The sequence below is a fragment of the Cupressus sempervirens genome, chromosome 5 (genome assembly GCF_028749045.1).
Source record: "Cupressus sempervirens isolate cs-2001-9-10 chromosome 5, ASM2874904v1, whole genome shotgun sequence".
Classification (NCBI taxonomy): domain Eukaryota; kingdom Viridiplantae; phylum Streptophyta; class Pinopsida; order Cupressales; family Cupressaceae; genus Cupressus; species Cupressus sempervirens.
Window position 1 is genome coordinate 1,054,135,699 of NC_143122.1, and position 144,179 is coordinate 1,054,279,877.

At 34.9% G+C, this 144,179-nt stretch overlaps 1 pseudogene; it reads right to left on the reverse strand.

Annotated features, from left to right (window-relative positions):
• Positions 1 to 9,459: 9,459 nt before the first annotated feature.
• On the reverse strand, positions 9,460 to 79,029 carry LOC149559573 (uncharacterized; annotated as a pseudogene).
• Between the last annotated feature and the right edge of the window lie 65,150 nt (positions 79,030 to 144,179).

Genomic DNA, 144,179 nt, shown 5'->3' on the forward strand with positions numbered 1-144,179 from the left:
AGACCCAAATTTGTCACTGAGCACTACAACTCATATGTACAATAATTCTGTAAAGTAATCAAAGCTTTACAATGCAGAAAACCCCTAGTTCTAAAAGTGAGATTTTGGTCGACACAACCTAGAATTTGACTATAGATCTAGAAAGTAAATGAAAAATAATGCACTTTCAAAAAAAATAGAACTTGAAAAGGTGACTAGATGAGCCCATATGCAGTGTTTGAAGTTGCAAAATGAAGGATTAAGCAGGTACAATTTCCAAAAGATCCAATTTCTAAAAAATACTTGCTCCAAAACTAGAAAAGAATACCATCACTAGAAAATTTAGGAAATTATACCCAATTTCAAAAAAAATTGCACTTGAATTGGAGTCCGGATGACGAAGTTATGGGCTTTCAAAGTTATGCTACCAAATCAAAAAGCAATGTAGAGAGGGGACTAGCAGGAAAACTGCTATCTTAAATTTGATAGTCAAATGGCCATCACAACAATTATAATAGGCCTAGTTTTGATGGTCATATGACCCTCAATTTTTTTCTCGTGAAACGATTGAGGAAAAGGTTGTCGCAGTGTGTTTGGCCGTCTGCCGTAAAGTTTGAGACTTGGCCACAGTTTGGTCTTCAGATCTAAAGATCATACCCGTGTTGCAAATCATGGTCTTTAGGTGCCAATTTGCAAAAAAAATTGCCTCACGGTTAACTTTTGGCTAAGGTAGTTGAGTTTATAGTCGATCTTCACCGAATTAGCATTTCGAATGCAATGGCAAGTTTAGATCTGGCTCTAGACGCTCCCAATTTTTGCAATACTCTGGATTCAAACTGAGGTGCTGAAGCAAAGATCTCGAACAAATATTTGATAAGAAAATCTCAAAGCTCTGATACCATGTAAGAATTTTCCTTAGGGAAAAATTCACCTAAGAACTAAGAACTCAAACACAAGCACAATTGTAAACTAGAAAGAGAGAGTATGATGAAAATGACAATATATTCATTCAATATGCATTGTGTGAGTACATTAGGAGTTCTTTTATATAGAAGCCTCTAAGATACATCTAGAATGCATCAAAATCAGCTACATGATAAGTCATACAACTAGGCACATGTCCACTAGATATAGGTTAACTTCCATTAAGCACAGAAGTAAGTGCGATGATGAGAGGATAAGCCTAGAAGGGTGTGACATGAAAATCAGTTTTGTAGACAAAATGTGCTAAAAAAAAAGTGCAAATAAATATTTTGTCAACATGAGAACTCAGTGAATGATGCAAACTCTAGTGTTGTGGACACCATGTGCTGAAATAGAGTTGTGTACTTCTATGTTGTCAACATGAAAACTCAAAAAGGTACACAAGAGATCCAAAACCCAAGCTTTCTTAGGGCTTCCTTAGGTCATTCACCTCACCCACTAGGGCTTCTACACACCCTATGCTTCCTAGGATCTTGCTCAAGAGATCCTATTCCTTCAGTTGGAGGCACACCAACAAAGTAACATCATTGCTCACTGCCCTTCCGCAGTCCACCATAAACCCTCAAATCAACCTAGACCTCCAAGGGTGCTAACTAGTCATCTATGGTTTCTTTGGACTCCTTCTAACATCCAAGATCTCAAAAAATTCTGATTTAATGGGCACATTCAACCCACAAGGCTTCAAACACCAAAATGCTCCAAAAAGGCTACTAGGAATTAGCCCTCCTAAATAGCTAGCAACAAGATTTCTAGGAAAACTTCTTAACAACCCTACAAAAAAATTATATTTATCGATACCCTTTTCAGAGTACCTCAAGATTCTGTAATTTTCCAACCCTCAAACTGTCCGTACAACCAAAGTACAAAATTTGGCTAAAATGAGGGTTTCAAAGGCTTTATCGCTATTGTGATAGAAAACCACCTTAGAAACCTTTCCAAGATCTCTCCTTCGGACTAGAGCAAGGTTAGACCCTCTCCTTAATCTCTGTGTGGTCAGATTAAGGAATTTGAACTCTCAATCCCCTCCATAGCTTGTTTTTTCGATTGTGATCCCTAACCAAGTTGCATTTGGCTTGCCTAGGGCATCACTTTAAAAATGCTTTATGTGCTTCCCATGGGCTCTCCTTTTCTGTACATAATTTACAAGGAGTCTAGTTACAAATCTCAAGAGGCCGTACATTTTATACGGTGGGAAAAGGCCCTAAGATTCCATTTTTTACTCGCTACCCAGTTTAGAACAACAACCTGCCAACTTACAAAATAATTTATTCAACCACACACAACTCTCTATAACAACACAAAAAATAAAAACAGAATTGAAGGACAAATAATACTAACACTTCAAACTTAGGAAAACTTAAGTCTTATTTGTACCAAGCATGAAAAACACTCCAAAGCAAGAAATTGTTGTAACGTAGTAAAAATGTTGATTACAATTCTTAAACTCTCCTTTCTCCTTCCTCCAACCTCTTGAAAAGGTTGAGTTCGACCTAATATAGGCTTGGCATGGAAATTTCTAACTACTTTAAGTGGTTAAAAGTCTCCCACAAAGAAGTTTCTCTTTTTGCATTAAAGTTACAAAAGTTGTTAATGACAACTTTGCAAAAAAATGAGCAATTTTTGCAATTTTGCAAATTATCTATCCAAACTCTCTCTACTTGATACCAAACTTTCCAAAAGGCTTAAGATGAATCCAAAACACCTAATAAGGAGCCTAAAACACTTTCTTTCCCTATTTGGCCATCAAAAACCAAAAATTCTCTATTGACCCAAATGAGCAATTTTTAGCAATTAGGAGCAATATTACATTGTGGGGCTCTTCTAACCTATCTAACCTCACCTTAGGACCTAGTTGATCCTATTATTAGAATAGTGATGTGGCTAGAATCACTACAAGCCAAAAATAAGGAAATACCTAGGTTTCACGCTTACCCAACCTAGGTGCTCTTGCACCATACTCCCCTCCAACAAAGAACTCAAGGTGGATCAATTTGCAACAAATCTAGAGGCATGCCAACCTTCTTGAACTCTGTCTTAGCAACTCATGTAGCCTCTAAAACTTGTTTTTCCTTCCATTTGATGAGGTGTTCCATGTACACCTTGTGCCTTGTAGTCTTCTTTACCCTTGAGTCTAATACCTTTTCTACCTCAAACTTGTTGTTTGTAGGTTTTGTAGCAAGTTCAAGATCTTCATGAACATTTGGACTAATCTAAGATGAGTCACCTTTGTATGGCACCAAGTCTTGCACATTAAAAATAGGGGATATGCCCAAATCGGAAGGTAAATCTACCTTATAGGCATTTGCTCCATATTTAGCCAATATTTTTCAAGGCCCTACCCTCTTCATATGTAGCTTAGTAGGAATACCTTTTTGAAGCCTTGCTTTGTTCAAATGGACCATCACATAGTCCCCAATAGCAAACTAAACATCCTTCTGCTTTTCATCCACCTTGGCTTTGAGTTTTAGAGTGTTGTCTTGAATAGTCTTCTTGACTTGCTCCTAAATCTCCTTCATGGTTTGTACAAAGTCTTCACCTTGACCACTAATCTAATCCATGTTTCCAAGACACCTTAGTTTGCACACACCTCTTGGATGCATGCCATAAACAATTTCAAAAGGACTCTTTTCGGTAGTCCTATTCTTGCTATCATTGTAGGCATATTCTACTTGTGAGATGATAACATCCCATGTCTGACCATACTCCTTAGTTAGGCACCTAAGAAGGTTATCTAAAGTCCTATTAACCACCTCAGTTTGACCATCAGTTTGAGGATGGTAAGCTGAACCAAAAGACATCTTAGTGCCAAGCTTATTCCATAAAGTCTTCCAAAAGTGACTCGTGAATTTCACATCTCAATCTAATACAATGATTAATGGAAGTCCATGAATCCTTACAACCTCTTTGAAAAAAAAATGAGCTATATGACTTGCATCATTAGTTTTCTAACATGGAATGAAATGCCCAATTTTATTGAATCTATCAACAACAACATAGATGCTATCATATCCTTGCTTAGTTTTAGGCAAACCTACAACAAAATCCATACTTAACAATGCCATGGCTGGTTGGGAATTGGTAGAGGCTGATAAAGACCTAAATTACTCATTCCTCCTTTTGCCTTCATACACACCATGCATTGCTCCACATACTTGGTTTCATCTTTGACCAATTTAGGCCAATAATAAAACCTTTGCACTAGTTCTATTGTCTTGCTAATACCAAAATGCCCACTCAAGCCGCCATTATGCTTCTCTTGTATTAGGTTCTCTCTCATGGAACCTCTTGGAATACACAACTAATTAAACTTGAAAAGTAATCCATTTTGCAATGTGAATTCTGAAAATTTTCTATGGAAGTGATTCTCAAAATCAGTACATACCTTGTATGCATCAGCAAAGTCACTGTCTTCTTTATAGAGGTCCCTAAAACACTTTATTCCAATGCTTTGGTGCTGAATCTCTTGAACAGTCAAGACTCTTCTACTTAAGGCATCGACAACCTTATTTAATCGCCCCTTTTTATGCTTTATGGTTAAGGTGAAAGCTTGCAAATACTCCATCCATTTCAAGTGCCTATTACTTGGCTTCTCTTGTGTATTAATATAACTAAGGGCTTGTTTATCAGTAAAAACAGCAAACTCTTTAGGCAGAAAATAGTGTCTGCACTTCCTAAGACACTGGACTAAGGCATACAATTCTAGATCATAGGATGAGTATTTCTTCTTAGCTTCATTTATCTTCTCACTATAGAAGGAAACTGGTCTACCTTCTTGACTCAACACCCCACCCACTACTAGGCCACTTGCATCACACTCTAAGGCAAAAAAATTTTCAAAGCTAGGCAATTGTAGGATGGGTTGAGTGGCTACTTGCTTCTTCAACATATCAAAGGACTTTTCAACTTCTAAGGTCCACCTAAACTTAGACTTAACTCCCCCCTTTATGGTATCAAGTAAGGGTGCAAAAATACCACTGAAATTTCTAATGAATTTCTTATAAAATTGGGACAATCCATGGAAGCTTCTTACCTCAGTGGTAGTGGTAGGTGTAGGCCAACTTAGGATCGCAGCAACTTTCTCCTTGTCCATCTTCAAGGTTCCTTTAGACACCACAAAGCCTAGATACAACAACTCTTTCTTGAAGAAGTCACACTTCTCAAGGTTGATAGCTAGCTTCTCCTCATGAAGCCTCTTCAAAACTGCTTCTACATGCTTGACATGTTCCTCTTTGGTCTTGTTGTAGATGAGGATATCATCCAAGTACACCACCACAAATCTGCCTGTGAAGTCTATGAGCAGTTCATTCATGAGCCTCATGAATGTGCTAGGGGCATTGGAAAGACCAAATGGCATAACAAGCCATTCATAAAGACCATCAGTAGTCTTAAATGTTGTCTTCCATTCATGCTATCTTAAATGAATGTTATTGTAGTTTCTACAAAAGGTGCAATGTTTTTTAAAGTTGTGGATTGTGAAAGAGAGGTAAAGGAAAATCCTTTCATTGCAAACATTCTCATCCAAGCCATTGAGAAAGTTGGCCCTTAGAATGTTGTTCAGGTAGTAACTTACAATGACAAGAATTGTAGGGCTGCCACCTGATTGGTTGAAGAGTGGTAGGAAGATATTTTTTGGACACTTTGTGTAGTGCACTCACTCAACCTAATGCAGCAAAATATTGGCACTAAGGTTAAGTGGATAAAAAAATGGTATGAAAAGGCATAGGATATCCAAATGTTTGTCATGAACCACCATATGACACAAGCCATATATAGACAATTCTTAAAATTGGAGCTCTTGAAGGTAAGTTCAATTGTTGAGACCCACTTTGCCTCCAACATTATTGTTTTGAGATGCCTTGTCAAGATTAAAGAGGCATTGTCTAGAATGGTAACCAATGCTAATTGGAGCATATGGAGGCAATCTAATAGTGGCAAGGAAGCTATTATTAAGACATTGATCCTAGATAACTCTTGGTGGGATCATCTTAAGTACCTTCTGAAGTTCACCAAGACTATATTGAGCATGATCTATTACATTGACATGGATAGGCCTTGCTTGCGGTGAGGTATATGATGGTATTAACTCCATGATAGAGGATACTAGAAATATTATAAATGAGAGAGCAAGATCATAACAAAAAGTTCTTCAAGGAGCTACGATTAATCATGGTAGAGAGATGGAACAAAATGACTAACCCTTTGCATCTACTTGCCTTTGCATTGAGCCTCAATTTCTATGCGAATTAGTCCTCAAGGGGGGTACGACAAGAGTTTCCCCACTTAGAGATTCTGAAGTTGCTAAAAGGTACAAGGGAGCCCTTTGAAGACTCTTTCCCAAGAACCTATGACATGCAGTGAGGTCTAAATTTAAGAGTTTCAAGAGCACCGATGATTGTGGTCTTGAAGCTCTTAAAGCCAAGAACAATGTTGATGCTCATAAATGGGGGTGCTTCCATGGACAAATATACCAGCACTTGCAACCTATTGCCATCAAAATTTTATCACAAGTTCTTTAATCTTAAAATTATAATTTCTAATTTCTTGTTGATAAATATTCAAAACTCTCCATGCTATAATTTCAAATTTGTAAATCTTGATAGGTTGTTAGTTCATCATCATCCAAGAGGAATTGGAACACATACTCCTCCATCCACTCAACAAAATGTAACCAATTAAAATCCAAGAAGATAGATAACTTGGTCTTTGTGCATTCAAACTTGAAGTGCACAACTCACAAAGAGAATACCTACAAAAAAGGGGAGGCAAAACATTGGGATGTTAAACCCTAGACTGCAGATTTGTTAATCCACTTTGATGCACTTACAATTGATGATGGTGCTCAAGAGATACTTAATGATGTTGAAGCTGATCATGAACCTGCAGAAGTGATATTTAAGCTAATCCTGAGGCTGCAGATGAGAATACTGATGCTAATGACACAATTGTGCTTCTAACCAGCAACTACCTAATGATGATGATTTCGTTGATGAGTTTTGATAATATTTGATCGCATGACTGATTAACAATGTTGGCATTACTATTTTTACACTGAAACATTGATATGGTGTATTCTGACATTTTGTCATGCCATTCCAATTAAATCATTAATATATGTGGCGGTGTATTTTGCTAAGTTGCTTTAATATTAGCATAGTGGTGTATGAACTTATTTGCTGCAGCATATATATATTATTAAAAAAGAAAAAAAATCTTGGACAAACGAACCCAAAAAAAAATTAAGTGAATTTCGAAGCCAAATATCAAACCCGCATCAGAACCGGAATTCGAACCAGCAGCTTAGTATTATTTCACTTAACACATAAAGTTAAATCACTGGGCATCTAAATGTTACTTCTAGACTCCATCTTTGTCTCACTAACTTTGCAAAGAGGAATTTATGTTTGTTGGTTGCATTCCTGACATAGTGATGGTGATGACAGCTACTCATTGTTGCAGAGTTAGTTTGGGGCTATTTTGTTGAGTGGCAACTTTGACAATGGTGTAGAAGCTCAACAAAGAGAAATAACCTCGAATCCATTTCTTTCCTACGTATTTTGATAAATTTTCTCTCTGAATAATGGAGGTCAATTCATATAATTAGCTTGTGACCTTGATTTTATGTTATTTAAAAAAAAATTAATACATTCATTTTGAAAATGTTTTGATTGTCTTTCTAATATTAACATTTAATTTTTTTAAATACTTGATTTAGATTTAAATCAATTTTCACCAAATTTTGGGACAAGGGAATGAGGGGACAAGATGGGGGGGCAAAAGGCCTAAATTTGGGGATGGCAAGATGATTGATGGGGCTTGGAGCAGAGCTAATATAGATATAGTAATTCAAAAACTAGTTATGAAGAATGTATAAGAATCACATTTCAAATGAAACTGTGGTAAATTAGTAAAATAACAAAATTGCAAATAGTAAATAGTAAATAGTAAAATACTAAGATAAGAATTGTATGTGTCAAATATGAGTGCTGATCATGACTGATATTTTATGAACTTTGATAGAGTCATTTACCACTATTTATATGAAACCCTTATACACTGAGATTAACCATATATGAAAATGGAATTGGATAATCCGATAATCAACTACTGTGCAAGTTTTTTTTTTTCTATTCTTTCATTCTCTCATCCTGATGATGGATCATGGAGTGTGATCCGAAACGTTGATGCTAAAAATACTTACACAATAAAATCCAGATATAAATTCACACATTTCAAATGAACTGTGGAAATCTGATAATGGTAACCAACTATTGGATAAATATGACAGTAGCAATAAAAATGGAAACACCAACATAGAAACCCCAGTTCTGATTTTTATTTAGGGTAGCTAGTGTAATCACTAATCAGCAATAATGTATGCAACACCAGCTACAAACCTTCATAAAGCTAAAAGTGCTTTTCAGAAATGTGAAATTTCAAGTCTGGGGGCTTGCCAAGGGATGTAACAGTTTGACTAAACTTCTTTATCAATAACTTAACAGTAGAGTGAATCTCATTTAAAGAAAAATGCTAACTAATAATTTTACAGACTATCTTATAAGCTTGAAAGGGCAGAAGTAGAAATCTTGATATTATTCACATCCCATTACACTGTAAATGTTTTCAGTTTTCATTGGTTTTCCATCCTTTTAGATTAAGCTAAACACCAAAGATTCACTAGTATGGTTTTTGAAATTCCCAAACAACGGGTGCAAAAAGTACAGTTCTTTTCATTTGGGGTTTAGATTAAGAGAAACCACTATCAATATCTCACAAAAAGTTTCCAAGTTTCACAGCCATCAAGAGCTTTTAGGATCCATTTCACAACCAAAGAAATTTCCTTAATATACAAAATTTGTAGGGTATATTCTCCCCTGAATTCTAGGTTTGCAACTTCACTCTCAACTGACTGCAAGCTTTAACCATTTTTTAAAAAATTACTTCATATGTGAAGAACAGTACCAACCTTAAGGAAAACTTGAAATTTCCAGCAATAGACATGAAATTATTATGCCACTTATTCATTTGTTTAACCATCTTCTTCATCACCAGTGACCACATGTCCCTTTAGTGAGAACATAAGAAATTTGGATTTAAAGGTACACCACTTGTTTGGACTATCTCAGTTTGCATACGAAACAACACCATGTCACTAGCAAAATGGTGTTCTAATAGGAATTTATTATTTGGTAAAGACAAACCTCTATGGGGTGGCCCTAAAAAATTATGCCTTAGTGAAGAATTTCAGCTTCAATAGCAAAGGAAGGTTCAAAGAACTACCCTATCTAATAAATCTTTGAAGCTCAAAAGGTGAGGACAACATGTAATATTCTTTAGGGTAAAATAAAGAACCCCCAAGGATAGTGAATAGAAACTAATTAGGGTTCCACTCAGGTACATATGGGCTTTTCTTCTTTAAACCAGCAACTAGAAGTATGCAGATCTGCCAATTATATGCCAGCAACGATTGTAAATGTAGTGGTAGCACCTTCTTATGTGTTACATGTTGTGAAATCCAAGAATATCTTTCTTCAATTTTTCATAGGTTGCCTCATGCTCTATGAAATCAAGATCTGGTTTAAAAACATCCAGACCAGCTTCTTGATCAAGTTCATCTTCTAGGAAAACTTCATGTGTTAACTGATCCTCTTGCTCTACAAGATCCAATTCTAGATGCACAGCTGGATGACCCTCAAACTTTGTTTTGCGTTCATTACAAAAAGACCTTCAATTAAAAACTACACTCGTTTGTCAATTTTACCCTCATGGAGAATACCTCTAAATCTTTCAAAAATCCCATAGAGACCCTTGGGTGAGAGGTCTGGCAACAAAGATCCACATTCTTTAACAAACCCAACATCAACCTCTACAATATCATCTGTAGGATTCTCAAGTAAAAGAGTAAGTAGTTCCAAGGCAATGATCTCATGTGCAACTTGTTGATTCACTAAATGAGCTATGAATTTTGCTGCTGCTATCAATAGGTGCTTGTCATTGTGCTCGTATGCCCTTTTGAGCTATAATATAGTCCTTCGCAAGAGCAGATTACCAACTTCAGGAAACTTGGTGTTAACTACAGCAACCAAGGTAGCAAAAACATCTGTGAATCCAGGGGATGCCATTTGGGATTTCATACAAGACCTACAAAATAGACCCCTTCCACGGATCAGATTCTCTGCAAACAATTCTAGAATGATGGTCTTGATGTTGGATGCATTTACCTTATTTACCAACCCATTGATACTCTTTCGAAGGGCATCCCATGTCATCCGCTGGTATTCCACACTACTCTTATCTTCGACATCGCGCATCATTTGCGCCATCTTGAATGGGGGAATGTAAACCCCCCCACTTCTTCCAGTACCTTTCTCTATTCCTCTCACAGGACTCTCGCCATTCCCATTATGAGATGGAGTGGGCACACCAAAAATTTTCATTTCCACTGTCTGTCTATCCCGCTTGTTTGTATTGCTTGTCTCCTTATGAGACCTAGTTTTCTTATAACCATCTTTTTCTTCAGGCTTCTCTTTTATGTGACTCCTCATTTCTCTATATCTATCAGGATCTTCGCATCTTCTCTTGTTTATGTCCCTATCCTTGTCCATCTCCCTATCTCTATCCCTGTCTTTGCCCCTCTCTTTCTCTTTGTCCTTGTTCTTGTCTCCACCTAGGTCATGCCTATTAGTGTGGCCATCAACACCTTTATCCCTCGATTTAGTTCTGCCTTCATTGTCATCAGATAGTTGCCATTTAATGTCAGAATTTTTTTCATCCCTACTTTTGTGCAAGAGCTTTCAGTTGTTCTTTTCTTCGTTGGAATCGACAAGCTTTTCTTTTTCCCAGGATTTTCTTTCATCTGATCGGTGCCTTCTGCTACGATCCCTTTCATTCTTGTGTTCCTTGGGAGAAACCCTAATTCTAGAATTATCTTCCACAATCTTCTGCTTTTTTCTCCTACCTGTTCCAAACTTCTCATCCTCGCTATCCTCTCCCTTTCTATCTTCTTTCGAGGAAATTTCACCCTCTGAGAACTGCTTCCCTCTTTCACCATGTCTGCTCATGTTTGATGTCTCGGTTTGAATGGCCAATTCAGATTCACGCCTACAACAAAATTTAAAATACTTACCCCCTAAATTTTCAAGCATATACAATAGCAGATTCAGTTTATTTTCAGATTTCACACAAACCAAAGAAGATGCTGTGAACTTACCTGGCAAAGAGAGCCTCAATCAAACAAACAAATAAAGAAAATTGGCTTCTGAACCCCTGCAACTCAACTTGAAACTATCAAAAAAACTCATCTCGAAGATATACAATTGACCACACGTCAAAGTACTTCTAATTCAGAGAAAATAGACATGCATATTATTAAAACACCGTAATACACAATACATTTTTTCGTCTAACTTTAAAATTTCAGAATTGTTACAAATAAAATAAAATTAGCTTATATATACCTCTATATATATTACGCCAAGAGTAATCGTTCTCGAGGTGCCTATTTTCATTTTCATAAATTCCAACTGTGATTAAAATAACATACAAGCCTCTTTGTTTCTTTGTTCTTTTGGGCCGAGTGAATCATCTATTGAATGATTAGAATTCCATCCAAAATAGATTTTCCTAGAACAAAACCCATTTGTTCTTCAGAGATAATCTTTAGAAGAATTAAAAATTAATTAATATTGAAATCTAAATCAATGTAGAATATTATAACTGATTTTGAATTTCAATTTACATCTACATCTAAATCTAAATGAAAATGTAAATAAAAAATAGAAATCTCACCTGCAAAAATATTACTCCAAAACTTCAATTTACTCCTATTCAAAAACTCCAATCTAATCTTCTAATAACCTCCACCTCTTCCTTCTTGCAAAAACATAAAATGAAAATGAAATGAGGAACCTTGGTTTTATAACTTCTGAGAGGCTCCTCATATCCCCCAATAGACGTCTCTTCACATTCCACAAATTTTTTTCAAATTCCCCCACTCCCCGCAAAAAAAAAAAAAAGAATGTGCATGCAAAATTATATTTAACAAAAAAAACCATATTAAAATTATTTCGCCCCTATTTTTTTGGGTCCTACTTTTTCGAGCCCTACTTTTTCGAGCCTATTATTTTGGCCTCCATTTGGCTTCCTATTATTTCAGCCAGCTATTATTTCAGGAATTCTTTTTTAATATTTAATTTGGAAGTTTGTAACCGCTCCCAATTCTTTTTTATTGACAAAGAATCTTGGCATATTCCCATGCTAGAATTTTGTGCTGCCATTGTATAGAAGGCCTCTCGGCGTAAACATCCTTAATACATTTTTCGTCTAAATTAACTAAATAATAAATAATAAAACAAGTGTCATAGAGTGGCTTAATATCTTTAGTTTTTATAAATCTAATTTTAATTTAATAAATTTATTATAATATTATAATATATTGAAAAAGTTATATATAAATATAATTATTTATATATTATAAATAAATTATAATATGGAAGCTGTAATATTTTCATAATAATAATATTAAATAATGTTTCTTAAATAATTATATAATATAAATAATATAATTTTTTAATTTTTTGAGCAACAAAAATTATATTATAATAAAATATAATATTAAAATATTAAAATTTAAATCAACTCACTTACATTTTAAAAACTTGCATATATAATATGCAATGTAATAGTTTGGTAAGAAAATTTAAAGAATGATTATTTGGAACAATAGAAAAAAATCTAAAATTCAAAAAATATCTAATAATAACATACATTATAAGAGAGCATATGTCGACAGTGGTATTTAGTTCAATGTCTAAATTTAGATAATATCTTTCTATTTGAATATTTAAGAATGATGTACAAAAAATTAATTAATTGAAATAGATAATATATAATTAATATTTAAACGGTATATTTTGAGTTAAATTATTTTTGAATAAAAATTAAATAAATAGTTATATAAAAAATAAAATTTAACATTAAGAATATACTATTTTAAATTATTATAATTTATAAAATAAATCTATAATATATTTACATTTTGTAGTTATTTCAATTTTATTCATGACTTTATATGTTAAATAATTATATTATTAAAATTATAATGCATTACATATATTTTTAATAGAAATAAAAATTCAATAAATCATAAATCATATCCAAGTGTGATTAAAAATAAAAATCATAGAATATTTTTCAATATTTTTATTAAAAACTATACTGACAATTTTACTTATTTAATATCGTATAGTATACAAGCAGTCACATGCTTTTGTACATGCAACAGTGGGATGATAGGACATGGGATTTAAGAGAAAAATGTAGAATGAACATTAAATAATGTAAATATAGGATTTTTAAAAATAAAAATAAAAACATAAAAAAATTTAAAGATTAAAACATAGATATAAAATTTAGAATATTTAAGAAATTTGAATATTGCTTAAGAAACGTGTTCAATAATTTCAATATTTTACAATTAAATTCAATTTATCAAATATGAAAAACAAACAAAAAATTTATTACAAAAAATTAATAAGAAAAATACAAAAATAATAATATGAAAAATAGCGACATCTCTGACAAATATTCTATTGACTAAATAAATTATAGAAATTGAAAAAATAATATTTAACCAAAAAATTAAATTAATTAAAAAAAAGTAATTTAAAAACTAAAACTTAAATTAATTTAAAAAAATGAACAATTTAATAAATAGAGATCACAACATAATCTAATGTGAGATCACAAGTAATTATTTTTTAAATAAATAAGGAAAAAAAAAAAAAAAACTTAAAAGTGGATATTTAAATCATAATCTTATGTGAAAAATTAGATTATTAACCATTTTAAATTTAAATAACAAAATATTTACTAAAATATTTTAAATAGATTAATAAATATTATTTATTTAAATTAAATTTATTAAATATGAAAAAAAATCATTTAAAAAACCCATCAAAAACTTTATTATGAAAAATTAACAAGAGAAATACAAAAAAAAGTCTAATAAATATTCTATTAACTAAATAAATTATATAAACTAAAAAATAATATTTTAAAAAAAAATTAAACTAATATAAAAAAAAAAATTAAATTTTAAAAACTAAAATCTAAATCAATTTTAAAAATCAAAAGTTAATTGAATAGATCACAACATGAGCTAATGTGAAGATCACAACTAATTAATAGAAAAAGAAAAACAATAGTTAAAACTGGAGATAACAACTAATAAATATCAAAAAATTGGCTAATAAATAATTAATGGGAAGGATTTTCAATTTTCCAGTCAAACTCTTGCAAAATTTTCGTCAAAAATTTAATTTCCGAGAACAATGTTCCCACAAATAGCCTATCGGCTAAAATATATTAGAATAATATAATTATAAATATCATATTCATACTTATTTAATGGTTAACTTTAATTATATAATTAATTAAAGTTTCAATTTTATATGAAAATCTAATTATAATCTTAGTAAAATATCAACTACTACTTCTTTTCAATCTTAATCTTAATTTTAATTAAATATAATTGAATTGATTATTGTTGCCATGGATCTTTTACCTGCTAAATTGTAATAATTCCATCTATATTTTGAGTGAAAACAAGTTTGAACATATCAAACTTCAAGCTTTGAAAGGGCCAATTATCTATTGTATTTTTAATGACTTCCCGATCTTGATACATTTGTTTTGTCTCCGGCTTGTGCAACACTTTGAATTTTTGCAATCTGGTTCCCGAGTCTTAAGTTATCAAAGGTTAATGATGCCTCCCAAAACACGAATTATACTTCAAAATCTTAACCTCTCCATCAAAAAAAGGTTAAGATAAGTTTCCAAAATACGTGTTTTTAAACAAATTTTCAACCATTGACCTCATCTAAAAAGGTTAAGGTTTGGGATCCAAAACATGTGTTTCATCTTAAAATCTTAACCTCTCCATCAAAAAGGGGTTAAGATAAATTTTCAAAACACGTATTTTGAACCATTAACCTTAACCTCTCATCCAAAAAGGTTAAGGCTAGAGGCTCAAAACACGTATTTCAAAAACAATTATTAACCTCATTTTTTTGAATGTTGAAAGATAAGATTTGAAAGAGGAGTCATCTCAAAGGCCTCTTTATGATAGAAAATACATCTTACTCATGAAAGAAAGAAGACATTTCTTCAAGGTATTTGATAGAGGCTTCAAAAATCTAAAAGCAAGATAGTATGCAAAGAAATCATTGGGGAGAGAAATGTTGAAATCCTAAGAGCTCTCTTGGAAACAGATTTCCTCCTCAAGAAAAATTAGTAGGTGAAGATTATTGATTTACAAGGGAAAGTGATATTACTTCTCCATACAAAACCCATGATGTGCATGATTCCAAGTTATTTGGCATTGGATGACATGTACAAAAAGATGCAAGGTAGCCATGAAGATCATGAAGAAGTGGTTTGGGTTGGGTTGTGTGATGAAGGAGAAAGAACAATGGTTGAAAGAGTTGTTGCAGATACTCCTTGGCCCATGCTCCCTAATCCATGATTGATTAAATAGTCATTGGAACATTTTTTTTTACTTCACTAAATTTACCATCGTCGCGTGCGAGGGTGATGGTGGTGGATGGAAAAGGAAGAATCTCCAACAAGAATTCTTTGGAGATGATAGAAAGGTGGTAGCTTCAATGGTAAGAAACAATCGTGAGAGAACCTCAAGGAGGAAGCTCAAGTAGGAGTTAGGGTGTACATTTTGTATACATTTGGCAAAATAGATGCAACTGCAGGTATTCAGATGGATTTCATGATCAATAGTTGTCAAGATTCTACGAAGAAAAGCTACTAACTTGTTTGATAGAGTACCAAGGCAATATACATCATTACACCAATGCAATGGATGTTTCTTGATGTTGATAGGTTATTGTTAATCTAAGAATGTAATCTATTTGACATAATGATCATGCCCATATGATAGACTCCATAAGACATCTTTAGTAGATAATGGAAACATGGAGGTGTTTGATGTGGAGTTCATTATTACGACCGACAAGTTGATGGGTGCCAAGAAAGCATCATTTGACAGTGGTAGATAGGCTTCAACTAGATTCATCAAGATTGATAAATGGGGTATGGTGGGTCACGGATACAAATCTTCATAAGAAGACCAACACTATACATACACATCGGGAGGTGGAGGATAGAAACAAATATAAAAGTATTTACCAATCTCCCTTTTCTTGTAGCTGAGCCTCTACATAGCATTTCTAGACCACCACGATATCAATCTTCATATATAGTTGAGGGATGACTTGATTTACAAAGTGATTCAGCATTTGTCTCACAAATTTGTGAGAAGACAAATGTAGAGTAGATATAAGCACAATTGGAGAGATCATTAACCTAAAGTCAGTATTCGGTGCACTCATGTATGCCTCATGCTCTTGATCTCTTCATGAAAAGAGGATATATATTCATTAATAAAGTGATATAACTCAAGAATAAATCATTCAAATATCAAAAGGAGATCTATAAGGATTGATTATTCAATCTTCCTCTCGAAAGATGTAAGATTTGAGTTTTAGGTTATATTGGGTTAATTTTGTAGAGGTTAATTAACCTCACCCAAATCACATATTTGGGAAGTAGTTATTAACCACAGAAGGGTAGTTCTTAACCTCCATCTCTATATAAGGAATTTTCTTACCTTTGTCTGGGGACTTCATTTCTAATTTTTGAATAGGAGAAGACTTAGATTAGAATTTTGGTAATAAGGTGATTTTTGGAAAGTGTTTCAAATTCTATCTTTGTAATTGAAAATTCCTCTTAGGTTCTTGGTGCAAGAAAATAGAGGAAAATTTTATTTTAGTTATTTTCTTTCAAAATCTAAATTTTTAAAAATATTGGTTCTCTTTGCAGTGATCATTTTCATGGTATTGTGCAGATGTTTATGAATCTTTTCATCAACATTGTGCTGGTGGTAATTCTCAAGCATAGATCTTGATTGTTGTTATTAGCGGTTTAAGTTAGTCCAAGAAAGCTTTGAATTTGTGTGGTGCATTTGTCATCAATGGCTTTCTATTGATCTTTTAAAGTTTGATTTCATCTTTTTTTGAAAACTTCAAAATTGTATCTTACGAGGGAGATGCCCCTCTAAACACAAAGGAAGGTCGCATATCAAGGAGCTATCCAACTATTGTGAACAGTTTGCCACGTACACCCTGTTGGGCTATTTTCAAGTGACAAATCTATTTATCAACAATTATAAAATGAATAGGTATGTTTAATATAGTTATAATTGTAATAAAATTAAATTTTAAAAAAAAAAATTTAGCTTAAATGTATCTTAAGGTACATTTTTTAATATATATGTGATTAGTAATATTATATATTTTATATCATGGTAACTTTCATATTATATAAATTATAATTTTTTATATAATACTTATTTTCAAATATGACACAATTATATATTATTTTTTAATCTAAAAATATAATTCCATACAAAAATTAAATTTAAAATAAAATAATAGAATCTAAAATTTTAATTACAATAAGATAAAAATACAATGAAGAATAGTTTTAGGGAACTATACTAGTTAAAAATTGTAATTTTATAGTGTTTCCTATACAAGGTTAAATGGTTTAGTAAAAATAGTAAAAACGGAAAAGTTATTAAATGATGCAATAGTACTAGCATAGGGCAATTTTGAATAAGACCTAAATAAATTAATAAAACTAAATAAAAGATATTTCTACATGTAATCCTAAATTGTCAAATAGAAAATTTGAATCTATAATTTTTTATTTGAATATTTAAAAATGACATTTTAGAAAATATTTAAACCTATATTTTTGAAAATAAAAGCCACAATTAGTTACTCTCTCCCAAACTAATTCTCACTCTCTCTCCCCCGCACTCAAACTTTTCAAAAAAGTTAGGTTAGAGAGTTAGAGTTGGAGTTAAGTTGGAGAGTTTGAGTTAATGATCAGCCTTCTCACTCTCTCTCCTTGAACCCATACTCACTCTCTCTCCCCAAACCTTAACTTTTCAAAAGTTTGAGTTAAGATTTGAATTTCACCCCAAATTTGTTTTTGCCACCTCTCAATATTTCCAACAATCCCAACTCAAACTTTATTTTAGAGTATTTACCTCTCAACTTCTCTTTTGGAGTAGAGTACACAAATGACAATGAGCTATTGAAAAATATTTTGGAGAGAGAGTTATGTGGCCTCATGAAACAAAAGCATGAGGAGTTTGACAAATAACTCCCATAAAGGTTCATATGCTTTCATATTCTTAATGTTAGACCACAATATGAAATGATGTAAAATGTGCAATTCAAAGTTCATTAAAATTTTGTAGATAATGGTCAAGAAATTCCAAATGTGAGTGTGAATGCCCTGAATTTGACAAAAAAATAGGCACATCGAGAGAGTGGTCCCCTCAAGATCTGATAATGGTAAGAAAATGACCCTAGGAGAATTCCAAATTTGAATAGGAAATACATATGCAATAATGATGGATTTGGTGGGTTATTGAGAATGAAAGATAGACACATTGTATGGTAAGATAATAATGGTGAACATGCTCAAAGGAAAAATCAAATGGAATGCTCATTATTTGATGGCCTCCATTAACAAAAAGTTTGACACCCAGAATGCATAGTGGAAAAATAATAAAAGAAGCATCAACCTGTATGGTGAAATGCCCAAAGATAGTTTGGCATACCAAACTGATATGCATGCAAAATATGGAATCATAGGCATGACATCAACCATATGTTTCACATAATGCATGCAAAGAATATGACGGGTCTGGGGTTCTATGCATGAGGGAAATGTTTAAAATCCCCATGGAGGCCCTCGAGTAGATCAAGATATAGTTCTAGAAATTTCCCTACTCTTGCAACAATCCCACAAGTAGTTGTCAGCAATTTATCCATACATGCAATCAAGAAACTCAAAAATTTGTCCACTATGACACATTCATGATGTCTAGGCATGATTTATCCACTATGACCTATAGGGAAATGTCCAATACGAACTTGGGGACTTCCAAATCTGTCCACTATAACCCATTGATGATGTCTAGGCATGATTTATCCTTTACAAAATTATTTCACATAATTTTGACCATTTTTTACCTGTTTGGCAACTTTTGCACAATTGACATCTTTTTGACATCGTTCCCCAACTTTTTCCAATTGACAACCTATGCACAAGGATGTAAAAACATCATAGAGGACTAGATAACTCAAAAACACACCTTTCTTGGGTTGCCAGGGTATAAGACCCACAACCCCTAACACCCAAAACATAAACAACCTAAAGCAAGAAAACAAAACCGCATAGATTGAATTGAACCTAGTCAAATCCACCTAGGAGCAAACCCAACAATGACCTTCTGAGGCCAAAACACACCAAATTTACTTGGCTAGGGTCAATGCAAGCCAAAAACCCAAAGGGTAGAGTCAGGACTACAAGTTAGCCTAGATGCTCCTCCTCCATACTCCCCTAAAAACAAAAAGTTCAATCCCCCCTTAGATTAAGCAAGTTGGAGTCTATGCCCAACTTCTTAAAGTCTACTTCCTTGATCCAAGTAACCTCTACATCTGCTTGGCCATGCCACTTGACAAGATGTTCCCAATAAGTTGTGGTCCTAGTCTTCTTGTAGACCTTTGAATCAAGTACTATGTCAGTTATTTATGGTGGGGGAGGAGTCAAATTTAGGTCTTCAACTGCTTAGGTCACTTCCTTAAGTCACTGATCAGCATCTGGAACTGGACATTTATACATAATTAGGTCTACCACATTTAAGATAGGTGACAAGCCAGCTTCCTCGAGAAGTTCTACCTTGTAGGCATTGTTTCCATATTTGGCCAATATCTTGCATGGTTCGAACCTCCTCATTTGAAAGCTTGTCAAGAACTCCCTTCTGCAACTTTGCTTTCTATAAATGGACCATCACAAGGTGCCCAACTATGAACTATAATTCCCTCTTACTATCATCCATTTTATGTTTAAGTTTCTTAGTGTTATTAATGAGAGTCTTCCTCACTGTTTCATGGAGCTCCCTCATGGAATGTGTAAAGTCTTCAACATAAACATTGCCTTGTCTCCCATCCTTCAAATCTCTTAATTCACACACACCTCTAGGGTGTAACACATAAATGGTTTCAAAAGGGCTTTTACGATTTGACCTATTGAATGTGTCATTATATGCATACTCTACTTTTCCAATGAGATGGTCCCTAGACTGTCCATATTCCTTAGTAAGAGACCTCAGTAGGTTTCTAATACTCCTATTGATAACCTCATTTTGTACATCTATATGAATATGGTAGGCACATCCAAAGGACAAATTTGAGCCTAACTTGTGCCACAAGGCCTTCCAAAAATGACTCATGAATTTGTGTCACTATTTCAAAAAATACTTAAGGGTAGGCCGTGGATCCTTACCACCTCTTTAAAGAATGAGTATGCAATTTGGAAAGCATCATGTACTATCCCACAAGGAACAACATGTGTCATTTTACTAAATCCGTCCACCACGACATAAATTTTATCAAAGTTGTGCTTGGTCCTTGGTAATCCTACTACAAAATCCATGCTTAAACACTCCCATGGTCTACTAAGAATTGGTAAGGACTACTAGGAATTGGTAAAGACCTTCATTGGAAGATGTACCTTTTGCCTTTTGACACACCAAACAACACTCCACATATTGTCTAATATCCCTGTTAATTTTAGGCCAAAAGTAAAACATAGCAACTAGTTCTTGTGTCTTATTGACCCCAAAGTGACCACTAAGTGCCCCATTATGCTTTTCTTGAATCAATTTTCCCTCATTGATCTCTTAGGAACACATAATTGTTAGAAATAGGGATTACTAGGAGGGAGGTGAATTAGTAATCTATAAACTTTAGTCACCAACTAGATATTATTTCCTACTTTAAACCATACATAACAAAGTAATAAAGTAATGTTGAATAGTAATAGTAACCATGCACAAAGATAACTCATAACACCATATTTTGTTAGCTAGGGAAACTCTGGCCAAGGGAAAACCGCAGCGGGGAAGATACCCACTAGATAATATACTGATATATAAGTTCCTTGTTAGAGGATGGACCCAATTAGGAGTTAATGAGAAAATTTAGTATAAGGAGTCCTTGTTAGGATACTATGAATCCCTGTTAGAAGATTGTAACCCTATTAGGAGTTATGCCAACCCTGTTAGGAGTTGTAGTACAATAAATGCAAGATGAGCCCACTGCCCAAACATGCACTTCCAATTACAAGAAGAGTGCACTGGCCAAATGAGTAATCAAACTTCTAGAATAGGTATTGTAACTTCTTTCTCAATTGATCTCTGATCTTCAGCTCGATCCAAGATCATGAAATAGCTTTTACAAAACTTTGCATATATCACTTTCACAAAAGTTCTCATCTAATTACTCAACATAAAAATTACAAGATAACGCATACAATCACACTCTCATCAGGAGATGTCCTTTACATAAATGCCATGTCTTTACGCAAATTTCTGCCAGGTTGGCTAAGACCATAGTACACTTTTGCAACTTAGAGTAAACATCTAGGATATCGGCTATAATTGGACAAGTAATTATTTCGTAAACAAAATAATCATTTCCTTTAATTCTATTGTCCTGTTTCGCTAAAACATGAATATCTCTTTTTCATATAGTTTGTATTGACTTCCAAGGTTATACACATCATTGTCAACATGTATACAATTTCCATCTATTTTTTCTAGTCATAATTTGACATCAACAACAAGTTATAAACAAAACAATACACTATTGTATACCAAATTCATACTTAGACAAATTTTTGAGTCCTAAAAGCTAAGTATCTTTATTTATGACGTTTCATGTAATCACGTACATCATCTGTTGCCATAAATGATAATAATTACATATCTCCATTAGCCAATTGTCAACAATCTCCCCCTTTGGCATTGATGGCAACAAAATAGGGAAAATTGGCTATGTAGCAAAAACTCAAAGATAATAATACAGTAATATTACATCTTTTACAAATTGTCCATCTTTACATATGTTCCCCCTTATAATATACTTTCATAATTTTATCTTCTCTTTATCTTTATTTACAACTTTCTCATGTACTTCTCCCCCTTTGACATCAATGACAAAGGTCAAAATGTCAAAATTGTTCAAAAACTGTCCATCTGTTATAAAAAATGTTGTCCTTCTGCCTTAAGTTGATAGAATCTTCATCCAATCTATTGGAAATATTCAAGACTATGCTAAGTTACTGAGAGAGGAGGGGTGAATCAATAACTTCTAAAACTTTAACAATTTCAATTCTTAATCCAATAATTAATTAACACTTAATTCATCACATCTGATCTAATTGCATGCATGAGAAACTGAAAACATAAAAGCATCCATAACACTTTGACAGAAAGATTTGGTGACCCAGAAACCTTCCAAATAGAAAGTAAAACTAGGGTGGGGATGATGCCCACAAACTTTAGTACTGCAACATTAATTTGGCCTATTAAGGCTTACATTGATAACTTCTGATGATGTGCCCTATTAGGAGCAATTAGAACTACTAGGTCCACCTTGTGAGAGGATTTACAAACATACAATGAAGTATGCACTTAGTAAAGAGATTTATGAAGGACTATTAGGTCTACCTTGCTAAAGGATTTTGACTACTTCACCTATTAGGATGAAGTAGTAGTAGATCTCTGATTTACAATTGGGTTTGTTAAAAGAGATTTTTTAATGTACAAATCACCTTTCTATGATAAATATGCCTCTGCTCCTTATGCTTTTATGGCCTTTACAATTCACTCTTTTTCTACTACATTCATAACTTGAACTTTCACATACACATACACACTCACATTACATTGATATGGTACAATATATTACATATATATACCAATCCAAATTACACAATTACAAAGTGAGCCCCCATGAAGACACTCGAATTCTAAAAACTGACTCGGTGAGGTTTTGATACTCGACATCCGCTGTCAATGCTCAACATCATCATGCACTTGGTAGACATAGAAGCTTGGTCCATACTAATCACTTTCAAGTAGTTTTCAACTCAGTCTACACTGGTGACTCGGTAGATATTGTGCAACTCAGCAAACACTAAATCATGTGGTTAGCATAGAGTAACTTGGTTAACACTGGCTTCGCATCACATGAGCTGTGAACTCGGTAAGTATTGCAATTCTCTGTAACCACTGATAAACTTAGCATACATTGAAATGCATAGTTTAAACTGTTGGACTTTATATTGACTAAATCTACTTGGTAACCATTAGGATTTGTCCAAAGGACTTAGTAGCAACTGTAGAACTCGATGCCAACTGAATTACATGGCAAACACTAAGAACTAAATAATGAGCTCAGTAGCTATATATAATTTGAATAAGTGTGTGTCACTAATAAAAAACCTCATTGATATATCAACAATCTCCCCTTTTGGTATTAGTGACAAAAATACTTATTAGCCAAAACTGAATACCTTGTATTCATCACCATGTGATACTAGCTCGAAAGAGTATACTATATTTTTTGAGATTTTTCAAAATTGATTTTGTAAGGTATATATAATATACTATACATCTTTTTTTATATACAACATGTCTTACTGATCATTTCACACTTGTTACAAGTTCTCCCCCACAACATATTTCTCCCCCATACTGTCTTCTGTCTTTCTCCTAATATTATGTGTCTCTCCCCCTTTTTGATAGTAATGCCAAAGAATTATTCTAACTTATTTACATAGAAACACCAAAATGGGATAAGAATTCAAAATGTATCTCGAGAATGATTGCCAAGGTTTTATCCCAATTTTCTTGCATGACTTTACATGTATGAAGTGCAATTTGTACCTCTGCCAATAGTTCAATCATATGGTCCACAATAGAAAAGCTATTATCATGGATTAGAGTTTTTGAAGGTACAATATGTTTTTGCGTTGTATCTATGTTTGGAAGGATCATATTTTGTATGTCAATCAATGTTGATCTAATCCTTGCTTCCTCTCTTAGCAATTCAACTTGCATGTCTAACAAGAATCTTACTTTCTTGAAATGTGTAGAGCTTGAACTAGGGTCAAGTTGCAACTATTGAGCACTAGCCTTTAGATCTATATCTATTTTGGACAATTTGTCCTTTATTTCCTTTGTAAACTTAGAGACATCACATAGTTTCCCAAAAAGTGATGACACATTTGAACATGATGATTCAGGATTGACCAAAATTATAGAGAGCTCTACTTGCTAAATGGCTATTTGCTGAGCAATGTGCTGCAACACTTTATTATTAAATTTATTTTCAGCCTTTTCCACTAGCTTATCTTGTCCATCAGTGTCCTCATTGAATTTCTAGACTACTTCTACTAGCTGATACAAAATAGGTTGAGAAGAATCAATCTCAATTCCTATTGCCTCTATCAAAATCTTCTTGGCACTTCAATTATCTTATACTCTTTATCTCTCTCCTCTCTTGGTCTTTTTTGTTTAGCCTTTTTCTTGAGGAGTTCACCAAATGTCTTCATTTAGTCTAGAGTAAGCTTGTAAATATCCCAATTGGGGATTATTATTTCCTCATCTAAATTGATGTCTTCCTCTATCTCCTTTCCTTTCTCAAAATTTTTTTTGTTCGATTGAATCTTAGGCTCAACTATCCTTACACTTATTGCTTTCATATCCAAAATGGAAACAATAGTAGACATACTTGGTCTTGCAATAAAAATTGATACTATATTAACTGAAGGAATACTTACATAAATACTTGAAGAATCCAAAATTGATGAAGCCAAAATTGTAGAACCCAAAACTAAAGTAGTCAAAGTTGGTGTGCTTAGCACTAATATACTAAAAACTGAAGTAGCCAATGCATCTAGAGTTGATGATGCCAACTCAGTTGATGAAGAAGGAGTCTGCAACTCAGTAGATGTAGTAGAAGTTACTTCTATCAATGATGTGTTGAGTTGAGTAGGGGCAAAGAGTGATTGGCCATTTGAGATATCACTAGTGGTCACAATCAAACTTGCTGAAGTTGTCTACATACTTGATGTAGTCAATGGTTTTCTTAGGGAGTGAGGAAGAGAGGCAATGACTGTTGTAGCTATTTTGACTCAGTTAGTCTCCTCATCATTTTTCTTTTCTTCCTCAGTAGCCTCTTGCTCCTTTTATTCTTCGTAATCAACTGTAACAAAATGAGTTGATCCTTCATCATCCTCTTCATCCTTGTCTTCAACATCATCATCATCATCCTTTACTTCAACTAGAAATTCACTTGGTTTTTGAAGATGATAGACATTTTTCCAAGTGTTTGTTTCATTCCTAACAACATGCTCAACGTCCTTGATCAAAACTAGACAAGTATTTTTAACTTTAGAGTCAATTTTTCTTCATTTTTCTTTAATGACTCTTTCACCTTAGCATCTAATATGCTTGATAATAACTGCCTCAAGGTTTGTGCATATATTTCTTTAACTGTTCGTCTAGCAAAATCTCATCTTGGCTTTATCTTTTCTAATAATTCACTAGGGACTTGAGAAGCAATCTGATCTAGTGAGTATTTCCACTTACAATTTGTCCTTTATTGTCCTAATCTCATATTTCAATGATTAAAATTTTTTTATCCCTGCTCATTCTTCCAATTGTTTTTACCTGTCCAATATTTAACACAATTCATACCAATGTGTCCAAATTCTCCACGGTAATGACATCTGCACTAGGTATTGTAGTCCAAACCAAATATTGCTTTCACAATTTGCTCTAGAGGATTTAATGTCTTGGTTTTGCATTCTGATGTCTTGTGTCCATGTTTCTTACATTTATGATAAATACCTTCAAATCTTGATTTATATTTGCATTCATTAACCTTATGACCACACTGATTGCAATTGTAGCATTTTCCTTTGAATTTTACTTTCCCATTGCTCCAACATTTGCTTGATGTATGACCTATCTTACCACAGTGATTGCAAGTAGGTCTTTGATTCCTTTTGAGAACCTTTTTCAAAGGATTCACCGTCTTCTTTGTATCCAATTCTTGCTTTTCCTTTTTACCTATAGGGGTTTTCCTCATTCAATTGATTCATGTCTCCTTGAGATTTCATCATTCTCTCATTGATTTGTTTTTCATAGTTTAGATCATTCCTCAATCTTTTATTGATTTTTCATTTAGATTTTAGATCATTTTTCATTCTTTCATTGATTTGCCTTTTAGAATTTAGATCATTACTCATTCTTTCATTTTCAAATCTTATGCTCATGATTTCCTTATTTGCATTGGAAAGATGATCAATAAGGTTTGCTTACTAAAGGAATGGGTTCTAGATTTCATTGTTCCTTCCATCTATCTCTTCTTTCATCTTGTTTCTTTGTTCCAAGACTTCACATAACCTTACTGACTAAATCTCTTGCTCTCTTCTTAGTTTCCTCACTTCTTGTAGAGAACCACATAGCTTCGATACCAATTGTTTGAAATATTCAAGACTATGCTAAGTTATTGAGAGGGGAGGCGTGAATCAGTAACTTCCAAAACTTTAACAATTTCAATTCTTAATCCAATAATTTAATTAGCACTTAATTCATCACATATGATCTAATTGCATCCATGAGAAATTAAAAACATGAAAGCATTCATAACACTTTGACACAAAGATTTGGTGACCCAGATACCTTCCAAATAGAAAGTAAAACTGGGGTGGGGATGATACCCACAAACTTTAGTATTGTAGCATAAAGTTGGCCTGTTAAGGCTTACATTGATCACTTTTGATGATCTACCCTATTAGGAGCAATTAAGACTACTAGGTCCACCTTGTGAGAGGATTTACAAGCATACAATGAAGTATGCACGCGGTAAAGAGATTTATGAAAGATTTTTAGGTCTACCTTGTTAAAGGATTTTGACTTGTTCACCTATTAGGATGAAGCAGTAGTAGATCTTTGATTTGCAACTAGGTTTGCTGAAAGAGGTTTCTTTGTGTACTAATCACCTTTTTGTGATAGATATGTCTCTACTACTCCTCATGCTTTTATGGCCTTTACAATTCACTCTTTTTCTACTGCATTAATAACTTAAACTTTCACATACACATCAAAATTCAAATTATATTGATATGGTACAATACATTACATATATATACCAATCCAAATTATATAATTACAAAGTTGGCCATGATACAAGTTAACACAAATATTACAAAGTCGTCCCACATGAAGACATTCGGATTCTGAAGACTGACTCAGTGAGGTTCTGATACTCAACATCCACTATCATTGCTTGACATCATCATGCACTTGGTAGATGTAGAAGCTTGGTCCATACTAATCACTTTGAAGTAGTCTTGAACTCAGTCTACACTGGTGACTCAGTAGATATTGTGTAACTCGACTAACACTAAATCACTTGATTAGCATAGAGTAGCTCTATTAATATTGGCTTCACATCACATGAACTGCAAACTCGATAAGTATTGCAATGCTCGGTAACCACTGATAAACTCGACATACACTAAAATGCATGATTTAAATGGCTGGAACTAACTAAATCTACTCAGTAACCACTAGGATTTGTCCAAAGGACTTATTAGCAGTTGTAAAACTCAGTGATAATAGAATTACATGGAAAACACTGAGAACTAAACAATGAGCTTAGTAGCTATATACAATCTAAATAAGTGTGTGTCACTAATAAAAAACTTGACTAATATATTAACACAATCATTAGAATTTTCCTTGAGATTATCCATACCTTTAGTCCATGTCTCCTTGGCAGATTCGAGAGAGGTGAGAATTATACATAAGGCATATGATATAATCTCAACTGTATTAAGGTCTGAATACAAAAAGTTAGAATAAGTGTCCTTGGCCTTGACACATTCCTCCAACTGTTTCTCAACAAATATATACTTTCAGAGAAATAGACTCTCTAAATTCTAACACTCTTCAAAATTTGTTCCTTCTGAAGTTCTAGTTTTCTGATATCATTATGAATATTGGCCACTTGTCCTTCAAATTCATCAATCTTACAACCTGGATGTTGTATATGGCTGGATAGAGCTTCAAGCTCACTTGTCTTTCCTCCAATTTGACTGTTAATTTATTTAGTCAATTTATAAGATAGAGTACACTTAATGTATAGTATCTTCCCATCTTGTTGACAATTCTGAAGTTCCTTGATACAAGTATCAAGACTTATCAAATCATTCTTAATATTTTGGCAAATGGTGCTAAGCAAGTTAGCATCATGTGAAATATGTGCCTTAGACTCTGCTATACTCAAAAAATTAGTGAATTCCTCATCAAATGACTTCAGCACTACCTATGCCCTCTGTCCTAGATCTTCTTTTGTATTCTGCACTACCTAAGTACTATGTAATCTATAAGTAACCTCCATCCAGATTTTCTGAAGGCTCTTCACTATCTTTTTCTTCTAAATGAGTTTTGACAGGGATGAGATCAAGTCAGTTTGATCATGATCATCAGTTGCTAGGCTGGTAAGTGAAAATGAAGTAGATGAACTAGAAGGTTTAGTGTCATCCTATCTTTGCTTCTTTAATTCTTCTCTCTTCTTCTTTCTTTTCTCTTTCCTCTTCCAATCTCTTCTTCTCATCTTTAAGAAAGTTTTGGTTGGCCTCTTCTACTTTCTTCTTTTATTCTTCAAGTAATTTCTTCTCCTCTTCAATTTTCTTTAGTTTATCTTCAGTATCCTTGATATTAGGTTTATTCTTTTTGGAACCTTCAAATGGATTTACATCATCAATGTTAATGGTAACATTGGTCTGATCTATTTGCATAGTGTCACCACTTACTAATAGTTCTGAGGTTTTGGGTGCTAGTGGAGATGTTGCCTTAGATTCTGTCAACATCTAACTTATTGTTGTTACAGTCTCACTTCTTAACTTTTCTTTCTAACCCACCATAAACAAATTTTTTTTGACTTTATTCCTCAGATAATGTGCAAGATTACTCAATAATCTCTTAATCTCTTCTCCATAATCAATCTTGCAAATAGTTCTTAGCATAGATTTTTGAAGTCTTAAATCTTCTTCTCTTTCTCATGCCTTCTTCTCAATAATTCTATCATAGACTTTCTGGTTCATTATACCCTCAATGTCCTTCAATTTTGGATTATTTTCTATAATATATCTCACAGCAAAGATATCAATCTGATCTTTCTCAGAATTGTTATACAAGTCATAAAATTTGTTCATCTGAACAAAGTTACCCTCAATAGCAATAGCTAAGTTTATCTTTTCTATCTTTGGCTTCCAAGGTTACTGATATTTTCCTACTGATTGCTTTGATGTTGTCACCTTCTCTACTTTCTTGACTTCTTCTTCTTCTTCTTCTTCTTCTTCATCACTAGACTCAATAATTGTCAACAATGTCTTTTGTCTTTTGCCTGGTCCAATGGCTTGCTGTTTGATGCTTTTAGAATTTGTGATCATAGCTTCCACTAATCTCTCTAATTTTCTCTTTGGTTTGCTTGGTTACACATATGATACTCCTACTTACAGAATGCTCTATTCTGAAGATCTCTCTATAACAAATGTTGACAAAGGTTGCACATTTAGTATTTCTTGCTTCATGGTTTGCCTGACTACTTGTGATTCACCCTCAGTCATACCAACCTTTGGTAAATCCTTCTTCATAATAGTTTCAATCTTCTTGTGAGAAGCCTTCTCCAAGGATGCCTAATGAGCTGAATAATTAATCTCATCATATGTTCCAAATATGTATTCTACTTTATCCTTTTTTGATTTCAACAAAAAATCAATATATCCAACTACAATATCATTACTTAATTCATAACTTAAGGGATCAAGAAATGTTTCCCAGGGTTCTACTACTTATATATAATTAAAATTTGTATCAACCATAACACAAATATCATCTTTAAATCTATCTACAATTGCAGGTGCAATTCTGAATCTTTGTCTCATTTTATTCTGAAATGTTTTCATTATTAGGTTTTCACTATCCAATATCTTATCTACTGGATGTCTTCTACATACATATGTGATCTTCTCTATTGTACATCTATCACTACTGGTTATCTCTATGACTAATAAATATGGAAATATTTTAAACACATGAAAAAATATGTGATTGATTAGTGACTGAAATCTTAACACACCATTCTTAGTCTTCTTGATCTTTTCTAGGTTCTCAAGTAGTTGCATTCTCAGAATTTCATTGAGGTTTACTTTTTCTGACTCAATACATATCTTATATGTTGCATAGATGAATTTGGCTATTAATTCATCAATCTTTGAACTTGCACATACAGAGTAGGCAATAATTCTACTCAAGAACCTTACATCATCGTTCTTAATAGTGTTGATCACCATGGCCTTTAACCTAAGGGATCAAGAAATGTTTCCCAAGGTTCTACTGCTTATATATAAGTAAAATCTATATCAACCATAACATAAATGTCATCTTTAAATCTATCTACAATTACAGGTGTAATTTTGAATCTCTGTCTCATTTCATTCTAAAATGTCCTCATTATCAAGTTTTCACTATCCAATATCTTATCTATTGGATGTCTTCTACATACATATCTGATCTTCTCTATTGTACATCTATCACTACTCATTATCTCTGTGACTGATAAGTATGGAAATCTTTTAAGCACATGAAAGAATATGTGATTGACTAGTGACTGGAATCTAAACACACCGTTCTTAGTCCTCTTGATCTATTCTAGGTTCTTAAGTAGTTTCATTCTCATAATTTCACTGAGCTTTACTTGGTCCTTCTCAATATATATCTTATATGTTGCATAGATGAATCTGGCTGATAATTCATCAATCTTCTGAACTTGCCCATACAGAGTAGGCAATAATTCTACTCAAGAATCTTATATCATCTTGGTTAATGGTGCTGATGTGTATAGCTCACAAGTTTCTTCGTAACCATTTTTTCACCTATAGGTACAATGCCTTGTTTGCTAAGAGAAATTACCTCATGAATAAGGTTGGCAGAAATATAAATTACACTGTCTTGCATCCATAGTTTCCCATCATGTATTCAACTTAATATGATTTGTGTCCACTCATCTGTGTCTAATTTATGGTAGAAATGATATTTAAATAGGTCTAGTTCCTTCAAGTGTTCAAATCTAGGTTTCATAGTCATATCATGATTGAAAACTAATTCCATGTCCTTGTTCATATATTCACTCCCAATAGATTCAAACTTACTATTTAGATAACTTTCTATATATTCCACATATACTACATTATTCAGAGTAATGGATAAGGATGAGTTAGGGTTTCCTTCTCTTTCCAAAAATAGGATTTTCTTTGAGATTACCTTAACAAGTCACTTCTAAGTGCTCTTCGGATGTATTCACAATGAAGTATAAAATCAAGTCTATACTCCATTTATTCCATCAACTTGAACTTGCATTAATTGTGTACTTTGCAAAAACAAAAAAGTTGTCAATTATCTTCTTTAATTAAATATTTTCTCAAGATCATCTATCTGATCTTTAGATGCCACCCGAGGTTTACTATAGCCTCTTTTCATCATGACAAAGCTCCTCAAGACTTCACTTCACAAAATGCTCTGCAAAACATAGTTTTCATCTTTTGGTATAGAATTAACTTTCTCTCTAATACTAGTAAATCAATTCCTTCATAACTTGTTTGGATAAGCTCCAAATTACAAGCAAGCTTAGATCCTATCTGAATTTATCTTGATACACCTTTTCCAAACTTAACTACCTCTAATTTGATCTATGTATGATTTTCTCAAACTCTAGTGCTATGAACAAGCTTAGTTCAACTTAATTGAATCAAACTCAATAACTAACTTCGATCTTCTTGTTTCATCATCTAACTTATCCTTTGAGATGTCTAATCCTTTTACAAATGCCTCATTAATTTCTTCTCAAAGTTCACTGACTACATTCGTTTGTTCCTCATTATCTTTGTTAGTTCTAGAGTTGCTCTCATGGTTCCTTCTGATGTTTCTTCCATCATTTCTTCTAGTATGAATTTTTTGTCCATTTTGCAATACTTTGTTACATGTTTGAAGTTGTTGCATAACTGACATATTGGTGTTCTACTTCTAAGATTTTGTTGATCATTAAGTGCATGACAATTCTGAGCTATGTGTCCAAAGTTACATTACACTTATAACACATGATCTATTTTCTGTCTTCATAAGGTCTTCCTTCTTTTGATGTCCTTTCATTAGATCTTCTCATATCTACAGGGTTAGTGTTCCTAGACATTTTACTATTTCTTTTATCATTATCATATAGTTTAGGTTTCCTAAAATCAATTTCTTTATGACCCATACCATGACAATTATGACAATAAAAATCCTTAGCATGATTAAATGACTTATTTGTAAAATCTATTTTCATATGACCTATACCTTATTTCCTTAGGAGATTCCATTTACTTTGGGTCATCAATTATTTCAACTTCCTTTTCTTGTCCAACTTCTTTGGATTTATTAGAAGATTGACTAGATTCAATCTTATCCTCAGATTTACCTTTTTCTTTCGAATCTAATCTAATCTTAGGTTTCTTTGCAAACATATTAATTAGATAACCAAGACCAATCTTATCATAAGTAGGTATTTGTATTGACATCGAATCGTCAAGCTTTTATCTACTAGAATAAAGCTTCTCAAGTTGCTACTTGCACTGAGTTAATTCACCCTTCACAATAGTATTGTACTTATGAAGTTCTTCATGATCTTCTTTCAATGTTTCAAATTCAAATGTCTTCTTTACCAGATCTGCTCTTAGATCTGCATTTTTCAGTCTTCAAATTAGATTCAACTTTACTAGGATCATGCTTTAAAGTCAACTTAAGATTTTTAATCTTCAATTAATGATTCAAGATCTTGTACTCTATCTTCAACTTCGAATAATCATCATCACTAGTTCCAGATTTAGTAGATTTAGGCTTGGATTTGAGATGTTCATTTTTTTCCTTTAGTTGTCCAATGTATATTTTGGAGTCTTCATATTTTTCTTTCAACTCATCTCTTTCTTCAGTAAGGAAATCAATTTGTTCAAGTGCCTCTTCAAGGTTCTTCATCAACTGTTCCATATCCATAGGGATCTTACTCAAGTTGTTAAGCTTCTTCAAAGTAACTGCACTCTGATACCAATTGTTAGAAATAGTGATTACTAAGAGCAGGGTTGAATCAGTAATCTACAAACTTTAGTAACCAACTAGATATTATTTCTTACTTTAAACCATACATAACAAAGTAATAAAGTAATTCTAAACAATAATAGTAATCATGCACAAAGATAACTCATAATACCATATTTTGTTAACTAGGGAAACCCTGGCCAAGGGAAAACCCCAGTGGGGATGATACCCACTAGATAATATATTGATATATAAGTTCCTTATTAGAATATGGACCATGTTAGGAGTCAATGAGAAAATTTAGTATAAGAATTGAGACTTTGATTCCCTATTAGGAGATTCCAACCCTATCAGGAGTTGTAGTACAATACATGCAAGATGAGCCTACTGCTCAAACATGCACTTCCAATTACAGGAAGAGCTCACTACCCAAACAAGTAATTGACTTTTGGAATAGGTACTATAACTTCTTTCTCGAGTTATCTCTGATCTTCAGCTCAATCTTTGATCACAAAATAGCTTTTATAAAACTTTTCATTTATTTCTTTCATAAAAGTACACATCTGATTTCTCACCATAACAATTACAAGATAGCACATACAATCACACTTCTCATCATGAGATGTCCTTTGCATAAATACCATGTCTTTACACAAATTTTTGCTAGGTTGGCTAAGACCACAATACACTTTTCCAACTTAGAGTAAACATCTAGGATGCCAGCCATAATTGGACAAGTAATTATTTTGTAAAAAAATTAAATTTTTCCTTCAATTTCTTTGTCTTGTTTCACTAAAACACAAATATCTCTTTTCTGTACACTTTATAGTGACTTCCAAGGTTATACACATCATCATCAACATGTATACAATCTCCATCTAACTTTGCTAGTCATAATATGACATCAGCAACAAGTTATAAATGAAACAATACACTGTTGTATACCAAATTCATACTTAGAAAATTTTCTGAGTCCCAAAAGCCTAGTATCTTTATTTCTAAGGTTTTCTGTAATTGTGTACATCATGTGTTTCCATAAATGAAAATAATTACATGTCTACATTAGACAATTTTCAACAATAGTTGCCCCCCTTAAACAATAAACGATTTTGCAAAGTATATTCAAAGAACTTGCCATGGAAATTTTTCTTATACTCCTTGCATACCTTCTAAATGTCTACAAAGTCTTCATCATCAACATATAGGTCCTTGAAGCTATCAATACCATTGCTCTGTAACTTAACCTCTTTCATTGTTAGGAGTCTCCTACTTAGTGCATTAGCTACCTTATTCTACACCCCTTTCTTGTGCTTGATGTTAAAAGTATACTCTTGTAGATATTACATCCATTTCATGTGTTTTCTACTAAGTTTGTCTTGGGAGTTGAAGAAACTGAGTGCTTGGTTATCAGAATAGACCACAAACTCATTTTGAAGCAAGTAATACCTCCACTTCCTTAAAGCTTGGACTAGAGCATACAACTCTAGGTCATAGGAAGAGTACTTCCTCTTTGCCTCATTCAACTTATCACTATGAAAAGAAACTAGCCTTCTCTATTGGCTTAGGAATACCCCAATTGCCACATTGCTAGCATCACACTCCACTATGAAGAGCTTGTCAAAACTAGGTAAAATATGAATAGGTTGAGTTGCTATCTTCTTCTTGAGTGTCTCAAACCCATCATCTGCCCAAGGAGTCAAATGAAACCTTATCTTTATTCCTCCTTTAATAGTGTCTAGCATAGGAACACAAATAACACTAAAGTGTTTGATGAACTTTCTATGGTATTGGGCCAAGCCATGAAAACTTCTCACCTTAGTTGCAGCTTGTTGGTAAACATATTGTTCTTCTATTTTACTCTTTGAATGCCTAATATTCTTGAACAATATATGGTTACAACAGTTAAGAAATCATACCTTAGTGATTGACTTCCCTCTAAATTCTTGGGTATAGCTCCCTTGAATTGTGTTATTTTCAATGAATCATGTTTATTCCTAAATCTAAATGGGGTTTGTTCTTGACCAGGGAATAGGAGAGGTGAATCAAGTTAGGCCTAAAAAGGAACTAACTTAGGAAAAGTTTTGAGTCTTAAAACTAATGAAGTCTGTGAACTCACACATCTTATGAACTCACAAAGATTGACGAATGTTAATGGATTCTATCTATGAATCAACTATTGAACTAAAAACTTCTAACTTTAATAAAGAAGAGAACTAACTTGCAAGAAAACATAGGACATAATCTCTTTAAACTTTCAATAGTACTACTATTATCTACAACTTATTGCATTCAATAGAGGAACAAAACTCTGTTTATCCCTTAACTCAATTCAACTAAAAGAGATATCCTAAGTTATCACAAGAACAATGGAATAGTAAATAATCCACATTAAATACATTCAACTTGTCTTTTCAATATGAAGTATCTCACACCAAAAATTAGTCAACCTTCTATTAATCTTTCAATTAGGTACATAAAGGATTCTAAGATGACCGTTACAAAATGAGACTCAAATTGGTTCAAATCCTCAAAATTGATAAATGGAATGGAGCTAATTGTTAGTTACAATCATCACATCAAAATATGAAAGGGAAAAATAAGAATCATTTTGCCTTCTTTCCTTGTTTTGACTTTGCCTCATAGGATTTGGTGGCAACAATGATTGGGATCAACTCTTCATATCTATGAACATGAATGCTAGTGTATCTTAAGAGCCACTTGGAATGCTCTCTAGCTAGATCTTTGATGGAATTTAACTAGTCATGTATCTCCTCTACAAATATGTGTACACACTGGCCAAGCTTTTGGAGCTCTAACACTTTGTTTTGGTGATCAGAAGACTTCTCTATTAGGTTATCCAGATGATTAGAGAAATTCTTTTGCATGATGGAAACTCCAACTATCCCTTTCCCTTGTCCAATAGATTGGGAATTTGTATGTAGGCCTCTTAGTAATTCATAGTCTCTATCCTGATCCTTCTTAATTTTGACCTCCATTTACTTTAATCCTTCTTTTGCTACTAGGATCATTTCAGATTTGAATTACATACTTTGTAGCCATTCAAATAAGGGCTCATCTCCCTTTGGCATAATCTTTTCCTTTATAGCTTCCTTTACCTTCATGTGGCTGGTCATTTTCAATAAGGAAATACAATCCTTGCTCTTGGATTTCTCTACTGATAGGGTAGCTCAGTTAGCTGAGATATTATTGTTCTCTATTTTGAGCCTCAGTACTACATTACCAATTTTCTTTATTATTGCAAGACCTTCAAACTTGAATTTTTCACTCTTGTCCCTGCCAATCTACCTGAAGTGTTTGTCTTCTTGTAGCTGGAAAATGATAGCTTGAATGTCTATGGTCATAGGGTCACTGGTGGTTGACACTCCTGAGAAACTTGAAAATGGGGTGAATAGTTGCCTGATGAAGCAATTAAGTTCATGAATATCTACCTTCATTTTGACTTTAGCTAGCTTAAGGCTTTTGAGTTGTGCTTCTATCACATCATTTGTTGATCTCCATAGGCCCACCTTTCTGTCATGTCTATCATCTCTCAGGTCTACAGAATGCAATGCAAAGTCCTCTGCAAACATGTCTTCAATTCTCCCTTCCCTAGTGGGTTTAGCAATCTCCATAGTCAAATGCCCTGTATCAGGATCTTGGCCAAGGATTGATAGGATCTTCTGTTTCTTAACTTTACTCAAATCTAATCTAGAATGGATAGCTAGAGATAAAGTCTCTTTATTTGAGGGTCTCTCTTCTTTCCTCTTCATCCAAGGTGTCTTCCAACCATGATTATGTGCTAATCACCTTAGATGCAGTCCTGAGCATATCTACACTAAACATTTTTCTTTTGACTAGAGAAAGGGTTCCATGGGACCTGGGAAATAAGTTTTGAAGCTTTGGGACTATTCTCTATTTTTGTAGTCTTCTTTGTAGCTTCGTCAAACTTAGTATACTTGCTCTCATTGCTTCCACCATCTCCAAGGTCCACTACTTGTATTTGGGGACTACTTGGTAGGAATAATGCATCATTCATAGATGGGATCAAACTATTATGGGGTGAGAGGGCCACCATGACCGCACTGTCCTTCAATTCCTCTTCTTCTTCTTAGCCTCTGTTTCAATTCTGATCACTGGTACTAAACCATCTTGACAAATTTTATCAAGGGGGATATTCTCATTAGGATGGTTGGTCACCTCCACCGACTTGTTAAGCAGGCCCTTGAGTGATGGGAAGGATTGTGCCTAAGGCACTACTTTGGGAAGAGAAGGTTGTCACTACATTTAGAGATGCTTCACCAGTCGAACCTTTATTCTTGTTTTGCTGCATCGTGGTCCACTCGACCCATTTTCCAGTTCTCTTGTAGATTCTAGCCATCATCATATCTAGTTCTTCCATAGCTTCTTTGTAAGGTTTTGAGCTTATTGGAGTGCTCTTTAGCTTAGTCAAGTAAGTGTTTTTATACATGTTCTAACTGTTTCCTTCAAATCCTTCCACCTCAATGTTAATCTTATACATTTTTACTTAGTCAACTGTCAGTCTGGCAAAGGCTCGCACTCATCTTTGCAATCAACTCAATAGTCCTTAATGGTAGTAATGTGCTTTATCATGCTCCCTATTTGCAAGACATCTCTGGCATTCTTATTTGGGTTGAACATGGGCCTTAGGACTTCATACATGTCCAAATTATATTTCTTCTTGAACACTTTCATCATTTTTTGGCATTAGAACTGAGTGTTACAGCTAAAGGCTTTGAATTTCATGGGAAATTTGTATCCATTCTTATTTAGGCTCCCACTTAGTATATTTACTTGTAGGGCTTGCCTTATGATCTTGATCAACATGATCATGTCACTTGGATACCTTGGTAAGTTTAAGGGGAATCTATTAAATGCTGCAAGACACAAATACGAAAGCGATGTGAACTAAATGAAGAAACATCCAAATTGGCTAATGGTGGCCATGGCTTTTAGGTTAAATCTCCTTTTTGAGCATTCCTGTAGCTCCCTACAAATCTACATAGTAAATGCATCATTCACCTTAACATAATTTGAATAACTATTCTATAATTGTAGACATGGATAGAATTCATAAGCTTTAACATCATGAAGGAAAGTTTCTAATCTTGGGAGGCCAGGCCATAATTCCAATGAGGTCAACATGTAAATCAAGATGGAAGACATGTAGAATGTATGATAGAACTTGATTACCCAGAGAGCGTTGGACATAATTTCGCTTACCTCTTGATCCCAATCAATGTATTGGGTATATGAAAAAATTACTTAAACTAAAAATAAATATTGCTCAACAAAATTCATAGCTTATACCTCACCTTTCAACCTATGCATGAGGACCAAAATATCAATGATTTTTGGTTTAAGGTTTGTGCCAAAAAAGGTTTTGGGAACTTTACTCTTATCACTCTATGGTTTCTAGAACCATGTCCTCGTGATTTCTTTCCTCTAGATCATTTTTTTAGCTCAGAATTTTGAGACAGCTCCACCAAAGCCTAAATTGGATAAATCCTCTCCCTTTGGAACCTAAATTTAGTTCACCACTATTTTCCTATCAATTGAGATTAGCACTGTGTCATTGGATCACACAATTTACCTGGTTTCTAGGTTGTAGTGATGAATGCATTTATAAATCAACTCAAGGGCTTGGACCATGACTGGGAAACTAGCTACTTCAATTAAACCGCATCCTTGAAGCTTCTGAGTGATGGGATGAATTAGTTTAGATCTCAACCTTTTTTGGAAGCCTACCACATCAAAGAAGTGAAGAGAATTATCTGTGAAGTTCTGCAATGCAAAATTGACCCCAGTTAACCCATCAAAACTCGCAAACTTGGTTGCCATGAGTTCATGAACAAGATTTTGATTTGAGAAAGTGAATGAGATAAAGAATGTAATAGTTATAGGTTTTTCAAAATTTATATGTATTGATAGAAAGAAACATCAAAGAAAAGTTGTAACTTATTCAACTGCTTATCCATATATATATGAGTCTTAATTCATTCATTGATCTTTAGAATTTGCACCACATGAATGAATTTAAGGAAATACCCATTGGATAGTAAATGTGAGAGTTCAACATACATCTAGAGGTCTTTTCACTATTTCGTTTAACTCAACGGTAACTTTCTATGTTTCCACTAGTTACTTTTCTATTTTCCTTTAAGTTTTAGAAAGTTACCATTAGGGTACCTCGTTGAGGAAAACCCACCAGATGAGATCCTTGCTATGTTTCTTCTTCTTTAATGATTTAATCCATTCCAATATCATCCTGACATGCTTCGCATCCAATATAGGGGTTGGATTTAATCATTAACTTGATTTCCTTTAAAAAATGAAAAATTGTCTTCATGGGTTGAAAACCCGCTAAGGAGAAGACGTTTTCTATTTTTCTGTCGCTGCTTCTTTTTAAACCAAATCTTCTACAAAAACATTTTTGGAAGCTTGGAATGTTTGGTTTAGGTGTGAGGACCTATTTAGGAGTCATAAAATATCTTGTTGGTCACCTCAAGCCATCTTCTGGAAAACAATCTTCATGGGTTGAAAACCTGCCGAGGAGAAGACAACTTCAAATTTTTTGCCAAGGCTTAAATATTTGAGTATCAGCAAATCTGAACAATGCTTGTAGATATTAAATTAGATTTGAATGTTGATTTATCTTAGAACCCTTCACCTTTGCATTTTTCTAATACATATATATCTTTAAGTGGTTATTATAAGAAATCACCTTCATGGGTACAAACCCCGCCGAGGAGAAGATTTTTTTCAAATTTCCTCCAATGCCTATTTATCAAAGAGTGGTATGATGTGAGAAAATATGAAACATTATTTATCATCAAATGGGAAAATTCAATCTTTATTAGACTAGGTACTAACTTACCTGACTAGTACATGGTAAAATAAACACACATTCGACAAGAGGGAAAGAGAAGGTAAAAAGGGAAAATATGATAGAGATCACCTATCCTTAGGGATTTAGAACTAGACTCAAACATGACTAAGGACTTTGATCACTTTTCCTACTAAACAATACTAACTTCTTCCAACTAGTTAGGAAAAAAAAAAAGTGGGGCAACAACTAGCTTTGTCTAGGGACTTGGGCAATCCATGTCCAAGAAAGGAATCCAAGATATCTAGTTTTGCAAAAATGAAAAGGTGACTATACAACAAAAATAAAGTAGGAAAAAGAAAGGAAAAATAAACTAGGAAAAACAAAAAAAAAAACTAAACATAACTATGACACAATGCAAGGGTTACCTGTTTTCAATTTTGGACTTGATAGAGCTTTAAGTCATGACCATTGTAGAAGTACTTTGCCATTTGGATATGCTAGTTTAAATGAGTTATTTTTGAAAGCCTAATGAATGAGGAATGGTCCTTTCCATAGAGTATCAAACTTTCCATGCATGTCCTTTGGTACCCTTTATTTATCCCATAGTAGTACATGTTAGTTTTTGGTGACTAATCAGGGAAGCACTGTAACTAGTTTTAACCCTAAAGTGACAAAAATACTTGTATATAAGGGCTTAGGGTTAGGGATTGTAAGATAAGGTGTGATGCAAAAATTGGTTCTTGTAGTGATATTGAGGTTTAAGGGATTACAGATTGTAATCCAGTTGTGATCACTGGATGATAATAATATTGGACTTGTTGTTTGGTGGACGTAGCCCAAGGTTTGGGTGAACAACGTTAAATCTTGGTGTCTTGTGTTCTTTTTTGTGTGATCCTTTTTTTTTTTTTTATTGTTTATATTTGCATGTAATTTGTATTTATATCTATGGTTAAATCTTAACAAGTGATATTAGAGCGATGTTGTTTTTCAATTTTCCTCTACAAGAAATTCTCATGGTTGAGTGGGAGCGATGACAGAGAAGGGTAAGCTAAGGGTTGACAAGTTTAATGGGAAGAATTTTTAGTTATGGAAGATGCAAATGGAAGACTAACTTTATCAGAAGGATTTATGGAAGCCATTAGAAGGAAAAACCAAGAATCAAGGATCTATGTTAAATGACAAATGGAATCTTTTAGATAGAAAGGCACTTGGAAGCATTTGATTATGCCTAGCACCATTAGTGGCATTTAATATTACAAAAGGAAAGATGACAAAAGAGTTGATGGAAACCCTAGCAAAATTGTATGATAATCCCTCCACTTAAAACAACATATTTCTCATGAAGAATTTATTTAATATGAAAATGGTAGAAGGTGGATCTGTTGTAGATCATTTAAATGAGTTTAATAGTATTAGTAGTTAGTTATCTTCTGTGGGTATTAATTTTGACGAAGAAATTAGGGCTCCATTGATTTTGTGTCCTTTTCCTAAAATTTGGAATGGCTTGGTAATAGCTATAAGTAATTCTATTTTTGGACCTAATACCCTAAAATATGATGATGTGATCGGTGTTATTCTGAGTGAGGAAACTCATAGGAAATTCTTAGGTGGATCTACATTAGAAAATGCTTTGAACACACAAAGCAGAGGTAGAATGATTGAGAGAGGAGGTAATTCTAAAAATTATGGGAAATTAAAAGGAAAGTCAAAGGGGAGGAGGTCTCAATTGAGAGGAACAAATGACTACTGGTATTATGGTAAAAAAGGGCATAAGAAGAAAGAATACTAGTCTCGAAAGAAAAATGAAGGAGAAAAGCATAGACTGGTAAGAAGGTGAGTTAATCTTTTCACAAAACCTTCGATTGTGAAGCATTTGCTCATATATATTTTGAAAATAGAACCAAGTTGGAAGCTAAGTCAAAGAAATGTGTATTTTTTTGATATGGAATTAAATAATTTGGTTCAAGACTTTGGGATTTTGAAAATTGTAAAATTGTAAGAAGCAGGGATGTCATATTCAACAAGAAAGTATTGTACAAAGATCTGTTGCAGAAACATGAGAAGAAAGAAGATGATTATGTAGTGCTAGATAAAACTCCAAAAGATGATGTTCTAACAATTCCTCATGAGGTGCAACAACCACAACAATAAATACCATAGACACTAGTGAGTGTTAGATGATCAACAAGGCTAATTAGACCTCCAAAAAGATTTTCTCTCTCTTTGTATTCTATTTTACTAACTGATGCTGGTGAACTTGAATGTTATGATGAAGCTATGTAGGTGGATACTAAGATTTAGAGGGAGTCTACAATGAAAGATGAAATGGACTCTTTGTTGAAAAATAAGAAATGGGATTTATTCAAGTTGCCTACAAGTAAAAGGGCTTTACAAAATAAGTGGGTTTACAGGTTGAAAGAAGAGGATGGAGGTAAGAAAAACATCCTCTTACCTGTAAACCCACTTCTCTCCATCCTCTTCTTTCAACCTATAAACCCACTTATTTTGCAAAGGCCTTTTACCTACCAAAAACTTGCATAAATCCCATGTCTTATTTTTCAACAAAGATTCCATTTCACCAGGTTAGTTGTAAAAGGATTTGCACAGAAAAAGGGCACTAATTTTGATGAGATATTCTCTCTTGTTGTTAAAATGAATTCTATTCACACTATTTTAAATATTGTAGCTATTGAAGATTTGCATTTGGAGTAGTTTGATGTTAAAATAACCTTTCTTCATGATGATTTGGATGAAGAGATATATATATGGCATAGCCATATGGATTTGAGGTCAAAGGTATGGAGACCTTAGTGTAGATTGAAGAAAAGTTTATATAGCCTGAACAAAGCACCTCGGCAATGGTATCTAAAATTTGATAGTTTTATGCATGAGCATGGATATAGTAGGTGCCATTTAGATCATTGTGTTTATTTTAAGAGATTGAATGATGATAGCTACATTGTGTTTATGTAAACCGCCATCCTCTTCTTTCAACCTGTAAACCCACTTGTTTTGTAAAGCCCTTTTGCCTGCAGGCAACTTGCATAAATCCCGTGTCTTATTTTTCAACAAAGAGTCTATTTCACCAAGTTAGTTATACAAGGCTTTGCATAGAAAAAGGGCATTGATTTTGATGATATATTCTCACCTATTGTTAAAATGACTTCTATTCACACTATTTTAAGTATTGTGGCTATTGAAGATTTGCATTTGGAGTAGTTTGATGTTAAAATAACCTTCCTTCATGATGATTTGGATGAAGAGATATATATAGCATAGCCATATGGATTTGAGGTCAAAGGTATGGAGAACTTAAATTGCAAATTGAAGAAAAATTTATATAGCTTAAACAAAGCACCTCGGCAATGGTATCTGAAATTTGACAATTTTATGGATGAGCATGGATATAGTAGGTGTCATTTAGATCATTGTGTTTATTTTAAGAGGTTGAATGATGATAGCTACATTATTTTATGTTTATATGTTGACGATATGCTTGTAGCTGATCTAATGGACGGATCTAGACTAATTGCAGTATTGAATATTTAATTAAAAATACAACTCAGTGAAAGCCTTAATACATTTAACATAAATGAAATTAAGCATCACAAACTCAAAAGATTGAAGTGAAATAAATAGAATTGAGAGAGAGAAGAAGATACAAAGTGCAAAAAAAGTTTGATTTCAGAGTTTGCCACAAATGTGACTACGTCTCTGGGTCCGCTGCAATAGAGTGCAACTGGTCTGATTAATCTCCAAAAATAATTACAAATGCACCAAGTCCATTCCTTCGAGCACTTCGGTAGCAAAAAAACTCTAATGTACAAGAATCGCTCAAAAATCTCCTTACAATACCTCTCTATTCTTTCAAAACTTCACCAAAACCAATTTCTCTACAAGTCTCCTTCAAGAATTACAACAATTCTCCAACTTCGATTGCCTACCAAAATGACATCCTACCCCCCTTTTTTATACAAAATAATTTGCCTAAATTGGGTCAAAACCAATTAAGGATATAAAACAAAACACCCCCTTCGAATAACCCTTTGTCATTTTTATATGTTGGCATTTATACAATTTTGGGGGTTAATTATTAATAAAATAACAAATATATCCTATTTAAAGAGTAGGCGATTTGTTTGTTTTAAACTCAAATAAAAATTATGCCCCATATATAACTAAAAGCAATGCATGGCACAGTGGCCACATAGCTTTTACACCCACCGCAAGGTCGGGGGTTCAAATCCACGAGTTGTTTAAACTAAACTTAGCGGCAGGAACAATTTAAATAGTAAATTTGATATTTTATGTTGAATGCTCCGTGTGGTCCAATGACCAAGTCTTATTTTGGTAAAGAGGTGGTCGGGGGTTTGACCCCCACCAGCCCAAGTCTTCCATCCACTTGCCAATGATGTGTAAATGCCACCATGATGTCATCATAATTCAAAATGATATTTTTTTACCTCCAAAATTCAAATTCTCGTAACTTTCACATATGAAGTCCATTTTTGATGAAATGAATGTCGTTGGAAAGCTTGTGATGAGATTGTCATTTTGAAATCCATTGTTGACCACTTTTGAGATGGTCTAATTTCACCCCTTATCTAGCCCTCTGGTCTACCTATTGACCAGAACTTTGACCGAGCGTAACTTGCATGAACGAACTCCTTTTTGCTCTGTTCAAGTTATGTTGGAATCAGGACGTTGAGATCTTTTTGATGGTGCAAAAATTTGGATATTTGAAGACACTTCAATTTTCACTAAAATTAGCCACTAGATTAGGCCTCCCTACAGAAGACCTTTTGGACCTCCAAAAGTGACATTTACTCTGACATATAGTGAGGACTTGGCCTTCCCACTTGTCCTGTATTATCTATACATCTGAATACCTGGCTCACAAGCACAATGAAGACTGCAAAAATATTGTTGAAAATAAACATTATTCTATCACTTCCATAAGCATCTACATCAATTTTCGTAGCCACTAACCAACAAACATTGACTAGCATTAAGTTGAACAATAATGCAGAAATGAAAGAGAACAAATCAACAACATATCGATCCTTCACAACAGGAACATTTTTACCCAAGGAACCATCAATGCTTTCAATCATCATTCCCTCATGCTATACTCTGGGTACATCCTGCAACATCTGACCCTGGTTAGCTATTCTAAGTTCAAGTGTAGAGCCACCTATACTCACAGACATAAGATTTAACTCCTTACTTGCATTAATTACCCTCTTTAACTACCCTATGTTTGCAAAAGAATGATTACTCTTAAACCTATGAGAATGTACAATATACTAAATGCCATCTTTAAACAAGTGATAATAATTCTTTTCCCTATAGAAAATTTCTTTTTTGTCATAAAGATAAGGGCTAGCAAGCACTATCCCAAAGATATTCAGTGGAACCACATCAAACTGTACTTCATCCACAAACTTACTAGTGATTGTGAATCTTAAGGTGCATTGTCTTGTTACTTACAACTTATCATTTTCACAAATCTAGCCTAGTGGATAAGGTTTCTTATGTAATGTTGTTTTCAATCCCAAGTTTCTCACAATACTCTTAGAAACCAAGTTCACTTGAGAACCACTATGTATGAGTGCATCAATTTTAGTGTTCTTAGCAAAAACCCTTAAATGAAAAAGCTCATTCCTTTTCTTATCTTCAAAAAAATCATTTACTGTAGAAGTAGAAGCACAAATAGAAACATAAATACTAGAAATAGGAGCTTTACCTTTCAAACCCATAGCTGTTATCTTAGTCTCATCATCTGAATCTAAAGCAAGAATCATAACAACATTTGCTGCTTTCTCCTTACCTTTATGTTTCTGATCAAATTTCTGAGCCCACTTAGGTTTCAATTCAGGATGCAACTTCCAAAAATGTTCTTCATCATGACCTTTCCTATCACAATGAGTGCAAGAAAGTTTCTCATGCTTCTTAACTATAGTTTCCTTCTTTCCTTCCTTTGTCTCTACATTCTTAGAAGATTTCTTTACATCATTATCAAACTTATCAACAAAAGATCCTTTACCCCTTGACTCTTAGTGTGTAGCTTGAACAGGCACTTCATCCAAATTACAAGGGTTCAATACCAAAATAGAATGTCTAAGATAGGAATGAAGACATCCTATGTATTTCCACAAAGTATCCTAGGTGTACAAAGGAACATTCAAAGCAATAGCACTTTTCCTAAATTCATGGGTGTACTCTTGGACAGTTTGACCTTTCCCTTGCCTAAACATTTGCCAGTCCATCATTAACTATTGCATATGTCCTAGGGGATAAAACTACTTCTTAAGAGCATTAACAAACTTTGCCCAAGTTAAATTAACTGTACCATGCTGTGAAACTTCTACCTTAGTCTTACTCTCCCACTCGGTTAAAGTTGTACCTCCTAACTAAAGAGTAGCTAATTCGATCCTATCAACATCATCTAATAGGTTCTGGACTCTACAATAGACTTCAACTTGTTGAATCCAATCATCCAATTTTTCAGCATCAAGCTCACCACAATACTTAGGCAAGTCAAATTTTACATCTAGTTTGATCTTAGGCTTATACCCACTCTTGAAAGGATTAAAAGAAGTAGAATGAGGAAAAGATGGAGAAGAAGGAGAAGATGAATAAGATGATGAAGACAGGGATGAAGGTTCAGGAGGGTCACTACCACCTCCTACTCCTTTGGCTTTGTCATCCTTTAATGAGGATTTTGCTTCCTCCTTCTTCTTAGCCTTATTTGCCTTTCTCAATTGTTGTTCATGTCTCTCTTGGAGAAGAATGTCCACCTTAGACTTCATCTCAAGGAACGCTCTTCGAAATTTTTGCTCACTAATCTCATCAGGAACCTCCATTCCAAAAGTAGACATCTTTGGAAATGTCCTATGCTTCCTGATATTAGGATTAAATTCTTCAAGCTTGCCTTCGCCCTTTTGAATCCTAGATATTGTTAGCATTCAAGAAAACAACTACAATAATAGTCAACTGGGCTCTGATACGACTTGATTTGATGGATAGGTCTAGACTAATTGCAGCATTGAATATTTAATTAAAAATACAACTCAGCGAAAGTCTTAATACATTTAACGTAAATGAAATTAAGCATCACAAACTCAAAAGCTTGAAGTGAAATAAATAGAATTGAGAGAGAGAAGAAAATAGAGTGCAACCCATCCAATTAATCTCCAAAAATTAATTACAAATGCACCAAGTCCATTCCTTTGAGCACTTCGGCAGCAACAAAACTTCGATGTAAAAGAATGGCTCAAAAATCTCCTTACAAGACCTCTCTATTCTTTCAAAACTTCACCAAAACTAATTTCTCTACAAGTCTCCTTCAAGAATTACAATAATTCTCCAACTTTGATTGCCTTCCAAAATGACATCCTACCCCCCTTTTTTATACAAAATAATTTGCCTAAATTGGCTCAAAACCAATTAAGGATATAAAACAAAACACCCCCTTCGAATAACCCCTTTGCCATTTTTATATTTTGGCATTTAAATAGCAAATTTGACATTTGTATGTTGAATGCTTTGTGTGGCCCAACGACCAAGTCTTATTTTCGTAAAGAGGTGGTTGGGGGTTCAACCCCCACCAGCCCAAGTCTTCCACCCACTGGCCAATGATGTGTAAATTCCACCATGATGTCATTAGAATTCAAAATTATACTTTTTTACCTCCAAAATTCAAATTCTCATAACTTTCACATATGAAGTCCGTTTTTGACAAAATGAACATCATTGAAAAGCTTGTGACGAGATCTTCATTTTTAAATCTATTGTTGACCACTTTTGAGATGGTCTAATATTGCCCCTTATCTAGCCATTTGGTCTTCCTATTGACCAAAACTTTGACTCAGTGTAACTTGCACGAATGGTCTCCTTTTTGCTCTGTTCAAGTTACGTTGGAATCAGGATGCTGAGATATTTTTGATGGTGCAAAAATCTAGAGATTTGAAGACACTTCAATTTTCACTAAAATTATCCATCAGATCAATAGCTGGGTCTAACATGGATCACATTAAGGGGCTAAAATGCTAGTTATCACATGCATTTACATAGAGAATTTGGGGGCAACAAAACAAATCCTTGGTATGAAGATTTGTAGAGATAGGAAGAATAGGAGATTGACACTATCTCAGGTTGATTATATTGAGAAGGTGTCACAATGTTTCTTTATGGAGCATACTAAAGCTATCAGCACACCTTGACCTAGTCATATGAAGTTGATTAACGAAATGTGTCCAAAGACACAAGAAGAGGAGGATAAGATGTCCAAGGTACCATATGCTTTAGTTGTAGGAAGCATGATGTATGCTATGGTATGTACGAGGCTAGATATTAAACATATAGTGGGAGTTGTTAGTAGATATATGAGTCATCCAAGAATTGAGCATTGGAATGCAATCAAATGGATTCTTAGATATTTGAGAGGAATATCCAATAATTTTTTACACTTTGGAGGCTCTACTACTAATTTAATAGGATATGTTGACTCAAATTTGGTAGGGGATATTGATACTAGGAGGAATACTCCAAGTTATATATTTACTGTCGGTGGGGTAGTCGTGAGTTGGGTTTCTAGGTTGCAGAAGTTCAATGCTTTATCCACTATAGAGGTAGAGTATGTTTCTGCTAAAAAGTTAACCAAGGAGATGATATGGTTTAAGTTCTTCCTAAAAGAATTAGGACACCCTTAGAGGGATAATTGTTTGTATATAGATAGCTAGAGTGCCATTCATCTTGCAAAGAATTCAGCTCTGCATTAAAGACAAAATACATTCAATTGTGGTACCATTTTATTCGATCAGTTTTGGATGATGGACAGTTAAAGTTGGATAAGATATATATAGATGAAAATCCAACATATATGTTTACAAAGATCATGACAAGGGAGAAGTTGAATTCCTCTTTGGCTTTGGTTGGTCTTCTAGACTGAACATAAATAAAAGAACAACAAAGTTTAGGATGGTTTGATCTAGTGGGAGCCCCATGTGGTAGCAATATTGCTATAAGATCAATCTCCAAGTGGGAGATTGTTGTCTAGTGTGGAGTCTAATTAGTCCCCAAGTGGAAGATTGTTAGTTTGTGGTGACTAATCACAGAATTACTGTACATACTTCATAAATTCTTTGGGTTAGAAAAAAATTGGGGTACTATTCACCAATGGCACAAAATTTTGGGCTACTATTCACCGTTCACCAATGGCATAAAATTTTGGGCTAGTATTTTCCAATTGGCTATTGTTTATATTCACCAATTTATGGCTGACATGTTGTAACTAGTTTTAACCCTAAAGTAGAAAAAATACTTGTAAAAGGGTTTAGGGTTAGGGATTGTAAGATAAGGTGTGATGCAAAAATCAGTTCTTGCAATAGTATTGAGTTGTAAGTGATTATGGATTGTACTTAGGTTGTGATCATTGGATCATAATAATATTGGACTTTCTATTTGGTGGACATAGCCCAGGGTTTGGGTGAACCAAATTAAATCTCGGTGTCTTGTGTTCTTTTTTGTGTGATCTATTATTTTTCTAATATTGTTTATATTTGCATGTAATTGTTATTTCTGTTTGTGGTGAAATCCTAATAGTACAATATCTCCTATCATAAACTTTTGTGGTCTAATATTCTTATCAAATAGTTGTTTCACATGCATCTAATGTTGTGTGATGTGATCCACAATTTCTTTCTTTCTTCTTCAAGCTTTCTCAGATATAGGATCCTCTTCTCCAATCCATCTTTATAGATGTCATCTTCAATTACTATCCTTAATTTTTTTGTAGCCAATTCTAGAGGTAAGGGAAGACTATCCTTCATTCCGTAGACTAGTTCAAAAGGGGAAATTCCAATCGCTCTCTTTGGGGTCACTCTATCTGGCCAAAGGGCCTTGTGAATCTTCTTGTGCTAGGACCTCTGATTATCTGATTCCATCTTTTTCACAATGTTCACCAAGTTCTTGCTGCTAAATTTGGCTTGACCATTCCCTTGGGAAAAATAGTTAGACGAGTGGCTAACCATTATGCCATATTCAAAACAAAACTTGGTGATTTCAGTGGAAGAGAAATATGTTGCATTATCCATTACCAATTTAATGGGTATACCAAACCTAACTAGTTTATTTTCTTTTATGAATTTATAGACTACTTTGGAAGTGGTTTTTTTGTGGCCTTTGCTTCCACCCATTTTGTGAAGTAATTGGTTGCAATGATGATGTAGGCGTGACTAGGACTAGATGTTGGGTTAATAGGGCCAATGAAATCAAGACCCTATTGTTGGAAAGGACTTTCAATTACCATGGGTTTGAGAGGTAGTGCGGCTAATTGGGGCCTACCTATGAACATTTTAAATTTCTTTTCATTTGGACACCCAGTAGTAGGCATCTTTAAACATTTTGGGCCAATAATAACACTATCGCAATATCTTAAAAGCAGTAACTGAGGATGAGAAATGCCCACTACATGCTTCATCGTGAAATGTTTTCAACAATCTTTCTTGTTGTTGTTTATATACACACCTGAGGAAAGTTTCATCTAAGGATCTTTTGAAAAGGTTATCATCCCAAATCACATACTTAGCAACCTTTAATTTTAGGTCTATTCTTTTCTCTTTTTTTAACCCTTTAGGACATTCATCATATGTTAGGAGGTATGTAATATTTTTGAACTAAGGGTCTTGTAGACTTATCACCAAAACCAACTATTTCTCATCCTCTTCTTCAACATTTTTGTTCTCTGCTATAGCCTTGCATAAGGTGTTACCTCTCACTAACTTTGTAGGCTTAATTTTAATGTCATACACTTGTGTTCTATCTACCCATGTCCCTCTGGTATTGCACACTACATCTTGTTGGTCAACACACTTTTTATTGCTACGTCAGGTACATGAACCATAGAATGAGAGTGTAGGATATAAAATCCAAAAAATTCAATGCTTTGACCACAACAAAAGCATGTTTTTCAATTTGAGAATATTTCAACTCATGGTTCTTTAGGGGTATACTCGTGAAGGCAATAGGAGCTTTTATTCCTTCTTTATTATCCTACATGAGGATAGCTAACAAGGTGTGTTCAGAGGCATAAAAATAGATCATGAAGTCTAGTTTGTAGTCAGGATGACATAAGACAAGAGCATTAGCAATGACATTTTAAAAGGCTTATATTTCAACATCATTCCATTTAAAGCTTGAATTCCCTTTCATCATGTCTAAAATACACTTAATGGTTTCAAAAAAATTAGATACGAACCTTATGAGGAAATTCACTTGTCCAAAAATGACTTAACTCCTATCTTGCTCATAGGTAGACTTAATCTTTGGATGGCCTCAATTAATTCAGAATCAATTCAGATACCTTCTTGTGATACTATATGACCAAGTAATTTTCCTTTTTTCATGTTGAAAATAGACTTCTTAGGATTCAAAGAGATTATATGTTCTCGACATCTTTCTAACACCTTCTTCAAATCTTCTACGTGATTTTTTCTCTTCTTTGAGAATACAATAAGGTCAACCAAGTATATAATTATGATTCTATCCTTCAAGTTGTATGCCTAAAATGTGAGCACACTTCTATGAATCATTATATTCAAGATTACTCAAGAATGAGGTCTCAAATGGTGACTTATAGCTCTCTAGTCATGGAGTGCAAGGGTTTTCCAATGGAGGCCCTTAGTTTGACCTAGTTCATGCCCATGCAAGTACACCATGAAATGAGAGATTCAAAGATCCAAAATGCATGCAAATGGAGATGAAAACTAATCTATATGATAACAATGCAAGAAAAATGCAAAATCTAATCTATGAAAGCAAGATCTAATCTTATGAAAGAAAATATGACTCTAAACTAACATGAAAATGCAATGATAAAAGCCCATGATGAAATCCATCGGTGCAAGAGAGAATGGGACAAGAAGATAGAAGTTCTCCACAAAAAGCTTTAGCATTCAAAAACTCCTTCTTCATAAATTGCTCTCCAAACCTGTAGCATAACAATAACATCATTTGTGTCTAAAATGAGGAGAGGGCTCTCCATTATAAAGGAAATTATGGAGGTGAGAGGCTTCTCACAACCAATATGGGATAATAGATTTTGATCCATGTGAGACGAAATTCCACCAATGAGAAAAGAGGAGTGGTTGAGAAGAAAGTGAAAAGATAAGTCCCACTTAGAAATATGTGCATTTAAGTGTAGAGATTAAATAAAAGAATTTATTTTATTTCCCTTTCATCAACAAGAGATATTTAAGTGGGATTTTTATTTAATTAAAAGGGAGCAAGTTCTTTTAATTAAATAGGAGATATTTTATTAAATTAAAAGAGGGATTTTTCTCTTAATTAATTAAATGCGGATGAATTATTTAATTAAAAGAGAGGTTTCCTTTTAATTAAATGGGGACTTATTTTATTTAATTAAAAGAGGAGATTTTATTTTAATTAAATAAGACTTAGGATAAAATGATCAACCTTAGAAATAAAATAATCGAATTTGATCAAGGAAATTGATTTGAATTGATTTAATAAAATATTGCAAATCATTGATTCAAGAAATTTGATAAATTGATAAATTGAATAATGGGGACCCATATTCTAGGTGACCATTTTAGGGTGTATACATTTGCCCCTCTTTGACTAATGTGTGCTCGATTTTGGAACACATGTAGTCAAAGAAAGAAATTGAATCAAAGATTGAAGTTAATAATTATTGCCCCCTCATGATCAAAATCGAAATGAGATAGAGGAGAGACAAAAAATTGATAAATTTGATCAAATCAAACAAAAGATAAGGTTCTTGATGTAAGATGAAAGATATAAGAATCATTGAACCAAGGTAGATCATCAGGCATGAAATATTATGCCGCAAAGGTGATTTTAGAAGAAAAGAAGTGGGGGATAAAGAAAATGGAAGATAGGAGTTTGAAAGATATGGAAAGAAAATAGAAAGAAGAAAAGAAAATGCCCCAAAATCAATCAACTATTTAAGATAAAATTTTTGATTGAGATCATGAAAGAAGATAAGGAAATGAAGATCAAAACATGACCACATTTGATTAAAAGTCCACAATAAAGATGAAGGGAGAACCCTCTCAAACTCATAATGTAGCCTAAAAATCCAAACTAACATGAAGTCTAATAATGCAAGCTACATGAAAATGCAATGGTGTACTTGCAAAAGAGCAACTATAACATATGATTTTGTGTTCATCATTAATTAGAGAATGTAAAGAACTTATTTTCATCATTGGGCCATTATTAACAGACATCAAAAAAATCGCACAATCATCACTAGTCACAAGTGCAACTATGAAGATACCTTTCTCATTTAATTAAATAATTACTTTTAATTAATCAAGATAGGCATATTTATTAAAAGTGATTTAATTTAAGGATTGGTTCTGAAGTTGATGATATGAAGACCAATTGCTAAGCTTTTAAGGACTATCTCTAGAACAAAGCTTAATCCCAAGGAATCTAGGCAGAGCACCTAGATACCTAAGATTGAAAGCATTTAGAAGATTATCTCCAAAACGGAGCTTAACCTTCAAGGATCCAGATAGAACACCTAGATACCTGAGATTGAAAGCATTTGGAAAATTATCTCCAGAATGAAGCTTAACCTTCAAGGATCCAGATAGAACACCTATATACTTGAGATTGAAAGCATTTAGAAGATTATCTCCAGAACGGAGCTTAACCTTCAAGGATCCAGATAGAACACCTAGATACCTGAGATTGAAAGCATTTAGAAGATTATCTCCAAAATGGAGCTTAACCTTCAAGGATCCAGATAGAACACCTAGATACCTGAGATTGAAAGCATTTAGAAGATTATCTCCAGAACGGAGCTTAACCTTCAAGGATCCAGATAGAACACCTAGATACCTGAGATTGAAAGCATTTAGAAGATTATCTCCAGAATGGAGCTTAACCTTCAAGGATCTAGATAGAACACCTAGATACCTGAGATTGATAAAAGATAACAAGGTCCAATCATGAGTCATAGAATCATCCCCAGTATGAGGTTTGATCTTCAAGCGTTAGGTTTTAGACTATCCCAATACCTATCCATCAAACTCTGAGAAGAGCTATTATAAGGTTGATCAATTGGTGAAAAGATAAGATAGATAACAAAGATGCCAGATAGAAGGGAACAAGATGCGTCGAGTGATGAGATACCCTAAGTGACGAGGACATAAGATGGGAATGAGATGCCTCGAGCAATAAGTATTCAATGATGTAATCATCCTGCCCCCTCAGGAGCGAAATCAAAAGATGACACACTAGAAATATGATGTGAAGCAGTATATCAATTTTGAGATTCAACAGAATGTAGAAGAAATCAGAACGATCTAAAGAAAAGATGAGGAGATCAGAATGATCAAAAGAAATTGAAGAGATTAGAACGATCTGAACAAATGTGGAAGTTGATCCGAAGTGATTTTGAGGTCCAAAAGTCCAGGTTTGATTTGAAAAGATTCCAAGAATCGCAAAAGTATCAAAAGAATTTGGATTGCCCAAAATTCTAAAATGCATTTTTGAGCCACTTAAGTGTGTCAAATTTTGAATTTGATCCCAAAAAAAATGGGTTCTAAGCAGCCAAAGTAGCAAAAAGAGTGATTAATTGATCATTTGTGCAGTCGTGAAGAACATGATACTTTGAAGGGATCAACAATCCCTCATTAGAGAAGGTGAAAGTAGATTCGCAATTGAATCACATGCTTATACAAGTGAAGTATGCAATGCGAGAGTATGTTAAATGTAACCCTAGGTCTGGTTACCAAGCCTCAATATTTAATCATCACCGGATATAGAACAAAGCTCGTAGGTCATACAATTCCCACTGACATTGCAATCATGGAAATATGAATATAACATACCTTATTGGTTTGTCAGGATTAAATGTAAGCATTCGGGGCACAAGAAGCCAGAATGACCAGAACATTTGTCATTTTTAAGGTAGCAAGTTAACATAAGCATCAAAGCATAAATGCTAGGATGACCAGAATGTTGCTTGCATGACAGGCACACCAAACAAATAGGAGATCCCTCTTATGCTAAGAATTTAGTATTCATTATGTCTGCAACAACCCTTGCATTCATAACCTAAGACAGAAGTGTGCTAGATATACTTGCAGTGATCCGTACATTCATTTAGCAAGATGAGTATTAGTATTTACTGTAGCATGAAGAGTTCACTCCAACAAACGAGAAGCACCAACGCTATTGATGTATTCTTATAAAAGGATTCGAGGTACACACTGTTAGTGTAGTTTTTTATTTTTCCTATTTTGCTAGGTTTTTCCTACATCTTTTAATAATCTCGCTTAGGTTAATAAAGCATGTATTATTAGGTGAATGGTTGTGAGCTGTCACCTTCCTACATGTGAGCATCCATTAGCTATCTTGCAAGGATACTTTTCTATCTTTAGTCTGATAGATGGTTGCTCCTCATTGGTTGGTGTTGCCACCTCCTCCCTCTTCCTAGCCTATATAAGCATGCTACCTGGCTTGTATTTGCATCTATTGTTTTTGTATCCTCTTAATGCTCTTTTGCTTCCAACATTTGCATTACTCTCTTGGAGACTAACTCTATGATGCTATTTTGATTTTGTATCATTTGTATTCATAGTTTAGATATTTACTCTTTGCACTAGTTTTCTGGGTTATTAATCTTTTCAGATTCTAACATGTTATCAGAGCTTTTCTATGTGCAAGAGTAGATTTTAGTTTCCTTATTTGAGAGATTCGGGGGGGGGGGGAAAATAAACTTTATTGTAGTTTTTTGAAAAATGAACTATGCTCTTCTCTTGCATCTTTGGATGATCCTAAGAATCAGAAAAGTTTTGACAAAAATAGTTTTTCTCTGGGGTTTCAATCTCAAATCTGACAACCAACTTGCATATTTGGAGTTTTCAATCAGTTTTGCAGGTTCCAGCACCATTGATGGACTTAAGAAGCTGATCCAGCATTTGCATGTCATATTTTGGTTGCTGGGGTCATTTTTTGATTTTTGGAGCCATTTTTTACTGTTAAAGGCGTTTGATTTACACTACAACAACATCTTTTATACATCAGCAAGAAAAATGCTTTCTAAGTTTTGTTCGCAGCCCCAAAAAATCATCTAGGTATCTTTTAGATTTTGCATGCAAGTTGTATATTTTTTAGAATCGAGCATGCAAAGCTACAACCATACCCTTGTCTGTTGGCAGTCGCAGATTTGAATGCAGTTTTCAAATGTCTCGTTCTTGCTCATACGGACTCCGATTTTGATGATTCTTGTTATGAACTTGGCTATTTTTTTGTGCTCTATCCACTAGTTGAGTTGTTTTTTGATTTTCATTCATGAATTCTTCAGAAATTGCAGATTCTCAGCCGTGACTGTGCATAGTTCTCATTTTGGAAACTTCGGAGGATCATAACTTTCTCATACGACCTCGTATCGAGGTGATTCTTTTTTTGAAAGTGCATAATTTTTTGAGTAGATCATAGTGGTGCTATTTGTTTCCTTGATTATTGTGCCCAAGTTTCACTTTTAACATATGCTCTTCATGAGGGTTTGTAATGCATTGAAATCAAGACCACTAAGTATCTCTTTCTAGTGGTAGTTGTAAATGCACTTAAATAAAGTGCCAAATCATATTTCTTTGGGGGAGGTTCTTTGATTGAGTAAAAAGGGGGGGCATTGTCGTGGCTAGGTTCTCTTCTTTTTAGCATTTCTTTGCATTTCTTCATCATGGATCAAAAAAATATGCCCATCCTAACTCCATACAATTACTTTGAGTGGAAATCATGCATGATAGTTCACTTAAGGAAAGCTGGATTAAATAGGATAACTATGGGACTTGAAACTGAACCTGCTAAAGATGAAGACAAGCCTAAGTGGTTTAACAAATGTGATGAGGCATATGGAACATTGTGTTTGTCTGTTTCTCATGACTTTCTATTTCACATTGGGTCTTTGGATACACCAAATGAAGTATGGACAAAGCTAGAAACATTATTTGGCACACAAGATTCAATGAGGGGTCATATGTTGGAAAATGAATTAATTAGTTTGAGTCCAAGAAATTTCAACACAATCCAAGATTTTTTCACCAAATTGAAATCACTAAGGCTGCAGTTAAAACAATGTGGAATTGAAAAGAAAGATGAACAACTGATTCTCCGTATTCTCTCTAAGCTAAGTTCAAAATATTCTATGTTTGTCTCTATCTTCTATGCTACTAAGGGTGCACTTGGTACTCAATTCACCATGCCATCTCTAGATGATTTTGTTGGCAATCTCACTCGAGAACAGGACAAGCTAATCTAGATGGGCACTCTTAAGTCCTCTAAGTCACATGCCTTAGCAACCAACCAAGGCACAAAAGAACAAAAAGGACAAAGTAGTAACAACAATAGTAAGGATGAGAAACAAAATAATAGTGAGGAAAGGAAGGATCATATACCAATTGCTTCAAAAGAAACTATTGATACCTCATCCTCTAAGGTCAATAAGCCTAAGAAAGAAAAGGTTAAATGTGCCTATTGTAAAAGACCCGGTCATGATGAACATAAATGTTTGAAGAAACAAATTGATCACTTGACATACATTCTTGAGAAGAATAATATTAGTGTTCTTGAGTCTATCAAACAAAGTTCTAATGAAGAGTCTAACAAGGCAAAAGAAAACAACAAGGGGAAAGGAAAGGGCAAAGCTCTTGTTGCAGTTGCTTCCTCACCATCCACTTGGGTTCTTGATTTGGGTGCTTTGCACCACATGGCTTCATCTAAGGAAGAACTTGCATTCTTGGAGCCATGTACTATGCCTTCTATTTTGGTGGGTGATGACACTCCTATTGAGGTGTGTGGGAGAGGGTCTGTTAATGTGGGGGATGGCACATTCCATGATGTTCTTTATGTACCCTCATTATCAACTAATCTCCTATCAATATACCAAATCACTCACACAGGTTTAGGCAAGCGGGTTGAGTTCACTCCTGATTCAGTGGAGATACATGAGTTGCATAGTGATTCTATAGTTGCAGTTGGGAGAGCAGATCATTAGCCATGGCTCTATCTGTTTTCTCACTTTGTTCTTGATCCTCCTTCATCTATTTTTCTCACTCACTCTAATGATGTGAGTAAATTATGGCATGAGCGGTTTGGCCATCTTAACTTTTGCTATTTTCATCAGCTCAACCATCAGAGCATGGTCACAGGGTTGCCTTCAGTTCAATTCTCAGGAGGTGTTTGCCAAGGTTGCATTCTTGGTAAGCATCCTAAGGAAAAGTTTGACAACAGTAAGGCATGGAGAGCCTCACAGATACTAGAGTTAGTTCACAGTTATTTGGTTGGTCCATTTCAACATCTTTCTTTTAGCAAGGCCCGATATGTCATCACATTCATTGATGACCTTTCTCGATATACATGGGTGTACTTTCTCAAACAGAAGTCAGAGGTATTTGATCATTTTCAAGACTTCAAAAATTTTCTAGAAAAGCAATCTGGGAAAGCCATCAAGGTTTTGCGCATAGACAATGGTGGTGAGTATGTCAACCATCGATTTGAAATATTTTGCACTTCAGAGGGGATTTATTTACAACATTAAGTTCCATACAATTCTCAGCAAAATGGTGTTGCAGAATGAAAGAATAGATCCTTGAAGGAAATGGCAAGCTGTATGATTCACTCTAGATCTCTTGCACCATAGTATTGGGCAGAAGCCATTAACTGTGCTTGTTATATCCAGAACCATGTTCCTCACCAAGCCTTGAAGGGAGTTACTCCTTTTGAATCTTGGAGCAGTCAAAAACCATCAGCTAAGCACTTTCGAGTTTTTGGCTCCCCTACATGGGCCCACATTCCTTCAGAGAAATGTAAGGCCTTGGATCCACAAAGCAGACCTTGCATATTTGTAGGTTATCCTGATGGTGTGAAGGGTTATCAGTTGCTCCACCCTACTACACATGAGTTATTCATTGAGAGGAGTGTTCAGTTTGAGGAGGGATCTTTAAGTTCATGTTCTATCACTTCTCCAACTCCTTCTACCTTGACATTAGAGTCACTTGGAATACATGACAGATCTTCTGATGAGTCAGATTCACCTGAACAGTCTTCTACCTCTACTTATGATGTAGAAAGTGATTTAGAGAACTCACCTCCTTCCTCTCCTAGTCATCATTCAGAGGTTAATGATTCCCCTCCAGATTCTCCATCTTCTTGCCCACTTTGGGCTAGACAAACCTTTCAGTCTACAGGTGATTGGGTTCGGGATCCATCAGACACCAGGTGAACTCATTCACAATTCCAGGATGCTCCACATGTCTTCATTACTACTACCTTAGATCCACAGTCCTTTCATGAGGCTTCTGGTATTTTTGAGTGGGATACAGCTATGCAAGAAGAGTATAGTTCCTTGATGAGGAACCACACTTGGGATCTTGTCCCTCTTCCTAAAGGAAGAAAACTTGTTCTATGTAAGTGGATCTATCAAAGAAAATTTGCAGCAGATAGGTCAGTTGAAAAACACAAGGCTCGCTTGGTCGCCAAAGGATTCTCCCAGGTTCCTGGGATTGACTACTCAGAGACTTTTGCGCTAATTGTCCAAATGAATTTCATTCGAATTGTTCTTGCCATTGCTATAGCTAATCGTTGGGAAGTACATCAGATGGATGTGAAGAGTGCTTTTCTTCATGGTGACCTTCATGAGGAGATCTACATGGAGCAGCCACAGGACTTCTGTCAGGATTCTTCACTTGTGTGTCATATTTGAAAGTCTCTCTATGGTCTTAAACAGGCTCCTCGGGCCTGGTATGCCAAGATGGACTCCTTCCTTCTATTAGTTGGGTTCACTCGATGCCATTCTGATCCTAATGTGTACATTTTGCAACAGGGTGATTCACTTCTATTTTTGGTTTTGTATGTTGATGACTTGCTGATCATAGGAAGTTCTTCACCCACCATTAAGGCTGTCAAAGTGGCCCTTTAGGATAGTTTTTTGATGACTGACTTGGGATTGTTGCATTACTTTCTTGGGATTGAGATCCTTCAGTCTCCTTCTGAGATCACCATCACACAATCCAAGTATGCTCTAGATTTACTCTCAAGGTTTCATATGGCTGATTGTAAGCCTGCTCTAACTCCCTTCCTTTCTAGAGTCAAACTTGAGGCTCAATGTTCTTCTCCACTTGTTGATGGCACTTTGTACCGCTAACTTGTTGGGAGTTTCATTTATCTGACTCATATGAGACCTAACATCTCCTATGCTGTAGGCATGGTCTCTTGATTCATGCAAGAGCCCCATGAGTTACAGTAGAAAGCAACCAAGCAGATCCTTCACTACATTCAGGGTTCTCATAGTTATGGGACTCACTACCTAGCAGGTATTGAGCTTGATTTGGTGGGCTACACAGAGTCAGATTGGGTAGGTGATTCTGAGGATCACAAGTCTACTTTAGGGTATAGCCTCTCACTTGGGTTAGGTCCTATTTGTTGGTTGAGCAAAAAGCAATCTGCTATTGCTCTGTCTTCTACTGAGGCTGAGAATTAGGGGGCTGTAAATGCCGCCACTGAGGCCATTTGGATTCAACATCTTCTCACTGAGTTTGGTATCTAGATCAAATGACCATCAGTCATATTTTATGACAACTAGAGTGCCATTCAGATCTCACGGAATCTAGTTCATCATCAATAGACCAAACACATAGAGGTCCACATGCACTACATCCGAGAGCTCATCCATGGTCATGTCATTGACCTTCACTATTGTCCAACTTCTGAGCAAGTTGCTGATATCTTCACCAAACCCTTCACTGAGAGAAAGTTCCTTCATTTGCGAGCTTTTTTGGGGGTGCAAGATGCTTCATCTTTTGGGGGGGCCTCTTCCTCTCACTTGGAGTCCTGACTTTTTGTGGGGGGGTCTCTTTTCTCTCTCTTTTGAGAAATCTTATGTACATGGGTACCTCATTAGGCTTGACTTGTTGGGACCCATTTCTACATCCACCTAAGCTTCGCTTATGGGGGGGTGTTAGTGTAGTTTTTTATTTTTCCTACATCTTTTAATAATCTCACTTAGGTTAATAAAGCATGTCTTATTACGTGAATGGTTGTGAGGTGTCACCTTCCTACATGTGAGCATCCATTAGCTATCTTGGGAAGATACTTTTATATCTTTAGTCCGATAGATGGTTGCTCCTCATTGGTTTGTGTTGCCACCTCCTCCCTCTTCCTAGCCTATATAACCATGCTACTTGGCTTGTATTTGCATCTCTTGTTTTTGCATCCTCTTAATGCTATTTTGCTTCCAGCATTTGCATTACTCTCTTGGAGACGAACTCTATGATGCTATTTTGATTTTGTATCATTTGCATTCATAGTTTAGATATTTACTCTTTGCACTGGTTTTCTGGGTTATTAATCTTTTTAGATTCTAACACACACAGCCATCCAATATGAGATGGAGGCTCTTATAGTGGACACCCCTTTTATAGGAGTAGATCAACTTATTGGAAGTAAACCACAAACAAAAGGCAAAGAAAAAGATCATGCCCGCAGTCATTACTTCTCTAGTCGAAGATGACATCATCAAGTTGCTCGAGGAGATATGATAAAGCAAAATAAAGAAAACAAAGAAAATGCTCAGCATATCCAAACAAGTACATCAGTTTTGAGTTTAATGTTTTGGGATTGATTTCAAGTGCTAATGTCCAGAATACATTCGAAAGAAATCTCTTTAGTAGGGTGAAAATAGTAGGTAGACACAGTCAAAATGACTGGTGACTGATGTCAAAGAGGAATCTTCACAATGAAGAACCTAAAGAGGACTAGGCAATAGTAGACAGACACAGCCAGAACAACTGGTGACTGAAGCAATAGAGATCTTCCATAAATGAAGCTAGAGATGTGACCTAAGCAACAGTAGGCAGACACAGCTGAAACAATTGGTGACTGTTGCGAAAGAGATTCTATGAGGAGAATCTCGAAAAGCGTGACACTAGCGACAGTAGGCAGATGTAGTTTGAAACAACTGGTGACTGTCATGAAAGAGATTCTATGAGGAGAACCTTGAAAAGAGTGACACTAAGGGGTGATGCCCCTGAGCTGGGAAAAGACTCAATCCATGGATACATGAGTAGGAAAAGTAGGAAAGAAAAAGTGTGAAAGCAACTGTACAGAATAGCCAGAAGATGCACTGCAAGATTAAGCATTGGGAACAAGAGGTGCCTATTTACCAAGTTTCCACCTTCTTGCCAGAAATGTTTCATTTTTTGCTACCATGATGCCTCTTTCCAGGTTTTCACCAATGCCACTTTTCTATTTTTCAATTTTTTTTGTATTTTTCTCTTTTTTTGATTTTTTTGTATTTTTTTTCTTTTTTTGATTTTTTTGTATTTTTTTGAGATGTTTCAATTTTTTTTTGGTGTTACCAAGGCGCCTATTGTTAGGTTTTCACCAGGATAACTATTTTTTTTAGGACTTTTTCTAATTTTTAGGATTTTTTTAGAGATTACTAGCTCTTAAGAAGAATCACCTTGATTTTGTTCTAGTGTCTAGCAAGGTGTAGGACGAGATGTAGTAGCAAGCTGGTGGATAAGAAGAGATGGAAAGACAAGGAGTATGAAGCAGTGAATGTTACCCTCAAGGAAAGTCTTCACAAGATTACCCAAGCTAGGGAAAAGGATAACAATATAAGCTCATGGTGTAGTGAAGGGTGTCATGTAGGTAATCCAAGAAAGTGACCATGTCAAGAGATTGCTAAGAACTGAATTTTCTTCTTTCTTTCGTTGATCAAGACCAAAGGGTTCACCGAATAAGATAGCAAAGTTTTTTATGGAGGTTATGAGTGAATGACTTCAAGAATGAGAACATCTGAAGGATAAGCAAGATCATGATAGGATGTCATGGATGGAAGAATTATGCATGATGCCTGTTTACCAAGTTTTCATCATGGTACTTGTCCAAGGTGCCACAAGAAGTGGTTTTCACCATAGGATGGATTTATTTTTCTTTACTTTTCCTACCAAGGTGCCACAAGAAGTGGTTTTCACCAAGGCACTTTATCATTTTTTATTTTTTTTTGATTTTCTGATTTTTAGAGTTTTTGGAGAGAACTCAAGCCTTTCTCAAGTGAGATAACACTCCTATAAGAAAGATAAGTTATGATAAGCCAAGGCCATAGCAAGGTACGCTCAAAGATGCTGATAAGGTAATGGAGGGAGATATTAGAAAAGGTATATGGAGGACAAGGTTTAGGCCATGGATGAGATAAATGGGATGGAAGGATAAAAGGAGAAGTATAGAAGGTGGAGTGGATAGGGTATTGAAAGGGATGTGCAAGAGGAGAAGAAAAAGTGGGCAAGATCAACATTGACACACACCTTGAAGGGTAGTGGAATGATGGAGGAAATATGGATGAAATAGTATGAGATTTAGATGTATGAGCTAGTGGAATAATTTTTGAGGAAGGTGGAGTAGAAGGTTTTGAAACCTTTTTAGGAAGATGTTGGGAAGAAGATAGAGTGGAAGCCTTTGGAAGCCTGAATGTCAACTTTGATTTGTTTTCAATATTCAAGTCCTTCAAAAGAGACTTGGGAATCCATATAGATTTTTATTTTTCATTAGATGCTTTGGAACACATTTCTTCAAGAACATATTTAAGAACCCACATTATTTTTGGTTGAGCTCTTTGAATAGTGGATCTTTGTGGTCTCTTTTTTGTTTTTTCCTTCTTGACGTTCGCATGTCGATTAGAGGAAACATAGTGAACTGTTGAGGATGGATTCATGTACTTGTGTTTGAGTTGATCATCCAAATTGCTTCCAAAGGATTTGGGAATTGTGGAGGAATGAGGCCAATATGACTGGTTTAGATGGAAAGGTGAATGTGAAGAGTTCAAGTATGTGTATCTTTGTTGATCTTGGGGTAGGGTAGGAGGAATGTGTAATGAGCTAGTAGTGGCAATATGAGATAGAGGAACATAAGGTCCCAATATGGATGGAAGGCTTGAATATTTTAGCTTGGATGGGTAGGGACCAAAGATAGATTTAGAAGATGTGAATGGACCATGAGTAGGGATATCAACATCTTTAGAGTGAGCAATATGACCAAAGTCATCAATAGATTTATGAATAATTGTTATAGGAGCAATATCTTTGACATGAGTATTTAAAGCTTGAGCATAGTTTGGAAGTGAATGTACCGAGGTTTTCACACAATTCAAGAACTTAATCTTCAAGAGCTACTAGGGAGATCTAACAACCCACAATGAACCACACCCTTTGAGATTTCTTCCACAAGGACATTTATGTAGCGGTTGCCATTACCATAGCAAAAATGGCTATTACCGCTTGAGGTTCCGTCAACGCAGTTTTCCCTGTAGAGGGATTGTCCGCTACAGTTAACCCTCTCTAAAGGTGACCAACTCACAATAGTGTACCAAAAGGGGACTTAGCTTCCAAATCCAAGGTTTTGAAACCTTTTCACTTTTATCCCAATGAAAGAAGACAAATTAATCCGACATGCTAAACTAAGAGTATCTCTTAAAGATCTATGATATCAACTCCTAGTGATCTATCAACCTCTCCGAAGAAAGGATGCCTTAATCAAAAAGTTGAAGATTCATCTATCTGTGAGATGCTTAAAGTATCATCCCCACCTACAAGGAATCTATCTTAGAGAGGAGTTTCACTAGGAACCCACTCCCTTAAGATCCATGAATATTGTTCATGGCGGCCTAATTACTATGTGTGTACAGATGTTAATTCTCAAAAGCAAATCTATGCAAAAGAAACCAAAGAGCACAAGGTGGTACACTTAACACTTTAACTAATGTGAGGTGAGTCCAAAGATGTGAAACATTTAACCCCTCACACAAGCCAAAACAAGTCCACAACTCAAAAACTAGTGAGTTCTAAAAAGCACAAAAGGGTTGCCTAGTGGAACATTTAACGCTTATGTCCTGTATACCCCTCCCCATTTAACATGGTGTTGAGCTTGTAACCATAGGGTGGAATGAGGGGCTGGTGGATTAGCAAGTCCAATAACCCAAGCTAGCTAATTAGATCTATCACAAGTAACTAAGCCTGCTAAATGGAAACTAATGGAGATCACAACCTAGTATCAAATTATGCATGTGTTGTAAAATGAGAACATGAAAGGAAATACACACACAAGCTTGACACAAGAGATGTTCATTTTAGCTCCAAATGAAGTGTTATCAATTAAAGAAAATTACCTAGTAATCCTCACAACGCGTCTTTTCTTTGTTGTACCTTTCATTTACACTTGATCGCTCGCTTGCAACGAACAAAGCAACAAACTCATGAATGCAATATATGTCAACTCATGCAAAATCAAAATTAGATATGAAAATGTAATTTTAAGAGTGATGATAATCAGCAAGTAACCCAAATGAAAGCCCACATTATGCATTGATTCATTGTAAAAATGAAATGCAAACTATTCATTCAATGCCTTTTTTTTTTTCAATTGATTTTTGACTTAGTCATAAAGATAGGATCTACATGATATGAATTTGGATTCAAAACTCAAAATATAGAAAAGTAACCCCTATCAAAAATTAGAGAGCTTTCGAAAAATGCAAAATTTTTTCAAAGATCTTTTAATTTGTGCCCTAGGGAGTTGTTTTTTCAAAATAGACCAATTTTTGTAAATCAAATTATTGACCCGTAATATGACCTCTAAAATTGAAACACAAAGAACCAACTCTATTTAAAATTCCAAGAGCTTTCTGAAACTGTAAATGTTTCTTAAAAATCTAATGATTTAGACCTGAAAATGATTTTTTATGAAAAATGAAGAAAATATTAGAAAAGCTCGAAAACATATAAAAAAAGTCCAAAAAATTGGTCCAAATCTTCTTGGATATATTTCCACTCTGAAAAAAAAAATTTAGATCAAAACATGCATCCGTTTGAAAGATATGAGCAAATCTTTCAAATACATGGTTTCTTTGAGTCTACAAACAGATCTGCACAAAAACTAGCAAGCACAGGTGGGTTGCCCCATGGTAGGCACCAAAAATGTATGCCTAAAATGTGAGCACACTTCTATGAATCATTATATTCAAGATTACTCAAGAATGAGGTCTCAAATGGTGACTCATAGCTCTCTAGTCATGGAGTGCAAGGGTTTTGCAATGGAGGCCCTTAGTTTGATCTAGTTCATGCCCATGCAAGTACACCATGAAATGAGAGATTCAAAGATCCAAAATGCATGCAAATGGAGATGAAAACTAATCTATATGATAAAAATGCAAGAACAATGCAAAATCTAATCTATGAAAGCATGATCTAATCTTATGAAAGCAAATATGACTCTAAACTAACATGCAAATGCAATGATAAAAGCCCATGATGAAAGCCATGGGTGCAAGAGAGAATGAGACAAGAAGATAGAAGTTCTCCACAAAAAGCTTTAGCATTCAAAAACTCCTTCTTCAAAAATTGCTCTCCAAACCTGGAGCATAACAATAACATCATCCGTGTCTAAAATGAGGAGAGGGCTCTCCCTTATAAAAGAAATTATGGAGCTGAGAGGCTTCTCACAACCAATATGGGATAATAGAGTTTGATCCATGTGAGACGAAATTCCACCAATGAGAAAAGAGGAGTGGTTGAGAAGAAAGTGAAAAGATAAGTCCCATTTTGAAATATGTGCATTTAAGTGTAGAGATTAAATAAAAGAATTTGTTTTATTTCTCTTTCATCAACAAGAGATATTTAAGTGAGATTTTTATTTAATTAAAAGGGAGCAAGTTCTTTTAATTAAATAGGAGATATTTAATTAAATTAAAAGAGGGATTTTTCTCTTAATTAATTAAATGCAGATCAATTATTTAATTAAAAGAGAGGTTTCCTTTTAATTAAATGGGGACTTATTTTATTTAATTAAAAGAGGAGAATTTTTTTTAATTAAATAAGACTTAGGATAAAATGATCAACCTTAGAAATAAAATAATCAAATTTGATCAAGGAAATTGATTTGAACTGATTTAATAAAATATTGCAAATCATTGATTCAAGAAATTTGATAAATTGATAAATTGAATAATGGGGGCCCATAGTCTAGGCGACCATTTTAGGGTGTATACACAAGTCATAAAAATATTTATTCGTACACCTCTAGAAATTGATGCTGACATTAATAAGACTGAATGGTATTCTATGGTGTGCAAACATACCCCAAGGAGTGGTAAAAGTTGTCATATGTTGATCTTTCTCTTCCACTTCTATATGGTTTTATCTTGAGAAGCTATCAAGCATAGACATCATTTTAGCTTTGGCTACTATTTGTAGTAGATAATCCATGTTTGGAAGGGCATAATTATCTTTCAAAGATGCCTCATTTAGATTTCTAAAATCCACACAGATCCTTATCTCTCCATTCTTCTTTCTAACTAGTACTATGTTTTCTATCCACGTATAGTGATGAATGGGGTAAATGATTATGGCCTTCAGGATCTTGTTGACCTCCTAAAATATGATGTCTACTACCTTCAAATTATAGTTCCTTTTCTTTTGTTAGAGAGAAGGTATGTCAAATTTCAAGGGGATCTAGTGTTTCATTTTTCCACCTTTGTAACTTTTCAAATCTTCATAGCTCTAGGCGAATATTGTAGACACCTAAATCTGATTACACCACTTTAGTAATCCTATTTAGCTATCTCTAAAAGCATCATTAATTAAATTTCTATTTAATTAATAATTTGCCATCCCCTAGCTGATTAATTTAATTAATCATCTATAGTCCTAATTGATAAATCAAATAACCTATTATTTATCAATTAAATCCTATTCTCCTATCTAATTCCAAATCCCAAATTTATTAAAATAACTTTAATAAATAAAACCTTCAAATCTAATAAACCCCTAACCTATCCTAAATCCTTCATTTAGCCTAATCCACGCCATCCACCCATACTAACTAATCTTAGCCACTAATTCACCCACCCTCATGAATGTCATCCACTTGCACATCTCTAACATCCTTAATCTAATCCTAACCCAAGCCTAATCCCCCCCCCCCAAACCTTGTCACATTACCTAAGTAAGCTTAAGGCTTTCCTAAGCCAAGAAAAGTCAACAATCTCAACTCCCTCCAAAATATCACCACCAAGCCTTCATTGCTCTTTAAAACCCAATGAATGCTCTTACAATCATTTATGAGGGCCATTTAAAGCCTTGAGCCTCCTTTGTTGACTCATCCATGCCCTTTCATCCACCCACTCTCCCTGTCAAATGTGTCACTCTCTGATTGGTGCTAAACAAGCACAATCCATGTGCTCACCTTTGAGTGCATCCTGACCCTCCCTCACCATCTTGCCATCCTTGCATCCTAGCCCTCCATCCCTAAAGCCTCTTGCCTATAAATTGAACCTCCTCCCTTCACAAAAAAATCCACATTCCATGCAAAGTTATAATGCTATTTTGAGAGCTCATAAACTACCAAAATACCATTATAATGGCAAAATCACTCCATGACTCCATTGTTGAAACCTTGTTTCACTCACCCCATCCATCCATTTGAAGTTTGAGAAATATTTTTGATCATACATCTACATCAAAGGACACATCTACAACATCGAGGAGGCTTTTGGAGTGATCTTGCTTTTAGTTTGCACTCTCTTACACCTTTTGTCTAATCTTATATGGGAATATAATTTTATGTTTGTGAATATTTTTCTTATTGCTAATGTTCTTTGCACACTAAATCTTGTTAAAATATCCCAACCACCAAGCCTTCATTGCTCTTAGAAACCCAATGAATTCTCTTACAAGCATTTATGAGGGCCATTTAAGTCCTTGAGCCTCCTTTTTTGACTCATCCATGCCTTTTCCTCCACCCACTCTCCCTGTAACATGTGTCACTCTCTGATTGGTGCTAAACAAGCACAATCCATGTGCTCCCCTTTGAGTACATCTTGACCCTCCCTCACCATCTTTCTATCCTTGCATCCTAGCCCTCCATCCCTCAAGCTTCTTGCCTATAAATTGAACCTCCTCCCTTCACAAAAAAATCCACCTTCCATGAAAAGTTATAATGCTATTTTGAGAGCTCATAAACTACCAAAATACCATTATAATGGAAAAATCACTCCATGAATTCATTGTTGAAACCTTGTTTCACTCACCCCATCCATCCTTTTGAAGTTTGAGCAATATTATTGAGCATACATCTACATCAAAGGATACATCTACAACATCAAGGAGGCTTTTGGAGTGATCTTGCACTTAGTTTGCACTCTCTTACACCTTCTTTTGTCTAATCTTATATGGGAATATAGTTTTATGTTTGTGAATGTTTTCCTTATTGCTAATGTTCTTTGTACACTAAATCTTGTTCTACAAATACATCTTGATATTCTACAAAAATATGTTTAGCATCTTCCTTTTCCTTGGGTGAGTAACATTTTTTGATGTTGATCATTTTGGGACTTTATAGATCTCCAATATTTACTCCCTCATTTGCACTAGTGGTAGGCCCCTTTTCTATCCTCTTTTCTTTAGTGTAAGTATCATGCCTATTAAAACAATCTTTCTAATGACACAAAGTATGGGTGAACGATACTACCTTGTACCTATATTACATCAATCTCCTCTTTTTTTCTTTTTATGAGGATATTCTTGGTTGGTTTCATTAGGATGACTTTCTCGGATAGTTTCAACATGTTTTAGAAATAGCTATAGACATTTGTCATCTTCGAACACTTGTCATGCTTCTACATTATTGGGGATGAAAAGTTTGTACAAAATTTCTATTTGATACATTTTCTTCTTGAATTTTGGATTAGGAAGTGGTAGGGAGGTACAAAATTTCTATTTGATACATTTTCTCCTTGATTTGTCCAAGTAGGGGGACATGTTTGGCATCCATAGAATAACATCTACCATGCACCTTACAAGTAAGAGTGAGGCCTAGACCTTTAGCTACAAGATAAGGCATTACATTGTCCAAGGCACCCAAATCAATTATACAATTACTCAACTTGCACCCATTAATATATAATAATATGTAGAATGGATCTAGTTTTTGTCTAGGGAAAGTTGCTAGAACTATGGACTCTTCTTGATCAAAAAGGTTACATGTTACAGTTTATTGGGGAAATTTGAATCCTAGAGTCTTTACAAAATTGGATGAAATCAAAAGGATTTTTGTTCTTACTTGATTGAGAGGTTGTGGTTCCATGATCAATATGACTGGTACCTGAAAGAGAGCCACATTCACTTCCCAGGCTATGACTAAAAGATTGATTTTTGTGTTTTTGGCTCTTGGTCAGTATTGTGTATGAGGTTCCATCAATCATTGCATAACATTCACCTTGTCTTTCTGAGCCCACCTCATAGTCTAAAAATAAATTTCTAGAGTTGTTATTTGAGTACAAATATGAATTAGAACCAAAATTTTTAACATCCAACTTGTTAGTAGGTAACAATTGCATCATATAGGTCATTTCGGGAAAACTTTCATTACCATGATCTGTTGTTAAGTGGAAAACATACATGTTTCCTTTCTTAGGTTTAACTTCTATAGCCAATTTCTATAGTGAACTAGTAAGTTGTCAGAATTTTCCATTGGTATTCCTTCCTAGCTAACTTTGGTAATTTCATTGGTAAGAATTGTTGAATCTGGGAAGTTGTCTCTTCATAGCAACAAGTTCATTTGACAATTTTTGCAACATATAATCTGATGAAGTAGTATTACTGGAAATCCCTTTGGTTTGGAGCTCTCATTTCCTTTATCCAACAGAGACAAGTCATCTTCTAGTTCAACTAACTTCTTTTGAGCATCCATCAAATTCATGGGATGGGATCTCCTTAGGTCATAGTTGATATTTGGTGCCATGGAGCTTATGAAGAATATTTTCAAATTACCCATAGTAGGTCTATTAGTAGTATGGATTCTACAATTTATCTTATTGAAATTAGCATATTCTACAATTTATCTTATTGAAATTAGCAACAAAATCCCTCATACTTATAGTAGGTTTCTTCTTTATAGATGTTAGTATTAGTGTAAATAAGTATTTACTTATTACACTTTACTTAAGTTTACTTAGGTTAATGCATTATTTTATTATTTATTAGTTTGACACCTAGGATTTTGTGTACTCTTATGAGTTGTCATGTTGACAACACAGAAGTAAGAAACTCTAATTCAACACATGGTGTCTACAGCACTAGAGTTTGCATAATTAACTGAGTTTTCATGTAAACAACATAGTAGTTTGCACTCTTAATTAAGCATATGGTGTCTAAAACATAATTTTACGTGCTATACCTTTGTAGGCTTATCCTCTCATTATCACACTTACTCCTATGCTTAATGGAGGATAATCTACTCCTAGTGGACATGTGCTTGGTTGTAAGACTTATTAGTGTGCTGACTCCTAGACATTCTAGAAGCATTCTAGAGGCCTTTATATTCAGGCACTCCTAGTGTATATGTACATGACATAACATCAACTGAATATCATATTATTTTTTGATCATACTTTGGTCTATTCTATGCTTGTGCTTGAGTTCCTTGATCTTGGGTGATTTTTCCCTAAGGAAAATTCTTACATGGTATTAGAGCTGAAGGAATTTCTCTTCACATGGCCATTGGAGACCATCTTCTTGCCTCACCTCTCAGAGGACCTCAACCTAGATTTGGAGTATTATAGTCATTGGGAGTGTCTAGAGCCAAAGTGGACCTCGCCATTACGTTTGGAATGTTAATTCAATAAAATTTGACTATAAATTTGCCTATCCTAGGCCATAGTCAAATTTAAGGCAATTTTTTTTTCAAACTGGTACCCGAAGGCCTGATTTGCAAATCTAGTATGATCATTGTTTAGATCTACAAATTAATTCTTCAAATCTAATTTAATTCCTCTGTAATTTCCATTTGCATTTTTCTACAAAATTTTAGAATTTTTTTTAGGCCTATTCGGCCTACAGAGAATTTTTTTTGTGGGAACCAAGTAGTGAAACCCCAGCCCCCATAGGGAATATTCACTATAAATCTAGATTATTCCTTATTATTTTTGGTAGCCACATTCAACATTGGCCAACACACTTAAAATTTTGATCAATTTCCAGGTGGTTGTCACATCTTACTACCAACTGCTAACTACATAATTTCATCAGTGTCGAAGCCTATCCCTAACAACCATACAACATGACAAGTGGCTTCATGCTATTTCAAACTAGTGGGTTATGGTGTTTTTAAACTACACAAATTTTTATACATATCACATGCGAGACTAAAGTCCCACACCAAATTTCAATACCACCAGTGCTACTCTCAACATCTTCTACCAACCATTGTAGGCTCCAACCTCCATGTGGTACCTTTGAAGCCATTCCTCCACGTGGACCGCAAATAGCTCCGTAGGTAGGGATAGTTCAATAGGCCGAAAACAAATCAGTTTCTTGGCACCATAGTTTAAACCCTCATCAACAATTTAAATTGGCTCCTATTGCGGCAACATCCTTTCCAGCCATGTTTTAAATTGATGAACATCTAACCACAAGAGCTCTCACTATCCAACAATGTCGTAGTTACTCCCAATAGTTGATCTCCTTTTCTGGCAATACATGTAGTATTCACACACCCTATGCCATGTGTCAAACATGTAGTGACATCTCCTTTTCCATGTTGAAAGACATGTCAGCCCTTTTGTACGACACAGGGACCATATGTACAAATTTATACATATACGTCAGTGACCATACTTGCCACATCCTTAGGGAATATTTTTCGCTAACATCAACATTTTACAATGTTATATTTGATAACCATTTAACCATCATTCACTAGGAAACTTGAACTATTAGGAAAATCATTTAATTGTCAAATTTAACCCAGTGTTTTGCCACCCAAACCCCTCTTCAGATGTAGTTTTAATATCACTTTTAGAATTAGGACCTTTTCTGCATTATATTGCTTTGATTACTCTTCAAAGTTGTACATCTGAGCTATAGTGCTTAGTGCCATATTTGAACCTCAAAAGGCAGTTGTAAACAACAAAATCAAAAGTCCACTTTGTAAATTTTGACAAGTGGCCTATTGTAAACACACTACATATAAAGTGCCAAAAGAATCATTTCTGGGAGGGTTCTTTGATTGAGTGAATGGGGGGGGGGGGGAGGGGGGTGCCTTGTATTTTTGTGTCTCTCTTTTGTGCTCTTTTCATTTTCTACATCATGGGTTCACCTAAAATTTCACTTCTAGCTTCACACAATTATACTACATGGAAAGATATTGTATGGAGTAGATTAATGGAAAAATGTTTAAATCTATATGTTGATGGTACAATTATAAAACCCATTGATGTTGCAACACTAGTTGATTAGAAAATTAAAGACAATCAGGGATTAGGAATCATTCAGAGTTGTGTTCATAGAGATCTCTTCATCCACATTTCCATCTTTAAGGAAGCCAAGGCTACTTGGGACAAGCTTGAAGGGTTGTATGGCAAGGTGGATGAGGAAAAAGGGATACCAAATTGAGGATGACCTACTTCTACTCGATCCTAAGAATTTTGACACAATTCAAGACTATATCAAGAAACCCAGTGAATTGAGAACACTACTTAAAGATTGTGGTAATCCCATGAAAGATGATTGATTGATTCATCACATCTTGAAGAGGCTACCTTTAGAGTATGCATCTTTTGTTTTGAGTTACAACACTCACAGGTTGACCATGGGAAGTGCCTTCACTAAGCCTACATTTGATGAATTTGTAAAAATATTGACGTTGGAACCATCCAAGTTGATAGATATGGGACTTCTCAAGTCATCAAAGACCAAAGCATTGGTGGCTAGTAATGAGATCCACTCAAACCAACAAGGCAAATGTTCTACCAACAACAAGAAAAAGTAGTAGAAGCAAAAATCACAATCAGAGACACAACAATCTACCTCCTTGTAGCAAGGCAATTCTTCTTCCAACAAGAAGGGAAACAATGATAAGAAGGATAAACCATTTTGTGCATTTTGCAAGAAATCGAATCATGATGAGCATCATTGCAAGAGTAAGAGAATTGATGAGTTAGAAAACTTACTAAGGAAGAACAAAATCAATTTTTCAAATGCTTCCAAGGATTGAAATCCATCCACTTCAAAGGGAAAAGGGCAAGCACTTATGGCTAGTTAAAATTCTTTAGGGGAATGGATTCTTGACTCAGGTGCCTCCTATCATATGGGTTCTTCAAAAGGAGATTTTTCTTCATTGAAGCAGTCTAAGATACCTCACATCTTTGTAGGAGATGATACAAAAATGGAAGTTGAAGGGAAAGGATAAGTTGAGGTGGAAAATGGAGAGTTCAAAGAAGGTCTCTATGTTTGCAGACTTAGCTCTAATCTCCTTTCAATCTACCAAATCACTCACTATGGAGATGGCAATAAAGTTGAGTTCCTTCCTAATTCAGTAATGGTGCACAATTTTAAAGATGATTCATTGGTTATAGTGGGTAAAGTCAATCATCACAAAAGACTTTAATCTTTCTTGCACTTTGTGCCTAAGTGTCCTTCATATACCTTGTTGACAAAATCTCATTTAGAAAGAAAATTATGGCATGATTGGTATGGTCATCTTCGCCTTCCACTATCTTCATCAACTTTGCTCAAACGATATGGTTAAAGGTCTACATACAATCAACTTTTCTAAGGGTGAATTTTCAAATTGTTCAATGGATATACATCTGGAGGAGAAGTTTGATAAAGGGAAGTCTTCAAGAGCATCAACTATTCTTCAGTTGGTTCACATGGTTCTAATAGGTCCTTTTGTAGTGACATCAGTCAGCAAGGGTCACTACATTCTCACTTTCATTGATGACTTTTTCACACTACATATGGGTCTATTTTCTTGATCACAAGAATGAAGTGTTTGATAAGTTTCTAGCCTTCAAGAGTCATGTTGAAAAGCAATCAAGGAAAGCCATCAAGGTTCTTCATATGGAAAATGAAAGTAGATATGTGAACTCAAGACTTAAAGACTTTTGTGAACTTGAGGGTATTCATCTTCACAACCCAATAGCATCAAGTCTGTAAAAGACAAGTTTTGTAGAAATTAGGATTAGAACTCTTAAGTCAATGGCAAGTTGCATGATTTGAGCAAAGTATCTTGATCCATCACTTGAATTCAAAGCTATACGCAAGGCCAATCACATCCTTAATAGGTCTCCTCATTATGTCTTAGATGGAAAGACTCCTTTTGAGGCATGGTGTGGTAGAAAACCAGTTGTGAAACACTTCATAGTCTTTGGTTTTCCAGCATGTGCAAACATATCTTCTAAGGAATGCAAGGCACCACCACCAAGGCCTTGTACTTTCATCAAATATGAAGATAGTGTTAAGGCATATAGACTTATGGATCTTGATACTCATGAGATTTTTATAGAGAGGAATATTCACCTAGCTTATCCTCTAATACTCTCTATACTTCATACATAGTGGAAATTGATAGTGATAGTAGTTATAGTGATTCAAAAAATTCAGATATGTGGGATCCTATTGATAGATACAGCCTGACATCACCACATCAAACCATTCCACATGCATACATTACTATAATAATAGGTCCATGCAATTTAGTACAGTTGGATACACCTAGTCTTCTAGTTCCAGCATCAATGGATGACTACCTAATAGATATTTCAAGTTTGTTTGTGGAGTCATGCATAGCAAATTTGAGAGCAATCATTGATGATATGCATCTTCTCTTTGATGAAGAAGATCCTTCTTCAGTTAATGCAAGGGCTCACTCTGACCCTCTTGTCCATTCTCTGCATGATCAGTCTTACCAGGTTGATATGATTGTGGATCCTTATGTACAATAGTTGTAGGAGGTCTCTTTATCATTTGAGGAGACACATGGTTCTTTGGATATGTTCTAAATCAATCCTTTCTATATTTGACATTATTTTTTTCAACAACATTGGAAGGGGCGATAATCAGTATCAAAACAGGGACAATTGACCAAGTTCTAGAAACACAATTCATCATCAAGATTATTTCTATGCATTGGCGAAGCATCTCATATGTACCTATGATATTTGTTTCTTCTAAAGGGGAGGAACATTATTCAATAGTCATGGATCAACTTCTACATTGGAGCAATTATCACTAGTCGACATTCTACACTTGGGTGGGGGGGAGGTGCGGGGACTACCTTGTCTCCTTTCATCTACTTATTCTCTCTTGTTGGGGGGGCGGGGGGAGGGGGGCTGGAGCTTTTCCTCTTTTAGGATTTTATTCTTCTCATACTGCTCTATTGTATATACTTGATGTATGTTGTAATGGGGGGGTCTTGATTATTCCATCGATCAATGAATTCTATCTTTTCATCTCTTTTTGGTGGAGGGTTTTTCCCATGAGGTTTGCACTCTTTCTCTACTTTATGAGAGATTGCATTGCATTTGTACATGGGTACCTAATACGGCCTAGTAGCTGAGACCCATCATGCATTTTCATCCCATCTTTCATAAGCTTAAGTACATTCCCCTAAGTTGCACTTAAGGGGGAGTGTTAGTGTAAATAAGTATTTACTTATTACACTTTACTTAAGTTTACTTAGGTCAATGCATTATTTTATTATTTATTAGTTTAACACTTAGGAGTTTGCATACTCTTATGAGTTGTCATGTTGACAACATAGAAGTAAGCAACTCTAATTCAACACATGGTGTCTACAACATAATTTTATGTGCTACACCTTTGTGGGCTTATCTCTCATCACCACACTTACTCCTGTGCTTAATGGAGGATAATCCACTCCTAGTGGACATGTGCTTGGTTGTAAGACTTATCAATGTGCTGAATCCTAGGCATTCCATAAGCATTCTAGAGGCCTTTATATTTAGGCACTCCTAGTGTGTATGTACATGACATTACATCAATTGAATATCATATTATTATTCTGATCATACTTTGGTCTACTTTCTGCTTGTGCTTGAGTTCCTTGATCTTGGGTGATTTTTCCCTAAGGCAAATTATTATAGACAATTGTGTTAATAGGGCATGCTCTTCTTCTATAGTTTTGAAACTTGTTTCGAACATCTTCCTCATCATATCCTAGTTTGTGATTGAGGCGTTGGCCAAATCATAAAAACCAATCTATTGCATTCTCTATTAGAATTTTTGCACACAGTCCTATGGCTACAACTTTGTGTGTCATTCCTAGGATGTGAGTTTCTATGAAAAGGGCTTTGATATGTTCATTAGTGGTGATGCTTCCATCACCTAAGAATTTAGCAAAGTTTTTTCTTGAACTAGACAAGAGTGGATGATATGTTACAAGCACTAGTGAACCTGTTGCAGGGTAGACATAATTGTCCTAGAAAGGTATGGTGGAAATTTACAACCAGAGAAGCAACTACTTCAGTAAGGCTAATACTTTTCAAGTGTTGTATGATGAATTTTAATTTATGGGTGGTGAAGGTGGCCTACTCCTACTCTTCTTATCACCCTTTCATTGATTTACTTCGAGGAGGGGGAAACAAAGTTTTGTAAGCTTTTCAAAAACAAGGTCTTGCCTTCCTTGATCTTTGGTGCTTCTGAGAAATCTTGTTTATTCCAAGGTGTTGAGTTAATTTCACCTCTGAGCTTCATGATCTGCTTGTCTTTCTACTCTTCAAAGCTCTCTCCTCTAAATAACTCTTTCTAGTGCTTTGGCTCTAGCTTCTTCTTCTTGTAACAACTGGCTGGCATTTTTGTAGTGCTCTGTATCTCTCTTATTCCTCCAAATAAATGTATTCAGGGATGATATTATATCTTCCTAGTCGTCTTGGAGTCCAAGATTAGGTTGGAGTAATGGGACTAGGTTCTCATGAGGTAGTACCATCTTTCCACAAGTTATAGATTTATTGGTCTAGCAACTGTTCAACTCCCCAATAGAGTCACCAAAAATCTATTGGTAAACAGATTGTTCTTCTATCTTACTCTTTTAATGCCCAATATTCTTGAATGATATTTGGTTACAATAGTTGGGAAATCATAGCTTAGTGATTGAATTCTCTCTCAATTCTTACATAAAACTCCCTGAGATTTTGTGATTTTCAATGAATCATGTTTATTCCTAAATCTAAATGGGGTTTTTTCTTGACGCATGAATAGGAGAGGTCAACCAAGTTAGGCCTAAAAAGAAACTACCTTAGGAAAAGGTTTGAGTCTTAAAACTAACCAAGTCTACAAACTCACACATCTTATGAACTTGTAGACATTGATGAAATGTTAATGGATTCTATCTATGAATCAACTACTTAACTGAAATCTTCTAATTTTAATAAAGAAAAGAACTAACTTGCAAGAAAACACAAAATATAATCTCTTTAAACTTTCAATAACACTATTATTATCTACAACTTTTTGCATTTAACATGGGAACAAAACTTTGTTTATTCCTTAACTCAATTCAACTGAAAGAGATATTCTAAGTTATCACAAAAATAATGGAATAGTAAATAATCAACACAAAATACATTCAACTTGTCTCTGCAATATGAAGTATCTCACACCAAAAATTAGCCAACCTTTTATTAATCTTTCAATTAGGTACATATAGGATTTCAAGATGACCATTACAAAATGAAACTCAAATCGGTTCATCTCCTCAAAATTGACAAATGGAAAGGAGCTAATTGCCAATTACAATCATTACATCAAAATATGAATGGGCGAGATAAGAATCACTTCACCTTCTTTCCTTTTTCTGACTTTTCCTTACAGGCTTTGGTGGCAACAATAATTGGGATCAACTCTTCATGTCCATGAACATAAACATTAGTGTATCTTAAGAGCCACTTGGAATGCTCCCTGGCTAGTTTTTTGATGGCATTCAATAGCTCCTGTATTTCCTCTACAACCACGTGTGCACACCCACCAAGCTTTTGGAGCTCTGAAACTCTGTTCTTGTGATCAAAAGACTTCTCTGTTAGGTTATTCAGATGATTAAAGAAATTATTTTGCATGATGGAAACTCCAACTATCCCTTTCCCATGTCCACTAGATTGGAAATATGTATGTAAGCCTCTTAGTAATTCATAGTCCCTGTCCTTATCCTTCTTAACTTTGACCTCCATTTCCTTTAATCCTTCTTCTGCTACTAGGATCATTTCATATTTGAATTTCATACTCTATAGTCATTCAAAAGGGCTCATCTCCCTTATGTAGAATCTTTGCCTCTATAGCTTGTTTAGCCTTCATGTGGATGATCATTTTCAATAAGGAAATGTAATCCTCACTCTTGGTTTTCTCAGCTGGCAGGGTAGCTCGGTTAGCTGAGATATTATCTTTCTCTTTTTTTAGCCTCAATACGACATTACCCAGTTGCTCTATGATTGCAAGACCTTCAAAGTTGAGTTTTCCACTCTAGTCCCTACCAATATGCTTGAAGTGTTTTCTTCTTGTAGCTAGGAAATGATAGCTTGAATGTCTATGGTTGTAGGGTCATTGGTGGTTGACACTCCTAAGATGCTTGCCGGAGGGGTGACTAGTTGCCTGATGAAGCAATTAGGTCAAAACATTTCTACCTTTATTCTAACTTTAGCCAACTTAAGGATTTTGTGTTGTCCTTCTATCACATCATTTGTTGATTTCCATAGGCCCACCTTGGTGTCATGTCTAACTTATCCAAGGCAAAGTTCTCTACAAAAATGTCTTCAATTCTCCCTTCCTTGGTGGGTTTAACAATCTCCATAGTCAAATGTCTTGTATCAAGATCTTGGCCAAGGATCGATAGGGTCTTTTGCTTCTTAACTTTACTCAAAGCTAATCTATAATGGATAGCTATAATTCATAGTCTCTATCCTTAAGCTTCTTAATTTTACTTCATATGTGTCTCGCTTATATTTCTTCTCAAAAACTTTCATCATGTTTTTTGGCATTAGACTGGGTGTCAGAGGTGAAGGCTCTAACTTTCACAAGGAATTCCTATCCTTTCTTCCTTAGGGTCTCGCTCAGTATATTCACTTGTAGGGCTTTCCTTTTGATCTCGATCAACATGATTATGTCGCTTAGATACCTTGGTAACTTTAAGGGGAATCCATCAAAAGTCATAAGACACAAATATGAAAATGATGAGAACTAAATGAAGAAACATCCAAATTGGCTAATGGAAACCAAGGCTTCTCGGCTAAATCTCCTTTTTGAGCATCCTTGTAGCTCCCTACAAATCCTCATAGAAAATGCATCATTCACCTTAACATATAATCTGAATAACTATTCTATAACTATAGACATGGATAGAATTCATAAGATTTAACATCATCAGGGAAAGTTTCTAATCTTGGGAGGCCAAGCCATAATTGGAATGAGGCCAACATATAAATCAAGAAGGAAGACATGTAGAATGTATTATAGAACTTGGCTGCCTAGAGAGTATTGGACATAATTTTGCTTACCTCTTGAGCCCATTCAATGTATTGGGTATTTGAGAAAATTACTTGAATTAAAAAGAAATATTTCTTGACAAAATCCAAAGCTTCTAACTTACCTTTCAACCTATGCAAGAGGACCAAAATATCAATGATTTTTGGCTTAAGGTTTGTCCCAAACAAGGTTTTGGGAACCTTACTCTTATCACTCCATGGTTTCTAGAACCATGTCCTCCTAATTTATTTCCTCCAAAACATCCTTTTAGCTAAGAATTTTGAGATGGCTCCACCAAAGCCTAAATTGGGGAACTCCTCTTGCTCTGGCACCTGAAGGCAATTCACCATTGTTTTCCTATCAACTAAGATTAGCACTGTATCATTGAGTAGCACAATTTGCCTGGTTTCTAGGTTGTAGTGATGACTACATTCATAAATAAACTCAAGGGCTTGGACCACAACCAATAAAATAGTTGTTTCAACTAAACCACATCCTTGGAGCTTCTTGATGATTGGATGAATTCATATAGATCTCAACCTTTTTTGGAAGTCTACAATGTCAATGAAGTGAAAAGAAGTATCTGTGAAGTTCTGCAATACTGACTTAATCCTAGTTAACCCATCAAAACCCGCAAACTTGGTTGTCATGAGTCCATGAATGATATTTTGAATTGAGAAACTAAATGAGATAAAGAATGCAATAGTCATAGTTTCTTCAAAAGTTATATGTATTGATATAAAGAAACATCAAATGAAAGTGGTAATTTATTCAACTGCTTATCCATCTATATATGAGAGTCTCAATTCATTCATTGATCTTGAGAATTCATGCCACACAAATTAATTTAAGGAAATACCAATTGGATAGTAAATGTGAGAGTTCAATGCACATCTAGAGGCCTTTTCACTATTCCATTGAACTCAATGGTAACGTTCTATATTTCCACTACTTATTTTTTTTGTTTTCCTTTAAGTTTTGAAATGTTACCATTAGGGTAGCCCATTGAGGAAAATCTACTTGATGAGATCCTTGCTATGTTTCTTCTTCTTTAATTTTTGATCCATTCCAATATCATTGTAACATGCTCTACATCCAATATAGAGGTTCAATTTATTCATTAACTTGATTTCTTTGAAAAATTGGAAAATTGTCTTCATGGGTTGAAAACTTGCCGAAGAGAAGACATTTTCCACTTTTCCACCATTGCTTCCTTCTAAACCAAATATTCTACAACAACATTTATGGAAGCTAGGAATGCTTGGTTGAGATGTGAGGACCTATTTAAGAATTCTAAAACATCTTTTTATTCGCCTCAAGTTGTCTTGCGAAAAATTGTCTTCATGGGTTAATAACTTGCTGAGGAGAAGACAGCTTCAAATTTTTTGCCGAGGCTTAAATATTTCAGTATTAGCAAATTTAAACAATGCTTGGAGATCTTAACTTAGATTAGAATGTTGATTTATCTTGTAACCCTTCACCTTTGCATGTTTCTAATACATATATGTCTTTACTTGGTTATTACAAGAAATCACCTTCATGGGTATGAAACCTACCAAGGAGAAGATATTTTTCATTTTTTTGCCAATGCCTATTTATAAAAGAGTGGTATGTTGTGAGAAAATATGAAACATGATTGATCATCAAATGGGAAAATTAGATCTCTACCAAACTAGGTACTAACTTACTTGACTAGTACATAATAAAATAAACACCCACCTGGCAAGAGGGAAAGAGAAGGGAAAAAGGAAAAATTGATAGAGGTCACCTAACCTCAGGGACTTAGACCTAGGCTCGAACATGAATGAGGACTTCAATCACTTTTCCTACTAAAAAATACTAAATTTTTCCAACTTGCTAGAAAACAAAAAGTGGGGCAACACAACTTTAGGAGTAGGCCAATTGAGGATGGCATCCACCTTACTAGGATCCATCTTGAGATTCCCCTGAGACAAAAAAAACCAAAGGTACACCAGTTCTTGCTTCATGAAGTCACATTTCTCCAAATTTATCATTATCTTTTCCTTGTAGAATTTCTTGAAAAAAAATTTCAAATACTTGATATGCTCCTCTTTAGTTTTGCTAAAAATCAAAATGTCATCTAGATGTACAACAAAAAACTTACTAATGTAATCCTTCAATACCTTGTTCATAAGCCTCATAAAAGTAGATGGGGCATTTGATAAGCCAAATGGCATGACAAGCCATTCATACAAACCTTTTATGGTCTTGATGTTTTTTTTCCATTCATCTCCTTTCCTTATCCTAATTTGGTGAAAACCACTTTTAAGATCTATCTTGGTAAAGTATCTTGGTTCCTCTAAAAAATCCATTAGGTCTTCAATCCTAAGTATTGGGAACATATACCTAATGTTGATCCTATTTATGGCTCTTGAATCTATACAACATCTCCAAGTTCTCCCCCCCCTCCCCCCCCCCCCCTGCCCTCCCATTACGTGCTAAAATAGTAGGCACAAAAAAAGGGCTTATACTTTTGCTAATTAGGCCTTGGTCTAAGAGTTCTTGGATTTGCTTGGTAATTTCCTCATTCTATTAAGGGGTTATTTTATAGCTAGCTTTTTTAGCAAGGGTGGCTCCTAGAATGAAGTCAATTTGATTTCTAATAGGTCTCTTGGGAGGTAGGGTAACAGATTGTCCATAACTAGTAATTTCATTGTATTCTTCAAGCATTTATTGTACCTCTTTGGGTAACTTTTTTTTCTTTCCTATCTTATCAGCAACTTCTTGTTTGGGCTTCAACAACAGGGCATACCCTACCCCTTGTCCTTTCTCCAATTTCTACAAGAACTCCTTTTCACCGACTATGAGGACATTAGCACTTGTAAATTGCACCTCTCCTTCTTCTATTAAATATTGGATCTTGAATGTTACACCATCCTTCTTGAATGTATGTGCATTGCCTGCCTATCAAATTGCCATAGCCTTCCTAGTAGAAGGTTGCATTCATCCATAGGTAGAATGTTACATAACACCTTATCCTTATACCTCCCTATTGAGAATTCAATGTGTGCTTGTTCACTTACAAGAACATGATGTCCTTTGTTGAGCCATATAACCTTGTAGGGATTACTATGTGGAATTCTTTTCATATTTAATTTTTTAGCTACCTCCTCTTACAAAATGTTATCTATAAAACCTAAATCTATGATGACCTTACCCACTTTTCCCTTCATCTTGCACTTTACACTAAATAGAGCTCTTCTTTGGCTTCATTGTTCCTTTATAGGTTCTTTAATCAGTGTTCTTCTTATCATTAGATTTCCCCCTTCTTCTGACTCAAATGGTACCTTAGATGGTTTGTTACTACTACTAGATTGTTTGTGCGCAAAATTGACTCTTTTTGGACTCCCTTGGGAAGTAGATCCTTTATCAGGGCACCTATATACAAGGTGTCCCATCTGATTGCAGTTGTACAACTTCATGGTTGCAAAGTAGGATCCTCTACCTTGATTGTTGCTTCTTCCTCCTCCACCATTATTGTAGCTTCTTCCCCTACTAAAACCCCCACTATTGGAATTCCCTTCTTGTTGTCTAGTTCACTTATTTTCCCCTTGGTTTCTTGAGTCTGCACCTTGACTACCATACACTCTTTGATTCCTTCCATCCCTACCTCCACCTCTACCTCTAGAGTTGGAGTTTGATTTCTTCATCTTTCTCTCTTCCATCTTAAGAGACAATTGGAAAAATTTATGGACTATTGTAGGAATTCATAAACTGATTTCTTCTTGTATGTTCCACCTTAAACTACCTAAATAACTAGCCACCTTAATAGGTTCTTCTTCTTGAGTCCCTAATCTCAGACATAACTTCTGAAACTCCTTAGTATAGGTTGCTACATCCATTTCTTGTTGCTTTAAGCTCTACCTCTCATTGTGTATTTGGATCTCATAGTCTTTAGGTAGGTATTGTTCCTTTACCTTTGTCACCATGGTTTTTCAATTTGAAATTGGTTTCTTTCCCATCTTCTCCCTTTCTTATTGGAGATACTTCTACCAGGTTACTGTTGACCCTCTTAGCCTAGATTGGGCTATCTTAACCTTTTGTGCTTTAGTGACCCCCTTATACTCAAAGTGGTTTTCCATCCCTTAAACACATTCCATCACCAGTTCAAGGTCCATCTTCCCACTGAACAAAGGAAATCCTTCTAGGACTTTTCAACCCAATGCCTTGATGGCTTTTAGGAATGGTTATTTAATGAAGGATCTAGTTTAGGAATGAGATCAATCTTCTCTTTACCCTTATCACTACTTTCACCTTCTTGGTCTTTCTTCTTAGCTTCCTCAACAACTTCCTCTAATTTTTTTTTCATTTATTATATGGCTTCTTCAAGGATCCCTCTCTCCCTTTTCTTACCCATTTCTTTTCCTAACTCTGCATTAGTCACCATTTTTGTCTCGCCTACTAATTCTTCCGTCTAATACATCTAACTACAAGCCCAATCTTTTATGTCCCTAATACCAATCCAATGTAATAGGATTGGTTCCACTAGAACTTATCTTCACTAAGGACCTCCTAGGCTTCATTACTAGCCTATTATGGTTCCCCTTTATCACCCTTATCTCAAAGGATTGCTAATTTACCCCCTACATCTCCCTATCTAATTACACCAATAAGTTTTCTACTTGCATTCTCAAATGAGTCACTTCAACATGACTTCCAAACTCCCATTTTCACCAAACATGATCCTTCCACCTTCTGTCATGTCCCCTAACTTGGGTAATCTAAGTAAATAATTATGAATAAATAAATATATTATTTTTTAATGTTATAATATATTAAAAGAAATATTGATATATTTTTAATGGTATAATATATTATTAAAGAATAAATATATAATCATTAAAAATAATATATAATTAATAAAAATAATAAAATACATAATTACAATATTAATATAATTAATAATGATTATAAAGGACAAGTTAAGGGTTCACAATTCATTTCTAGAGTTCTCACTGAGGCAATAGAATGTTGGGCAATGTGTCATGAACCTCTAAATAAGACCCAACAACTATAAAATAGTAGGAATATGTATACCTAAACATTAAAATGTAATTAAATGATATAATATGAATATATATAAGATAATAAAAATATATAATAATATCATTATCTATTAAATATAATTCTCTATGTCAACTACATATAATAATAAACATATTTAAGATGGCAAATTCATATTTCACTTAGATACTTTTATAAATAAATCGATTATTATCAATTAATAATCCTTATAAACTAACACTCTTATATTGATATTATTAAATCAATAACAAGTTGATACTTTAAGTTAAATAATGAAAACCATTAAAATAGATAAGAAAGATAATAATTATAAGACTATAAATAGAGCAAACCATTGTATAATATTATATAATCATTAAATATATATTATTATAATTGCTATAATTTATATCATCTAAAATATAAATGAAATAAATATCATTTTAACTTTCACAAATTATAACAAATAAATATTGTTAAAAGTATATACTATATATTAACTAAAATGTTGGCATATGTAAACTAGTTTAATGTATATGACCTTTGACTCATACTAAGGGTCACAACCATATAATCTATAAGGGATAGGAGGTATAAGATCAACCTAATTTTGGATAAGGAGAAATACCTTTAGAAAGGACAACATATTGGAGCATGAATAATTATCTTCTTGGGAATTTCATCAGTAGGCATAGATCAAGCAGGGGTATATGGCTTAGCAAAGAAAATCTCAAATGAGTGGCAGATAGAGGAACCTAGATATACACCTAGAATCATTTGAGGAAAGAAATAGAGACACAACAGGAGAAGAGATTGAACATTTGGTACAATGAATTATGAGTTAGAATCCGATAATATTTACTATGTATTTAGTCAAACAGATTGGCAGCTGTCAACCTCAGATATCCAACAAAGGGAAACTAATTAGATTATTGAAAAAGCAACAATTATTACATCTTTACCTGCTATTCTTATAATCAAATTCACATACAATAACAACATATCAGAACTTCCAAATCAGGTCTTATCTCAGCAATCAAAAGAATCACCCCCATAAAATTATCAATCAGCAAAATGTGGCGAAAAGAATACAAATAAAGAAAAAGTTGTAAATAAACAAATGATCCTAAAAAGGGGTCATTACAATTGATAGCTCTATCATGTCCCCTAACTTGGGTAATTTAAGTAAATAATTATGAATAAATAAATAAATTATTTCTTAATGTTATAATATATTAAAAGATATATTGATATATTATTAATGGTATAATATATTATTAAAGAAAAAATATATAATCATTAAAAATAATATGTAATTAATAAAAATAATAAAATACATAATTACAATATTAATATAATTAATAATGATTGTAAAGGACAAGTTAAGGGTTCACAATTCATTTCTAGAATTCTCACTGAGGCAATAGAATGTTGGGCAATGTGTCATGAACCTCTAAATAAGACCCAACAACTTGTTAGATTGTGTTGACTGATCAGGAAAGTACTGTACATACTTCATAAATAGTGGGGTTAAATTTTTTTTTTGGAAGTAGCCGACATGGTAGCCGACATATTATGGCCGACATATGGCCGACATGTTATAACCCTAAAGCAGTTTAATACTTGTATAAAAAGGGCTTAGGGTTGGGTATTTTTTATGTGTGGTGATACGAAATTGGTTCTTGCGGCGGTATTGAGCTGTAAGGGATTACGGATTGTAATCAGGTTGTAATCACTGGATTGTAATAAGATCGGACTTGCTGTTTGGTGGACGTAGCCCAGGGATTGGGTGAACCACGTTAAATCTTGGTGCCTTTGTGTTCATTTCTGTGTGTTCTATTATTTTTTTGTTATTGGTTATATTTGCATGTAGTTTTTATTTCTGTCCGTGGTTTATCCTAACAAGTGGTATCAGAGCCTAGTTGTTTTTCAGTTATCCTCTGCAGGAAAGTCTCACGGTTAAGTGGGAGTCTCACGGTTGAGTGGGAGCAATGGCAGATGATGGTAAGCTGAGGGTTGATAGGTTTAATGGGCAGAACTTCCAGTTATGGAAGATGCAAATGGAAGACTATTTATATCAGAAGGATTTATGGAAGCCGTTGGAAGGAAAAGCCAAGAATCAGGGAACTATGTCAAAGGTTGAATGGGATCTTTTGGATAGAAAGGCACTCAGAAGCATTCGGTTATGCTTGGCACCATCGGTGGCATTTAATATTACAAAAGCAAAGACGACAGAAGATTTGATGAAAACCCTAGCGACACTGTATGAAAAGCCCTCCGCTTCAAATAAGGTATTTCTCATGAAGCATTTATTTAATATGAAAATGGCAGAAGGTGGATCTATTGCAGATCATTTAAATGAGTTTAATACTATTACTAGTCAATTATCTTCTGTGGGTATCAATTTTGATGAAGAAATTAGGGCTCTCTTGATTTTGTGTTCTTTGCCTAAAAGCTGGAATGGCTTGGTAATGGCTGTGAGTAATTCTGTTCCTAGATCAAGTACCCTAAAATATGATGATGTGATCGGTGTTATTTTAAGTGAGGAAACTCATAGAAAATCCTCAGGTGGATCTACATCAGGAAGTGCTTTAAATGCACAAAGCAGGGGCAGAACGACTGAAAGAGGAAGTAACTCTAGAAATCATGGGAAATCAAGAGGAAAGTCAAAGGGGAGGAGGTCTCAATCGAGAAGACCAAATGATTGCTGGTACTATGGGAAACCAGGGCACAAAAAGAAAGATTGCTGGACTCAAAAGAAAAATGAAGGAGATAAATCAGATGGAGACAAAGAGGCAAATGTGGTAAGTAATAAATCCGAAGAGGATGCTTTGCTTCTGTCTTTAGAGAGTGTTGATGATTCATGGGTTTTAGATTCTGGTGCTTCTTTTCATGCTACACCTCATAGAGGTTATTTCATTGATTATGTCCAAGGGGATTTTGGGCTTGTTTATTTGGGGGATAATGAACCCTGTCAGATTTTTGGAAAGGGAAAAATTAAGATTAAGTTGCAGAATGGGAATCATTGGCTACTACATGAGGTAAGACATGTTCCAAAGCTGAGTAGGAATTTAATTTCAGTAGGGCAACTCGATGATGAGGGTTGTGTAATTACTTTTAATGATAAAAATTGGAAGGTTTCAAAACGTTCCCTTGTAGTAGCAAAAGGTCTGAAAGCAGGCACCTTATATCTTTGTACAGGTCATATTGTTCCTTCTACTTTGATTGTTTCAGAGAAAAATGAATATTCAGGAACAATTACTATAGTTGAGCAGGGAGAACAAATAGTTGTTGTAGATTCTGATACAGCACTGTGGCACAATAGACTTGGGCACATGAGTGAGAAAGGTATGAAAGTACTTCATTCAAGGAAAGTTTTACCAGGTCTAAAATGTGTGAATATGGATTTCTGTGAAAGTTGTGTGTATGGAAAACAAAAGAGAGTGAGTTTTGTAAAGACAGGGAAGGAAAATAAAAAGGAGAAATTAGAGCTTGTGCATACAGATGTATGGGGACCGGCTCAGGTATCTTCCCTTAGTGGCTCTCATTATTATGTTACATTTATTGATGACGCAACTAGAAAAGTATGGGTTTATTTCCTTAGACAGAAATCTGATGTATTTCAAACTTTTAAGAAATGGAAATGCTTGGTTGAAAATGAGACTGGTAAGAAATTAAAATGTCTCAGATCTGATAATGGTGGTGAGTATTGCAGTCATGAATTTGAAGATTATTGCTCCACTAATGGTATTCATAGACAAAAAACTGTTCCAAGGACTCCATAGGAAAATGGAGTCGCTGAACGCATGAACAGGACTATAATGGAGCGTGCAAGGAGCATGAGGTTGCATGCTGGGTTGCCCTTACACATGTGGGTGGAGGCTGTCAATACTGCAGTATATTTGATTAATAGAGGTCCCTCTACTCCTTTGGGCTATGGTATTCCAGAGGAAGCATGGACTAGTAAGAAGGTGAGTTATTCTTTTCTCAAGACCTTCGGTTGTGAAGCTTTTGCTCATATAGACTCTGAAAATAGAACCAAGCTAGAAGCTAAATCAAAGAAATGTGTCTTTGTTGGATATGGCATTAATGAATTTGGCTATAGGCTTTGGGATTTTGAAAATCATAAAATTATAAGAAGCCGGGATGTCATATTCAATGAAAAAGTGTTGTACAAAGATCCATTGCAGCAACATGAGAAGAAAGAAGATGATTACGTAGTGCTGGATGATACTCCAAAAGCTAATGTTCCATCCATTCCTCATGATGTGCAACAACTACAACAACAAATGCCACACACACCAGTGAATGTTAGACGGTCAACAAGGCCAATTAGACATCCACAAAGGTTTTCTCCCTCTTTGTATTCTATTTTACTTACTGATGCTGGTGAACCTAAAAGTTATGATGAAGCTGTGTAGGTGGATACTAAGATTCAGTGGGAGTTTGCAATGAAAGATGAAATGGACTCTTTGCTGAAATATAAGACATGGGATTTGTGCAAGTTTCCTACGGGTAAAAAGGCTTTACAAAATAAATGGGTTTATAGGTTGAAAGAAGAGGAAGGAGGTAAGAAAAGATTTAAGGCCAAGTTAGTTGTAAAAGGATTTGCACAGAAAAAGGGAATTGATTTTGATGAGATATTTTCTCCTGTTGTTAAAATGACTTCTATTCGTACTGTTTTAAGTCTTGTGGCTACTGAAGATTTGCATTTAGAGCAGATGGATGTTAAAACAACCTTTCTTCATGGTGATTTGGATGAAGAAATATATATGGCTCAGCCATAGGGTTTTGAGGTCAAAGGTAAGGAGAACTTAGTGTGCAAATTGAAGAAAAGTTTATATGGCCTGAAGCAAGCACTTCGGCAATGGTATCTGAAATTTGACAGTTTTATGCATGAGCATGGATATAACAGGTGTCATTCAGATTACTGTGTTTATTTTAAGAGGTTGGATGATGATAGCTACATTATTTTATGTCTATATGTTGATGATATGCTTATAGCTGGGTCTAACATGCATCATATTAAGGGGCTAAAAGGCCAATTAGCACATGCATTTGCTATGAAGGATTTGGGGGCAGCAAAAAAAATCCTTGGTATGAAGATTTGCAGAGATAGGAAGAACAGAACATTGACGCTATCTCAAGCTGATTATGTTGAGAAGGTGTTGCAACGTTTCTCTATGGAGAATGCTAAAGCTGTCAGCACACCTTTACCTGGTCATTTGAAATTGACTATGGAGATGTGTCCCAAGACACAGGAAGAGGAGGATAAGATGTCCAAGGTACCCTATGCTTCAGCTGTAGGAAGTTTGATGTATGCTATGGTATGCACTATGCCGGATATTGCACATGCAGTGGGAGTCGTTAGCAGGTATATGAGTCATCCAGGTTTTGAGCATTGGCATGCTGTCAAGTGGATTCTCAGATATTTGAGAGGAACATCCAATAAGTGTTTACACTTTGGGGGCTCTACTACTAATTTACAGGGCTATGTTGACTCCGATTTGGCTGGGGATATTGATACCAGGTGGAGTACTATAGGTTATGTCTTTACTATTGGTGGGGCAGCCGTGAACTGGGTTTCTAGGCTATAGAAGATTAATGCTCTCTCCACTACAGAGGCAGAGTATGTTGCTGCTACAGAGGCAGCCAAAGAGATGATATGGCTTCAGTTCTTCTTGGAAGAATTGGGACATCCTCAGAAGGATAATTATTTGTTCACAGATAGTCAGAGTGCCATTCATCTTGCTAAGAATTCAGCTCTGCATTCTAAGACCAAACACATATAGTTGCGGTACCATTTCATTCGGTCAGTTTTGGAGGATGGATAGTTAAAGCTGGAGAAGATACATACCAATGAAAATCCAGTAGATATGTTGACCAAGGTTGTCACAAGGGAGAAGCTGAACTCCTCTTCAGCTTCAGTTGGTCTTTTAGACTAAATGTGAATAAAAGAATAGCAGAGTCCAGGGTGGTTTGATCCAGTGGGAGCCCCATGCGGTAGTTATATTGCTATAGGATCAGTCTCCAAGTGGGAGATTGTTGTTTAGTGTGGAGCCTGATCAGTCCCCAAGTGGGAGATTGTTAGATTGTGGTGACTGATCAGGAAAGTACTGTACATACTTCATAAATAGTGGGGTTAAAAAATTTTTTTGGCAGTAGCCGACATGGTAGCCGACATATTATGGCCGACATATGGCCGACATGTTATAACCCTAAAGCTGTTTAATACTTGTATAAAAAGGGCTTAGGGTTGGGTATTTTTTATGTGTGGTGATACGAAATTGGTTCTTGCGGCGGTATTGAGCTGTAAGGGATTACGGATTGTAATCAGGTTGTAATCACTGGATTGTAATAAGATCGGACTTGCTGTTTGGTGGACGTAGCCCAGGGATTGGTTGAACCACGTTAAATCTTGGTGCCTTTGTGTTCATTTCTGTGTGTTCTATTATTTTTTTGTTATTGGTTATATTTGCATGTAGTTTTTATTTCTGTCCGTGGTTTATCCTAACACAACTAAACAACAGTAGGAATATATATACCTAAACATTAAAATATAATTAAATGATATAATATGAATATATATAAGATAATAAAAAAATATAATAATATCATTATCTATTAAATATAATTCTCTATGTCAACTACATATAATAATAAACATATTTAAGATGGAAAATTCATATTTTACTTAGATACTTTTATAAATAAATCAATTATAATCAATTAATAATCCTTATAAACTAACACTCTTATATTGATATTATTAAATCAATAACAAGTTGATACTTTAAGTTAAATAATGAAAACCATTAAACACATATAGGAAAGATAATAATTATAAAACTATACATAGAACAAACCATTGTATAATATTATATAATCATTAAATATATATTATTATAATTGATATAATTTATATCATCTAAAATACAAATTAAATAAATATCATTTTAACTTTCACAAAAATTGTTAAAAGTATATACTATATATTAACTAAAATGGTAACATATGTAAACTAGTTTAATGTATATGACCTTTGACTCATACTAAGGGTCAAAACCATATAACCTATAAGGGATAGGAGGTATAAGCTCAACCTAATTTTGGATAAGGAGAAATACCTTTAGCAAGGACAACATATTGGAGCATGAATAATTATCTTCTTGGGAATTTCATCAGTAGGCATACATCAAGCAGGGGTATCTGGCTCAGAAGAGAAAATCTCAAATGATTGGCAGATAGAGGAACCTGGATATACACCTGGAATCATTGGAGGAAATAAATAGAGCACAATAGGAGAAGATATTGAACATTTGGTAGAATGAATTATGAGTTAGAATCCGATACTATTTTACTATTTATTCAGCCAAACAGATTGGCAGCTGTCAACCTCAGATATCCAACAAAGGAAAACTAATTAGATCATTGAAAAAGCAACAATTATTACATCTTTACCTGCTATGCTTATAATCAGATTCACATAGAATCAAAACATATCAGAACTTCCAAATCAGGTCTTATCTCGGCAATCGAAAGAATCACACCCATAATATTATCAATCAGCAAAATGTGGGTAAAAGAATACAAATAAAGAAAAAGTTGTAAATGAAAAAATGATCCTAAAAAGGGGTCATTACACCTTCTAAAAGGAGTGAAGGATTCATCCTAAGGGTTTTGGACCTCACTTATACTCTTGGTCTCAAAATCCATAATCTTCCTGACAGATTTCACCAATTTAGACCAAACTAGCTAAATTGGGCCTCTAAACTAGGTTATTGGGTTATACCGTCAAATTTGTCTTAACAAGCTGGTATTATAATTCAAGATCTAGATACCCTTTTGGGAGAGTGTAAATATTTTTTTGGTTTCAATTTCCCAACATATCTGTACACCTCATTCCTATATAGGTGCCTAAAAATAAGGGTTTTAAGCCTTCTTGTCAGCATTCACTAGGGTCTATTGAAAACCTTAGCAAAATTGATCATGGAAACATGCCCTTTCACATGAGGATTCCTTTCACACCCCTCCTCCTTCTACAACTCATATATTGAACCACCTGATGCATTCAACCTACTCACATCCACTTGTTAACTCTATGACCACCTAGCCATGCATCCAAGACTCGCCTAGGGCATCACATTAAAAATAGTTGTCATGATTTTCCAAGCCTCTCCTTTGCATTCTACATTACAAAAGGGATACACTTACATATCCCCAAAAACCATAAAGATTCCATTGTGAGCATTCATGGGTGAGCCATTTTCCCAAAAATAGTCAAAGCAAAAATAACGAACAATTTATGTACAAATGATTTGCTATCTATGCACAATTGAACTCCAAATAACTTGAAGTCTAAAATGAAAAGTATTATAACATCATGAAAAATAATAATCCAACACAAAAATGATCCTTTCAATCCATTGGTCTGTGCATGCAATCAAGAAACTTAAAACTATTAAACATTTAACTATATATCTTGGATTTACTTGCAAAGTTTTGCTTGTTACAACTCTCAACCCCTATGATGGCTTCATTTCATGTTTTTATAAGTTTCCCAAGAGGTTTCAGATAGTTAGAATAACCATCAACCTCTTTCTTTCGTTATACAACTTTCCTGTCAAAAAGTTGTCAAGCAACTTTTCAAAATTGCTAGCAACATTGACAACTTTTTGCATTTTTTAGCAACTTTGATTTTCTTCACATAGGGACTTCCAAATTTGTCTACTATGATCCACTTATGATGTCTAGGTATGATTTAGCATTTACAACACCAATTCACATGATATTAACCATTTTTTACCTATTTGCAACTTTTGCACAATTGACATCTTTTTTACCTCTTTCCCCAACTTTTGCCAAATGAAAAGGTATAGTCTCCAACCTATTCACAATGATATAAAAACATCATAGAGGAAAAGATAACTCAAAACCACACCTTTCTCAAGTTGTTAGGTTATAATACCCACAACCCCTAACACCCAAAACACAAACAACCTCAAGCAAGAAGACCAAACTAGCTAGAGTGAATTGAACCTAGTCAAGTCCACCTAGGAACTGTTGAAAACATATTGATACATGTATGAGAATGTGTTTCAATCATTGTTTTGTCATTGATGTCAAACATATTACTTTCTTATAAAAAAACTACTTAGATGATTTGAGTTCTATCATTTGTTTGATTAATGAGGACGTTTTGATCAAATGAGATAACAATAACACCTAAAGGAAAGGTTGAGTTATCATATGGAAAAGAAGTACAAGGATAAGTTAAGAAAATGATGATATAGTGCATTGACTATCTACTTAAGGTTGCAAACAATGGATACATTGATTAGGTCTAGAAGAACAAGTAAGAAGAATTGAGTCTATCAGGCTTGACCAAGTGGATAGTAGGTGCTAAGCAAAGTTAGTGCAAGCCAAGTAGAAAATCAGTCGGAGCCGAGCAAAGTCAAACTTTAGTGTATGCCAATTGATATAGTGTAAGCTGAGAAAAGTCTAGTTGATTTCAAGCACCAATAAACTTTAGTGTTTGTCGAGTTATCTAGTGGATAACAAGTGGAAGAACAGTATGCAAGTTGAGTGACAACATATTATTGTTGATTGCCAATATTCATGTTAAGTCATGGATTTGACGAATCTGAGCCAACTATTTTGTTTTCATGAATTTTGTGAAGCATGTGGAAGATAATTATGATGAGTTGGTTGCACAAAATTCATGCTAAACCATTTGAAGGCGAATTCAAAGAGGCTTGAAGGAGAAGTAGATTCATTTAATCCTACCTAACCCTAAAATGGATGATAGAGGATGAATGACAAGATATCTTAATTTTCTATTTATAGAGATGGTTAATCAGAAGCAATGGTAGTCATGTGTGAGAACCTAAGGAAGACAGTCTATGGTATTTCTTCATTTAGTGACCAAACAGAAGAGACTACTATTGGAAAGAAAAGAAAGAAGGCTTAAGGGTATGGATGTTTGAAGGGTAAACAAATTATCAAATTTGAAGTGTGTGAAAGCCAAGTAGAATGGATGACTGAAATAAACATTTGTAATCTGCAAGTATGTTGTAAGTTGTTATCAGATCAAAGCCTTATTGTTACTTTCTAATCATTGTACCAGTCTACGGTAAATCCTCTGGATTAAGGTTGACTTAACAATAATTTGTAAATCCTTTATCCGGGTGACATTCCAAGTGAATGATCTAAAGTACCACTCCTAATAGGGTGATTGAAATCCTCTAACCAAGTCATATTTAACAATGTATATTGTAACCTTTAACAAGGTTTGCCTTTCATAGGGCATCAGTTCATAAGAGTGAGAATGAGTAGCATATTACTTGTGGTTTTTTCAAAATTGGGTTTCCACGTAAAATCATTGTCTTAAATGTTTTACTAAATTTTTTATGTTTTATGCTTACATTTCTGCAAAGTTTATTTGATAGTAACCTACAAGTTTAAGTGATTGTATGATCTCTAATGGATGCATGCATGATGAATACATTTTAAGGTATGGGCTCACTAAGCTATAAAAAATTTTATTTGTACATCTGGACCTTGGATAATTAATTCATCCCCCTCTCATTTATTCTAAAGAATTTCAACAATTGGTATTAGAGCCATCTACTTAAAGAGGACGAGCTTGAAGGCACTAGAAGCATAAGATCAAGATGTCAAAAAGAGAGGTACCCAAGCTTAATAGAGATAACTTTCCTACATGGAAAAGTCTAATGAAGCTACACCTAGGAGATCTTGGAGGTCATGCAAAATCTACTATTGCTAATGAGCATGTCAATCCTACTAAAGCCCTAACTACTAAAGATCTAAAAAAGAAGAAAGAACACAACTAGGCCTTTGCCTTAAGATATGTTGAGTTCAATGATATCAAGGTTTGTAATGATGCAAAGAAAATGTAGGATGCCCTTCACACCATTTATGGAGGTGATACAAATGTTTTGAGAGCCAAATTTAAAATTCGTAGAGGTAACTTTGATGATATGAGAATGAAAGAAGGTGATAATGTTGATCAATACTGCTCTAGGATAAAAGATGTTGTTAATACAATAAGAGGATCTACTTATAGGATAGATGATGATATTGTTTTAAGCGAAGTTATGAGAACATTAATGCCCATCTATGCTATTAGAGTTCCTATAATACATGAACTGAAATGTATACCAGGTTCTAATCTGACTCTTGAAAATCCGGTAGGTAGGCTCACTACTTTTTAGCTATCCAATTTTGATAACTTCAAATCTGACAATGTTGAATATTCTTTCAAAGCTAAGTTGACATTGAAGGAACCTAATGAGAAGAAGAAGAAAAAGGTAAAATATGTTTTTGGTGACAATGATACAGATGAGGAGGATGTAGAACAACTTGAAGCACTACTAGCAAGGAGATTTCATAGTGGTAAAGGAAAATTCAAAGATAAGTTACTTATCATGTGTTTTAATTGCAATGAGGTTGGTCATATTACTACTAGATGTCCAGAGAAGAAGAACTACAAAGGTGGAGACAAATACAAAATTAGAAGAGAAGAAGACAACAAAGACTATAAAGACAAAGGCAAGAAGTCTTGCTGCATTGGGAAACCAAAGATGGATATGATGATCATGATGATAAAGTGGTGTATGTTGCAATGAAGGATGATTCTAATGAGGATTAGGCAACTGAACTAGTGTCTTGTGTGAACAAGAATGATAGATGGATCATTGACACTGGATGTTCACATCACATGACTAAAGATAAAAGTAAGTTCATTACTTTGAATTATTATGGTTGAAATAGTGTAAGGTTTGGTAATGATGCACCCTGTCTGATAAAAGGAAAAGGTTCTATCAAACTCATAATTTTTTATATATGTGACAATGCTTATTATGTTGAAGGACTTAAATATAACTTGTTGAGTGTGTCAAAACTGAATAGCTGAGGTTGTAAGGCTGATTTTGAGAACAAGATTGCTAAGATATATGAAACTGATGGAAAACTAATGGGGAAAGGTGATCAAACTAGAGGTGATCTATTCTACCTTGATATGGATGATGCTACTTGTCTAGTTGTAGAATTTTATGATGTGTGGTTATGGCACAAGAGGTTATGCTATGTTAATTTTGATAAGTTGGTTAGTACCAGTAAAAAGAGTCAAAGCTTTGTCTAAGTTGAAGAAACCTGACAATATAAATTGCAAACAATGTCAGTTAGGCAAAATGCCAAAGTCAAGTTTTAAGAGTAAGATTCATATCTCTAAAGGAATATTTGAGATTGTTCATACTAACTTGGGTGGACTAATTGATATGCAAAGCAACAAAGGTGATACGTATATTATGCTATTTGTTGATGATTATTCTAGGATGATGACAATTATGTTTCTAAAATAGAAATCTGATGCTTTCCAAACATTTAAGTGGTGCTTAGCAAGAGTTGAGAAGGAAATAGGTAAAAGTCTAAATTTTTTGAGATTTGATAGAGATGGAGAATTTTGAATTTAGATCAAATGAGTTTGAGATGTGTTGTAATGGAAGAGGAATCAAAAGACAAACATCTACCCCTAGGACCCCTCCACAAAATGGAATTGGTTAAAGGAGGAACATATCTATAATGGACTATGCTAGAACACTCATAATGGAGAAAAAAGTTGCTTTGAAATACTAAAGAGAGCCTGTAAGTACAACTGTCTATACCTTGAACTGTGTGTAACTCAAGAAAGGTATTCACTCAACACCTTTTGAACTATGGTATAGATACTCACCCAATGTAAAATATTTTAAGGTATTTGGAAGAAAATTTTATATTCTCAAGGATTTCAAGAATGTTAAATTTGATGCAAAAAGTGAATAAGGTATATTCCTTGGCTATTCCACAAGAAGTAAAGCTTATAAGTGTTTAACACTAACAAAATTGTAGAAAGTGCAAATGTGAAATTTGATGAATATACAAATGTACATGAGGCTAAATCTATGAAGGAACTAGAGGAATACAAATCATTTGTATACTTTTATGAAGGTGTGCCTATTGATGAAGACGTTTTAAATCAAGTTGAAAATCAACAGTAAGTTTCAGTAACTGTTGAGTCACATACCATGAATGTCGAGTTGCATTTAGGAACTGAGCTACATTCAAGTGTTGAGTTACAAAATGAAGTTGAGGCACATTCTAATTCTAAGATTAGTGTACATGAAAGAGATGTTGAATTACTTGATAGAGAAGTACATAGTGATTTAGAAGTTGATAGACCAAATGAGGAAAATAGGGCAAAATGAAGATTGCCAAATTACATTAGAAGACATCACCTCGGTGCACAAATTATTGCAAATAAAGATGTAAGACCAATGAAAAGGAACAAGTTGAGAAATGATATATGTTTTCTTAGCATGCATGAACCTAAATTAGTGAAAGATGCCGTAGAAGGTGTGAATTGGAGTAAACCCATGAAAGAAGAGATTGAGCAGATTGAAAAGAATAAGACATGGACTCTAGTTCCTAGACCAAAAGATAAAAATGTGATTGGCACCAAGTGGGTGTATGGAAGCAAGTTAGATGAAAATGGTGAAGTCACAAGGAATAAGGAAAGATTAGTTTGCAAGGGGTATGCATAAGAAGAAGGGATAGACTATGGAGAAACATTCACTCCTATTTTAAGATTGGAAGGAGTAAGAAATCTGCTTGCTTACTCTGCATATAAAGGGTTCAAATTTTATCAAATGGATGTTAAGTCTACATTTCTGAATGAAATATTGGAAGAAGAAGTTTATATAGAACAACCAAAAGGATTTTCTTATGCTAACGATAAAAACATGGTATGTAATCTATACAAAGCTTTATATGGTTTGAAACAAGCACCAAGAGCATGGTATGAAAGGCTTCACAATTATCTTGTAAAAATTGGATTTGGGAGGATTGATGATAACAAAAATCTATACTTTAAGATAGAAAAAGGAAAAGGTATTTTAATATCTAAATTTTTTGTTGATGACATCATATTTGGAGGTCAGTATACTTTATATAAAGCTTTTGCAAATAAAATGAAGAAATAATTTGAGATGTTTATGTTTGGAGGGATCAATTTTTTTGTGGGTTTGCAAGTACATTAGGTGAAATATGGTATATACATCACTTAGTCAAAATATGTAAAGAAGATACTGGAAAATTTTGGATTGGAAGATTCCAAGCCAGTAAGCACACCTATGGTGATATGATACAAATTTTCTATGAATGACGATTCATTCGAGGTGAATCAAACATTACATAGGTCTATGATTGGAAAATTGCAATATGTAGCACATAACAAACCTAATATTACATTATTTATTGGGATAGTTGCAAGATTCTATGTTAATCCCAGGGAGAATCATTTGATGGCTATTAAGAGAATAATGAGATATCTGAAAGGAACATAAGACTATGGTCTACACTACAAGAAAAATAGGAAATTTGAATTAAGAGCCTATAATAGTGTTGATTGGGCTGGAAATATTGATGATAAAAAGAGCACTTGTGGAGGAGCATTTTCCTTAGGAAAAGGGTTGGTTACATGGACTAGCAAAAAATAAAATTGCATATCTTAATCTATTGTTGAAGTTGAATATGTTGTTGTTACAATAAATTGTACAAATATTGTATGGATCAAACAACTACTTAAAGGTATGAAGGAGGAAATCATTGAACTAGTGATACTTTATTGTGATAATAAAAGTGCTACTTTATTGTGATGCATACAAAGACTAAGTGCATTGCAATCAAGTATCATTACTTGAGAGAATTAGTTAGATAAAGAGGTGAAGATGGAATATGTGAATACAAAAGAGAAAATAACTGATACCTTCACAAATGCATTACCTAAGGATACTCATGAGTATCTAAGAGGTAAACTAGGGGTGATACTCCTATCAAAGGCTATTTAAAAAGCATGAGAAGTTCCCTAAAATTGACATATGTTATACATTGATGTAGTGGATCTTACTTTATGAGCTGCCTAAAGTAATCAAAGAGCTAGAGTTGCAGATCAATCACAAGCTAGGTGATAGAGGGAGAAGCTGAAAATGTTCATATCCGCATGTTAAGATAAAAAGTCTTTGGAATTATTTTCAAAGAGGGAGGAAGACAAAGAAAGGGAGAAATCTAGTAATCTAGAAAGGGAGATAGTGTACCTAATGATTATGTCTACCTAGTAAGAGGGAGATATAAGAAGTGATCAAGAGGGAATCATAAGGATGATTTGATTTTTTGTTGATCAAAATAGAATTTTGTAACCTATACTAAAGATGAAATTTGAGGATAGTGGGAGAGATTTCAATGCAAAGAATTATTTTATTTTTGGTGTTATTGTTGGTTGTACTGGTTGTACTAGTTTCCCATCACCAAAGAGGGAGATTGTTGAAAATAGATTGATACAAGTATTAGAATATGTTTCAATCATTGTTTTGTCACTAATGTCAAACTTGCTACTTGTTGGTAAGCCAACTGCTTAGATGATTTGAGCACTATCAATTGTTGATTGATGAGGAGGTTTTGATAAAATGAGATAACAATAGCACCTAAAAAAAAGGTTGAGTTATGGTATGAAATAGAAGTACAAGGATTAGTTAAGACAATGATGATATAGTGCATTGATTATCTACTTAAGGTTGCGAAGGATGGATACACTGATTAAGTCTAGAAGAACAAGTAAGAAGAATTGAGTTTTTCAAGCTTGACTGAGTAGATAGTAGGTGCCAAGCAAAGTGAGTGAAGGAAAAGTAGAAATTAGTTAGAGCCAAGGAAATTAAAAGTTTAGTGTATGCTGAGCGATATAGTGTAAGCCGAGTAAAGTTTAGTTGATGTCAAGCACTAGTAAGCTTTAGTGTTTATTGAGTTATCTAGTGGATGATGAGTGGAAGAATAGTATGAAAGTTGAATGACAACATATTGATGTCAACTGTCAGTATTCATGTTAAATCGTGGATTTGATAATTTGAGTTGAGTATTTTATTTTCTTGAATTTTGTGAAGTGTGTTGAAGATAACAATGATGAGTTGGTGGCACATAGTTTATGGTAAACCGGTAAACCATTTGGAGGTGAATTCAAAGAGGATTGAAAGAGAAGTTTCTAGAAGGAAAAAGAATGAAAAGATGGGCAAATCCATTTAATCCTACCTAACCCTAAAATGGACGATAGAGGAAGAATCACAAAAGATCTTAATTATCTATTTATAGAGATAGTTGGTTAGAAGCAATGGTTGTCATGTGTGAGAACCTAAGGAAGACAAGGAGTCTAGGGCATTGCTTCATTCAGTGACTAAATAGAAGAGACTCATATTGGCAAGTAAAGCAAGAAGTCTTAAGGGTATGGATGCTTGAAGGATAAACTAGTTATCAAAGCTGAAGTGTGAAAGCCAAGCAAAATGGAGGATTGAAACATAGATTTGTAATTTGCAAGTGTGTTGTAGGTTGTTATTAGATCAAGCCTTACTATTACATTCTAATCATTGTACCAGTCTAGGGTAAATCCTTTCAATGCAGGTTGACCTAACAGTCATTTGTAAATCCTTTAACCGGGTGACATTTGAAGTGAATGATCTAAAATCTTCTAACAAGGCTCACTCATAACAGGTTGTTTAAAATCCTCTAACCAAGTCACATTTAACAGTATGCATTGTAACCTTTAATAGGGTTTTCCTTGCACAAGGCATCACTTCAGAAGAGTGAGAATGAGTAGCATGTTACTAGTGGTTTTTCCCAAATTGGCTTTCCACATAAAATTATTGTGTCAAATGTGTTATTGAATATGTTATGTTTCATGCTTACATTTATATAAAGTTGATTTGACAGTAACCTACAAGTTTAAGTGATTGTATGATCTAATGGATGCATGCATGATAAATATGTTTTATGGATATGGGTTCACTAAGCTATGAAAAAATTTATTTGTACATCTGGACCTTAGATAACTGATTCACCACCCCTCTCAATTATTCTAAAGAATTCCAATAGGAATAAACCCAACAATGACCTTCTAAGGCCCAAACACACCTAATTAACTTGGCTAGGGTTAGTACAATCCAAAAACCCAAAGGGTAGAGTTAGGACTAGGAGTTAGAACCTTGATGGCTTTCCTTGATTTGTGTTCAACATGACTCTTAAATACTTGAAGCTTATGAACCAGTTCATTCTTGTGATGAAGAAAGTAGACCCATGTGAATCTTGAAAAGTCATCAACAAAAGTAATGATGTAGCGACTTTGGCTAACTGAAGTCACTACAAAAGGTCCAGCTAAAATCATGTGAACCAACTAGAGAACAACAGGTGCTTTGGAAGACTTTCTTTTATCATACTTCTCTTCAAGATGCATATCCACTGAACATGATGAACACTCTCCCTTAGAAAAGTTCATGTTAGGTAGACCTTTGCCCATGTGTTCGAAGCAAAGTTGCTAAAGAGAGCAAAATTCAAGATGACCAAACTACTCATGACATAGGTTAATGTGTGAATTAGAGTGAGTTAACAAGGCTTGAGAAGGAGACTTAGGCACAAAGTGGGAGAAGGAATAAAGCCTCTTGTCATCATTGAATTTTTCCACTGCAACCAATGAATCATCTCTAATTATATGCACCATTATTGAATCTGGAAGGAACTAAACTTTGTAACCATCTCCAAGGTGAGTGATTTGGTAAACTGATAGGAGATTGGAGCTAAGGTTTGGAATGTAGAGAACATCTTTTAATTCCCCATTGTCCATTTCCACATGTCCTTTTCCTTCAACTTCCATTTTAGTATCATCTCCCATGAAGATGTGTCGTACCTTTGACTACTTCAATGAAGAAAAATCTCTGTTTGAAGAACTCATATGATAGGAGGCACTTGAGTTGAGTATCCATTCCAAAGAAAAACTTGAATTTTCCATAAGTGCTTGCCCTTTACCCTTTGAAGAGGTTGGAGTAGAATCCTTAGAAGTACCTAGCACTTGCATTTTGTTCTTCCTAAGTAGGTTTTCCAACTCATCGATTCACTTAGTCTTGCAATGATGCTCATCATGATTTGGCTTTTTGCAATATGCACAAAAAAGTTTTTCCTTCTTTTCATTACTTCCCTTCTTGTTGGAAGAAGAATTGCCTTGCTATGAGGAGGACTGTTGTGTTTCAAATTGTGATTTCTACTTCCACTGCTTCTTGTTGTTGTTGCTAGAACTTTCCCCCTTGACTTGATTGGTACTCATCACTAGCCATCAAGGCTTTGGTCTTTGATGTTGTGAGAAGTCCTAAGTCTATCAAGTGAGATTGTTCAACAATCAACATCTCTACAAATGCATCAAATGTGGGCTTTTGGTAAGCAGTTGCCATGGTTAACTTGTGAGTGTTAAAACTTGAAACAAAGGAAGCATACTCTAAAGGTAGCCTCTCTAGGATGTGATGAATCAACTTGTCATCCTTCATGGGATTTCCACAATCTTTAAGTAGTGCCCTATACTCATTGGCTTTGTTGATGTAATCCTAAATTGTGTCAAAGTTCTTTGGATCCAAGAGAAGTAGATCATCCTCACTCTGAAATCCCTTTTCTTCATCCACCTTACCATATAATGATTCAAGTTTGTCCCATACAAGTTTGGATTCAGTACAACTATCAATGTGAAAGAAGAGATCTCTATGTAAACAACTCATGATAATTCCTAAAGCCTATTGGTCTTATTTTTTTCCATTCAATGAGTTCTTTAGCATCAGTAGGTTTGGTAATTGTAAAATCAACATAAAGACTGTAACCTTTTTCCACTAATATACTCCATGCAATATATTTCCATGTAGAATAATTGTGTGAAGTTAGAGATGGACATTTAGATGAACCCATGATATAGAAAATGAAAAGAGCACAAAAAAGAGACACAAGAAAAAAGTACAAACCCCCCCTCCCCCCTTTCACTCAATCAAAAGACCCCCAAAAAAAGATGCTTTTGGCACTTTATAAGTAGTGCATGTACAATGAGCCACTTGTCAAAATGAACAAAGTGGACTTTTCAATTTTTCTCTTACAACTACCTTTTGAGACCCAAATTTGTCACTTAGCACTATAGCTCATATTACAACAATTCTCTAAAGTAATCAAAGCTTTACAATGCAGAAAACCCCAAGTTCTAAAGTGAGATTTTCGTCCACACAACCTAGAATTTGACTATAGATCTAGAAAGTAATTGAAAAATAATGCACTTTCAAATAAAATAGAACCTGAAAACGTGACTAGATGAGCCCGTATGGACTGTTTGAAGTTGCAAAATGTAGGATTAAACAGGTCCAGTTGCATAAAGATCCAATTTCTAAAAAATCCTTGCACCAAAACTAGAAAATAATACCATCACTAGAAAATTTAGGAAATTATACCCAATTTCAAAAAAAATTGCACCTGAATTGGAGTCCGGATGACCATGTTATGGGCTTTTAAAGTTAGGCTGCCAACTCAAAAAGCAATCTAGAGAGGGGTCTAGTAGGAAAATTTCTATATTAGAATTGATGGTCAAATGGCCATCACAAAAATTATAATAGGCCTAGTTTTGATGCTCATACGACCCTCAATTTTTTTCTTGTGAAATGATGATGTCAGCAAAAAATCAGCCTCCCTGGGTGATGTGGCAACTGACTGGGTTGTTCATACAGTACGGTATGAACATGTGTCATATAGATATAGTAGGAACTTGTTGATGTGTCAGGTATAGTGCATAATTGTCTATGTGGCTATATGAATAGTGTTGTCTATGTTGTATGGCTTACGAACATGGCAAATGTGTTAGCTGAGTAAGCGTTGACTAGATTCTGTGCGCAGTTGTGGGGCAAATGTGTGTCCACTTTTCAGTGTTCTGTGTGTCATGTAGAGGGTGGAAAAATAATGTGCTAGCAATCATAAATATTGTTGGACATTCAACACTATGGGCCATAACTTTACACCATGGCCAGAAATTTTTGACAGTGGTCGGAGATCACTTTCCAATGGACAAAAATTGCGTGCCGGGAAGACTGTTCAGTGGCCAAAAAATTTAAAAACACTGCCAATAGAAGATTTCGTAGGATGCAAAGTGTATAAAACACTATGCTTGTAATGTTTAAACACAAAGCAAGCCATGATTGAGGAAAAGGTTGTCGCAATGTGTTTGGCTGTCTGCCGTAAAGTTTGAGACTTGGCCACAGTTTGGTGAAGGCTTTCTCAGCCAAAATTTGATGCCAAATTATGGTGAAGCCCCTAGATTAAATATTGAAGATGCCTACTAAATATTCCTCTATGAAAGGTTGGGATCTGACAACCCAGTACCTACAAAAGTTTCTCTGCTACCTGCCCAGAGGATTAATTTTTTTTTGAAAATTGAAATAATTATAGAGATTAAATAAAAATACCATATCTGAATTAAAAAATTGCAGATCTAAATATCATACCCGTGTTGCAAATCACAGCCTTCAGGTGCCAATTTTCAAAAAAATTTGCCTCACGGTTGACTTTTGGCTAAGGTAGTTGAGTTTATAGTTGATCTTCACCGAATTAGCATTTTGAATGCAATGGCAAGTTTAGATCTGGCTCTAGATGCTCCCAATTTTTGCAATACTTTGAATTCAAACTGATGTGCTGAAGCAACGATCTCGAACAACTATGTGATGAGAAAATCTCAAAGCTTTGATACCATGTAAGAATTTCCCTTAGGGAAAAATTCACCTAGGAACTAAGAACTCAAACACAAGCACAATTATAGACTAGAAAGAGAGAGTATGATCAAAATGACAATATATTCATTCAATATGCATTGTGTGAGTACATTAGGAGTGCCTGTATATAAAAGCCTCTAAGATACATCTAGAATGCATCGAAATCAGCTACATGATAAGTCATACAACCAGGCACATGTCCACTAGATATAGGTTAACTTCCATTAAGCACGGAAGTAAGTGTGATGATGAGAGGATAAGCCTACAAGGGTGTGACATGAAAATCAGTGTTGTAGACAACATGTGCTAAAAAGGGAGTACAAATAACTATGTTGTCAACATGACAACTCAGTGAATGATGCAAACTCTAGTGTTGTGGACACCATGTGCTGAAATAGAGTTGTGTACTTCTATGTTGTCAACATGAAAACTCAAAAAGGTACACAAACTCCTAAGTGTCTCCCAAAATAAAATAATAAAATAATGCAAAATAATAGAATAATTCATTAACCTAAGTAAACTTAAGTAAGTGTAAATAGTAAATACATATTTACAATGGTAGGATGTTTTTATACATCAATACCATAACTATCAGAAAACAATTTATTGATTGGGGGGAAATGATTTGATATAACACCCTAACCTTGCTTCCAAAAACCAAGCTTTTTTAGGGCTTCCTTAGGTCATTCATTTGAGCCACTAGGGCTTCTACACACCCTATGCTTCCTAGGATCTTGCTCAAGAGATCCTATTTGTTCAGTTGGAGGCACACCAACAAAGTAACATCATTGCTCACTGGCATTCCCCAGTCCACCATCAACCCTCAAATCCACCTAGACCTCCAAGGGTGCTAACTAGTCATCTATGGTTTCTTTGGACTCCTTCTAACATCCAACATCACATACAATTCTAATTTAATGGGCACATTCAACCCACAAGGCTTCAAACACCAAAATGCTCCAAAAAGGCTACTAGGAATTAACCCTCCTAAATAGCCAGCAACAAGATTTCTTGGAAAAATTCTTAACAACCCTGCAAAAAAATTATATTTATGGATACCCTTTTCAGAGTACCTCAAGATTCTGTAATTTTCCAACCCTCAAACTGTCCGTACAACCAAAGTACAAAATTTGGCTAAAATGAGGGTTTCAAAGGCTTTATCGCTATTGTGATAGAAAACCACCTTAGACACATTTCCAAGACCTCTCCTTTGTACTGGAGCAAGGTTAGACCTTCTCCTTAATCTTTGTGTGGTCAAATTGAGGCATTTGAACTCTCAATCCCCTCCATAGGTTATTTTTCCGATTGTGATCCCTAACCAAGTTGCATTTGGCTTGCCTAGGGCATCACTTTAAAAATGCTTTATGTGCTTCCCATGGGCTCTCCTTTGCTGTAAATAATTTACAAGGAGTCTAGTTACAAATCCCAAGAGGCCATACATTTTATACGGTGGGAAAAGGCCCTAAGATTCCATTTTTTATTCGCTGCCCAGTTCAGAACAACAACCTACTAACTTACAAAATAATTTACTCAACCACACACAACTCTCTATAACAACAAAAAAACTAAAAATAGAATTGAAGGAAAACTAATACTAACACTTCAAAATTATAAAAACATAAGTCTGATTTGTACAAAGCATAAAGAACACTCCAAAGCAAGAAACTGTTGTAACGTAGTAAAAATGTTGATTATAATTCTTAAACTCTCATTTCTCCTTCCTGCAACCTCTTGAAAAGGTTGAGTTTGACCTAATATAGGCTTGGAATGGATTTTTCTAACTACTTTAAGTGGTTAAAGGTCTCCCACAAAGCAGTTGCTCTTTTTACATAAAAGTTACAAAAGTTGTCAATGACAACTTTGCAAAAAAATGAGCAATTTTTACAATTTTGCAAATTATCTATCCAAACTTTCTCTACTTGCTACCAAAATTTCCAAAAGGTTTAAGATGGATCAAAAACACATAATAAGGACCCTAAAACACTTTCTTTCCCTATTTGGCTCTCAAAAACCAAAAACTCTCTATTGAGCCAAATGAGCAATTTTTAGCAATTAGGAGCAATATTACATTGTGGGGCTCTTCTAACCTATCTAACCTCACCTTAGGACCTAGTTGATCCTATTATTAGACTAGTGACATGGCTAGCATCACTACAAGCCAAAAATAAGGAAATACCTAGGTTTCACTCTTACCCAACCTAGGTGCTCCTGCACCATACTCCCCTCCAACAAAGAACTCAAGGTGGATCAATTTGCAACAAATCTAGAGTTATGCCAACCTTCTTGAACTCTATCTCAACAACTCATGTAGCCTCATAAACTGGTTTTTCCTTCCATTTGATGAGGTGTTTCATGTAAACCTTGTTCCTTTTAGTCTTCTTTACCCTTGAGTCTAATACCTTTTCTACCTCCAACTTGTTGTTTGTAGGTGCTGCAGCAGGTTCAAGATCTTCATGACCATTTGGAATGATCTGAGATGAGTCACCTTTTTATGGAACCAAGTCTTGCACATTAAAAATAGGGGATATGCCCAAATCGGAAGGTAAATCTACCTTATAGGCATTTGCTCCATATTTAGCCAATATTTTGCAAGGCCCTACCCTCTTCATCTGTAGCTTAGTAAGAATACCTTTTTGAAGCCTTGCTTTGTTCAAATGGACCATCACATAGTCCCCAAAAGCAAACTAAACATCCTTCTTCTTTTCATCCACCTTGGCTTTGAGTTTTAGAGTGTTGTGTTGAATAGTCTTCTTGACTTGCTCCTAAATCTCCTTCATGGTTTGTACAAAGTCTTCAGCTTGACCCTTAATCTTATCCGTGTTTCCAAGACACCTTAGTTTGCACACACCTCTTGGATGCATGCAATAAACAATTTCAAAATGACTCTTTTTGGGAGTCCTATTCTTGCTATCATTGTAGGCAAATTCTACTTGTGAGATGATAACATCCCAAGTTTGACCATACTCCTTAGTTAGGCACCTAAGAAGGTTACCTAAAGTCCAGTTAACTACCTCAGTTTGACCATCAATTTGAGGATGGTAAGCTGAACCAAAAGACATCTTAGTGCCAAACTTATTCCATAAAGTCTTCCAAAAGTGACTCGTGAATTTCACATCTAAATCTGACACAATGCTTAATGGAAGTCCATTAATCCTTACAATAGCTTTGAAAAACAAATGAGCTATATGACTTGCATCATTAGTTTTCTAACATGGAATGAAATGCCCCATTTTACTGAATCTATCAACAACAACATAGATGCTATCAGATCCTTGCTTAGTTTTAGGCAAACCTACAACAAAATCCATACTTAACAATGCCATGGCTGGTTGGGAATTGGTAGAGGTTGATAAAGACCTACATTGCTCATTCCTCCTTTTGCCTTCATACACACCATGCAGTGCGCCACATACTTGGTTACATCTTTGACCAATGTAGGCCAATAATAGAACCTTTGCACTAGTTCTATTGTCTTGCTAATACTAAAATTCCCACTCAAGCTGCCATTATGCTTCTCTTGTATTAGGTTCTCTCTCATGGAACCTCTTGGAATACACAAATGATTAAACTCGAAAAGTAATCCATTTTGCAATGTGAATTTTGAAAATTTTCTATGGAAGTGATTCTCAAAATTAGTACATACCTTGTATGCATCAGCAAAGTCACTATCTTCTTTATAAAGGTCCTTAAACCACTCTATTCCAATGCTTTGGAGCTAAATCTCTTGAACACTCAAGACTCTTCTACTTAAGGCATTGACAACCTTATTTAATTGCCCCTTTTTATGCTTTATGGTTAAGGTGAAAGCTTTCAAATACTCCATCCATTTCAAGTGCCTATTACTTGGATTCTCTTGTGTATTAATATAACTAAGGGCTTGGTTATCAATAAAAAAAACAAACTCTTTAGGCAGTAAATAGTGTCTCCACTTCTTAAGACACTGGACTAAGGCATACAATTCTAGATCATAGGATGAGTATTTCTTCTTAGCTTCATTTAGCTTCTCACTATAGAAGGCAACTAGTCTACCTTCTTGACTCAACACCCCACCCACTACTAGGCCACTTGCATCACACTCTAAGGCAAGCAAATTTTCAAAGCTAGGAAATTGTAGGATGGGTTGAGTGGCTACTTGCTTCTTCAACATATCAAAGGACTTTTCAACTTCTAAGTTCCACCTAAACTTAGACTTAACTCTCCCCTTTATGGTATCAAGTAAGGGTGCACAAATACGACTGAAATTTCTAATGAATTTCTTATAAAATTGGGACAATCCATGGAAGCTTCTTACCTTAGTGGTAGTGGTAGGTGTAGGCCAACTTAGGATAGCAGAAAATTTCTCCTTGTCCATCTTCAAGGTTCCTTTAGACACCACAAAGCCTATATACACCAACTCTTGCTTGAAGAAGTCACACTTCTCAAGGTTGATAGCTAGCTTCTCCTCATGAAGCCTCTTCAAAACCACTTCTACATGCTTGAAATGTTCTGCTTTGGTCTTTGAGGATATCATCCAAGTACACCACCACAAATCTTCCTATGAAGTCTTTGAGCATTTCATTCATGAGCCTCATGAATGTTCTAGGGGCATTGGAAAGACCAAATGGCATCACAAGCCATTCATAAAGACCATCAGTAGTCTTAAATGCTATCTTCCATTCATGCTGTCTTAAATGAATGTTATTGCAGTTTCTACAGAAGGTGCAATGCTTTTTAAAGTTGTGGATTGTGAAAGAGAGGTAAAGGACAATCCCTTCATTGCAAACATTCTCATCCAAGCCATTGAGAAAGTTGGCCCTTAGAGTGTTGTTCAGGTAGTAATTGACAATGCCAAGAATTGTAGGGCTGCCACCTGATTGGTTGAAGAGTGGTAGGAAGATATTTTTTGGACACTTTGTGTAGTGCACTCACTCAACCTAATGCAATAAAATATTGGCACTAAGGTTAAGTGGATTAAAAATGGTAGGAAGAGGCATAGGATATCCAAATGTTTTTCATGAACCACCATATGACACAAGCCATATATACACAATTCTTAAAATTGGAGCTCTTGAAGTTAAGTTCAATTGTTGAGACCCACTTTGCCTTCAACACTATTGTTTTGAGATGCCTTGTCAAGATTAAAGAGACATTGTCTAGAATGGTAACCGATGCTAATTGGAGCATATGGAGGCAATCTAATAGTGGCAAGGAAGATGCTATTAAGACATTGATCCTAGGTAACTCTTGGTGGGATCATCTTAAGTACCTTCTGAAGTTCACCAAGACTATATTGAGCATGATCTATTACATTGACATGGATAGGTTTTGCTTGCGCTGAGGTATATGATGGAATTAACTCCATGATAGAGGATACTAGAAATATTATAAATGAGAGAGCAAGATCATAATGAAAAGTTCTTCAAGGAGCTACGAGTAATCATGGTAGAGAGATGGAACAAAATGACTAACCCTTTGCATCTACTTGCCTTTCCATTGAGCCTCGAGTTCTATGCGAATCGGTCCTCAAAGGGGGTACAACAAGAGTTGCCCCACTTAGAGATTCTAAAGTTGCTAAAAGATACAAGGGAGCCCTTCGAAGACTCTTTCCCAAGAACCTATGACATGCAATGAGGTCTAAATTTAAGAGTTTCAAGAGCACCGATGATTGTGGTCTTGAAGCTCTTAAAGCCAAGAGCAATGTTGATGCTCATAAATGGGGGTTCTTCCATGGACAAATATACCAGCACTTGCAACCTATTGCCATAAAAATTTTATCACAAATTCTTTAATCTTAAAATTATAATTTCTAATTTCTTGTTGATAAATATTCAAAACTCTCCATGCTATAATTTCAAATTTGTAAATCTTGATAGGTTGTTAGTTCATCATCATCCGAGAGGAATTGGAACACATACTTCTCCATCCACTCAATAAAATTCAACCAATTAAAATCCAAGAAGACAAATAAATTGGTCTTTGTGCATTCAAACTGGAAGCTCATAACTCACAAAGAGAATACCTACGAAAAAGGGGAGGCAAAATATTGGGATGTTAAACCCTAGACTGCAGAGTTGTTAATCCACTTTGATGCACTTACAATTGATGATGGTGATCATGAGATACCTAATGATGTTGAAGCTGATCATGAACCTGCAGAGTGATATTTAAGCTGATCCTAAGGTTGTAGATGAGAATACTGATGCTAGTGACACAATTGAGCTTTTAACTAGAAACTACCTAATGATGATGATTTCGTTGATGAGTTTTGATAATATTTGATCGCATGACTGATTAATAATGTTGGCATTACTATTTTTACACTGAAACATTGATATGGTGTATTCTGACATTTTGTCATGCCATTCCAATTAAATCATTAATATATGTGGCAGTGTATTTTGCTAAGTTGCTTTAATATTAGCATAGTGGTGTATGAACTTATTTGCTGCAGCATATATATTTTATTAAAAAAGAAAAAAAATCTTGGCCAAACGAACCCAAAAAAAATTATGTGAATTTTGAAGCCAAATATCAAACCAACATCGGAACCAGAATCCGAACCAGCAGCTTAGTATTATTTCACTTAACACATAAAGTTACATCGTTGGGCATCTAAATGTTACTTCTAGACTTCATCTTTGTCTCACTAACTTTGCAAAGAGGAATTTCTATTTGTTGGTTGCATTCTTGACATAGTGATGGTGATGACAGCTGCTCATTGTTGCAGAGTTAGTTTGGGGCTATTTTGTTGAGTGACAACGTTGACAATGGTGTAGAAGCTCAACAAAGAGAAATAACCTTGAATCCATTTCTTTCCTACGTATTTTGATAACTTTTCTTTCTGAATAATGGTGGTCAATTCATATAATTAGCTTGTGACCTTGATTTAGGTTATTTAAAAAAAAATTAATACATTCATTTTGAAAATGTTTTGATTGTCTTTCTAATATTAACATTTAATATTTTTAAATACTTGATTTAGATTTAAATCATTTTCTCCCAAATTTTGGTATAGGGGAATGAGGGGACAAGATGGGGGGGCAAAAGGCCTAAATTTGGGGATGGCAAGATGATTGATGGGGCTTGGAGCAGAGCTAATATAAATATAGTACTTCAAAAACTAGTTATGAAGAATGTATAAGAATCACATTTCAAATGAAACTGTGGTAAATTAGTAAAATAACAAAATTGCAAATACTAAATAGTAAATAGTAAAATACTAAGATATGAATTGTATGTGTCAAATATGACTTATGATCATGACTGATAATTTATGAATAGTGATAGATTCATTTACCACTGTTTATATGAAACCCTTATACACTGAGATTAACCATATATGAAAATGGAATTGGATAATTCGATAATCAACTATTGTGCAAGTTTTTTTTTCTATTCTTGCATTGTCTCATCCTAATGATGGATAATGGAGTGTGATCCGAAATGTTGATGGTATAAAAACTTAATGGATCATGGAGTGTGATCCGAAATGTTGATGCTAAAAATACTTACACAATAAAATCTAGATATAAATTCACACATTTCAAATGAACTATGGAAATTTGATAACGGTAACCAATTGTTGGATAAATATGATAGTAGCAATAAAAATGGCAACACCAACATAGAAACCCCAGTTCTGATTTTTATTTAGGGTAGCTAGTGTAATCACTAATCAGCAATAATGTATGCAACAGCAGTCACAAACCTTCATAAAGCTAAAAGTGCTTTTCAAAAATGTGAAATTTCAAGTCTAGGGGCTTGCCAAGGGATGTAACAGTTTGACTAAACTTCTTTATCAATAACTTAACAGTAGAGTGAATCTCATTTAAAGAAAAATGCTAACTAATAATTTTACACACTGTCATATAAGCTAGAAAGGGCAAAAGTAGAAATCTTGATATTATTCACATCCCATTACACTACAAATGTTTTCAGTTTTCACTGGTTTTCCATCCTTATAGATTAAGCTAAACACCAAAGATTCACTAGTATGGTTTTCAAAGTTCCCAAACAACGGGTGCAAAAAGTACAGTTCGTTTCAATTGGGTTTTAGATTAAGAGAAACCACTATCAATATCTCACAAAAAGTTTCCAAGTTTCACAGCCATCAAGAACTTTTAGGATCCATTTCACAACCAAAGAAATATCCTTAATATACAAAATTTGTAGGGTATATTCTCCCCTAAATTCTAGGTTTGCAACTTCACTCTCAACTGACTGCAAGCCTTCTACCTAGGTTACCATCTGATCGAAGGAAAGCTCTAACCATTTTTTTTTAAATTACTTCATATGTGAAGAACAATACCAACCTTAAGGAAAACTTGAAATTTCCAGCAATAGACATGAAATTATTATGCCACTTATTCATTTGTTTAACCATCTTCTTCATCACTAGTGACCACATGTCCCTTTAGTGAGAACATAAGCAATTTGGATTTAAAGGTACAACACTTGTTTGGACTACCTCAGTTTGCACAGGAAACAACACCATGTCACTAGCAAAATGGTGTTCTAACAGGACTTTATTATTTGGTAAAGACAAACCTCTATGGGGTGGCCCTAAACAATTATGCCTTAGTGAAGAATTTCAGCTTCAATAGCAAAGGAAGGGTCAAAGAACTACCCTATCTAATAAATCTTTGAAGCTAAAAAGGTGAGGAAAACATGTAATATTCCTTAGGGTAAAATAAAGAACCCCCAAGGATAATGAATAGAAACTAGTTAGGGTTCCACTTAGGTACGTATGGGTTTTCTTCTTTAAACCAACAACTAGAAGTATGCAGATCTACCAGTTATATGCCAACAACGATTGTAAATGCAGTGGTAGCACCTTCTTATGTGTTACATGTTGTGAAATCCAAGAATATATTTCTTTAGTTTTTCATAGGTTGCCCCATGCTCTATGAAATCAGGATCTGGTTTAAAAACATCCAGACCAGTTTCTTGATCAAGTTCATCTTCTAGGAAAACTTTATGTGTTAACTGATCCTCTTGCTCTACAAGATCCAATTCTGGACGCACAACTGGATGACCCTCAAACTTTGTTTTGCGAATTGCAAAAAGACCTTCAATTAAAAAATACACTCATTTTTTAATTTCCCCCTCATGGAGAATACCTCTAAATATTTCAAAAATCCCATAGAGACCCTTGGGTGAAAGGTCTTTCAACAAAGGTCTTGAAAGGTCTCGCAACAAACAAAGCAACAAACTCATGAATGCAATATATGTCAAGTCATGCAAAATCAAGGTTAGATATGAAAATATAATTTTTAAGAGTGATGATAATTAGCAAGTAACCCAAATGAAAGCCCACATTATGTATTGATTCATTGTAAAAATGAAATGCAAACTATTCATTCAATGCCTTTTTTTTTTCAATTGATTTTTGACTTAGTCATAAAGATAGGATCTAAATGATATGAATTCGGATCCAAAACTCAAAATACAGAAAAGTAACCCCTATCAAAAATTAGAGAGCTTTCCAAAAATGTAAAAATTCTAAAAAGATCTTTTAATTTGTGCCCTACGGAGTTGTTTTGTCAAAATAGACCAATTTTTGCAAGTCGAATTATTGACCCATAATATGACCTCTAAAATTGAAACACAAACAACCAACTCTATTTAAAATTCCAAGAGCTTTCTGAAACTATAAATGTTTCCAAAAAATCTCCTGATTTACTCTTGAAGATAATTTTTTATGAAAAATGAAGAAAATATCATAAAAGCTCGGAAACATTTCAGAAAAGTCTAAAAATTGGACCAAAGCTTCTTGGATATGTTGCTGCTCTGAAAAAAAAAATTCAGATCAAAATACGCATCCCTTTGAAAGATATGAGCAAATCTTTCAAATATAGTGTTTCTTTGAGTCTACAAACAAATCTGCACAAAAACCAGTAAGCAAAGGTGGGTTGCCCCACGGTGGGTGCCAAAAATGTATGCCTAAAATGTGATCACACTTCTATGAATCATTATATTCAAGATTACTCAAGAATGAGGTCTCAAATGGTGACTCATAGCTCTCTAGTCATGGAGTGCAAAGGTTTTGCAATGAAGGCCCTCAGTTTGACCTAGTTCATGCCCATGCAAGTACACCATGAAATGAGAGATTCAAAGATCCAAAATGCATGCAAATTGAGATGAAAACAAATCTATATGATAACACTAAAAGAACAATGCAAAATCTAATCTATGAGAGCAAGATCTAATCTTATGAAAGCAAATATGACTCTAAACTAACATGTAAATGCAATGATAAAAGCCCATGATGAAAGCCATGGGTGGAAGAGAGAATGATAAAAGGGAGCAGGTTTTTTTAATTAAATAGGAGATATTTAATTAAATTAAAAGAGGGATTTTTCTCTTAATTAATTAAATGCGGATGAATTATTTAATTAAAAGAGAGGTTTCCTTTTAATTAAATGGGGACTTATTTTATTTAATTAAAAGAGGAGATTTTCTTTTAATTAAATAAGACTTAGGATAAAATGATCAACCTTAGAAATAAAATAATTAAATTTGATCAAGGAAATTGATTTGAATTGATTTAATAAAATATTGCAAACCATTGATTCAAGAAATTTGATAAATTGATAAATTGAATAATGGGGGCCCATAGTCTAGGCGACCATTTTAGGGTGTATACACAAGTCAGCAAAATATTTATTCATAAACCTCTAAAAATTGATGTTGACATTAATAAGATTGAATGGTATTCTATGGTGTGCAAACATACCCCAAGGAGTGGTAAAAGTTGTCATATGTTGATCTTTCTCTTCCACTTCTATATGGTTTTATCTTGAGAAGCTATCAAGCATAGACATCATTTTATCTTTGGCTACTATTTGTAGTAGATAATGTTAGGATAAACCACAGACAGAAATAAAAACTACATGCAAATATAACCAATAACAAAAAAATAATAGAACACACAAAAATGAACACAAAGGCACCAAGATTTAACGTGGTTCACCCAATCCCTGGGCTACGTCCACCAAACAGCAAGTCCGATCTTATTAGAATCCAGTGATTACAACCTGATTACAATCCGTAATCCCTTACAGCTCAATACCGCCACAAGAACCAATTTCGTATCACCACACATAAAAAATACCCAACCCTAAGCCCTTTTTATACAAGTATTAAACCGCTTTAGGGTTATAACATGTCAGCCATATGTCAGCCATAATATGTCGGCTACTTCCAAAAAAAAATTTTAACCCCACTATTTATGAAGTATGTACAGTACTTTCCTGATCAGTCACCACAATCTAACAATCTCCCACTTGGGGACTGATCAGGCTCCACACTAAACAACAATCTCCCACTTGGAGACTGATCCTGTAGCAATACAACTACCGCATGGGGCTCCCACTGGATCAAACCGCCCTGGACTCTGCTGTTCTTTTATTCACATTTAGTCTAAAAGACCAACTGAAGCTGAAGAGGAGTTCAGCTTCTCCCTTGTGACAACCTTGGTCAACATATCTGCTGGATTTTCATTGGTATGTATCTTCTCCAGCTTTAACTGTCCATCCTCCAAAACTGACCAAATGAAATGGTACCGCAACTGTATGTGTTTGGTCTTAGAATGCAGAGCTGAATTCTTAGCAAGATGAATGGCACTCTGACTATCTGTGAACAAATAATTATCCTTCTGAGGATGTCCCAATTCTTCCAAGAAGAACTAAAGCCATATCATCTCTTTGGCTGCCTCTGTAGCAGCAACATACTCTGCCTCTGTAGTGGAGAGAGCATTAATCTTCTATAGCCTAGAAACCCAGCTCACGGCTGCCCCACCAACAGTAAAGACATAACCTGTAGTACTCTGCCTGGTATCAATATCCCCAGCCAAATCAGAGTCAACATAGCCCTGTAAATCAGTAGTAGAGCCCCCAAAGTGTAAACACTTATTGGATGTTCCTCTCAAATATCTGAGAATCCACTTGACAGCATGCCAATGCTCAAAACCTGGATGACTCATATACCTGCTAACGACTCCCACTGCATGTGCAATATCTGGCCTAGTGCATACCATAGCATACATCAAACTTCCTACAGCTGAAGCATAGGGTACCTTGGACATCTTATCCTCCTCTTCTTGTGTCTTGGGACACATCTCCGTAGTCAATTTCAAATGACCAGGTAAAGGTGTGCTGACAGCTTTAGCATTCTCCATAGAGAAACGTTGCAACACCTTCTCAACATAATCAGCTTGAGATAGCGTCAATGTTCTATTCTTCCTATCTCTGCAAATCTTCATACCAAGGATTTTTTTTGCTGCCCCCAAATCCTTCATAGAAAATGCATGTGCTAACTGGCCTTTTAGCCCCTTAATATGATGCATGTTAGACCCAGCTATAAGCATATCATCAACATATAGACATAAAATAATGTAGCTATCATCATCCAACCTCTTAAAATAAACACAGTAATCTGAATGACACCTGTTATATCCATGCTCATGCATAAAACTGTCAAATTTCAAATACCATTGCCGAGGTGCTTGCTTCAGGCCATATAAACTTTTCTTCAATTTGCACACTAAGTTCTCCTTACCTTTGACCTCAAAACCTTGTGGCTGAGCCATATATATTTCTTCATCCAAATCACCATGAAGAAAGGCTGTTTTAATATCCATCTGCTCTAAATGCAAATCTTCAGTAGCCACAAGACTTAAAACAGTACGAATAGAATTCATTTTAACAACAGGAGAAAATATCTCATCAAAATCAATTCCCTTTTTCTGTGCAAATCCTTTTACAACTAACCTGGCCTTAAATATTTTCTTACCTCCTTCCTCTTCTTTCAACCTGTAAACCCATTTATTCTGTAAAGCCTTTTTACCCGCAGGCAACTTGCACAAATCCCATGTCTTATTTTTTAGCAAAGAGTCCATTTCATCTTTCATTGCAGACTCCCACTGAATCTTAGTATCCACCTGCATAGCTTCATCATAACCTTCAGGTTCACTAGCATCAGTAAGTAAAATAGAATACAAAGAGGGAGAAAACCTTTGTGGAGGTCTAATTGGCCTTTTTGACCATCTAACATTCACTGGTGTGTGTGGTATTTGTTGTTGCAGTTGTTGCACATCATGAGGAATGGCTGGAACATCAGCTTTTGGAGTATCATCCAGCACTACGTAATCATCTTCTTTCTTCTCATGTTGCTGCAACAGATCTTTGTACAACACTTTTTCATTGAATATGACATCCTGACTTCTTATAATTTTATGATTTTCAAAATCCCAAAGCCTATAGCCAAATTCATTAATGCCATATCCAACAAAGACACATTTCTTTGATTTAGCTTCTAGCTTGGTTCTATTTTCAGAGTCTATATGAGCAAAAGCTTCACAACCGAAGGTCTTGAGGAAAGAATAACTCACCTTCTTACTAGTCCATGCTTCCTCTAGAATACCACAGCCCAAAGGAGTAGAGGGACCTCTATTAATCAAATATACTGCAGTATTGACAGCCTCCGCCCACATGTGTAAGGGCAACCCAGCATGCAACCTCATGCTCCTTGCACGCTCCATTATAGTCCTGTTCATGTGTTCAGCCACTCCATTTTCCTGTGGAGTCCTTGGAATGGTTTTTTGTCTACGAATACCATTAGTGGAGCAATAATCTTCAAATTCATGATAGCAATACTCACCACCATTATCAAATCTGAGACATTTTAATTTCTTACCAGTCTCATTTTCAACCAAGGATTTCCATTTCTTAAAAGTTTGAAATACATCAGATTTCTGTCTAAGAAAATAAACCCATACTTTTCTAGTTGCATCATCAATAAATGTAACATAATAATGAGAGCCACCAAGGGAAGATACCTGAGCTGTTCCCCATACATCTGTATGCACAAGCTCTAATTTCTCCTTTTTGTTTTCCTTCCCTGTCTTTACAAAACTCACTCTCTTTTGTTTTCCATACACACAACTTTTACAGAAATCCATATTCACACATTTTAGACCTGGTAAAACTTTCCTTGAATGAAGTACTTTCATACCTTTCTCACTCATGTGCCCAAGTCTATTGTGCCACAGTGCTGTATCAGAATCTACAGCAGCTATTTGTTCTCCTTGCTCAACTATAGTAATTGTTCCTGAATATTCATTTTTCTGTGAAACAATCAAAGTAGAAGGAACAATATGACCTGTACAAAGATATAAGGTGCCTACTTTCACACCTTTTGCTACTACAAGGGAACCTTTTGAAACCTTCCAATTTTTATCATTAAAAGTAATTACACAACCCTCATCACCGAGTTGCCCTACTGAAATTAAATTCCTACTCAGCTTTGGAACATGTCTTACCTCATGTAGTAGCCAATGATTCCCATTCTGCAACTTAATCTTAATTTTTCCCTTTCCAACAATCTGACAGTGTTCATTATCCCCCAAATAAACAAGTTCAAAATCCCCTTGGACATAATCAATGAAATAACCTCTGTGAGGTGTAGCATGAAAAGAAGCACCAGAATCTAAAACCCATGAATCATCAACACTCTCTAAAGACAGAAGCAAAGCATCCTCTTCGGATTTATTACTTACCACATTTGCCTCTTTGTCTCCATCTAATTTATCTCCTTCATTTTTCTTTCGAGTCCAGCAATCTTTCTTTTTGTGCCCTGGTTTCCCACAGTACCAGCAATCATTTGGTCCTCTCGATTGAGACCTCCTCCCCTTTGACTTTCCTCTTGATTTCCCATGATTTCCAGAGTTACTTCCTCTTTCAGTCGTTCTGCCCCTGCTTTGTGCATTTAAAGTACTTCTTGATGTAGATCCACCTGAGGATTTTCTACGAGTTTCCTCACTTAAAATAACATCGATCACATCATCATATTTTAGGGTACTTGATCCAGGAACAAAATTACTCACCGCCATTACCAAGCCATTCCAGCTTTCAGGCAAAGAACACAAAATCAAGAGAGCCCTAATTTCTTCATCAAAATTGATACCCACAGAAGATAATTGACTAGTAATAGTATTAAACTCATTTAAATGATCTGCAACAGATCCACCTTCTGCCATTTTCATATTAAATAAACGCTTCATGAGAAATACCTTATTTGAAGTGGAGGGCTTTTCATATAGTGTCGCTAGGGTTTTCATCAAATCTTCTGTCGTCTTTGCTTTTGTAATATTAAATGCCATCGATGGTACCATGCATAACCGAATGCTTCCGAGTGCCTTTCTGTCCAAAAGATCCCATTCAGCCTCTGACATAGTTCCCTGATTCTTGGCTTTTCCTTCCAACGGCTTCCATAAATCCTTCTGATATAAATAGTCTTCCATTTGCATCTTCCATAACTGGAAGTTCTGCCCATTAAACCTATCAACCCTCAGCTTACCATCATCTGCCATTGCTCCCACTCAACCGTGAGACTCCCACTTAACCGTGAGACTTTCCTGCAGAGGATAACTGAAAAACAACTAGGCTCTGATACCACTTGTTAGGATAAACCACGGACAGAAATAAAAACTACATGCAAATATAACCAATAATAAAAAAATAATAGAACACACAGAAATGAACACAAAGGCACCAAGATTTAACGTGGTTCACCCAATCCCTGGGCTACGTCCACCAAACAGCATGTCCGATCTTATTACAATCCAGTGATTACAACCTGATTACAATCTGTAATCCCTTACAGCTCAATACCGCTGCAAGAACCAATTTCGTATCACCACACATAAAAAATACCCAACCCTAAGCCCTTTTTATACAAGTATTAAACTGCTTTAGGGTTATAACATGTCGGCCATATGTCGGCCATAATATGTCGGCTACCATGTCGGCTACTTCCAAAAAAAAATTTTTAACCCCACTATTTATGAAGTATGTACAGTACTTTCCTGATCAGTCACCACAATCTAACAAGTTGTTGGGTCTTATTTAGAGGTTCATGACACATTGCCCAACATTCTATTGCCTCAGTGAGAATTCTAGAAATGAATTGTGAACCCTTAACTTGTCCTTTACAATCATTATTAATTATATTAATATTGTAATTATGTATTTTATTATTTTTATTAATTATATATTATTTTTAATGATTATATATTTATTCTTTAATAATATATTATACCATTAATAATATATCAATATGTCTTTTAATATATTATAACATTAAGAAATAATATATTTATTTATTCGTAATTATTTACTTAGATTACCCAAGTTAGGGGACATGATAGAGCTATCAATTGTAATGACCCCTTTTTAGGATCATTTGTTTATTTACAACTTTTTCTTTATTTGTATTCTTTTCGCCACATTTTGCTGATTGATAATTTTATGGGGGTGATTCTTTCGATTGCTGAGATAAGACCTGATTTGGAAGTTCTGATATGTTGTTATTGTATGTGAATTTGATTATAAGAATAGCAGGTAAAGATGTAATAATTGTTTCTTTTTCAATGATCTAATTAGTTTCCCTTTGTTGGATATCTGAGGTTGACAGCTGCCAATCTGTTTGACTAAATAAATAGTAAATAGTATCGGATTCTAACTCATAATTCATTGTACCAAATGTTCAATCTCTTCTCCTGTTGTGTCTCTATTTCTTTCCTCGAATGATTCTAGGTGTATATCTAGGTTCCTCTATCTGCCACTCATTTGAGATTTTCTCTGCTGAGCCAGATACCCCTGCTTGATGTATGCCTGCTGATGAAATTCCAAAGAAGATAATTATTCATGCTCCAATATGTTGTCCTTTCTAAAGGTATTTCTCCTTATCCAAAATTAGGTTGATCTTATACCTCCTATCCCTTATAGATTATATGGTTGTGACCCTTAGTATGAGTCAAAGGTCATATACATTAAACTAGTTTACATATGCCAACATTTTAGTTAATATATAGTATATACTTTTAACAATATTTATTTATTATAATTTGTGAAAGTTAAAATGATATTTATTTCATTTATATTTTAGATGATATAAATTATAGCAATTATAATAATATATATTTAATGATTATATAATATTATACAATGGTTTGCTCTATGTATAGTCTTATAATTATTATCTTTCTTATCTGTTTTAATGGTTTTCATTATTTAACTTAAAGTATCAACTTGTTATTGATTTAATAATATCAATATAAGAGTGTTAGTTTATAAGGATTATTAATTGATAATAATCGATTTATTTATAAAAGTACCTAAGTGAAATATGAATTTGCCATCTTAAATATCTTTATTATTATATGTAGTTGACATAGAGAATTGTATTTAATAGATAATGATATTATTATATATTTTTATTATCTTATATATATTCATATTATATCATTTAATTACATTTTAATGTTTAGGTATACATATTCCTACTATTTTATACTTGTTGGGTCTTATTTAGAGGTTCATGACACATTGCCCAACATTCTATTGCCTCAGTGAGAACTCTAGAAATGAATTGTGAACCCTTAACTTGTCCTTTATAATCATTATTAATTATATTAATATTGTAATTATGTATTTTATTATTTTTATTAATTATATATTATTTTTAATGATTATATATTTATTCTTTAATAATATATTATACCATTAAAAATATATCAATATTTCTTTTAATATATTATAACATTAAAAAATAATATATTTATTTATTCATAATTATTTACTTAGATTACCCAAGTTAGGGGACATGACAGAAGGTGGAAGGATCATGTTTGGTGAAAATGAGAGTTTGGAAGTCATGTTGAAGTGACTCATTTGAGAATGCAAGTAGAAAACTCATTGGTGTAATTAGATAGGGAGATGTAGGGGGTAAATTAGCAATCCTTTGAGATAAGGGTGATAAAGGGGAACCTTAATAGGCTAGTAATGAAGCCTAGGAGGTCCTTAGTGAAGATAAGGGCTAGTGGAACCAATCCTATTACATTGGATTGGTATTAGGGACATAAAAGATTGGGCTTTTAGTTAGATGTATTAGACGGAAGAATCAGTAGGCGAGACAAAAATGGTGACTAATGCAGAGTTAGGTAAAGAAATGGGTAAGAAAAGGGAGAGAGGGATCCTTGAAGAAGCCATATAAGAAATGAAAAAAAAATTAGAGGAAGTTGTTGAGGAAGCTAAGAAGAAAGACCAAGAAGGTGAAAGTAGTGATAAGGGTAAAGAGAAGATTGATCTCATTCCTAAACTAGATCCTTCATTAAATAACCATTCCTAAAAGCCATCAAGGCATTGGGTTGAAAAGTCCTAGAAGGATTTCCTTTGTTCAGTGGGAAGATGGACCTTGAACTGGTGATGGAATGTGTTTAAGGGATGGAAAACCACTTTGAGCATAAGGGGGTCACTAAAGCACAAAAGGTTAAGATAGCCCAATCTAGGCTGAGAGGGTCAACAGTAACCTAGTAGAAGTATCTCCAATAAGAAAGGGAGAAGATGGGAAAGAAACCAATTTCAAATTGGAAAACCATGGTGACAAAGGTAAAGGAACAATACCTACCTAAAGACTATGAGATCCAAATACACAATGAGAGGTAGAGCTTAAAGCAACAAGAAATGGATTTGGCAACCTATACTAAGGAGTTTCAGAAGTTATGTATGAGATTAGGGACTCAAGAAGAAGAACCTATTAAGGTGGCTAGTTATTTAGGTAGTTTAAGGTGGAACATACAAGAGGAAATCAGTTTATGAATTCCTACAATAGTCCATAAATGTTTCCAATTGTCTCTTAAGATGGAAGAGAGAAAGACGAAGAAATCAAACTCCAACTCTAGAGGTAGAGGTGGAGGTAGGGATGGAAGGAATCAAAGAGTGTATGGTAGTCAAGGTGCAGACTCAAGAAACCAAGGGGAAAATAAGTGAACTAGACAACAAGAAGGGAATTCCAATAGTGGGGGTTTTAGTAGGGGAAGAAGCTACAATAATGGTGGAGGAGGAAGAAGCAACAATCAAGGTAGAGGATCCTACTTTGCAACCATGAAGTTGTACAACTGCAATCAGATGGGACACCTTGTATATAGGTTCCCTGATAAAGGATCTACTTCCCAAGGGAGTCCAAAAAGAGTCAATTTTGCGCACAAACAATCTAGTAGTAGTAACAAACCATCTAAGGTACCATTTGAGTCAGAAGAAGGGGGAAATCTAATGATAAGAAGAACACTAATTAAAGAACCTATAAAGGAACAATGAAGCCAAAGAAGAGCTCTATTTAGTGTAAAGTGCAAGATGAAGGGAAAAGTGGGTAAGGTCATCATAGATTTAGGTTCTATAGATAACATTTTGTAAGAGGAGGTAGCTAAAAAATTGAATATGAAAAGAATTCCACATAGTAATCCCTACAAGGTTATATGGCTCAACAAAGGACATCATGTTCTTGTAAGTGAACAAGCACGCATTGAATTCTCAATAGGGAGGTATAAGGATAAGGTGTTATGTAACATTCTACCTATGGATGCATGCAACCTTCTACTAGGAAGGCTATGGCAATTTGATAGGCAAGCAATGCACATACATTCAAGAAGGATGGTGTAACATTCAATATCGAATCTTTAATAGAAGAAGTAGAGGTGCAATTTACAAGTGCTAATGTCCTCATAGTCGGTGAAAAGGAGTTCTTGTAGAAATTGGAGAAAGGACAAGGGGTAGGGTATGCCCTGTTGTTGAAGCCCAAACAAGAAGTTGCTGATAAGATAGGAAAGAAAAAAAAGTTACCCAAAGAGGTACAATAAATGCTTGAAGAATACAATGAAATTACTAGTTATGGACAATCTGTTACCCTACCTCCCAAGAGACCTATTAGAAATCAAATTGACTTCATTCTAGGAGCCACCCTTGCTAACAAAGCTAGCTATAAAATAACCCCTTAATAGAATGAGGAAATTACCAAGCAAATCCAAGAACTCTTAGACCAAGGCCTAATTAGCAAAAGTATAAGCCCTTTTGTTGTGCCTACTATTTTAGCACGTAATGGGAGGGCAGGGGGGGGGGGGAGTGGGGGAGAACTTGGAGATGTTTTATAGATTCAAGAGCCATAAATAGGATCACCATTAGGTATATGTTCCCAATACTTAGGATTGAAGACCTAATGGATTTTTTAGAGGAACCAAGATACTTTACCAAGATAGATCTTAAAAGTAATTTCCTAATTAGTCACCACAATCTAACAGATAATCCATGTTTGGAAGGGAATAATTATCTTTCAAAGATGCCTCATTTAGAGTTCTAAAATCCATGCAAATCCTTATCTCTCCATTCTTCTTTCTAACTAGTACTATATTTGCTATCCACGTATAGTGGTGAATGGGGTGAATGATTATGGCCTTCAAGATCTTGTTGACGTCCTAAAATATGATGTTTACTACCTTCAAATTATAGTTCCTTTAATTTTTTTAGAGAGGAGTTGCATCAAATTTCAAGGGGATCTAGTGTTTCATTTTCCCACCTTTGTAACTTTTCAAATCTTCATAGCTCTAGGCGAATATTGTAGACACCTAAATCTGATTACACCACTTCAGTAATCCTATTTAGCTATCTCTAAAGGCATCATTAATTAAATTCCTATTTAATTAATCCTTTGCCATCCCCTAGCTGATTAATTTAATTAATCATCTATAGTCCTAATTGATAAATCAAATAACCTATTATTTATCAATTAAATCCTATTCTCCTATCTAATTCCAAATCCCAAATTTATTAAAATCACTTTAATAAATAAAACCCTCAAATCTAATAAACCCCTAACCTATCCTAAATCCTCCATTTAGCCTAATCCATGAGGGCCATTTAAAGCCTTGAGCCTCCTTTGTTGACTCATCCATGTCCTTTCCTCCACCCACTCTCCCTGTCAAATGTGTCACTCTTTGATTGGTGCTAAACAAGCACAATCCATGTGTTCCCCTTTGAGTGCATCCTGACCCTCCCTCACCATCTTGCCATCCTCCCATCCTAACCCTCCATCCCTCAAGCCTCTTGCCTATAAATTGAACCTCCTCCCTTCACAATAAAATCCACGTTCCATGCAAAGTTATAATGCTATTTTGAGAGCTCATAAACTAAAAATACCATTATAATGGCAAAATCACTCCATGACTCCATTGTTGAAACCTTGTTTCACTCACCCCATCCATCCATTTGAAGTTTGAGCAATATTATTGAGCATACATCTACATCAAAGGATGCATCTACAACATCAAGGAGGCTTTTGGAGTGATCTTGCTCTTAGTTTGCACTCTCTTACACCTTTTGTCTAATCTTATATGGGAATATGATTTTATGTTTGTGAATGTTTTTCTTATTGCTAATGTTCTTTGCACACTAAATCTTGTTAAAATATCCCAACCACCAAACCTTCATTGCTCTTAAAAACCCAATGAATTCTCTTACAAGCACTTATGAGGGCCATTTAAGGCCTTGAGCCTCCTTTGTTGACTCATCCATGCCTTTTCCTCCACCCACTCTCCCTGTGACATGTGTCACTCTCTGATTGGTGCTAAACAAGCACAATCCATGTGCTCCCCTTTGAGTGCATCCTGACCCTCCCTCACCATCTTGTCATCCTTGCATGCTACCCCTCCATCCCTCAAGCCTCTTGCCTATAAATTGAACCTCCTCCCTTCACAAAAAAATCCACCTTCCATGCAAAGTTATAATGCTATTTTGAGAGCTCATAAACTACCAAAATACCATTATAATGGAAAAATCACTCCATGACTCGATTGTTGAAACCTTGTTTCACTCACCCCATCCATCCATTTGAAGTTTGAGCAATATTATTGAGCATACATCTACATCTACAACATCAAGGAGGCTTTTGGAGTGATCTTGCTCTTAGTTTGCACTCTCTTACACCTTCTTTTATCTAATCTTATATGGGAATATAGTTTTATGTTTGTGAATGTTTTCCTTATTGCTAATGTTCTTTGCACACTAAATCTTGTTCTACAAATACATCTTGATATTCTACAAAAATATATTTGGCATCTTCCTTTTCCTCGGGTGAGTAACATTTTCTGATGTTGATCATTTTGGGACTTTACAGATATCCAATATTTACTCCCTCATTTGCACTAGTGGTAGGCCCCTTTTCTATCCTCTTTTCTTTAGTGTAAGTATCATGCCTATTAAAACAATCTTTCTAATGACACAAAGTATGGGCAAACGATACTACCTTGTAGCTATATTACATCAGTCTCCTCTTTTTTTTCTTTTTGTGAGGATATTCTTGGTTGGTTTCATTAGGATGACTTTCTCGGATAGTTTCAACATCTTTTAGAAATAGCTATAGACATTTTTCATCTTCGAACACTTGTCATGCTTCTACATTATTGGGGATGAAAAGTTTGTACACAATTTCTATTTGATACATTTTCTCATTGAATTTTGGATGAGGAAGTGGTAAGGAGGTAGAAATGGCCAGTGAATCTACCTTAGAGTTCATTTCCCTTGGGACTGATTCAATTGAGAATGCGACGAGCCATTTGATTTCATCCCAAAACCTATTTTTGTAATTTTTCAATTTACGATTGTTTACAAAGTACTACCCCTTGATTTTTCGCACAACAAGCTTTGCATCACCCTGAGCTTTCAATATTTTTATACCTTTTTCCTTGATAACTATTATCCCAAGTAATAGGGCTTCATATTCTGTTGTATTGTTCATGTTCCCAAATTCTACCTTAAATGCCAGGGGTTTAGGTTCTCGTTTATGCAATATAAATATCACACCCACACCGAAATCAGATAAGGAACAACTTCCATCAAATTATAGTGTCCATCTTGATGATGATTCTTTTTCTTCCATAAGAATTTGATCTTCTTTATTTTTGACTTTTTGGTCACTTGAAACATCTTCAGTAAACAACATATAGTTACCAAATTCAAATTCCTGGTAGAGAATCTAATTTTTGGGGTCATCTGACTTTAGAACTATAAATTTTAATTTCTCCTCAAGTTCTAACTTTACTTTCTTGCTTACTATGGGTATGACTACCTAAGACCAATTCTATTTTATTTCTCCTCCTAGATCTCTATAGAAACATTTTCTTAGAAGCAATCCATAGTTGGCTAGAATATCTGTGACTAGGATAGTTGGCAGTAATTTCTTTTTTGGATGGGAGGTCAATGCTACTTGAGCATCCTTGATTTGTCCAAGTAGGGGGACATGTTTGGCATCCATAGAATAACATCTACCATGCACCTTACAAGTAAGAGTGATGCCTAGAGATTTAACTACAAGATAAGGCATTACATTGTCCAAGGCACCCAAATCAATTATACAATTACTCAACTTGCACCCATTAATATATAATAATACGTAGAATGGATCTAGTTTCTGTCTAGGGAAAGTTGCTAGAACTATGGACTCTTCTTGATCAAAAAGGTTAGATGTTAATGAATCATCTTCCTTTTTAGTGGTAATGTTATGGTTCAAGGTCAAATTATCTTCTTTGCAATGATCTACCAATCTTTTTAACTCGGAAGGCTAGGATTTCAAATAGTTTATTGGGGAAATTTGAATCCTAGAGTCTTTACAAAATTGGATGAAATCAAAAGGATTTTTGTTCTTACTTGATTGAGAGGTTGTGGTTCCTTGATCAATATGACTGGTACCTAAAAGAGAGGCACATTCACTTCCTGAGCTATGACTGAAAGACTATTTTTTGTGTTTTTGGGTCCTGGTCAGTATTGTGTATGAGGTTCCATCAATCATTGCATATCATTCACCTTGTCTTTCTGAGCCCAACTCATACTCTAAAAATAAATTTCTAGAGTTGTTATTTGAGTACAAATATGAATTAGAACCAAAAGTAGGTTGCTTCTTTATAGATGTCAATATTGGTGTAAATAAGTATTTACTTAAGTTTACTTAGGTTAATGCATTATTTTATTATTTATTAGTTTGACACCTAGGATTTTGCGTACTCTTATGAGTTGTCATGTTGACAACACAGAAGTAAGCAACTCTAATTCAACACATGGTGTCTACAACACTAGAGTTTTCATAATTAACTGAGTTTTCATGTAGACAACATAGTAGTTTGCACTCTTAATTAAGCATATGGCATCTACAACATAATTTTATGTGCTACAACCTTGTAGGCTTATCCTCTCATTATCACACTTACTCCTATGCTTAATGGAGGATAATCTACTCCTAGTGGACATGTGCTTGGTTGTAAGACTTATTAGTGTGCTGACTCCTAGACATTCTAGAAGCATTCTAGAGGCCTTTATATTCAAGCACTCCTAGTGTATATGTACATGATATAACATCAATTGAATATCATATTGTTACTTGATCATACTTTGGTCTATTCTATGCTTGTGCTTGAGTTCCTTGATCTTGGGTGACTTTTCCCTAAGGAAAATTCTTACATGGTATTAGAGCTGAAGGAATTTCTCTTCACATAGCCATTGGAGACCATCTTCTTGCCTCACCTCTTAGGGGACCTCAACCTAGATTTGGAGTATTATAGTCATTGGGAGCATCCAAAGCCAAAGTGGACCTCACCATTATGTTTGGAATCTCAATTTAATGAAATTTGACTATAAATTTGCCTACCCTAGGCCATAGTCAAATTTGAGGCAAATTTTTTTTCAAACTGGTACCCAAAGGCCTTATTTGCCAATCTAGTATGATCATTGTTTAGATCTACAAATTAATTCTTCAAATCTGATTTAATTCCTCTGTAATTTCCATTTGCATTTTTCTACAAAATTTTAGAATTTTTTTTAGGCCTATTTGGCCTGCAGAGAATTTTTTTTGTAGGAACCAAGTGGTGAAACCCCGGCGCCCATAGGGAATATTCACTATAAATCTAGAATATTCCTTATTATTTTTGGTAGCCACATTCAACATCGGCCAACACACTTAAAATTTTGATCGATTTCTAGGTGGTTGTGACATCTTACTACCAACTGCTAACTACATAATTTCATCAGTGGCCAAGCCTATCCCTGACAACCATACAACACAATAAGTGGCTTCATGCTATTTCAAACTAGTGGGCTATGGTGTTTTTAAACCACACAAATTTTTATACATATCGCGTGTGGGACTAAAGTTCCACACCAAATTTCAATACCACCAGTGCTACTCTCAACATCTTCTGCCAACCATTGTAGGCTCCAAACTCCATGTGGTACCTTTGAAGCCATTCCTCCATGTGGACTGCAAATAGCTCCGCAGGTAGCGACAGCTCAGCAGGCCAAAAACAAATCAGTTTATTGGCACCATAGTTTAAACCCTCATCAACAATTTAAATCGGCTCCTATTTCGGCAACAACCTTTCCAGCCATGTTGTAAACTGATGAACATCTAACCACAAGAGCTCTCGCTATCCAGCAATGTCGCATTTACTCCCAATAGCAGATCTCCATTTCTGGCAATACACGTAGTAGTCACAAACCCTATGCCACGTGTCAGACATGTAGTGACATCTCCTTTGCCATGTCAAAAGACATGTCAACCCTTTTGTACGACACATGGACCATATGTACAAAATTATACATATACGTTAGTGACCTTACCTACCACGTCCTTAAGGAAGGCTTTTTACTAACATCAACATTTTACAATGTTATATTTGATAACTGTTTGACCATCATTCACTAGGAAAATTGAACTATTACGATAGTCAGTTAATCGTCAAATTTAACCCAGTGTTTTGCCGCCCAAACCCCTCTTCAGATGCAGTTTTAATTTGACAATTCAACTTTGGGAGGTCATATCTCAGTCATCCAGACTCCAAATCAGGTGTGATTGTTTTAAATTTTGGGTAGAATTTCCTAAACTTTTCAATGGTGCTATTCTTTTGTAGTTTTGGTGCATGGGTTTGTCAGAAATTGTATTTTTTTTGTAGCTGTACTTGTCCAATATTGCATTTTGCAACTTCAAACACTCTATACGGGCTCATCTTGACACATTTTTAGGTTCTTTTTTTTTCAAAGTGCTTAATTTTTTGTCTACATTCTAGATCTGCAATCAAATTATAGGCTTGTGTGGAAAAAAATATCACTTTTAGAATTAGGTCCTTTTCTGCATTATATTGCTTTGATTACTCTTCAAAGTTGTACATCTGAGCTATAGTGCTTAGTGCTAGATTTGAATCTCAAAAGGTAGTTGTAAACAATAAAATCAGAAGTCCACTTTGTAAATTTTGACAAGTGGCCTATTGTAAGCACACTACATATAAAGTGCCAAAAGAAACATTTTTGGGAGGGTTCTTTGATTGAGTGAATGGGGGGGGCTTTTATTTTTGTGTCTCTCTTTTGTGCTCTTTTCATTTTCTACATCATGGGTTCACCTAAAATTTCACTTCTAACTTCACACAATTATGCTACATGGAAAGATATTGTATGGAGTAGATTAATGGAAAAATGTTAAAATATATATGTTGATGGTACAATTATAAAACCCATTGATGTTGCAACACTAGTTGATTGGAAAATTAAAGACAATCAGGGATTAGGAATCATTCAGAGTTGTGTTCATAGAGATCTCTTCATCCACATTTCCATCTTTAAGGAAGCCAAGGCTACTTGGGACAAACTTGAAGGGTTGTATGGCAAGATGGATGAGGAAAAAGGGATACCAAATTGATGATGACCTACTTCTATTGGATCCTAAGAATTTTGACACAATTCAAGACTATATCAACAAAGCCAATGAATTGAGAACAATACTTAAAGATTGTGGTAATCCCATGAAAGATGATTGATTGATTCATCACATCTTGAAGAGGCTACCTTTAGAGTATGCATCTTTTTTTTTGAGTTAGTCCACTCACAGGTTGACCATTGGAAGTGCCTTCACTAAGCTTACATTTGATGAATTTGCAAAAATATTGATGTTGGAACAATCCAAGTTGATAGATATGGGACTTCTCAAGTCATCAAAGACCAAAGCATTGGTGGCTAGCAATGAGAACCACTCAAACCAACAAGGCAAAAGTTCTACCAACAACAAGAAATAGGAGTACAAGCAAAAATCACAATCAGAGACACAACAATCTACCTCCTTGTAGCAAGGCAATTCTTCTTCCAACAAGAAGGGAAACAATGATGAGAAGGATAAACCATTTTTTGCATATTGTAAGAAATCGAATCATGATGAGCATCATTGTGAGAGTAAGAGAATTTATGAGTTAGAAAACTTACTAAGGAAGAAAAAAATCAATGTGTCAAATGCTTCCAAGGATTGAAATCCATCCACTTCAAAGGGAAAAGGGCAAGCAGTTATGGGTAGTTCAAATTCTTTAGGGGAATGGATTCTTGACTCAGGTGCCTCCTATCATATGGGTTCTTCAAAAGGAGATTTTTCTTCATTGAAGCAGTCTAAGATACCTCACATCTTTGTAGGAGATGATACAAAAATGGAAGTTGAAGGGAAAGGACAAGTTGAGGTGGAAAATGGAGAGTTCAAAGAAGTTCTCTACGTTCCCAGCCTTAACTCTAATTTCCTTTTAATCTACCAAATCACTCACTATGGAGATGGAAATAAAGTTGAGTTCCTTCCTGATTCAGTAATGGTGCACAATTTTAAAGATGATTCATTGGTTATAGTGGGTAAAGTAAATCATCACAAAAGACTTTAATCTTTCTTGCACTTTGTGCCTAAGTGTCCTTCATATACCTTGTTGACAAAATCTCATTTAGAAAGAAAATTATGGCATGATTGGTATGGTCATCTTCGCCTTCCACTATCTTCATCAACTTTGCTCAAACGATATGGTTAAAGGTCTACATACAATCAACTTTTCTAAGGGTGAATTTTCAAATTGTTCAATGGATATACATCTGGAGGAGAAGTTTGATAAAGGGAAGTCTTCAAGAGCATCAACTATTCTTCAGTTGGTTCACATGGTTCTAATAGGTCCTTTTGTAGTGACATCAGTCAGCAAGGGTCACTACATTCTCACTTTCATTGATGACTTTTTCACACTACATATGGGTCTATTTTCTTGATCACAAGAATGAAGTGTTTTATAAGTTTCTAGCCTTCAAGAGTCATGTTGAAAAGCAATCAAGGAAAGCCATCAAGGTTCTTCATATGGAAAATGAAAGTAGATATGTGAACTCAAGACTTAAAGACTTTTGTAAACTTGAGGGTATTCATCTTCACAACCCAGTAGCATCAAGTTTGTAAAAGACAAGTGTTGCAAAAATTAGGATTAGAACTCTTAAGTCAATGGCAAGTTGGATGATTTGAGCAAAGTATCTTGATCCATCACTTGAAGTCAAAGCTATAAGCAATGCCAATCACATCCTTAATAGGTCTCCTCAATATGTCTTAGATGGAAAGACTCCTTTTGAGGCATGGTGCGGTAGAAAACTAGTTGTGAAACACTTCATAGTCTTTGGTTTTCTAGTATGTGCAAACATATCTTCTAAGGAATGCAAGGAACCACCACCAAGGCCTTATACTTTCATCAAATATGAAGATAGTGTTAAGGCATATAGACTTATGGATCTTGATACTCATGAGATTTTTATAGAGAGGAATGTTCACCTAGCTTATCCTCTAATACTCTCTATACTTCATACATAGTGGAAATTGATAGTGACAACAGTGATAGTGATTCAACAAATTTAGATATGTGGGACCCTATTGATAGATACAGCCTGACATCACCACATCAACATATTCCACATGCATACATTACTATAATAATAGGTCCGTGCAATTTAGTATAGTTGGGTACACCTAGTCTTCTAGTTCCAGCATCAGTGGATGACTACCTAATAGATATTTCAAGTTTTTTTGTGGATTCATGCATAGAAAATTTGAGAGACATCATTGATGATATGCATCTTCTCTTTGATCAAGAAGATCCTTCTTTAGTTGTTGCAAGCGCTCACTCTGACCCTCTTGTCCATTCTATACATGATCGGTCTTACCAGGTTGATATGATTGTGGATCCTTATGTACAATAGTTGCAGGAGGTCTCTTTATCATTTGAGGAGACACATGGTTCTTTGGATATGTTCTACATAAATCCTTGCTAGATTTGACATTGTTTTTTTCAACAACATTGGAAGGGGCGTCAATCAGTATCAACACAAGGACAATTGAGCTGGTTCTAGAAACACAATTCATCATCAAGATTCTTTCTATGCATTAGGGAAGCATCTCATATGTACCTATGATATTTTTTTCTTCTAAAGGGGAGGAACATTATTCAATAGTCATGGATCAGCTTCTATATTGGAGCAGTTATCACTGGTTGACATTCTACGCTTGGGTGGGGGGGAGATGGGGGGACTACCTTGTCTCCTTTCTTCTACTTCTTCTCTCTTGTTGGGGGGAGGGGTGGGGGAACCTTTTCCTCTTTTAGTATTGTATTCTTCTCATATTGCTCTATTGTATATACTTGATGTATGTTGTAATGGGGAGGTCTTGATTATTCCATCGATCAATGAATTCTATCTTTTCATCTCTTTTTGGCGGAGGGTTTTTCCCATGAGGTTTGCACTCTTTCTCTACTTTATGAGAGATTGCATTGCATTTGTACATGGGTACCTAATATGACCTAGTAGCTGAGACCCATCATGCATTTTCATCCCATCTTTCATTAGCTTAAGTACATTCCCCTAAGTTGCACTTAAGGGGGAGTGTTAGTGTAAATAAGTATTTACTTATTACACTTTACTTAAGTTTACTTAGGTCAATGCATTATTTTATTATTTATTAGTTTAACACTTAGGAGTTTGCATACTCTTATGAGTTGTCATGTTGACAACATAGAAGTAAGCAACTCTAATTCAACACATGGTGTCTACAACATAATTTTATGTGCTACACCTTTGTGGGCTTATCTCTCATCACCACACTTACTCCTGTGCTTAATGGAGGATAATCCACTCCTAGTAGACATGTGCTTGGTTGTAAGACTTATCAGTGTGCTGACTCCTAGACATTCCAGAAGCATTCTAGAGGCCTTTATATTCAGGCACTCCTAGTGTTTATGTACATGACATTACATCAATTGAATATCATATTATTATTCTGATCATACTTTGGTCCATTTTCTGCTTGTGCTTGAGTTCCTTGATCTTGGGTGATTTTTCCCTAAGGCAAATTATTACAGTCAATTTTGTTAATAGGACGTGCTCGTCTTCTACAGTTTTGAAACTTGTTTCGAACATCTTCCTTATCATATCCTAGTTTGTGATTGAGGTGTTGGCCAGATGATAAAAACCAATCTATTGCATTCTCTATTAGAATTTTTGCACATAGTCCTATGGCTACATCTTTGTGTGCCATTCCTAGGATGTGAGTTTCTATGAAAAGAGCTTTGATATGTTCATTAGTGGTGATGCTTCCATCACCTAAGAATTTAGGAAAGTTTTTTCTTGAACTAGACGAGAGTGGATGATATTTTACAAGCACTAGTGAATCTGTTGTAGGGCAGCCATAATTTTCCTAGCAAGGTATGGTGGAAAATTTACAACCGAAGGAGCAACTACTTCTGTAAGGCTAATACCTATCAAGTTTTGTACGATAAATTTTAATTTATGGGGGGTGAAGGTGGCCTACTCCTACTCTTCTTATCACCCTTTCATTGATTTACTTCTAGGAGGGGGAAACCAAGTTTTGTAAGCTTTTCAAAAACAAGGTCTTGCCGTCCTTGATCTTTGGTGCTTTTGAGAAATCTTGTTTATTCCAAGGTGTTGAGTTAATTTCACCTCTAAGCTTTATGATCTACTTGTCTTTCTACTCTTTAGAGCTCTCTCCTCTGAACAACTCTTTCTAGTGCTTTGGCTCTAGCTTCTTCTTCTTGTAACACCTTGCTGGCATTTTTATGGTGCTTTGTATCTCTCTTATTCCTCCAAATGAATGTATTTAGGGATAAGATTATATCTTTCTAATCGTCTTGGAATACAAGTTTAGGTTGGAGAATTGGGACTAGGTTCTCATGAGGTAGTACCATCTTTCCTCAAGTTATAGGTTTATTGGTCAAGCAACTGTTCAACTCCCCAGTAGAGTCACCAAAAATCTATTGGTAAACAGCTTGTTCTTCTATCTTACTGTTTGAATGCCCAATATTCTTGAACAATATTTGGTTACAACAGTTGGGAAATCATAGCTTAGTTATTGAATTCTCTCTGAATTCTTACATACAACTCCATCAAATTTTGTGATTTTCAATGAATCATGTTTGTTCCTAAATCTAAATGGGGTTTTTTCTTGACCCATGAATAGGAGAGGTCAACTAAGTTAGGCCTAAAATGAAACTAACTTAGGCTACTTAACTGAAATCAGCTACTTAACTAAAATCTATGAATCAGCTACTTAACTGAAATCTTCTAATTTTAATAAAGAAAAGAACTAACTTGCAAGAAAACACAAAATATAATCTCTTTAAACTTTCAATAACACTATTATTATCTACAACTTTTTGCATTTAAGAAGGGAACAAAACTTTGTTTATTCCTTAACTCAATTCAACTAAAAGCAATATTCTAAGTTATCACAAAAATAATGGAATAGTAACTAATCAACAAAAAATACATTCAACTTGTCTCTACAATATGAAGTATCTCACACCAAAAGTTAGCCAACCTTTTATTAATATTTCAATTAGGTACATATAGGATTTCAAGATGACCATTACAAAATGAAACTCAAATCAGTTCATCTCCTCAAAATTGACAAATGGAAAGGAGCTAACTGCCAGTTACAATCATTACATCAAAATATGAATGGGCAAGATAAGAATCACTTCACCTTCTTTCCTTTTTCTGACTTTTCCTTACAGGCTTTGGCGGCATCAATAATTTGGATCAACTCTTCATGTCCATGAACATAAACATTAGTGTATATTAAGAGCCACTTGGAATGCTCCCTAGCTAGTTTTTTGATGGCATTCAATAGCTCCTATATTTCCACTACAACCATATGTACACACGCACCAAGCTTTTGGAGCTCTGAAACTCTGTTCTTGTGATCAGAAGACTTCTCTGTTAGGTTATCCAAATGATTAGAGAAATTATTTTTAATGATGGCAACTCCAACTATCCCTTTCCCTTGTCCACTAGATTGGAAATATGTATGTAAGCCTCTTATTAATTCATATTCTTTTCCCTTATCCTTCTTAACTTTGAGCTCCATTTCCTTTAATCCTTCTTTTGCTACTAGGATCATTTCATATTTGAATTGCATACTCTACAGTCATTCAAAAGGGCTCATCTCCCTTATGCAGAATCTTTGCCTCTATAGCTTCTTTAGCCTTCATGTGGATGATCATTTTCAATAAGGAAATGCAATCCTCACTCTTGGTTTTCTCTACTGACAGGGTAGCTCAATTAGCTGAGATATTATCTTTCTCTTTTTTGAGCCTCAATACTGCATTACCCAGTTTCTCTATGATTGGAAGACCTTCAAACTTGAGTTTTCCACTCTAGTCCCTACCAATATGCTCGAAGTGTTTTCTTCTTGTAGCTAGGAAATGATAGCTTGAATGTCTATGGTTGTAGGTTCATTGGTGGTTGACACTCCTAAGATGCTTGCCAGAGGGGTGACTAGTTGCCTGATGAAGCAATTAAGTTCAAACATTTCTACCTTCATTCTAACTTTAGCCAACTTAAGGATTTTGTGTTGTCCTTCTATCACATCATTTGTTGATTTCCACAGGCCCACCTTGGTGTCATGTCTAACTTCTCCAAGGCAAAGTTCTCTGTAGAAATGTCTTCAATTCTCCCTTCCTTGGTGGGTTTAACAATCTCCATAGTCAAATGTCTTGTATCAAGATCTTGGCAAAGGATCAATAGGGTCTTTTGCTTCTTAACTTTACTCAAAGCAAATCTATAATGGATAGCTACAAAAAAAGTTTATTTATTTGGGGCTCCCTCTTCTTTACTCTTCCTCTTTCTGTCCAAGGTGTCTTCTAGCCATGATTCTATGTCAATCACTTTAGATGCAGTCCTGAGTGTGTCTACATTGAACATTTTCCTTTTGACTAGAGTCAATGTCTTCACAGCTGAAGAGAAAGGTTTCTTTGGGACTTGGGAAATAAGTTTTGAGTCTTTGGGATCCTTCTTTATTTTTGTGGTCTTTGTAGCTTTGTTGAACTTGGTAGACTCGCTCTCACTGCTTCCACCATCTCCAAGGTCCACCACTTGTATTCGGGGACTACTTGGTAGGAGTAATGCAAGATTCACAGATGGGATCAAACTATTGTGGGGTGAGAGGGCCACCATGATCATGATGTCCTTCAATTCCTTTTCCTTCTTCTTTTTTGCCCTTGTTTCAGTTTTGATCTTTGGTACTGAATGATCTTGACACATTTTATCAAGGGGGATATTCTTGTTAGGATGGTTGGTCACCTCCACTAGCTGGTTGAGTAAGCCCTTGAGTGATAGGCAAGATTGTACCCAAGGCTCCACTTTAGGAAGAGGAGGTTGTCACTATATCCAAAGATGCTTGGGTGGTTGTACCTTTGCTCCTACTTCACTAATTTGTGGTCCATTCAACCCATTTTCCAATTCTCTTGTAGATTATGGCCATTATCATATCTAGGTCTGCTACAACTTCTTCGTAAGATTTTGAATTTATTGGAGCACTCCTTAGCTTAGTCAATTAAGTGTTGCTATACATGTTCTAACCATTGTCTTCAACTCCTTCTACATCAATGTTAATCTTATACATTTTCACATGGTCAACTATCAATCTCTCAAAGGCTTGATCACGACACTCGAACTCATCTTTGTAGTTGGCCCAATAGTCCTCAATGGTAGTAACATGCTTTATCATGCTCCTTGTTTGCAAGACATCTCTGGCATACCCATTTGGGTCAAATATGAGCCTTACGACTTCATATGTGTCTCGTTTATATTTCTTCTCAAAAACTTTCATCATGTTTTTTGGCATTAGACTGGGTGTCAGAAGTGAAGGCTCTAACTTTCACAAGGAATTCCTATCCTTTCTTGTTTAGGCTCTCGCTCAGTATATTCACTTGTAGGGCTTTCCTTTTGATCTCGATCAACATGATCATGTCACTTAGATACCTTGGTAACTTTAAGGGGAATCCATCAAATGTCATAAGACACAAATATGAAAATGATGAGAACTAAATGAAGAAACATCCAAATTGACTAATGGCAACCAAGGCTTCTAGGCTAAATCTCCTTTCTGAGCATCTCTATAGCTCCCTACAAATCCTCATAGTAAATGCATCCTTTAGCTTAACATATAATCTAAATAACTATTCTATAACAATAGACATGCATAGAATCTATAACATTTAACATCATCAGGGAAAGTTTCTAATCTTGGGAGGCCAAGACATAATTGGAATGAGGCCAACATATAAATCAAGAAGGAAGACATGTAGAATGTATTATAGAACTTGGCTACCTAGAGAGTATTGGACATAATTTTGCTTACCTCTTGAGCCCAGTCAATGTATTGGGTATTTGAGAAAATTACTTGAACTAAAAAGAAATATTGTTTGACAAAATCCAAAGCTTCTACCTTACCTTTCAACCTATGAAAGAGGACCAAAATATCAATGATTTTTGGCTTAAGGTTTGTCCCAAACAAGGTTTTAGAAACTTTACTCTTATCACTCCATGGTTTCTAGAACCATGTCCTCCTGATTTATTTCCTCCAAATCATCTTTTTAGCTAACAATTTTGAGATGGCTCCACCAAAGCCTAAATTGGGGAGCTCCTCTTGCTCTAGCACCTGAAGGCAATTCACCATTGTTTGCCTATCAACTGAGATTAGCACTGTATCATCGAGTAGCACAATTTGCCTGGTTTTTAGGTTTTAGTGATGACTACATTCATAAATAAACTCAAGGGCTTGGACCACAACCAAGAAACTAGTTGTTTCCACTAAACCACATCCTTGGAGCTTCTTGACGATGGGATGAATTCATACAGATCTCAACCTTTTCTAGAAGTCTACCATGTCAAAGAAGTGAAAAGAAGTATCTATGAAGTTCTGCAATACTGACTTAATCCCAGTTAATCCATCGAAACTGGCAAACTTGGTTGTCATGAGTTCATGAATGAGATTTTGAATTGAGAATTATATGTATTGATATAAAGAAACATCAAATGAAAGTGGTAATTTATTCAACTGCTTATCCATCTATATATGAGAGTCTCAATTCATTCATTTATCTTGAGAATTCATGCCACACAAATGAATTTAAGGAAATGCCAATTGGATAGTAAATGTGAGAGTTCAATGCACATCTAGAGGCCTTTTCACTATTCCATTGAACTCAATGGTAACTTTCTATATTTCCACTACTTTTTTTTTTGTTTTCCTTTATGTTTTGAAAAGTTACCATTAGGGTACCCTGTTGAGGAAAATCTACTTGATGAGATCATTGCTATGTTTCTTCTTCTTTAATGTTTGATCCAATCCAATATCATTGTAACATGCTCTGCATCCAATATAGAGGTTGGATTTAATCGTTAACTTGATTTCTTTGAAAAATTGGAAAATTGTCTTCATGGGTTGAAAACTTGCCGAAGAGAAGACATTTTCCAACTTTCCACCATTGCTTCCTTCTAAACCAAATATTCTACAACAACATTTATGGAAGCTAGGAATGCTTGGTTGAGATGTGAGGACCTATTTAAGAATTCTAAAACATCTTGTTATTCGCCTCAATTGTCTTGCAAAAAGTTGTCTTCATTGGTTGAAAACCTGCCGAGGAGAAGACAACTTCAAATTTTTCACCGAGGCTTGAATATTTGAGTATTAGAAAATTTGAACAATGCTTCAAGATCTTAACTTAGATTAGAATGTTGATGTATCTTGTAACCCTACACCTTTGCATGTTTCTAATACATATATGTCTTTAAGTGGTTATTACAGGAAATCACCTTCATGGGTATGAAACCTACCAAGGAGAAGATATTTTTCATTTTTTTGCCAATGCCTGTTTATAAAAGAGTGGTATGTTGTGAGAAAATATGAAACATGATTGATCATCAAATGGGAAAATTCGATCTCTATCAAACTAGGTACTAACTTACTTGACCAGTACATAATAAAATAAACACCCACCTGGCAAGAGGGAAAGAGAAGGTAAAAAGGAAAAATTGATAGAGGTCACCTAACTTCAGGGACTTAGACCTAGACTCGAACATGAATGAGGACTTCAATCACTTTTCCTACTAAACAATACTGACTTTTTCCAACTCGTTAGGAAACAAAAAGTGGGGCAACACAACTTTAGGAGTAGGCCAATTGAGGATGGCATCCACCTTGCTAGGATCCATCTTGAGATTCCCTTGAGACAAAAAAAACCCAAGGTACACTAGTTCTTGCTTCATGAACTCACATTTCTACAAATTTATCATTAGCTTTTCCTCATGAAATTTCTTGAAAACAATTTTCAAATGCTTGATATGCTCCTCTTTAGTTTTGCTAAAAATCAAAATGTCATCTAGATATACAACAACAAACTTACTAATGTAATCCTTCAATACCTTGTTCATAAGCCTCATAAAAGTATATGGGGCATTTGATAAGCCAAATGGCATGACAAGCCATTCATACAAACCTTTTATTGTCTTGAAGTTTGTTTTCCATTCATCTCCTTTCCTTATCCTAATTTGGTGAAAACCACTTTTAATATCTATCTTGGTAAAGTATCTTGGTTCCTCTAAACAATCCATTAGGTCTTCAATCCTAAGTATTGGGAACATATACCTAATGGTGATCCTATTTATGGCTCTTGAATCTGTACAACATCTCCAAGTTCTTCCCCTCTTCCCCCATTAGGTGCTAAAATAGTAGGCACAACAAAAGGGCTTATACTTTTGCTAATTAGGCCTTGGTCTAAGAGTTCTTGGATTTGGTAGGTAATTTCCTCATTCTATTAAGGGATTATTTTATAGCTAGCTTTTTTAGGAAGGGTGGCTCTTAGAATGAAGTCAATTTGATGGCTAATAGGTCTCTTGGGAGGTAGGGTAACAGCTTGTCCATAACTAGTAATTTCATTGTATTCTTCAAGCATTTATTGTACCTCTTTGGGTAACTTTTTTTTCTTTCTTATCTTATCAGCAACTTCTTGTTTGGGCTTCAACAACAGGGCATACCCTACCCCTTTTCCTTTCTCCAATGTCTACAAGAACTCCTTTTCACCGACTAGGAGGACATTAGCACTTGTAAATTGCACCTCTCCTTCTTCTATTAAAGACTGAATCTTGAATGTTAGACCATCCTTGTTGAATGTATGTGCATTTCCTGCCTATCAAATTTCCATATCCTTCCTAGTAGAAGGTGGCATGCATCCATAGGTAGAATGTTACATAACACCTTATCCTTATGCCTCCCTATTGAGAATTCAATGCGTACTTGTTCACTTACAAGAACATGATGTCCTTTGTTGAGCCATATAACCTTGTAGGGATTACTATGTGGAATTCTTTTCATATTCAAGTTTTTAGCTACCTCCTCTGACACAATGTTATCTATAGAACCTAAATCTATGATGACCTTACCCACTTTTCCCATCATCTTGCAGTTTACACTAAATAGAGCTCTTCTTTGGCTTCATTGTTCCTTGATAGGTTCTCTAATTAGTGTTCTTCTTATCATTAGATTTCCCCCTTCTTCTGACTCAAATGGTACCTTAGATGGTTTGTTACTACTACTAGATTGTTTGTGCACAAAATTGACTCTTTTTGGACTCCCTTGGGAAGTAGATCCTTTATCAGGGCACCTATATACAAGGTGTCCCATCTGATTGCAGTTGTAGCACTTCATGGTTGCAAAGTAGGATCCTCTACCTTGATTGTTGCTTCTTCCTCCTCCACCATTATTATAGCTTCTTCCCCTACTAAAACCCCCTCTATTGGAATTCCCTTCTCGTTGTCTAGTTCACTTATTTTCCCCTTGGTTTCTTGAGTTTGCACCTTGACTACCATACACTCTTTGATTCCTTCCATCCCTACGTCCACCTCTACCTCTAGAGTTGGAGTCTGATTTCTTCTTCTTTCTCTCTTCCATCTTAAGAGACAATTGGAAACATTTATGGACTAATGTAGGCATTCATAGACTAATTTATTCTTGCATGTTCCACCTTAAACCACCTAAATACCTAGCCACCTTAATAGGTTCTTCTTCTTGAGTCCCTAATCTCACACATAACTTCTAAAACTCCTTAGTATAGGTTGCTACATCCATTTCTTGTTGCTTTAACCTCTACCTCTCATTGTGTATTTGGATCTCATAGTCTTCAGGTAGGTATTGTTCCTTTACCTTTG